We start from the raw sequence: 144,179 nt of genomic DNA, 5'->3' as shown, positions 1-144,179 counted from the left end.
GGCCGTTACCGACCAGTATTAGGGCTCCTACATCTGGCCCTTTGTCTTTTATACGTTCAATTTACCAGTTTGTATCCTTACACTTCCACCAAACACTCTGCCACTGTTGTTTTAGTTTTGTAGTGACTCATTCATCGGTATTTAGTAATCCATTCACTACATTAAAACACTAATGGGCACATATACAATAACTGGCATATCCCCAGGAATATGTCAGTTATTGTGCTCCGTGACACCACCACCATGGATGCGCCGTATTGACAATGCGGTGTACCATGGGACAAAAATGGCACATATATGTGATGTATCTGTGCTGTAAAGGTGGTGCATTGTTTGAGTTATGTTGCAAGTGCAACGCATCTGCAGCAATGCTCTGGGGGCCCTATGCTCAGACTGATGTGTCAATCCTTACACCTGCTTCAAGGTAGTGCAGGGTTTTGACACAGCATGAGCCCAAAAGTGACAAAGTGAAATCTTGTAGATTTTAGTCAGCCACTTTTAGGAGGTGTTCCTGTGCCAGAACGCCCCCCCCCCCACCCCATGTAGGAATGTCTCCTTCTGGTACAGGGATTTACAATGTGACGCACCTCCCAGATACGTCACATTCTAAATACCACATACCATAGCGCATCTTTTGCACCACCGCTTCATCAGAAAAGTGTAAAAGAGGCACAAGGGTGTTGTAAATCTGCCCCTAACAAACACTTACAAATTCACCCAGGCAGTTTCACTAGCAGTGTATTCTTTTTTAATTTACTTTTGTTATTATTTTACATTAAAAATATGAAATGTAACTTTAAAAATAAAATAAATGTAAGTATTTATAATAAAAATGTAGGAAATATAAAAAGAAAGAAATATAATAATTAGTACATTTTAAAATTATCATTTACAAAACGTTTGAAATTCACTGAAAAAACCATAGGTTTCCGCCACGTTATAATTAGGAATTAGCATTTAAAAAACCTTAGAAATTCACTGAAAAAAACATAGGTTTCACACATGTTATAGTTAGCTGGACATTTCACTCATACAAAACCATTGAAATTCCCCCGTTATAGTTAGTTCAGCTAACTATAACTCGCGCACCTGCAATGCACTGCTGATGATGTCACATATTACATCACTCATGACATGGTGAGTGACATCACTCATGACATCACTGATGGCATCTCAAATTACATAAAACCATAGAAATTCCCTCGTTACTCGCGCCCCCGCAATGTACTGCAGATGAAGTCACATATTACATCATCATGACATGGTCAGGGACATCATTGATGACATCACTTGCAGATGACGCAGTCCAGTAGGCAACAGACATTGCTACCAGTGTGGCCCACCCGGACCACGCATCCCCACTGGCTGCAAACACGCTGAATGCTTCAGGTGCCAGTAACTGTGCAGCTCAACTCAATGCCACGTGGCTGTGGGCCCTTGCTGATCGCTGCCTCCGGCATACACTGCGGACAGCAGGGCTCACAATTCAGATCGAGTCGCGATTGCAGATGACGCAGTCCAGTAGGCAACAGACATTGCTACCAGTGCGGCCCTCCCAGAACACGCATCATCCCTGGCTGTGCACATTGAAGAACCGGGTTTTCTTAGTACCCAGCGGTGCCAGGGACACACCCGAAGTCTTCGAGTTCACCTGATTTGGTATACAGAGACACGGAATACTTCTAGGTGGCGTCAGAGATCAAATTTATTAGCTGCAGCTAGTAACAGTAATCCCAGCAATAGAACACGGTGTACAACTCAGGAAACTGCTCAATTTTCGTAGAGCAAGACACCTCTTTTTATCTTACATTTTGCTCATTATAAATGCACACCCATTGCGACAAATACTGACGAATGAAATACATTTTCCCACACATTATCACATCATAAAAAGCTCACTTTACATTGTACCAAACAACAAGTTAATTATTAGGAATATCCCAAATTCAATTTCCACAGGACGGACAAACCCATAATTAAAAACACTACCCATGTAATGAAAAGACATAAGAAAAGAAACAATTCAGATGTTGAGTAGGATAAGATATGTGCAAGAAACTAAAAGTTAACGATATCCTGAACATTGATTGGCAATTTTAGACAACGATCAGCCAGAGAAATTGGCTTCGTAAAGGGGTCAGTTTCAGGTGACGGGGTCAGCGTCCTGCAGTTCACTCGCAAGTCGAAAAGGGCCTGTTAATGCTTACATGAACAACGAAGCCCATGCAACTTTGTTCGTTCGGTTACCTCCACGGCCTACGTGAGGGCAACACAAAATGGCGTCACGAACAACGCAAACAAAATGGAGTCCGGTTCGAGAATCACAGAACCTCAGACCCTCCTTTTACCATTACGTAGGCAATAACCTAAACTCATGTCAATCTGAATCCAGGTCTATATCTATTCTCATCAGGTCATCAAGGTGTTGCTGTAGCATCATCTTATTATCCTTCACTTCTCTCGAGGTCTTCTCACACAGATTGTAGCACAAAGGCTGCAAATGGCAGGACCACACTGGATGCACAAACAACATGAGAAAAGGCCATACCAAGGAACATCAGAATCTTCCATCCCCATTAAGACAACAGTCCCCAAATCCATCCAGTCAATGACCAGTTCCCTTCGTCTACATGTATAGACCCAGCGGACTTATGTAACTTCATGATGGCTTGGTACACTGTTGGGGCATTATCTGGTATGAAAACACAGCAACTAGACCCGATCAATTTACATACCCCACCTCTATCTGCTAATATAATATCTAAAACCATACGGTTTTGTAACGTCATAAGACGATCCGCCTGAAGCTCGGCTGTAATATTGCTAAGAGCACCTGCAGTTTCATTTATAGTGGCCTCAACCACTCTCGTAAGCTGTCGAATATTCCTCCTATTAGCCATAGGACCGCAAAAGGGCAGGAAACCCTTAAAGAAGTCTCCAACTTCGTGTGCGACAGTATCTTTCGCATCGATGACACCTCTACCATATCTTGTCTTATGGTAATTGAAAGTAGCAGTGTATGTAGGGGGAAGCAAAAATGCCACATAACATGTACCTGCAAAGTCAGGTGGCAACCATGTATAGGATCTATTGTGACAAACAAAATACGTGCCTTTAGCTGGCACGAACGGTGGAGAACTCTGGGATGTATAGACCTAGGTGTGAACACACACACTCTTACCAAGCTGAGCTCTCGGATTCTGACCATTACCTTGCAGACAAAAATGACCTCGGTGGGGTACAATCCAAATAGCGGGAGACCTTTTCTGTCTCTCTTTTTCTGTCAGACTAGTGCTATATCCAGTCTTGTTCCAACCAGTATATGCTCGTACTTTATCCTTAGGGATAGCATTATACGCATCGATATCTCTAATCATATCTACTATTCCCTGTATCAAGGCATTATTACTCGCATTATCTTTGACAGAACGTAAAGGAGATGCTTCAGTCGCATAAATAAACATTGCTTGGAGTGTCCACACTGACCCATTAGGCGAAAAAGGCAAAACCAATTATGGCATTCCCTTATCTGTTGTATGCGGCATAAGACCACATACCCAGCAATTCGTAGTATTTACTACTAGCTGATGCTGATGCAACAACTGTATAAAAGAATTGTTAACAAATTCTGACCTTCGTGTCTGCTCATGTTCAGGCAAAGTGTGAAACTCATGTGGAGAAACAGTAGAAAAAGAAAGAGTAGGTTGGGATGTAGGTACAAGCGTCTGTTGTGCAATATAGACAATCCAACCCACACAAGCTAACGTAATATTCAAAAGCATTAGAAAACACAGTATTAAAAAACATTTGCTACGAATCAATATACACGTCATCACTTTAGGATCAATTCTCTCAAAAGTCACGAAAAACAAAAAAAATAAAGAAAGCAAGGAAAAAAATAAGATGAAATACACAAGTCAAAACGAAAATGAGAAAGAAAAAAAAAAGAAGGAAGCGAGAAGCGAAATGAAGAAACATAAAAAATGAAATAACTGCGAGTACAGTGATACTAAGGAAGACAGTGAAGATAATAATGACGCTAACACTGACGAGCAGTTAGAACTCATGGCTAAAAAAGCAAAACGCCTACAAACTATCAAAGATCTAAAAGCAGCAGCTAAAATGACCGGACAACCAGGGGAGAACCAACCTAGGATCTCTATTATATTCAGCCTACTTCCTCGTGAAAATTCCAAAGTAGGAGGGAAAAATGGAAAACCCCAATGTACTTTGTCAGATACCCAAAGTCTTGAATCAGATCCAAACCGGGAAGAGCCAGTAAACGGCTTCCCTCCTGGAAAAGGAATTAATGCAAAACATGTCAGCAATGATATCGACACTGTGAAAGCATTAGAAAATGTGATCTTACAACATCAGCCTCATGATAACGAATCTACTAAGGCAACATCTATGAGCAAAGATAATTTAGATTTAGAACAGTCTTGCATGATAATACAACCCTGTCGCTCGGGGACGTCAAACGAAGAGTCTGCTGACGAGGGGGATTCTGATATATATGAAACCGGACTCTCAATTTCCGGTGATACAACAGAGAGCAATGGAACGAGCGATGATCAAGAACCGGATGCTACCACCATAGTCCCAGACCACCCCGAAGAGAAGGAAACAAATGATTCAAGGCAAGACAATAGTCCCGAAAAAAGATGTGATAAAAGGAAGACAAAATATAGGAGAGCGCAACGACCAATCTATGAAGAAACCACTGATCAGGGTAGCAATCCTGAGCAAGTCAAGGCTAAGAAAAGACATACAAAGAAAAACTCAACTCCTAAATTAGATGGGAGACCCCATTATAAACAATTGACCAATGAAGAAGGAGGAACCGAAAGCATGGATAAAGATAGTATAAGATTAGAAAATCATTCAGAAACATCCTTGAATGATGTTCTCAAATCTATGAAGCACTTTCATGCGGATTTGAAAATAGATAATCAAGGCAATCATGTTGCAATTCAAAAACTACAGGGCTCCATCCAAAAAATCGACAATACTTGTTCAGAAATAGTGGATAGAATGAAATCAATTGAAACTCGTACAGAGAATCTCGAGTCAGATGTACTCAATCTACAAACTAATGAAAAACAACAGTCAGGCATAATCGACGATCTTATGACCAAAGTGGAAGACTTGGAAAAGAGAGGAAGGAGAAACAACCTACGAATTCTGGGAATTCCAGAAGGAGCAGAAGGAAATGATCCAAAGGGGTTCATATCGGAACTCTTAAAGACAGCCCTCCCAGAAATACAATCCTGGGATCTAGAGAGAGAGAGATTCAACGGGCTCATCGCTTTCCCATGACAGCCCCGAAATATTCACATAAGGCAAACAAATACCCAATAACTATGCTGGTCCACTTTGGGAACTTTCTTTTGAGAGAAATTATTTATGATATTGCCAGACCAAATAGTAAAAGAGAATTTAAAGGAATCAGCTTCTTCGCACGCCCCGACTTTGCTCATGCAACAGTAGAACGCCGGTGGAGGCTGCGACAACTTTTTGCCCCTTTTGAAAAAATAGGTGCCACCGTATATCTACAAAACCCTGCACGTCTGAAAATCATTTATAAGGGATCAACTAAAAACTTTACAAGTGAAATTTTGGCAGAGGCATATTTGAAAATACTTACCGAGACTGGCTCTCATTTCTCCCCGAAAATCACAACTAATCCTAAAGAGTAATTAAAGACAGAGACTATAAATCTCCGATATGATGTTAAACCTAAAGGACTTAATGACCCCTCAAGTATAAATGGGTGGGAGGGGGATGTAAACCGAATAATGTAATTCTCTACCATTTGTTTTCCTATCTCTTTTTCATACTTTTGAACTGAACTCAAATAGAGTAGGAATAACTAGCTGTATATTTGTAAGAACACTTACATACTAGTATATTGGGCCATCTAAGGTATAGATGCTGGGTCTCGGAGAGAGCAGGGAAGACCGGACCGCCCAGACACACACACTTGGGGGAACCATGACCCAAGACGCCTCAAGTAAGGGGGGGGAGGGCATGGTCACCTTGAGCGGGGAGGGATAGGAAGGGAGAGGGGGGAGGGGGGCAGGGGGGGGAGGGGCTCACCCAGCTTACATTACTAACTACTAATAAAATTACACATACTAGTAACTTCTCGTCAAGGCCACAAATACAACTTAGACAACCAGAATACTCGGAAAAAAAAAACAAATTTCGATGGCCACACTAAAAATTGTTTCCGCTAATATCTGTGGATTAAATGATATACGTAAAAGACAAAATGTAGCTATAGCTCTCCGATCAATTGGAGCTAATATCATTTGCCTTCAAGAGACACATATAGAAGGACGGGAAAAAAACTATTACAAACTTTGGGGTACACATTGATCACAGCCACAACACAAGCTACTAAAACCCGCGGTGTTGCTATCCTGGCATCAGATAAAGAAATTAAATTTCCCCGCACTGCAGCAGATAAATTCGGGAGATGGGTGTTCGACGAATGCATTTATGGGGCTGGGAAGCGTATAACTATATGCTCCATTTATGGATATGTTACTGACGATCCAGATCTCCTGGAATTTATCACCAGCAAATTATCCGATTGGCCGCTACCGATTGTTATGTGCGGAGACTTTAATCTAAACCTACCGTCGGATTGGACCTATGATCAAAATTTCAAGTATAATGGTAGGAAACCTAGGGTGTTTAGAGAATTTGTAAAACTATGTAAAACACAGGGATTAACAGATTTATGGCAATATAAGTTCCCCCAAAATACGGGATACACTTATTTTTCACATCCCCATCAAACATTCTCGAGATTGGATTATATGTTAGTTTCAAATACTATTATAACAAAGTGCCACTTGGAGAAACTCCCTATGGTGTTTTCGGATCACAACCCCTTACTTTTAACAATAGATATTGATAGAATACAGCAAGATCAGGTTAATTGGACATTTGAAAGGACACTATTAATGAACGAAAAATACTGCCAAATGATGGAAAAATGGATACCAGAATTCCTGGATGATAATATAGGCAGTACATCCTTAGATGTGGTCTGGGACACACTCAAAGCTGCTATCAGGGGTGAAACAATGCGATTTTCCATAAGATATAACAAGGAAAAAAAAAAACAATAACTGAATTAAATAACAAATTAGCCAAAGCGGAGGAGGAACTTGTAAAAACTGTTGTGGCGGGTCAAAACATTGATAGTGTATTACAAAAGGTGTCAATAGCCAAAAACAGAATAATTGAAATCTTTGCTACAAGAGCTATTGACAAAGCTACCTCAAATAAAGAAAAGGCATACGAATTAAATGAACAAGTAGGGCACCATTTAGCTATCCGTACAAGAAACCAAAATATCATCAATACTATAAAAGAAATCAAAGATAAAAATAATCTATTAACACAAGATTCAGAAGCAATTAAAACAGAATTCCAGGAATACTATCAAAAACTATATACAGAGACTGATAAAAATCAACATCTAATCAACACATACTTAGACCAAGAACCGAGACCTAAATTCTTACAAAATGATTATGACAGCCTTGAAGCTATACCCCAATGGATCGAGATTCTACTCTCTATTAATAGTTTGCCTTTGGGGAAAGCCGCAGGACTGGACGGTATACCAGTCGAATTTTATGTAAAATTTTATAAACCACTTAAAGTAATACTCACGGCCCTTATGACTCAAGTATTTATAACGGGAAAACCACCAAAATCCTGGTCAATGGCAAAAATAGTAATCTTCCCCCAAAAAAACAAGGATCCAACTGAACTCGGATCATATCGCCCCATAACTTTGATCAACTGCGATTCAAAAATCTATTCTAAGATGTTAGCCACCCGATTAGCCCCGATCATCCATAAAATCGTATCGGTACGACAACATGGATTTGTCCCCGGTCGCTCAACGACAGATCATGTACAAAGGGTGATTACACTATTCGATATAACAGAGGTTACGGGAGACCCTATGGCACTTATATTATTTGATGCAGAAAAAGCATTCGATAGGGTCTCCTGGCAATATCTTTGGACAGCCATGATAAAAAGTGGAATCGGAGAGCAATTCATCAATGCTATTCAGAGTTTATATTATAAACCAGAAGCAGTTGTGATGATAAATGGCGGAATAACGGGTAAGATTAAAATAACTAGGGGAACCAGACAAGGATGTCCATGTTCACCCTTATTATTTGCAATATTCATTGATCCCTTTATCAGTAAACTAGAATGTAATCAAAATATTTTACCAATAAAAACACCGAACGGAAATACTAAAATATTAGCTTACGCCAATGACATTGCGATCACCACAAGCAATCCATATGTTACAATAAAGCTGTTAGAAGAAGAGGTCTTACGTTTTGGAGAAATCTCTGGATATAAATTAAACGAAAATAAAACACAGATAATAATCAACAAGAATATAAACTTAAGCGATGAAAGAATAGTCAGTAATGCTACATATCTCGGCGTTAATATAACCTCTAATTTGGACGAACTTGTCAAAATCAATACAGATCCCCTCCTAAAAAAATCAGCGGAAAGCTTAAGCAGACTAAACAATTTACATTTAACTCTTATAGGGAGATGCAATGTAATTAAAATGATTTATTTACCGAAGTTTTTATATCTTTTTCGCACTATATGTTTAAATTTCGATACACTAATATTCAAACAAATCGAAATGCTTTTTTCTCGATTTATATGGGGATATCAAAAGACACGTCGAGCATATAAGCACATCTCACTTCCAAGAATGAGAGGGGGTCTTGCAGCCCCAAATCTTAAAATATATTGGTGGGCTTCATTGTTGAGCTACAGCAAAGGCTTACTTATGTCGGATGATTCTCCGATAATTGAGGGGGACATCCCTTCTCCTTGCAGACTTATTCTGGGAGCAGAAACTAGTAACCATTTATGGCGACTAACATACGACAATCATTTCAAAAAAGTCCGATTTAAAACACTGTTAGGTATCTACAGCGCTTGGTCTAACATCCGTAAATTACTAGGAATAGGCAGATACTCTCATTACACTAGTCTCATCCGAAATTATAACCTTCCAGGAATATTTCATGATACATGCACGATCAGATGGATCAATACTGGAATTACACATTTGGGGGTATTTTTTTCACCATTGACCATTAAATCTTTTGAGGAACTAAAGATGGAATTCGGGCTTGAACATAGGGATTTTTTTAAATACCAAAAAATTAGAGATTTCATAATAAAAAAAGGGGGAGGCAGGGCCGAGTTTCATAAAATCCCGATTATAGAAGATATTATAGGCAAGACTCCGATAAAAATAGGAGATATTTATAAAACTTTAATCTCACTGCTACCAGGTGATCTGGATAGACATAGTCTCAAATGGCAAAATAAACTAAATACCACTATAGACGGCGTACAATCAGCATTTCAACTCTCTCAAACATCACTAATATCTACGAAACTACAGGCTCAATATTATAAGACTTTCTTTCAATTATATTACACACCGTCTCAGATTGCCAAATGGAGTATGGGTAAAGGGACAAATTGTCCAAAATGTGCTACACACGCCGCCGATATAGTACATATATTTGCCACATGCCACTCACTAACTATTATCAGATCAGAAATTTCTAAATTTCTTTCTGAAATTTTTCAAAGTCCAATTGTTATCACGACAAAAGAAATAATGATGGGATTAGAACAAGGTCTAAGATCCAGGGAAACACAGGGCTTGATATCCATATCTATGGCCATCTTTAGGATCTGTCTGGCAACTGGATGGCTGGATCCAACGCCTCCGCTATTCCAACAGTGGCGGTCAAGACTTCTAGCTAGCTATAGCCTAGAAATAGCTATATACAGAAGGAAGGGGAGACATAGGAAAAAAAGGGGTCTCGAGATCTGGGGCCCCCTAATCAATTGGCTGCAAAATAACGAATAACGATAGGTAGCAAGTAACTAATAAATCATGTGAAAATAACATGACTTAATAACTTGTAAACGAATGGACGAATAAGTATGGAAATAGAATATAAATATCCCTAACTTTTATAATTTATTGATCTAATTATCTAGCTACTTTTTTTTTTCTCTCTTTTTTTCTTTTCTTCTTTTCCTCTCCTTTTTTCTCTAACAATGTGCTAGTATGTCATTCATCATATGTTATCATATTTAGCAAGAACTAGTGAAATAAGTGTATATAGTTATGTTTTCGCAATGAAATTCTTGATCAAAAAAATGTATAAGCTGGCTGGGCATGGGTGGGGAGGGACTAAAGTTGGGAAGGGACTAATGCAAAAATGTACCAAATAAAGAACTGTTAAAAAAAAAAGGATCAATTCTCTTAACACCCTTATCAGACTCAAAAGACTCCATCCTCTAACGTGCTGTTCACGGCTATTACCTTCTTCACTTAAGTGTGCGTCAAGATCGTACTAACGACCATGAACCACAGGCCTTATGTCAATACCCGGCTCACCCCTTAAGGCTGTACCGCGACCCTGCAACTGAGTCCGGATGGTGACTCGAAAAAGAAAAAAAGTTAAAAAGTCTCTTGATCTGACAAGGTGTAATTCACTACATGAAAAAATGCTATCTTTATTTGTCCATAGGTTCAGTCTTTCTCGGTCTTATATTGTAGCGCTCTTTACCATGCACAGTTTGCTCTTGAAAAAGTGTTTCCGGATCCGTTGTATCAAGTCTTAGATGTGGAGGCACAGCAGCTTGCAGAATATCGTCATCCGCACGTTCTGACTGAGTCCATTCCAAATGTACATCACTAAAAGGTACGAATCTAGGAATTCTTTCACACTCAGAATCTGCTATACCATCCCTCACCCATTTATCATACGGTAGGGGCAACGGAATCTTCTTACAATGGGTGGCATGCACCCAATTTTTTTTACCAGCTACTCTAACTGCAGTCCGAGTCACTAATAAAACCAAATGCGGTCCAGTCCACCTCGGCTCCAAGTTCTTGGTTCATTGGAAATTCTTCGTCAAAATGAAGTCACCAGGTTGAATCGTATGGCCTGGATCTGCAGTAGCTGTCGGCAAACCGTCATAGACCTCTTGATGGAGAACACGTAATTTAGCAGTCAAGTCATGTAAGTAATCCACCAACAGAGGGTACTCAATGTCACTGTATTTTCTGGGCCTTGGGGTACCCCAAACATTGGCCGGACGACCAAACACAATTTCATATGGGCTAAGTCCCACACAAGAATGTACTGTTGTCCTCGTTGACAAAAGGGCCAATGGCAAGGCATCTGGCCATGTAAGACCAGTGCTCGCTTGTATCTTAGCTAACTTCAGCTTCAATGTGCCATTATAGCACTCAACAAGTCCAGCGGACTGGGGGTGATTCGCAGCATGGAATTTCTGATTAATACCCAAACCCGCACACACTTTCTTCATGATCTGGCCCACAAATTCACTCCCATTGTCGCTCCATACAATTCTCGGCAAACCGTATCTAGGGAAGTACTCTTTAAGCAAAACCTTGGCTGTAGACAAGGCAGTATTATCCTTTAGGGGGTAAGCCTCTATCCATCTGGAAAAGGCACAAACAACCACAAGGACGTACTTCAAATTATTGCATCTCTCCATGTGAATGTAATCTAGCTGTATCACCTCAAACGGATACGTCGGAGGAGCAAAATGACCAGCTGGAGTTGGACTTCCCTTTCCAGGATTGTACTTCAGACAAATCATACAATGCTTCACCACATTCTCAGCACATTTAGGAATTCCTGCATTCTGCCACACTGGAGCCAACAACTTGCATATCCCTTTCGAGCTAATGTGAGCCATTCCATGAGCCATAGTAAACACTGGGAGCACATACGCATCAGGCAACAACCATCGCTGGTGCTCCGACAACTCAACCCAACAACCTGTCGAATCCAACATACCCGTAGTTTCTCTCCACACACTCATTTCTTTCTCAGTTGCTTCAGCCTGAATCAACTTCACACTTTCTATTGTGTCTTCACACATTCCACCAGCCATAACCCAATTAGCAGGGCCCGCAACATACATTCGACTCGTCATGTCTTTCGCTGTTTCTTTCGCAACTTCATCTGCAAACGCATTCCCTCGACCCACATCATCCACAACCTTTCTATGCGGACTACACTTCACAATTGCAATCTGCTTTGGGAGAGTAAGTGATTCCAGAAGTTCATTCACCAATTGCCCATGCTGAATTTTCGTACCATGAGAAGTAAGAAATCCTCTCTCTCTCCACAAACGTCCGAAACTATGGGCAACACCAAATGCATACTGGCTATCAGTATAGACATTCACTCGCTTTCCCTTTGACAATACACACGCTCTAGTCAATGCAATCAACTCTGCTGCTTGCGCAGAATTCTGTGCTATGCGTGCTGTTTCAACAACTGTATGCAAAGTTGTGACAGCATATGCTGCAGTCGACTCTCCATTCGAAAGCTTAAAACATGAACCATCTACCCATAGGGTACCATCAACATTCGAAAGAGGAGTATCTTTTAAATCAACTCTAGCCTTTGTTTCCTCCTCTGTCCGGAGAACACAATCATGCTGTTCCTGAACATCTGTCTCTACAGAAATCGGTAACAACGTAGCTGGATTCAACACATTACATGGCTAGCCAAAAGCGTCAACTCATAACCTGACAAACGTGCACTAGTAAGGTGCTGTGTCTTCGTCCTATTCAATAAGGTATCCACTGCATGTGGGACCATCACAATCAACGTATTATCCAATACCAAACCAGCAGACTGTCGAATAGAAACAGCCACTGCCACTGTAGCTCACAGGCAACTCGGCAACGCTCTAGCTACTGGATCTAACGTCGCTGAAAAATACGCACATGGGCGTTGCTTGTCTCCAAATCGTTGTGTCACCACTGACAATGCACAACCTTCTTTCTCATGTACATACAATGTAAAAGGTTTACTGTAGTCCTGGGTACCCAACACCAGAGCAGAACACAATGCATCACGTAATTCAGAAAAACTTTTCTGACAATCATCAGACCAAGGGAGAGGATACGGAGTATCTTTAAGAGTCAGTGCCAACAGAGTTTTCAACGCCTGACTATAGATGGAGGGACTTTCACAATAACCTTAAGGAGCTCTCTTAAACCGGAACCTTCGGCCTCCTAATCGGCAATCGGAATACTGAAGAACGCATTCTTCAAGTCGATAACAGAAAACCAGGCTGCCGAAACAGGAATCAGAGTCAACAAAGCAGTAATATCAGGGACAACAGGAAACTGTGGCACAACAATTTTGTTGACCTCTCGAAGGTCAATCACAAACCGATACACAGGTGGCTGAGAAGCATCAGTACGCTTAAGGACAGGCAAAACAGGACTGTTACACACATTACCTCTTGTTTCTTCAACTACACCCTTCTCAACCAAATCATAGATAATCGCCAGAAGAGGTCTCTCGCCATCACTAGAGATTTTATATTGGGGAATACGAGGTAGCCTAGCATTAGACTTAAGGGTAACAAGATAGGGTGGAATCTGCAAAAGACCAACATCATTGGGACCTGTAGCCCAAAGTGTATCAGGAAGTGAACGCAACTCCAGTGGAAGGCAATCTTTAGACAAATACATCGGGGAAATCACTTTCTTACCCATCGTAAGATGTACTCCCGAAGGAGAGCAATGTAATGTCCCATGCAATCTTTTCAGCAAGTTCAAACCCAGCAGATTCTCACCACAACCAGTCGTTAAAATAAGAGGAGCTTCCAATTCACAAGGACCAATAGAAAGGGGCAAAGGACTAGAAACCGGGTTACGTACTGGGGCGCCTGAAAATCCTACTGAAACGTTGGTCAAGCCAGACAAAGGTGCGCCAGGAAGTTTAGAGTGCATGATAGAACTCTTTGTCGAACCAGTATCCAAAAGAAAAGGTTCTGCCACACCTAATGTAATCACTTCAACATAAGGTCCACTCTGGTCTACTGGAACTGACACTACTCTCTCTCTTTGCCCATGGCTGTCCTAACTATCATTATAACCAGCACTCTCACTCTCGACATAATAATCATCAACGTAGTACTGTGCAGACTGAACAGTCGGAACATTCTGTCCGTCAAAACAATTCGTAGAATTTTGAGGGGTAAAGGAACGCTCATTCCGAGGAAACACACCACGTCCCCTACCCCTAGGAGCTTTCTGAAAACCACCACGACCTCTCTGACCAGATACACCATTCACACGCTGTAGCAAAGCCGGGCAACTATTCTTGAAATGACCTTCCTCTCTGCAATAAGCACACTGATTGGGACCAGGAAAGAATCGCGGAGCATAAGGCTCAGGCTTCTGTAACAATCTCTGAAACTGTGGAGGTTGCTGAAACTGAGGCTGATTCTGATGAGGCGGATAAGCTTGCTGTAAAAGAACTTTTGTCTTTAATTCTTTAGTCTTCTTCTCTACTTTATCCTTTTCATCTTTATCCCTATTCTCATAATATTGCGCAGTAGCCAATATCTGGGCCGACGAAGAAACAGCCCATGAACTCTCAGAGTCCTTTAACTTATTAGAAAGCTCGGGAAGCAAATTAAAGACAAATTTGTCCACGAACAACCATTGACCACCTTCCGTACTCATGTCCCGACCACTATGATCGATAAACGTCTCTTCAAACCTAGTGAAGAAATCAGACACACTCTTGTCTTTCTTTTGCTTGCATGCTGCTAACTTGTCCCAATTCACTCGCAAAGGAGGCATCATCGTTTTCATCAAATTAATAATCCTACCAGGTAATTCTGCAACTAAGGGTTCAGGTTTGGCACCTCCTACCTGCCGACCCTCTGCAGCAGTAATATTAGCTCACGTATCTCCTAATTCTGGCGCATGATCCTCATGACGGATCTTCGCCCACAAAGGTTGAGGAACTACATTACCCATCAACATATCGATGTCAGCTAAATTAATAATACACGCCTCAACTGTCTGGGACAACTCCTTGTAATAACCAGCAGGATTCTTACGGGGGTCAGGCAAGGTCTGCTTAGGAGCCAAGACCTCTGCTCTCTTCCAAGGGACATGTACCCATACTCGCTGAAAATGAGCTGGTGCAGCCACAATACCATGAGCGGCATCAGCTACAACTGCCTCTCTCCATACAGGGGGAACTTCTCTCATAGGATACTGCTTCACTTTCCTCCTAACAGAGGAATCAGGTTCGTACAATGTGTGAGGCGGCAGCCTAGATCTGAAAGCAAGTATCGTCTCTACGGCATCTGTAACATCAGATTCCACTATCGTCCCTTTAGCAAATTCTGACTGAACATCAAGCATTTCCTGCGGAATCAGACCCAACTCATTACCTTCCCATTCCTGACGGAGAAACGTACACATTACATCAAAAACATACCTTTGCTTAGGCGGCTCCCACTGAAAGAAAACATCCGTAACCGCTGGCAAATTATACCTGGAAGCATTTAAAATCCATCTACGAGCCAACAAATCCAACACTGTCCGTTCCTCAGAACTAGGAAGCTGACTATGACTCTGCTTACGTTCTGAAACAGGGGTCATACTCAGTGACCCAAACAATGGAGACAACAGATTAGCAACAGTCTCAGTCATTCGTTTTTGAGCAGAAGGAGAAGAAGCAGACATAAGAACAGGAGAATAAGTATTTTGAGGCAAAAGAGGTGTAGGGACAAGAACAGTAGGAGTCGAAGATGCAGAAGTAGAAGGCAAAGGAGTTTGAGTCAAAGCTGGTAGCAAAGCTTGCTACCCTAGAGTGGGTTGCGCAGTAGGAGGCAAAACCATCTGTGGAGCACCGGGTGGCTGAACAACAGCAGGAGGTTGAACAACAAAGGGTGGAACAACCGGGGGTAATGGAGGCGCAGTAGCACCCTGCACATAAGGGGGTGGCAATCTCAGTAAATGAGAGATCAAAGGATATTTTTCAAGATCTTCAATTACTTTCGGAGGAGAAGACGGCAAGGCCGGATAACATTTGTCTATGGCCATGCAACACTGCCTATCTGAGACTTCACTCACTCGATCTTCGTCATCTACTTTAAACTGCCTAGCAGCTTGTAGTACTGACATATTCTTATCTTTCCTATCTCTTTTTGCTTGCCTAATTTCTCGCTGTTTGGCTTCCTTACGCCAAAGGTGGAAAGAGTCAAACATCGCTGGCCGGGCTTTCATCTTAAATAGCGCAACTTCCAAATTGTCTAAAATATTTAATTTGAAACTACCATGTTGGGGCCATCGTAAAACACCATCTTTCTTCGTATAGCGAACCCATACTTCATTATAAGTAATAGGGCCCACTCCGTGTTTTGAATAGAGCTCATAAGTCGGAGTTCCAACCGGATGTATCGGACACGAATCCTCCAATCGGGAATCCCTGTTGCAACCACAACTAAACCATTTCCCAACTCTGCTAAGACCAGGCATCTTATAGCTCACTAGTCTAGCTTCAAACTTCAAGGGGTTATCAACTATCGATACACTCGTAAATATACGAGCCCCTCGGCTTCGACTATTGCAATAACCGAATCAAAACCAAGAACCAAAGCAAAGGTCGTGGGAGCGACCCACTTATACTTAACCAAAGTATCTGTCACGCCACCAGAAGACCGTCTACCGTCTCGCTTTACAAAGGATCAATCAAGGGTCCAAGACAGGGTGACAGTCAGGGCAGCAGTCCTTCGTAGCCGTCGGAAAGCGGGAAGCCTCGCAGCAAAAACCTTCGGTCCATGTCGACATACAGGGGTCGATGAAGTGGTTGGCCTTCCTCCAGAATTTTCTCACGTGGCTCCTCACGATCCTCGGGCTTGGACCGGTACCGCTGAAGTCACCCCACCATTGGGCGCCAACTGAAGAACCGGGTTTTCTTAGAACCCAGCGGTGCCAGGGACACACCCGAAGTCTTCGAGTTCACCTGTCTTGGTATACAGAGACACGGAATACTTCTAGGTGGCGTCAGAGATCAAATTTATTAGCTGCAGCTAGTAACAGTAATCCCAGCAATACAACACGGTGTACAACCCAGGAAACTGCTCAATTTTCGTAGAGCAAGACACCTCTTTTTATCTTACATTTTGCTCATTATAAATGCACACCCACTGCGACAAATACTGACGAATGAAATACATTTTCCCACACATTATCACATCATAAAAAGCTCACTTTACATTGTACCAACCCACAAGTTAATTATTAGGAATGTCCCAAATTCAATTTCCACAAGCCGGACAAACCCATAATTGAAAACACTACCCATGTAATGAAAAGACATAAGAAAAGAAACAATTCAGATGTTGAGTAGGATAAGATATGTGCAAGAAACTAAAAGTTAACGATATCCTGAAAATTGATTGGCAATTTTAGACAACGATCAGCCAGAGAAATTGGCTTCGTAAAGGGGTCAGTTTCAGGTGACGGGGTCAGCGTCCTGCAGTTCACTCGCAAGTCGAAAAGGGCCTGTTAATGCTTACATGAACAACAAAGCCAATTCAACTTTGTTTGTTCGGTTACCTCCACGGCCTACGTGAGGGCAACACAAAATGGCGTCACGAACAACGCAAACAAAATGGAGTCCGGTTCGAGAATCACAGATTCTCAACATGCTAAGTGTTTCAGTGCACCACAAGTCATCGCCACATAGCCTTATTAAGGCAGAATTCATTAGGGAAAAGACATTGCTCCCAGAGCGGCCCGCCCGGACCACACATCATCGCAGACTGCGCTCACGCTGAGTACTTCAGGTGCACTAACTGTGCAGCTCAAGTCAACGCCACATAGCTGTTGGCCCTTGCTGACCGCTGCCTCTGGCCTACATTGTGGTCAGCAGGGCTGACTCCCATCTGACTTTAAAAGAGAGCATTTGATTGGTTCAAAAGGTTTCCCATTCTAACAGTTGAAGGACCCCACCCATTTTAGTCATTCTCTCTGCAACTTCACAGGAGAGACACCTGTTGTGTTTTTGCAGCCAGTCTGCACATTTTAGGTGTTTTTTGGAAGGATTTGGAAATGGCTTCTTCCAATCCTCAGCAAGAACATACTTCTGACGAAGAAGAGATAGAAAAACCACCTCCAAAAAGCAGACCAGAATCCATTGTGTGGAAATTTTTCACCATCCCAGATGGTGAAAAAAGAGTCAAGGCAAGAAAGGTCAGTTGTGGTCTCTGTCCATGGATTTTGTCTAGAGGTAGTGACAAAAAATACTCTTGTGCCACGTCGAGCATGTACAAGCACCTCCAGACAATCCACCCCAGACATTTTGCACGGGAGCAGATGCGACGTGCACAACAAAATATGCAACAAGGTGACCAGGGAGCTGGTCCAAGCACTTCAGGAGCATCAAGTACATCATCTCGAGGGCCGGACATACGCTGTTGGCCCTAGCTGACCATTGCCTCCATCCTACACTGCGGTCAGCAGTGCTGACAATTCAGATGAAGTTGCGATTGCAGATGACACAGTCCAGTAGGCAACAGACATTGCTCCCAGTGCGGCCCTCCCGGGCACGCATCATCGCTGGCTGTGCAAAAGCTGAGTGCTTCAGGTGCCACTAACTCTGTGCAGCTCAACTCAATGCCACGTGCCTGTGGGCCCTTGCTGACCGCTGCCTCTGGCCTACACTGCGAACAGCAGGACTCACAATTCAAATTCAGTCTTAATTCATTAATTTCAGAGTCCAATAGGCAACTAACTATAACGCCCCTGAAACCTACATATTTCAACAATGTATTCCATACATAGTTCATCTTTTCTTCTGTTGTGTTTGATATTAGATTCCGAATGAATTTCCAGATTCATGCCCTTATATAGGTACAATTCGCAATGCCCTTATATAGGCATAGATTTCCAGTCCTTATTTAGGCATAGCCCATGCTGCCCAAATACAGGCATGGCAACTTCTATCCGTTCATCTACGTCATAACGATTTCTTGGAAAACCCGACTCTTAAGCCGTTAGGGACTTCCCCTTGCTTGAATATTGATTTCTCCAAGAACGCATTATTATGCATGAACATCTATTCCTTAGGGGTTCATTAATGACGTTCATATGCCCGACTTTACGTCAAAGCTGGCATTCCTAAACACATTCACGGTATAAATATACCTTCAGTTGCTATGGCAAAGCACGGTGTGGTTTGGTACAGTTCGACTACCTAATTCCCCGACGCAGCTCGCTACAGCAAGTGCAGAAGGAAGCCAACTCTCCAGCTGACGAACTGACCAGAAGCTGTCATCCTCCTGCCGAGAATCCAGCTCCAGTGTTTCTGACTCCCCTTGTGGGGTGTTGGGAAATCTAGTCCGTGAAAGAGATACCAACCTCTCTCATTCTAAGGTATCAATCAATCAATCAATCAATCAATCACTCAATCAGGACATTTGTTAAGCACGCTACATACTTGAGGGTCTCAAGGCGCTAAGGGGGGGCTGCTGCTACTGATTGAAGAGACAGTTCTTGAGAAGTCTTCTGAAGGCCAGTAGATCTTGGGTCTGCCTTAGGTTGGTGGGGAGGGTGTTCCAGGTCTTGGCAGCGAGGTGGGAGAAGGATCTGCCGCCGGCGGTCGTTCTTCGGATGCGGGGGACTGTGGCGAGGGCGAGGCCGGCGGAGCGGAGCTTGCGGGTAGGGGTGTAGAAGCTGAGTCGTCTGTTGAGGTACGCTGGGCTGGCGTTGTGGAGGACCTTGTGTGCGTGGATGAGGAACTTGAAGGTTATCCTCTTGTTGACGGGGAGCCAATGTAGGTCTTTCAGGTGGGGTGTGGTGTGACTGCGGCGTGTGATGTGGAGGATCAGTCGCGCGGAGGCATTATGGATGCGTTGCAGCCGTCTCAGGAGCTTGGTTGACGTTCCTGCGTAGAGGGCGTTTCCGTAGTCCAGCCTGCCGGTGACGAGGGCCTGGGTGACTGTTCTTCTCGTTTTGGTGGGGATCCACTTGAAGATCCTGCTGAGCATTCGGAAGGTGTTGAAGCAGGAAGAGGAGATGGCGTTGAACTGTTTAGACATTTTACACAATTAAAAAGTGAATGTTTATTTATTAATTGCAGAGTCCAGTAAGCAACAGACATTGCATCCAGTGCGACGTGCCCGCATGATGCATCATCAATGGCTGCGCACACATTGAGTTCTTCAGCTGCCACTAACTCTATGCATCACAACTCATTAACCCTTTATGATTGACTTTCGTGCTGTAGACACTGGACGCAACAATGTCACCTCAGGCAGCTGGAATATCCCGAAGGGACATTAACAATTTCTTCACATTAGCACACTCATCTCTGGTCCCCTACCTCACTGCACCACAAGTCATAGACCCCTTACGATGCAATCTTTTGTGTGTGATCTAAGATCTGATGCCACTACCTTAGTGCACGACAAGTCATGGACCCTTTATATTTGAATCTCTTTGTGTGATCCGATGATCACTGTTGTAGTTGTTGCCAGCACCAACCATTCCCTCAGGGCTGGCATGCATCCAGCACAGGCGTCACTGGACATGTGACCCTGGTAATAAAAAGGGGCTGGGCGCACGTGCCCGTAGCAAGTTTCACTATCTATCTAACTGTGTCCATGTGTTCATTATGTATGCGTGATGGCCCTGGGCCCTACCACATTACATTATGCTGTTGACTGCGCATGCAACCATGTTACCTCTGGCAGTGGGGAAGACCTCAGTTATGTAACTTTGTCTGGGTCATTCTATGAGTACATGGGTAGAGACTGGGTGATTAGAGTACTGTAAGAAGAGTGTATGGTGAATTTAGAAGTGCTTGTGGATAAGTGTTGGATAAGTACATATGTCGTTCATCTCTGGATCAAGGAATTCTGACTGTTGGAGCCCTGGAGTCCCTTCCACTGGATCACCTAAAGCGAGCTGCTGGGTTCGTGGAGCACCGGTAATAAAAGGCCCAGACTCCTGTCTGCAAGATATTCCCAACCCCACAGCTGGATCATTGATATACAGGGGATAGAATCTACGGAATTCTGTACGCGTAAGCGGAGTGGGCAGAGCCGGCATACGCCAGTCAGGGGTGCAACTAGAGCCAAATTTCAGGGGAGGGTGATAAGCACCCAGCACGTTCACACTAAGGGGACGAGCTGAGCGCCGCGCACCCAGCACGTTCACACTAAGGGGCCATGCAGAGAGCCACGTTAGGATCGCCACTCCAAACTTTTCTAAGAAAAACGGTCCACTTCCATTAATTTATATTCGTCCCAAGAACCCCATCCCCTGGGGCATGCTCAATTCCTGAATGTTTTTATTAATCATTAGGAAGGGTGGCCACGTGGTCCTCCTTCCCATTTCCACTTCTGGCCCCGGGGACCCCATCTCCAGGGGCCTGGCCTCTTCGTTGGGGACCGTGGGGGGATCCCCAATGCCCCCACAGTCCCGCCGGCTCCCCGCCTCCTGCGGGAACCGGCATTACTTTTGGGCAAGGGGAGCTGCTAACATGAAGCTCCCCTTGCTCAAAAGCAATCCTGCTTTGCTTCACTCAAGCAGGAGCAGGTTTTCCTCCTCTCGCTTCAACGGAGCAAACCAGGGTTTGCTATGACAGGACGGGAGACGTGCTTCCACCCTGTCATAGCAAACAATGATGTCCCAGGGGTGGACTCCCCGGGAGAATTGCAGGAGCCGGCCCTGGGGGGTGGCGTTCCCCAGGGCCATCAACGTCTCCAGGTGGTGGACCTCGCAGCCCCCACCCTCTATTTTCAAAGCCCCAGGGAGGTGGTGGTCCCCGGGGCTTCGGGGGGCCCATGAGGCACCATTGCATATTTAATTAAAGCCCCGGGGGTACCGATACCCTGGGTTTGGGGGCCCTCGGAAGCCCCCCAATATTTACAAAACAATCCCCGGGGAGGTGACAGTCCCCAGAGCTGCGGAGGCCCTACAGGCCCCCACAATATAAATATACAATTGCCCCCGGAACCTGGCCTACCCGGGGGCTCATTTAAATGAAGTGGGAGAGCACGAGCTTGCTGCTTATTGGCTGCGAGTGGTTGCAACTAGGAAGTGTTTGCAGCCATTTTCTGATTCTGCGAGTAAGGGGAAAAAAGGGCGAAAAAAGTAGGAAAGAGGAGGGTAGGAGCACTGTAACCTCTGTAGGGTGTTTAAGGTGTGCTATACAGGGGGTGCAAAGCAAACTATTCATACCTACCAGTCTGAAAGTGCTGGGCTACGGAAATTAAGTGAGGTATTGCCTAGAGTCTGAGACTGCTAAGGTGAGCTGCTGCGGGACTCGGATATTAATGCGTGAGCCCAAACTGTGTGTCTTATGCTGTAAAATCATGTGCCCTGGCTGATGCACCACACCTGTGGAAGTAGTGTCAGCATATTTTTATACCTACTGGGATGAACTACTGACCCCTACTGACCTGAGAGCCCTGGGGAATGGGAAATATGTGAGGTATTGTCTAGAGTCTCATGTTGCTAAGCTGAGGTGCTGCCTGACTCAGGGTTGAAAGCGTGAGTCCAAACTGTGTGTCATATGCTGTGAAGTCATGTGCTCTGGCCGCTGTGCCACATCTGTCCAAGTAGTGTCAGCATGTAGTTATACCTACTCGGAGGAAACTTTGTTTCGAATATTATAACTTGTGTATGGTGCTTGGGGGTGTTATACAGGGAGTGCGAAGGTAAATTCGCACGTATCAAATCAATTTGTTATTTGTAAAGTGCAAACCACTCACTCCTATGGGTCTGATGGCGCTGGGGGCATGAGCAGAGATGCTGCCAGACTCGGGGATAAAGCTGCTGAACTACTGACCCCTACCGGTCTGAAAGTGCGGGGTACGGAAATTAAGTGAGGTATTGCCTAGAGTGTCATGCTGCTGAATTGAGCTGCTACTGGACTTGGGGATGAAACAGTGAGCCCAAACTGTGTGTCCTATGCTGTGTAGTCATGTGCTCTGGACGTTGTGCCACACCTGTCCAAGTAGAGTCAGCAATATTTAATACGTAGTTGGAGGAAGTTTTGTTTGAAACATGGTCACTTGTATATGGTGCTTAGGTGGTGTTATACATGGAGTGCGAAGGTAAATCCATACGGTATTTATAAAGCGCAAACTACTCACCCCTATGGGTCTGAAGGCCCTGGAGGCTGGCGTGAAAATTATGTGTGCTATTAAGTGAGCTATTGCCCAGAGTCACATGTTGCTGAGCTGAGCTGCTGCCGGAGCAGGGGATCAAACTGTGAGCCCTGTGCTCTGAACTCATGTTTTCTGGCCGCTGCGGCACACCTGTCAGCATGTATGCATACGTACCAGGAGGAACTTTTGTTTTAAACAGTGTGACGTCTGTAGGGTGATTGGGGGGTGCTACAGAGGGAGAGTGAAGTTCAATTCTGCTGTTTCTAATCAATCCGGTATTTGTAAAGTGCAAACTACTCACTCGTACGTGTCTGCAGGCGCTGGGGGCTGGTGTGGAAATTAAGTGAGCTATTGCCCAGAGTCATATGGTGCAATCCTGAGCTGTCGCTATAGCCGGTGAGAAAAGCGAGAGCTCTGTGCTGCAAAGTCAGATGGTCTGGCCGCTGCGCCACAGCTGTGTGGAGAATACATTTTGGCGAGGGTTCGGGAGTTGCCATTACCTGGCCCTAAAATAGTGGGCCTAAGTTGTCAGTTATAAAGAGCCCTTGTGTTCATTAGTTGGAGATACATATTGGTGAGGATGCACACCTTCAGGTTATTCAGAAAAACTCTGTTTCCTTGATCTGTGAAGTGTACTCCATCACTTCTGTAGATATCAGTCATATCAAAACATATGTTGTTGTTGTAGTTTGACCCCATTCTATCGTCTATTAGGTATGCAGATACAGCTTTGTTGACATTCTTCCTAGATTTTTCAATCTGAGGACAAAATTGGTTTGACCATTTCCACTTCTGTCTTTGGCATATATTGGAATATACAAAGACAGTTTGAGGCAAAAGTAACATCAATTGTCCAAAGGTGTCCTTCATAAGCATTTACAAACCTACCCCAGTCAATGTGCCTAGGTAATTTCCACCACAATGCACAATCATGAGTCCAGGGTGTGAAAGATGCAAAGAGGTTTTAACCAAAGGTAGAAATTGGTGCCACTTCAATCCTCTCTGTGCCAAACCATTTAATGTCCACATTTTGTAAACCTAGGTCTAAGTCAATACGTCTCTGTTCTGCATACCTCTTGCACCAGAAAACATGGCTATGTCCTACGATCCACACTAGCATTTTGAAGGTATGGCTGGAAGGTATGGAAAGATGGCTGTAGCTAATGCAGTTTCTTTGTAGAATAAGAGATATGTTTAAAGATCGTAAACAACCTTTTTTTGCCATACAAAACGATACCTGATTGGGAGATGAAAAGCATTCTTTTTTAAAAGTAGGGTGTACATTCGTTTTGTGGATAAGCATATTTGTGATTGGTTAAGAAAAAGTAGTTTCAACGTGGAGTACATAGCATAGGATAAAATTTGCTCAACTCAACCACACCTGCTGCTTGCATTTGGAAGGTACTGTTTGAACTTAAAACAATCGTGAACTTTTAACCTGCACATGCCGTTAAATGTTCGAGAAAATGTTGCAAAAAAAATATTGTTAGGTGTAAAAACATTAATGAACTTTAACCTGCACGTGTTGTAGAATGTTCTAAAAAGTGTGTTGATAGAATACGTTGCACTTCTGACTTCTATGTCTGCTTGAATATTTAAAAAACTGTTTATATGGAAAATTAAAAAGAAAGCAATAGAGAGAAGTTTTGAAACCTAAAAGAATCAAAGAACTATTCGAATTTGTTCATTACATGTATTTATGTGTGGAGCAACAAAATTACAGACACAACAGCACCAGGAAGAGGAAGAAGGAGGGAGTGGGGGGACGGGGGGAGATGGGCACAATGCCACACATGCACAAGTAAGTACAGCACAAGCATAGACAAACAATGGCCAAAATAAAACATACCAACAAGGAGCACAAGTCACACAACCTGCCAACATCAGACCACTGAACTAGCATAGAGGTGAAAACCACACTGCCTGAAAGGGAGAAGGGTGAACAAAAACTCACATGAAGGGATATCTCACACATAATGCAGCACACACACATACGAAGCAGAGTACTTCAACATCCAACACAATCTTGTCCAAACACAAACATTTGCACAATCGAACACAGGACACAAATGCACTTGCATGTGGAGGATAAGCGTCCAAAAGCGTCAGTACAAAAGAGGCACATGAGAATGCATGGGTACAAATCCACAGTCCGGATGAGGTAGCAATTCACGTATGGCAGGCAGCCAGAGAGTGTGTGACACACACATTGGCATACAATTCAAGACACAACACATTTGGAGACAAGTGGAAATGTGAGAACTTTATAAAAAAAAGTGTGTGTCAATGCAGCCAAGAGTAGGGCCACGATATGCAGACAAATGCAGCAGCATGCCTGAATAAGGAACGTAGGAAAACGTCCATGTTCACCTTGTGGTAGTCCATCACCAACACATGTCAGTGTCTAGCAGCGTAGGTTATCCGCGCCTCAGACATAATTCTACGCCAATGCAGTCATGTCCACTGTTGTTTTGGGACATGTGAGCAGATGTACAATGTGCAATGATACGGCGGGACACGTGCAATGTGGCACATCGAGTCGTGGTTGCAGGTACCTTGTCACTCGCCCATGAGCGCGAGTGCAGCTGCGTAAGCCAATATCTCTAATGAGTGATGGTTGGCCACAATATTTGACATGTCGTCAGCATAATCCATCAGGTGACTGGGACAGATGTGCTGACTCCAACCACTGTACCCAATTTGCACCAAAGCAGAATCTGGAAGTGCGTCAATTTGGTCCCTGCATACTCCATACAGGTCCAGTTCCCAAAATGCATGCCAAAAATCCATGCATGCCATAAACGGGCAACACCATGACACTCCTAGTCGTGGGCCAACAGGGGGCACAGACACCCGTCGTAATTCATATCAGCTATCCGCTCGTTGGAGAGGAACACGTCCATGCACCACTCGGATAGGCAAGTGCGACATTGCAATACAGGTTGAATGCAGGTGACGTCCAGAATGCGGAAGCTGAGCCGGTAAGTGATCCGCAGTACTGCCAAAGGCAGTACACCCAGGACATGCAGCAGACATGCAAGGTATAGTTGCTCCTTCCTCCCATGAGCCCTCACACTTTTGTACAGTACGCAGTCATATCCCATGCACTTGTATGGCACACCATTGTAATGCCTATTCGCGCATGTCCTGCGGCATTCCAACTACAGCATGACAGTGCCGTTTGGAGGTGGTCCATGCCACTTTACAGCTGTGGCCCTTGTGGCAGGCCACACCAGAACACAGAGACACACTTACCTCACTTTCTGCACACGGACATGTCCGAGACACCCCGTTCCCGTTTCCGGATAGGCACACCGCTGCGCTGACCTGTGTATGCCAGACCAGCACACGCCGCTTGTGCACGCAGGAGGATTCGTGCATAGCTACATGTCCAGGGTCACTGCCAACACTGAGGTGACATGGTAACGTCCGTTGAAGACAGCACACTGTGATGTTGCAGTGCCCGTGCCTATCATGCTAACACAAGGACTACAGAGACACACTTGCTCAGATGCGGGTTTGGGGGGCGTTGGCAGTCCTTGGGTTGCTGTGATGAGTCTTGTGGCCCTCATGGGTATCCCTGTATCATGCTCATTGACTCTATGGCACCTGTGAGTGTTCCGGTGTGGCTCTTGGCTGTGTTCCCTTTCATGCTGCAGGTAGATGTCCGGCTTAGCACCAGCAGAAAGCAGGTGTAAAATCCCTGGTGCTAACGTGGCTTATTGCCAGAATTTGTTTCTCATTGCAGTTGTTGTGAAATTTGTGATGTGATTTTTTCATGTGCAGAACAATAAACAAACTGGGCAGTGTATCCCATCAAGATCCAGCACCTGATGCACTATTCCCAATCAATATAAATACAATGAGATTTCTTCACCCACCCACTACCACAGTGCAATTCAAAACAGGATTTTAGTATTTAGAATAAAACGCAAAGGTGCACCTTGTGTCTTTTTGCACGGGAACGGCTACTCTGCATTTCATTATCAGCACTTTAATGCAACTAAAGTTGAGATAAATCTAACACACTATTCAGAAGTTGGTGCAAACTGCAGACATCACCCTTATTCCCGCGATAAATGCCCCAAAATGTAACACCATGGTGGACACCGCCAAATAACAGTAATAAGAACAAGAAAGAGTCACACAGCAGTTAAGAAAACGACCAAAACGTTATTTTTTTTTCAAACTTTATTTTTTTATAAACATATATATATATAAACGATAAACTAATAAACAAAATTTAACAAAAATAATAAAAACAGCAAGGCGGAACACTCCTGTGGGGACCATGGATGTTGATGACAGAGCCTGGAAAATAAAGCACAAAATAAGGATGTGTGTAATGCGCATATCGAAGGAGTGAGACACAGAGAAACAGAGAAGGAAAAAAAGCCAGAGTGAAAAAGAGAGGGAAGGAAAGACAGGGAGTGAGAAAGGCAGAAGGAAGAGAGAGATAGAAGGAGAGGAATGAAGAGAGTGAGAGAGAGAGTGAAGAGAGGAAAGTGTGAGAGAGAGAGAGAGAGAGAGAGAGAGAGAGACACTGCTGCCCATGTGCATCCATGAGCAAATAATTACCTGGTGCCACAGATCTCAGAGATGTCTCTGAGTCCTGAGTCCTGAATGGCGGAGACCACATCAGCTTCTCTGCGGATCTCACAGATGTCGCTGAGTCCTGAGTCATGAATGGCGAAGACCACATCATCTTCTCCATGGCCCGGGCGATCTCACACATGTCAATGAGTCCCGTGTCATCAATGGCAGAGACCACATCAGCTTCTCCGCGGCCCGGCAGATCTCACACATGTCGCTGAGTCCTGAGTCAACAATGGCGGAAGCCGTGACTTCATTTGATTATGCTGCCGTTTAGAGCCTCAAAACTTTTACCATGTTTCACCCGGGACGCCCGTAAACCTTCAGCATCATCTATTTCCTTTCATTCAACCTTAGGAATCTCTAAGTTCGGGCCATGACTTCTCCGGGATGCCCGTAAACCCTCAGCATGAAGTATCCCTTTTATTCTGGTCACTAACTGTATCCAGCCTACGTATGAGCCATAAAACCACTGGGTGTTTGGAGTTACTAGTCCCTCGCTGATTCCTAGCCCTGATTCTTATTATTAGTATATCGGACAGTGCCTTGCCCTTATGATAACCCTGCTCAAGGTCTTGCACATACAAGTTCTCAGCTATCGAATTATATGATTATACTGAATAAACTGTGACAAGAAGCCCCCTACACCACTTTCTAATATATGACTATTACATTTGGACTGTATCTGGCCACAGCATGAATTGTACCGTCTGCGCCCTGACGAAGGAACTGTTGGGAGAAAGTTCCACTCCGAAACGCGCGTCGGCCCTTGTTCTTTTGATATGATTAATTAATTTTATATTTTGGTATTTGTATATAAACTGTTGTGTTGGTTGTGTTTTTGTCTATTGGGTCTTGGCATGTTATGGTTGGTATGTATGTGTTGTGTGGTGTCCCATTGTCATTTCACCTTTTATGTTAGGTCATAGTGGGGCTGTTTTACCTGAAGGATGTTTTGTAAAGAAGTTTTCATATAAGGAATTGATATATGAAATCATTTATACATACATAAAATACAGAAAAATAGCTTTTTTGATAAATAAAACATGAAAAGAATTATGTGTGTGGACAATGATGTTATATATTATTTAGGATGTACCACCAATAGCTAATTGACTTATAGGGAGAGGTTTGATGTCATTGTTTCTTGTTTTTTCCCTGCCCTCCTCTCCCTAGATTTAGGTACCCAGGGACCCTCTTGTGTATTTCTATTAATGGTGGAGATCACATCAGGTTCTCCATGGCCTGGCAGATCTCACACATGTCGCTGAGTCCTGAGTCATCAATGGCGGAGGCCACATCAGCTTTTGGTGCCGCTAAGCCTGTGCAACGCAAGTCAGCGCCACATGGTGGTAGGCCACTGATGGCCATTGAACTTAGGGTGCGACTCACGCTGTGAAACTCAAGTCCGTGCCACGTGGTGGTAGGCCCCTGATGGCCACATGAACTTCGAGTGGCACTAACCCTGTGCATCTGAAGTTCGCGACATGTGGTGGTAGGTCCCTGACGGCCATACAGCTCAGGGTGCAACTAACCTTCTGCCTAACTTTTCATGGACTCTTTATGATTGAGACGCGTGGAGCGTCCACCATTCAGTCAGCACCGGCAATAAAGGATGTGACGTTGTTGATCCATTATATTTGCGAGGTCACATGGCCTGTGACGCATGTGCCAGATGGGTGTGGTGTGTGTGCAAACCTGCCCTCGGGGAGTGGACTTGAGATGTTAATAACTAGATCACTGATCTGCACACCAACAGCAAGTACGCCTGCGACAGGTAGCTATGTGGGGCCAACGTCAGAACGTAATCGAGTTGGCTCATAGTACTGCATCTGTGAGTCGAGCGGACAGGCTGCGGCTCTCCCTCTGCGAGCCTGGGTGCGAACTGTTCATAACTCGCACTACATAAGTATTGAAAAATTAATTTGGCGATTCATTCCATCAGCTGGCATCTGTCCGAGGCATTTGTATGAAAACATATCGTGGTGCTTTCTGTAAGAGATACCCCTTTGACGCTGCCTCTCCCCACATCAGCAGGTAACGCACCATATTCCCACATTACCAACATACCCCCAACAACCTTCTTGGGCCCGGCAGTGTCCCTGTGCGGTTGGACAAAGAAGAATCTTATTCATGTATAGATTTACATATAAAAAAAATGTATTTAAAGAAAACAACAACAAATAAAACTGAAGGGAGACTGGTGCTTTGGTCGCTGCCACGAAGTTGGGGTCACTGCAATTCAGGATTCATGACACAGTTACACATGTGGGATCGGCTTGGGTTAAATAGGGTTAGTGGCTCAAGAAGCATTGAGACTGTATGAGCCTGTGATGGTGCTTGGTGTGGACGGCCTCACTGGGAGCATTGTGTGTTGCCTACTAGACTGCGTCATGTGGAATCAGGACTCAATCTGAATTGTGAGGCCTGCTGACCGTAGTGTAGGCCAGAGGTAGCGGTGAGGAAGGGCCCATAGCCACGTGCATACGTTGGTGGCCCCACAGGCCTGTGAAGTGCAAGTTCAGTGGCACCATGTGTCGCCGGCCTTCTATATGCAAATACCCCTCACTGATCGAAGGGAGTCTGGTGCTGTGGTTACTGTCACGAAGTTCAGGTCACTGTCATTCAGGCCTCAGGATACAGTTACACACGTGGGATCGGCTTGTGTTCAAGAGGGTTAGTGGCACCACTTGTCGCCGCCGTTGCATATGGAAATATGCCTCACTGATCAGAGGGAGTCTGGTGCTGTGGTCGCTGCCACTGACTTGGGGTCACTGCCTTTCAGGACTCAGGACTTAGGACACAGTTACCTATGTGGGATCGGCTTGTGTTAAAGAGGCACTATGTGTCGCCGGTCTTGCATATGAAAATATGCCTCACTGATCGAAGGGAGTCTGGTGCTTTGGTCGCTGCCATGGACTTGGGGTCACTGCTGCCATTCAGGATTCAGGACACAGTTACACATGTGGGATCGGCTTGTGTTGAACAGGGTTAGTTGGCACCACTTGTCGCCGGTCTTCCACAGTGTAGGCTGGAGGCAGCGGTCAGCAAAGGCCCACAGCCACGTGACGTTGACTTGAGCTGCACAGATTGGGAGCATTTGGTCTTCTTAACCCATTATTGTCTGTTACACAATTTGCGAACCGTGCTAACCCCAGTGTAGGGCGGAGGCAGCAGTCAAGATGGGCGCACAGCCATGTGGCGTTGAGTTGAGCTGCACAGTTAGTGGCACCTGGAGCACTCAGCGTGTGCGCACCCTGCGATGATACGTGGTCCCGGCGGGCCACACTGGGAGCAATATATTTTGTCTAATGAATTCTGCCTTGATAAGGCCACGTGGCGCTGACTTATGGTGCAGTGAGTTAGTGGCACCTGAAGCACACAGCGTGTGCACAGCCTGCGATCATGCGTGGTCTGTGCCGGCCACACTGGGGGCAACGTGTCTTGTGTACTCGACTGCATCATCAGCAATCGCCACTGCATCTGAATTGTGAGCCCTGCTGTCCACAGTGTAGATCGAAGGCAGTAGTCGGTACAGACATAAGCCTGCGGTGCTGTGCCACTGGGTTCACAGGGGCGTGTATGGAGGAGGCCCACGGTCATGGCGCAGCCACGTGCCAGGGTGAGGGCCACCGCTCTGGCAGACTCGGTCTTCCCACAAGTGAACCACGCCCAGGGTATGTCCTATTTATTCATACTATGGTGGAGTGGCGTATGTTGGACCAGCCCATTCCGCTTCCACTTCCAGGGGGGGACAACACAGCTACATGACCGAGATCTTCCCCACTGCCTAAGGTAACAATGTTGTGTCTACTGTGCACTACACTACAAGTATCAATAGTATATCTCCACATGGAGTGGTTAATGCTTTGCATAGTGAGGTCTGTGCAGCACATCAGCGTTACACTTGGCATTGTGTGCATTATTATTGATGGGTGACTTGCCTCCTTCATACATAGTCGGTTGCCACATCTCCCAACATTCAGCTATTGTGGGCTGGGGGGCCATGGTGTTTTGGGAGGGTCCGTTGTCCAGTTTTGCGCTGCCTGGGTGGTAGTAGGGGGGTGTGGTCCGGGGGAAAGGTTCTGTTGCTGGTGGCGCTGGGTGTTGTGGCCTTGTTGGGTGTTGGAGCTGCATGATCAATAGCTCTATCATGTGTTGGTCTTTAGATGTGGCTGTGAGTTGGGTCCAATTCACGTAGTATTTAGTCGACTTCCTTACCCCATTTAAAAGTTGATGTTAATTTGTTACTGCTAACTCAGCTAATCGCCTGCTTTTTGGATCGCATTGCAGATTTGGCTGGTCGTTGAAAATATGGGGAAGTGGTGTTTCGTGTTTTTTTTTGTACAGGAACGCCTACTTTGCATATCATTAGCGTTAGTTGTGGCTCTCGTTTGGGGCGATTTTATTGGCGTAAGGTATTGATGGAAAAGTCGTGAGATTTGCAGTTTTCACCAGGTTGAAAATGGGATGATAATCAAAAAACACAGAAAAAAAGATAGCTTAATGAACATTATAATTGAAAATTAGCATTTAAAAAACCTTTGAAATTCACTGAAAAAACCATAAGTTTCAGGCACGTTATAGTTAGAAATTAGCATTTAAAAAACCTTAGAAATTCACTGAAAAAAACATAGGTTTCAGGGGCGTTATAGTTAGTTGGGCATTTCACGCATACCAAACCATAGAAATTCCCCTGTTATAGTTAGTTGAGCTAACTATAACTCACACCCCGCAATGCACTGCTGATTACGTCACTTTTTACATCATTCATTACATGGTCAGTGACATTACTGATGCTAGACACTTTCATGAAGTTCATAATAACAATTTGGAACATTTTAGGTACTATACAATTGATACTATACCTAAAACTAAGAAAGGTGGGGACAGAGAACATCTCCTTCGAAAGTTAGAGACCAGATATATCTTAAATATGGACAGTAAGACCCCTGGAGGTCTTAACAATACCGAAGATTTATACACCTGTTTATGAATCTAGCAACTGTTTTCCGAAAACTAAAATTGTCTATCCTTTTTTTTCTATTTGCTGTATTTTGCACTGAATTTTGTCCATACTGTGTTTTATTTGGAAATTATAATGTAGGCCGCCTAAATCGCCAAACCAATTATTATATTGGTTTTTTACTTCACTTCACGTTTATGCACTTTAGATACATATGGATTGAATATGGGATCACTCTTTTTTATTTATTTATCTGTTCTTAAATTGAAGAATCTAAGTCTTTCAGATGATTTATGTCCCACCATTCTTTTTTGATTAACACTTTTAAACAGGGATGATGTTAACAATTTTTATGGTAGCATAAGGAAATCATATTATTATGTCAGCAAACAATCGAGGATTTATCCAGTCATTTTTATGAAAATGCATTTTATGCCACGTTTAACAAACTGCCTTTATGAGTCATGTACATATATATTTATTTGAGTTTTTTTAATATTTAAAGCTCTTATATAATTGATTATGAAGAATCTGAATTTTTATATATTTATTGCTATTTATATTTTAGCAATTAGTGTACATTTTGACCACACATATTAAAATCAGATATTTATTGGGGTTTAGCAGTTTGAGACATACATAGATAAATTGTTTGTTTGAAATGATTACACTGTTATTCAAGTTTGCCTAACAGGACATATGTATTTATATGTTCCATCTACCATTGATAAAGCTTTAGTATATTTTCCTTGTTTATTATCATGTGCATAAGTGCTACAGTATAATTGGTCTATTTTCATTACTGGCGTTGTCATGTGATCAAGGTCTTTTGAACGTTTCGGGGGGATTCGTCAAGCGGGGGCCGAGAAAAAAGGGGGGTCCCAAAACGAGTTTTCCTTATGTTAATTTCCATAGGGACATTCTGACAAGGCTACAGCTCGAACGGCTGAACGGAATTACACCAGATTTGGCAAAATGGTAGGGACTGGTATGCAGCAGTGCCTTTTGTATGTTTGGTGTAATCCCTCCAGTAGTTCTTGAGAAAATTGAATTTGAAATTTTTCAAATGACATTTTCTATGGGACCTTTAGACACGGCTACAGCCCGAACGGCTGAACGGAATTACACCAAACTTGGCAAAACGGTAGGGACAGGTATGCAGTAGTGCCTTTTCTATATTTGGTGAAAATCCCTCCAGTAGTTGTTGAGAATCTGAATTTGAGCAAATTATATATCTATATGCGCTCAACATTCTATTGGGAATAACTTTGGCGCCGATTGAGGAATCTATGTGTAATTTTCCAGAATTTTGGCCAGCTCCGCTCTGCTCCTTCCCTGAAAGTTTCGGGTGGATTCGTCAAGCGGGGGCCGAAAGGGGGGTCCCAAAACGTGTTTTCCCCATGTTAATTTCCATAGGGACTTTAGATACGGCTACAGCCCGAACGGCTGAATGGAATTACACCAAACTTGGCGAAATGGTAGGGCCTGGTATGCAGATGTGCCTTTGCTATGTTTGGTAGAAATCCCTCCAGTAGTTCTTGAGAAAATTGAATTTGAAATTTTTCAATTGGCATTTTCTATGGGACCTTTAGACACGGCTACAGCTCGAACGGCTGAACGGAATTACACCAAACTTGGCAAAATGGTAGGGACAGGTATGCAGTAGTGCCTTTTCTATATTCGGTGAAAATCCCTCCAGTAGTTGTTGAGAAAATTGAATTTGAGCGAAATATATATCTATATGCGCTCACCGTACGCGCACTGTACGCGTACGGTACGCGTACCGTACGCGTACGTGCGCGTACCCTTACATGCGCGAGCGAGTTTCTGATTGGCTGGCAGTCGACTGTCAACATTCCAAACTGTCCAAACCAGGAAGTGTTGGCCACCATCTTGTTTTTCAGGAGAACTGAGGCACAATAGAGCCCAAAACAAGAGTGGAAAACATGAAAAGGGGGCAGGGTAGCGAACCCCCAACCCTCTAGCCCTTCTCAGAGGGTCCCAAAAGGACCCCCAAGGGCAAAAAAAAATAAAAAATACCCCACGATATAAAAAACATAAATAAATATTTTTTTGCACTTGGTGGTCCTTCTGGGACCCCCTGAGAAGGGCTAGGGGGTCAGGGGTTCTCAACCCTGCCCCCTTTTCGCGTTTTCCACTCTTGTTTTGTGCTCTCTTGTGCCTCACTTCTCCTGAGAAACAAGATGGCTGCTCAGGTGGTCCCAGAAGGATAATAACATATATAAACGTAATCCAATATTAGAATTAGCATTTACAAAACCTTTGAAATTTATTGAAAAAAAATAAAGGTTTCACGCCTGATATAGTTAGGAATTAGCATTTAAAAAAACCTTGCAAATTCACTGAAAAAACCATAGGTTTCAAGCCTTATATAGTTAGGAAGTAGCATTTAAAAAACCTTGCAAATTCACTTAAAAAACCATAGGTTTCAGGCCTTATATAGTTAGGAATTAACATTTTAAAAACCTTGCAAATTCACTTAAAAAGCCATAGGTTTCAGGCCTTGTATAGTTAGGAATTAGCATTTAAAAAACCATTGAAATTGCTCCTATATAGTTAGTTGTACTAACTATATTTCGCGCACCCGCAATCCACTGCTGATGATGTCACATATTACATCATTCATGACATGGTCAGTGACATCACTGATGACATCACTGATGACATCTCAAATGACATCACTGATGACATCACTGATGACATCTCATTTGACATCACTGATCACATCACTGATGATATCATTCATGTGATAATACGATGCACCTCCTCACACTCTAATATAACCGTTGATACACCCAGTGTTAAATACAGACTACCATTCTTGAAACCATTGACACACCAATACCAGTTACTACATACACACTCACTGATTCCTAGGTCTACACACACATTCACTCATTCACCCATAGAATCACTCATACATACAGTCACTCATCAATACAACACCATCATATGCACTCATACACCTATACAGACACTCACACACTGCCACTCATCCATGGAGTTACTCACACACCTAGTCAGTCATGCAAAGAATCAATCACACTTCCATTTCCTCAACTATACAGTTATACACACAACACCTTACTTATTCAAACATATACTAACACATACGTACTCTCTTATACAATCACTGATACAAGTACACAATGATCCATACAGCCACTCGCACATTCACTGGCTCTGATGTATAGTCATTTATATATGCCAACTCTCACATGCACTGTGTTTTACATATGTACTTACTTGGACATGTAGCACTGAGATATCCATTCACTCACCAACACACCCATGCACACAGTCAACCGCCCATATAGCTGTTTCCACATGCACTCTTGAACTCATACACCTAGTGAATCAACTGCTCACACATCTATGCACAGAGTCACACACCTCCCAGCCACCCCCACACACACTCAGTCTCCCATTCAAATACTTGGGCAACCAATCAATAACCCATATAGCCACTCATATAGCTACTGATCAACACATGCAGCAGCTTACACAGCAACAGACATACTGATGCACACATTCAGACAGTTTAGTCACTAACCCATGCATTTAGTAAGACACATTTAATCACTCACTCATACAGTCAGTCACGCACCTACTAAATCCTTCATCCAGACACTTATACATTTATTTATTTATTTTTATTTATTTTAAACATTTATTAAGCGCGAACAATTGCCCGCAGGCGTCTCGGCGCTATACCTTTATTACTCTCCTGTGTGATCTTACAATTTTCAGAGGTCAAATAACCATGTCTTCAGTTTCTTCCTGAAGGACATGAGATTTGGGCTAGATCTTATGGTTTGCGGGAGTGTGTTCCATAGCTTTGGGGCGGCAACTAGGAAACGTCTGTCTCCCCAGTTGACCAGCCTAGTCCGTGGCACTACCAAATCGTTCTGTCTTGCTGATCGTAGTGTCCGAGTAGGAATGTATGGGGTGAGATGGTCACACAAAAATTGAGGCGTTTGCTGATGTAATGACTTGTAGACGATGCACAGTGTTTTAAATTTAATTCTGTTCCTGACAGGGAGCCAATGAAGATTTCTTAAGGTCTCGGCTATTGGTTTGAATTTAGGGATATTGAGAAGAAGTCTAGCTGCTGCATTCTGGATTGTCTGCATTTTCTTGATAATCCTGACTTGAGCATTTGCAAGCAAGCCGTTGCAGTAATCCAATGCTGATAGGACAAGGGCGCTGACCAGTGTCTTGCCAACCTTTTTGGGAAGAAAAGGAAGAATCTTCCTAACCAGTCGTAATTTATAGAAGGCTGTGGAGGCCATTTGATTGGCATGTGCCATGAAGTTTAGATTGTCATCAAAGATGACACCCAAATTTCTCACCTTCGTGGCCGGTTTGGGCACAGCTCCAAAAGAAGATGGCCACCAAATTGAGGACCAGCTGGGACTGAGATGGCCAAAAGTGACCACCTCGGTTTTCTCGGAATTTAATTTCAAACAGTTTGCAGACATCCATTGTCCAATGGCCAGCATGCCTGTTTTGAAATTCTCCGCCACTGTTTCCCCATCGTTTCTAACAGCCAGTATCAGTTGTGTATCATCTGCATATGAGGTAAGGTTCATCCCATGCGCTTTGATGGTTTTTGCGAGGTCCGACACATATATATTGAATAGTGTCGGACTAAGGGATGAACCTTGAGGTACCCCACATGGCAGTGATAACTCTGCAGATGTAAACTGGCCCAGTGTAACGGCCTGAGTACATCCACTCATTCTTCAATATGTAAAACATATTTAAACTTTACAGAAACACACAGTCACTGGATGATGTCATCAGTGATGTCAAATGAGATGTCATCAGTGATGTCATCAGTGATGTCATTTGAGATGTCATCAGTGATGTCATCAGTGATGTCACTGACCATGTCATGAATGATGTAATATGTGACATCATCAGCAGTGAATTGCGGGTGCGCGAAATATAGTTAGTACAACTAACTATATAGGAGCAATTTCAATGGTTTTTTAAATGCTAATTCCTAACTATATAAGGCCTGAAACCTATGGTTTTTTAAGTGAATTTGCAAGGTTTTTAAAATGCTAATTCCTAACTATATAAGGCCTGAAACCTATGGTTTTTTAAGTGAATATATATATATATATCGACATCCAAATCTGCTCGAATTCTTCCAGGAAAAATCCACGGCACCACAGCAGAGGTCAGTGTTAAAACATATTTGTTAATACACCAAATGCACAATGAAAGTTAAAAAATGGATGATCTATGCGTTTCGGCTTCCCATCCTACTACTGAACCATAGAGTCCCACCGTCTAGAGCATCTATACAGGTGCATAGTGCATGATCCTTCTTTACTTTTCTCTGCTCTTCAGCAGCTAGACTCCCGATACATGTGATGGCAATGTCTATTACCATTTGCAATTTTGCAATTACATGATGTGATGACTTTGACATATTATTTCACTTATAATTAGCTGCTTATATGGCATGTATTGCAAATGTATTAAAAAAAGAATTTTATATAATGTTTTCTTTTTTAAGCTTTTGTTATCACACATTCCTGTAAAGTACATTATAAACCCTTCAATAGACAAAAAGTGCCAAAGCGTGTGTAAAGTGCAGACAAGTTGATTTCAATAACAGTAAGTATGTAATGAATGCAAAGAATGAAGTTATTCAGCATATATCCATTAAGAGAAATCCTATTATGGCAAAATACCTGAATTAAAAACAGTAGCCTAATATCATAATTAATGTAAACATTGATAAAAGAGGACATATGAAATGATCTAAAGCATTTCGTCTAAAGTGCAGAGAGACCTCTGTGTCCATTTAGAAACTTAACTATCATCCTAGTTCATAGGGAGGGTCACCGTATAGTACAGTAAACCCAACAACACAATTGATGATTTGAAGACTACCTAATTGTCAAGATATTATTCATAATCATAGATCCAGAAATAGGCTATGTATACCTAAAAATCTATATTGCTACTCGAATTGCCAGAGTTCATCAATGGGATCTTGTTCACAAGTCATGACAACCCTATTGCAGCAAGTAAACATCTCTCTACAGGTTGTGTAAAGCATCACATACAAGAAGTAAATACACATATGTACTACAATAAATAATAACCCCAGAACTGTGATGATGAAAATCACGTTGCAAAACTAAAACCGAAACTTTATAGTTTTTACAGATGTATATTTCGATCTGCATCAAGGTTGTGGCCTCGTGGATTCTCAGTGCCTATCGCCAAGATCAGCCGTGATTCTGCTCTTCGTAAACTTTGTGTCCTGCCTCCACCTCGTTTAGACTGCTATATCATTTTGATACTAGAGTAATTCAACAGGCGGCTGTCATTGGAGTGGAAGTTATGAAATGCTTAGCCATTGGATAAGTGAAATCTTTGTTTTTTATGGCTCGCAGATGTTGCAAGATTCTTAGTTTTAGTTTGTTAATCGTGCTTCCAACATATGATTTTTTGCAAGGGCACTGTAATAAATAAACCCCAAATTTGGACTCACATGTAATATGATCCATGATATATTCAGTTTTGCCATTTTGGAGTTCATATGTTTTGCAGTTCTTCCCATTGATACATGCTTTACATTTTACGCATTTCCAGAAGCCAGGGGTGTTAAGCCACGTTGGAGCTAAAGGTTGCTTAATCTTTAGATGGCTATGCATTAAAATGTCACCCAGGACGCTGTCATTCTGTAAGTGATGCTGGGATGGAGTGGAATAAAGGTTTGTAAAGTCTCATTAAGCAGAAGTATTTTCCAGTTTCTCTGTATGATCTCTCTCAGTTCTGTATTTTGATTGTTGAAATCCATGATCAGCCGGATTATGGTGTCATCCTTTTTGTCTGAGCCTGGACTATCATGCCTTGCAATTAGGAGGTCTTTTCTCATTTTAGTTTTTATTTTGTTCCTTGCACTTTCAATCACTTTCAATGGGTATCCCCTGTCCAGGAAACGACCACTCATTTCATCCAGTTGGTTCTCAAGATCTACAATTTCGAAGCAATTTCTTTTGGCCCTAAGCGATTGTAGGAAGGAGGGAGGGTGCCTCAAACTATCTGACATGTTCCATAAGGATGAGGTTTTAACCTCTGACAGTTGTAAGAGGGAATTTGCACTCCCCCAGAGTGAACATTACCACTATCTTCAGCTTAAACATTGGGTTACGACCCGACATTGAAGAGAGGCGGCCATTAGAGACCTTACAAACATGGAAAAGTTGGTGATCTAGAGGGCAGATACCATGAAAGACACTATATCAGCACTCTATGACATGCTACTGCACACCCTACATGCTCCGCAGGCGCGATACATGACCTTCTGGGAACGGGTCCTAGGCAGGGACATAACAGAGATGGAATGGAAACACGTCTGGAGGGACATTCCAAAACATAACAAGTCTATGGCATTAAGAGAAGCACACTACAAGACATTACACGATTGGTATCTATACCCTACTAAGCTCTGATGAATCGTCCCTGATTCCTTGGATCTCTGCTGGCGGGGATGCGGGCTTCAGGGGGATTTCAGGCACATATGGTGGGACTGCACGAGGATTCTGCCTGTTTGGGATGAGATCCTATCTCACATTAAAGATATGTTGGGGTACCCCGTTCCAGCCACCATAGACTTTGCTCTCCTGGGTGTCAGAGATCCAACTTTAGAACACCAAACCAAAGCCAACAAAGCGATCATGTGGACATGTCTGGGGGCAGCCAAGCTCACCATAGCAGTCGCGTGGAAGAAGGAAACCCCAGCGACATCCATTGTGGCACAGACGGAATCGAGTGCAGTCCGGAATGCACCACAGGCTCCGATTCTAACAGAGGTATCAGAGAGCCCTTGGCTCCTGAGGCACTTACACAAAGAATAGCTGACCTTGAAGAGAACTTGTTGGTTAGTAATGAGACAGGCAGCACGGGGGCCCTTCTACAAGATAGTAGAAGGTTGGGAGGTGAATTGGCTGCAACAGAGACTATGGGGGTCATTAGGATGGCGGGTGGACTTAGTCCGCCTGCCATCCTATTGGTTATTGGGACTGCCCGCCATAAGGGCGGGAGTCCCGTAAGGGGTTTTAAGATGCGCCCGCCACTGTGGCGGGTGCATCCTGCATTTTTAGCATTGTGGCGGTTGGTGCTCTCAGCTCCGCCCGCCACAATGCTAAAAATGCACGTATGCATTTGCATAAACAAAGCGGCAGGCACCGCGCGGTGCCTGCCGCTTTGTTTATGCAAATGCAGGGGGGTACCATAGGTACCCCCAGTGTGCACCCCCACCTCTCCTTCACTCCGGGGGGGCGCAGGGGGCCCCCAAAGTGAAGACCGCATACCTTTCTAAAGGAATCTAAAGAAGCCCATGCTAATATGGCTGGCGGTGTCTATTAGACACCGCCACCATATTAGACCTTTTCCGCCCCGGTCGCAAGGTGACCGGGGCTGAAAAGCGGCAGACGGTCTTTCCATCCAGCGCGGTTCCCCCCGCCATACTGTAAGAACGAAGCAAATTTTCCCCAGTTATTCTCAAGCACTGCTTGGCGTTTGCAGGAAATGGATTTATTCTTCGAAGGAAAGCACGTCAGGTCAGACAAGCAGGGTGTCGTTTCGAGGTGCTCTAACTGCATCTCTGTGGCCTGGCTCTTTATACACAGGTTTACGTCTTTATTACAGTGTAACACATTCCTGACAGTTCTTTGATGCATTGTAAACCATCTTTGGAATCCCAGCTTCAGGCCCGTTCCCACACATATCAACAGTACTGTATCCCACCCCCGGTCTCAGTAGGTGATTGCTATCGCGCAGCTGGGCATTCCGGCAGGAGCTGAAATACGCGCAATCGGTCGGATCTCATGGGGTTGGGGCATTGATTAATTCCGGCTGCTTTGATGAGAGGCGGAATCCTACTGTACGGGGCAATAAACTGGATCCGCAGGGGTAGTTTATGGCCTGGGATCGGATCGAACAGCCAGGTGCAGGGGAGGAGATTACCGAAGGGCCTGTTCGTGCACGAGGGATGAAACGGTATGTGGGCTCGGCACAGGAAGTGGCTCCGGGGCAGGGTCGTGCTGAGGATGCTTTATGACTCTAGCATGTGTGCTTGGGGGCTGCCAGCGCATGGGGGATGATCACAGGGTCGGTGAGACGCGCAGGCGATCGGCAATGTTACAAAACTGGCCACTGTATCTAAAATGGCTGCCGCTTACGCGCTCGCAAAGGCCTAAGTGGGACAAGATGGCGCCGGTAATGTTCACATCGCAATCTAATAATTAACAGTCCTTCCTTTGAACATACCACAACATCTTGCTAATCTATGTCAATGTTCATAATATCATGTATTTCTCTGTCGTACAATGCTTTCATATTTTCAAATTTAGTGTTCAAAGTCTTAGGGCATATCGACTTCACAAAAAGAGAGCACAAGGGCGGTATGCATTGTATCCCCAGGCAGCACCCACATATTACAAAAACTGGCACCAATATTATTATCAACAGTTTCCAGCGCCAGTCTTTCAAAATGTTCCAAAACCAGCCTCCAAGTGTCCAACCTTCTTGTTCCTGGTGGATCTCCGACGATAGATATGAAGGTGTTCTATTGCTTTGTAGACAGAAGGTGAATAGTCTGGGACGAAGGTGCAACAGCTGGCACCGATGATGCGGCATGCTCCTCCACGATCCGCCAGTACCACGTCCAGCACAAGGCGGTTCTGCAAAGCCACAAGGTGGACCGCCTGCAGCTCAGCTGTGTTGTTAGCGAGGATGCCAGCCGTGATGTTCAAAGCTGTTTCAACTGCTTGGGTCAGATGACGGATGGCTCGACTGATTGACATCGGACCCCAGAAAGGGATGAGTCCTTTTGCAGCATCGAGGAACTGTGATGAGGTGGAGTCTGCTTGCTCTGTGTCCTTTGATCGTTTCTGTCTGTGATAGGCTGCTGGTGCCACATATGTTGGAGGAAGGACAAAAGCGATGTAGCATGTGCCCCCCCAGCCTTTTGGGAGCCAGATGTAGGCCTTTGTGCCGCAGACAAAATACATATTTGGTGATGCAACAAATGAAGGGGGATCGGCAGTGTTCAGAGTCCGTTTGATGGGGCAGGAGCTGTGGCCCACGTTTTTCGTCCCACGGCCCTCAATGCAAATAAGGCCTGAGACGTTCACCACAGATAGGGCCACAGTCAAAGTTGCAGCAGTCCGTTTTCGTAGATATGAGAAGGTGGGTCTGGCTGGGTTGTTGAACACTTGCATTTCGATTCGTTCTTTTTCCGGAATGTTCAGTTGAAAGGTAGTGTTTGAGGTCAGAGGGCAAAAGGGAGCAGAGGTTCGTCCAGTTCTGTTCAGCCAGAACTCGTTGTAGAACTGTGTGATTGTTCCGTCGGATGTAGCATTGTCCTTGTAGATCTCTTGCAGGAGCATTAGCCAGGCAAGGCAGGACCCATGAACAGAGAAGGGTGAAGGGATGAAGGGAATGCAATGTTCGGTGGCATGTGATAGCAGCCTACAGATCCAACAGTTTGTGGTATTGGCAGCAAGGTTGTGTTGATGCAGCAGTTGTACAAAGGAGCTGTTCCAAAATTATTTTCGTCTTTCTCTGAGATGGGGCGATAGTGAGACCAGATAATGTTCTTTCTTGGTGGTGGGCTGCATAGTGGGTGAAATTGTCTGGTGAGCAGGAGTGCTCTCTTCTACGATCCAGACTGTGACCATTATCAAGAGGCAGATGAGGGATGCAATGAAAAGTACAATTGTCTTTGTGCTATGCAGTTTGGCAGTCTTGGGGTCCTTGCGGTGGGTCTTCGGTCGTCCGGGATCTTCCATCACCTTCAAGAGGCTCGGTGACTGGCAGGACCACATACTTTGTCTGGCGTCTTTCCTGGTAGCCTTTGTAGTGTTAGCTACCATTCTGAGATTTTTGACTAAGTTAGTGGTCTGCTTTGTCGAGACACTGTCCTTTCGTCGCAAGTTGTACCCTTTTCTGAATGGCACAGTGGGAACGGGAAATTCTGCCAATTCAAGTGTCTCTGATTCTGGGTAACAACTCAGAGCTGGTCTGTCTCTGTTCAGGAGCTCTTCTTGGGTGTTCACATTTTCGTTCGTCGCCAGGGTCGGTGATATTCGTCTACAGTGATGAGCGTGCAGCCAATTCTTTTTCCCTTCCACTCGAAGTGCAGTTCGGGTGGTGATCAGGACTTGCCAGGGGCCACCTGGGTTCCAGACTCTTCGCTCTTTGATAGTTCTTTATCAAGATGTAGTCCCCAGGTTTAATGTCGTGTCCGGGGCCCCTGGATGCGTCTGGTATGGCTTGCTGCACCTGTTGGTGGATAACAGTTAGTTCTTTGGTAAGGTTATGCAAGTAATCAGACATTAGGATGTCCGGGACATCGTGGATGGAGGTAGGCTTCGGCGCGGCCCAAATGTTCATTGGCCGGCCAAAGACAACCTCGTATGGCGTCAAGTGGTGTCTGGTTGGGGTGGAACACATTGATAGCAATGCCAGTGGGAGGGCGTCAGGCCATTTCAGTCCTGTGGTGGCAACTATCTTTGCTAGCTTCCGCTTTAGTGTGGCGTTGTGCCTTTCTTCCAGGCCTGCAGATTGGGGGTGGAAAACTGCATGGAACTTTTGCTTTACTCCCAACCCTTTCAATATGAGTTGGATAACTTCGGCTACGAAGTGGGGGCCATTGTCGCTCCATAAAATTCGGCAGAGGCCGTAGCGTGGGAAAAACTCTTTTAACAACACTTTTGCAGTGGTGGTGGCGGTGTTGTCGCGGGTGGGGTAAGCTTCTACCCATTTGCTGAATGCACATACAACAACTAGGACGTATTTCAGCCCATGGCATCTCTCTAACTGTATGTAATCCATTTTGAGGACTTCAAACGGATGGTCAGGGACTCCAAATCCTCCCTGGGGTACTACTGTCCCTTTCCCTGGATTGTGCTGTAGGCATATCATGCATTGCTGAACTAGGCGTTTCGCCGAGTCTGCTATCTTGTCATTATGCCATACTCTAGTGATCAGTTCGGTCATGGGCGCGGAACCTATGTGTGCCGGTAAGTGTGCCATACTCAATATGGGGATCAGATATGCATTGGGTAACAGCCATTTGTCTTTGCCTTTTGCCCTCCAGCAGCCTTCATCGTCCTTTAGTCCCACCCGAGCCCATTCAGTCAGTTCGTGTAGTGTACTCGTCAGTTGGATATCCCTAATAGTGGTCCTAGCATATGTCCATTTCTCTGCTTGTGACCTGGTCACATACATCCGTGTTGTCGTTCTGTTTTCAGCTGTTGCTCGGGCAGTAACGTCAGCTAGTGCATTTCCCTGTCCTACAATGTCTGTTACTTTCTTATGCGCTTGGCATTTAATTACTGCTAGTTGTTTGGGGAGGAGGACTGCTTCGGTCATGGCGGAGACTAGATCTCCGTGTAAGATCGGTGTGCCATGTGAGGTCAGGAATCCTCACTCCAAAGGAGTCCGAAATGGTGAACTACCCCAAAGGCATACTGGCTGTCCGTGTAAATGTTTACTGTCGTCCCTGCTGCTAAGATACATGCTTGTGTGAGGTCAATCAGTTCTGCCGCCTGTGTGGATCGTTGATCCATCAATGTTCTGCATTTACTCCATACAGTCATTCACCACAATTAAGCTTCAGTAATTATAACTGAACAAAATGGAAAATAAAGTTTACACATAGGTTAGGTAAGCAACTCCAAGCATACCGAGGGAGTGCCCCATACTGACGGATGTATCTCACGCAGATCAGAATGGTGCCAGGCGTGCACTGAACTCATTAACTGAGAAGGAACCAACAAGATAAAGCGCGATAAGACATCTTTTGCTCACCCAAAGGAGCATTGTCCAAAACCGCAAGGAGCCTGTGAAGGCCCACACAGCGACGGTACAGACCTCGACCGTTCCTGCAGATGCTCTCTCTTTGTCCTGACGAAGACCCCAACATGAGGCAATAACAACCCTTCAGCGTACATGGGGGTCGAAACGTAGACTACGCCAACCTTACACACCATAGGACTGAACTAAATGGACTTACCTAACCTATGTGTGATGTGATCTGGGAACACATATATTACCTTGATTGTAAAGGCGTATAGATTTCATTGTGATGTTAGTAATGTCACGCCACCTTTACCCAGTCCCTCACAAACCTCCTCACAACCCTTCCCTTCCTCACTGAGAGCACTATTGATGTAATGTCTTTATGAATACATTTACGTAATTTGATAATTACGAACAATTGGTGTGGTGATGAACGCACCGGAGTGCATGATTGCAAAAATAAATGCAATTAGATTTTGAACATTTAAACTTTATTTTCCATTTTGTTCAGTTATAATTACTGAAGCTTAATTGTGGTGAATGACTGTATGGAGTAAATGCAGAACATTGATGGATTAATTGTGAAATACTCGGACCACCCCCTTTTTGTACTTACTTAGTGACCCAGGTCCAAGAGTTTTCAGGGCCCACCCTGTTAAAACTCAATATGTGCGGATCGTTGGGCAATTCGGGCTGTTTCAATAATGGTTAGGGCTCTGGTGACGGCAAATGCGGCTGAGGTGGTGCCATCGGGGAGTTTGATGCACGAGCCATCTACCCATAGTTCTCCGTCAGGTTCTGAGAAAGCAGTGTCTCGGAGGTCTACTCTACTCTTTGTCTGTTCGTCGGTGAGGGTCACACAGTCATGTAGGGGAGTTACATTAGGGTCGTTTTCAGGCAGTTGTAACAAGGCTGCTGGGTTCAGAGGGTGCATTGTTTCAGAGTAATGTGTGGTGCCAATAGGGTCAGCTCATACCCGTCAGTCGTGCACTGGTCAGGTGTTGGGTCTTGGTTTGGTTTAGGAGGGTGTCAACAGCATGGGGTACTAATAATGTAAGGGAGTTGGAAAGCACAATTCCTTCACTCTGTCGTATTGAGCCTGCTGCGGCTGCGACAGCTCATAGGAAAGCTGGTAATGCTCTGGCTACGGGGTCAAGAGTGGCAGAGAAATAGGCGCAAGGGCGCTGTTTGGGGCCAATCGATTGGGTTAAGACAGATAATGCACATTCCTCTTGTTCGTGTGTGAAAAGGGAGAATGGTTTGGAGTAGTTTGGGGTACCTAGAACGGGTGCCGAACAAAGGGCGTCTCGCAATTCTTTGAACGCGGTCTGGCGTTCAGGGGTCCAAGGGAGGGGAAGGGAACATCTTTGGCTAGGAGGGAAAGTAGGGGTTTAACAATGAGACTAAAGTTCGGCAACCACTGTCGACAGAATGAGGTGAGGCCTACCAGAGAGCGGACTTGCTTCTGGTTCTTAGGGACAGGAGTATCTAGGATAGTCTGGATTCTATCAGGTGTGAGTTTCCATCCTTCCTTTGTTAGGAGGTGTCCTTGATAGGTCACTTGGGGTTTACAAAACTGCAACTTCTTTCGGGAAACTTTGTGACCATTCTCTGCAAGGAAGTGTAGGAGCTGGATGGTGGCTGAGACTGCAAGTGGAGTGGTGTCGGCTGCTAAAAGGATATCATCGACAGACTGTATTAACACCACTCCGTCCGGTAACTGAACTGCGTCTAACTGTCTCTTGAGTGCCTGGCTATGGATACTCGGACTTTCAGTGTACCCCTGGGGTGCTCAACAGAATCTATACGAGCGGGATCTTAGGGTAAATCCGAAGAGATAGCGACTGTCTGGGTGAATGGGTATGGAGAAGAAGGCATTTTTTAGGTCAATGACAGTGAAGGTGGTGACAGTGGACGGGATCAGGGTCAGGATGGTGGCGATGTCAGAGACTACAGGGTACTGTGGCACAACTATCTTGTTGACCTCTCGTAGGTCGATAATGAAGCGGTACGCTTTCTCATCTCCCTCTCCCTGTCTTTTGATGATCGGTAGAATTGGGCTGTTGCAGATGTTGCTAACTACTTCTTCTACTACTCCTGCGTCTACTAGTGACTGTATTATTTCAATTAGTGCTTTCTCCCCTTCTGGTGATATCTTGTACTGGGGTACTTTCGGAAGGGTTGCGTCCTGTCGTACAGTCACATGCACTGGGTCTATCATCATTTGTCCTACGTCTGAGTCAGCTTTCGCCCATAAGTGCGACGGCAAGGTATCAAGTAGGGATATGTCCGCGTCAGCAAATGGGTACATGCGTCGTGGAGGGCAAGATCGGAGTAGGTCAGGGTTGTCATATAGGAGGACTCGGACTCAGTCGCGCGAGCATCTAATGGTTGCTCGAAAATACTTCCGTAAGTCAAGACCCATAATGGCGTCCGGGTTATTGGAGGAGAGGAGAAATGTCGTGTCAATGATATTGTCTTCAAGATCAAAAGGGATCGGTTTGGACAAGGGGTTGGTGGAGGGCGTACCATCAAATCCTATTGATGTCACGTGTGAGCCAGACAAGGGTGCCCTTGGAATCAGTCGTTTGGATAATGCACTATGTGTTGCTCCTGTGTCTACCGGAAATGGAGACTTCGTGCCTAGGACCTTTGCGGTAACATAAGGGTCTTGCTGGTCAACATAGAGCTTGACTGGAGCCCTCCCTTGCCCTTGGCCGTCCTATGCGTAGTTGTACGCGTTGTTGCAGTCAGACTGTTGGTACTGATTCTGTCGGGGACGGTCAAATGTATTCGTTCTACCTGGCCTTTCGTCACTAGTGTCGTTTGTGTACTCTCGTCCACGTCCTCTATTTCTCGGTCCATTCGCTAGTTCTCTTGCTTCTTTGTTCCTATTCAGTTCTAACAGGACCGGACATTGAGACTTCCAATGCCCGTACTCTTTACAAAAAGCACATTGGTTCTCGCCTAAGTCTCTACGTCCAGCGTAGGGTGCGAGTGCATTGCTTCGAGGCGGTGGAGTTCTAGGGGTATTCTGTTGATAACCTCCCTAGTACTGCTCTTTCCCTATACTCACGCCTTGTAATTGGGCTATCATAACCCATTCTTTTAAATCCTTCTTTTTCCTTTCGGAAGCTCTATCGCTTTCATTCTTTTGGTGCTCATAGTACTGAGCCATTTGGAGGATGGCCGCGGGCTTTGGGGCGGCCCAACTCCTTTCACTAGTTTGCAATTTCTGCGAAACTTCCGGTAACAGACCTTTACCATAGTTCTGTACGAACAAGTGATGTCCGTTCGCAGTGGTCATGTCCTGTCCACTGTAATCGGAAAACACCGTTCGAACCGGGAGAAGTATTCGGAGACATCTTCTTGGGGGTTTTGGCAGCAAGCTGTCACTATAGACCAGTCTACCTTTTTCTCAGGGATTAGAGTCTTTACTTTTTGCACAATTTTATCTGGGAGGTCTAATATTTCTGTTAGAGGTTTCTGTCCGGGGTTTCGTTGTTTAAGTTGTTTGTCGAATTGTTCCCAAGTATGTCCGAACAGATCGGTGTGGTCGACTTTCCGAATTTGCTTCCACACGTCAGCTGGCAGACAAAGAACAAGTCAATATCGGCAAGGGTCATGATTGTTGATCCCAAAGCGGTACCTAGTTCCGTATAGAACGCAGTGGGATTCTTTCGCAAGTCCGGCAAGGATTTGCGGAACGTCAGGATGTCCTGTCTATCCCAAGGCTGATACACCCAGTTATATACTACTCTTCCTTTTGCGTCCTGGTGATTTATATCTTAGAAGACAAGGGGACCCAATAGGTAGCTCTTGACCATGGGTAGCAATTATATTAGAAAGACAAAGGTCCTGAGCAGCAATTCGATAGCACAGCAATGTAACATAGACCACAATAGGCTCTATATATATTTGTTTTCTTGTCCAGCCGGACAGGAAATTTTAATAGTTAAATAAACAACAATCTTAATTTCGATAATGGTACACAGCAATAAGTCATTGCAGCGCGACGCACTCCTGTGCCGTACCATGAGAAACAGGAGGGAAGAGTAAGGTGATAGGAAAGGGTGTATCAGGCAAAAGGGGAAGAGCGGACAGGTCACTGTTTAGAGTCAATAAACAATTTATAACAGTGTATCCTGCAGTGGTGCAAACAACCAATATACAATGAATATACTGTATGCCCACTTAAGTGGGCATACAGTATATTCATTGTATATTGGTGCGTCGCGCTGCAGTGTTGTTTATTTAACTATTAAAATTTCCTGTCCGGCTGGACAAGAAAACAAATATATAGAGAGCCTATTGTGGTCTATGTTACATTGCTGTGCTATCGAATTGCTGCTCAGGACCTTTGTCTTTCTAATATAACTGGTGATTTATATCGTCATTAGTTCCCGATCCTCTCGGGGGAACCCAGTAGGGGGCAGCTTCTTTTATGGGCATCATGTTATCAATTCTTTCTATCGGGGGTTCACTTATCTCAGGTGTGACGCTCTTAACTATTCGTCCCTGTTCTACGAGGTGGCGGAAAACTTCTAAAGTGTAGGAGAATAGTTCAGTTACATTACATTCACTCTCATCCCTTGTGTCCACCTTCCTATATAGAGTCATGAGACAGTCAGGTCCTGTTTCTTTATATTTTTCTTCGTACGCTGTGAGGGTGTGATAACAAAAACGCACGACGAAATGTCGTTTGTAATTGCCAACGTACGAGCTACATGTGTCTGTGATATGCTCTTCGGTTTCCTTCCTATCGACTAAGGTTTTTACTACTCTGTCGATGCCGGCCCGCTCAGTTGTGCTCAAACGGGGGATTCTCGCTGGTTCTTTCTCTTGGGTTTCAATCTTTCCTGATGAGCCTTTTGACGAGGTGCTTAGTATGAGAGGCTCGGTCGGCGCGGAGGCTGTGGGTACCGAGGCCCTGGCACTACCTTCAGTTAAGTTCTGGGGTTCTAGGTGCTGTACTAAGGGGTGGGTAGGGGCATAAGGAGGAGCGATGTAGATGATTGGGGGACCTAGGAGTAAATCATCGTCCGTCCTTTGTTTTGATGGTAGATCAGGGTAAAGCGATGTGGATGTTCTAACAGGGTATTGGCCTGATGTTTCTGATACTCGCTCTTTCTTCGCGTTCTCTCTTTCCTTCACTTCCTCTTCCAACTTTTTACCAGCTAAGTGAGCTGCTTTTCGTAGTTCTTTCTCACTTTTTGCTTCGTCTCTCTTTTTACGTTACGTTGCTTCTTTGCGCCACATGCCGAGACTATCAAGCATGGTTGGCAAAGGGCTATTTCTAGCGCTTTAATTTTTGTGAGGTCAAAAGATCCTATCAGTGGCCACTGACTTTCTCGATCTTTTTTAGTATTCTTATGCCGTAGTTTACTGTAAGCTACGGCGACTAGTCAATATCTAACATACATGTCCTTATTAGGGGTGCCTTCCAGTGGAGCTGGATGATCTACCTCTAATAAACGGTCCGGGTTGAACCAATTTCCAATCAGTGGGGAGAAGATAGGCAAGACGTATATCGGACAAGTGAAGATCTCAAATAATGTTGGACAAAGGTCCGCACTACCTATCCTTCACTACCTGCAAAGACTAGACAGAATATTTCTATTCTTCGTTATTTGCAAACAGAGAATATCTCAAGAGAACCAATATGTCGAATAGCAACAAAGGCTAGACGAACCAATAAATATAAGTAACCAAATGCGTCGAGTAGCAACCAAGGCTAAATGAACCAAATAAATATAAGCAATACTAGTATTTTCCAAACAATCAATCAATCAATCAATCAAAACAGTTGTGCTGCACGAACTTACCCGGACCGTATGGACTGTTTCTCGTCTTCCACTTCCAGCGCCCGATCCTCCTCTATTCTCCGATGTTGCTGCGGCACTCCTGTGGGATCCCAGTCAGGACAGTAGATCGCTCGAGAGAGGTCCGTTCAGAATCAGTGAAGGTTGGATGATCGGCTGCCAGACGAGGGTCTATCGGGCAGGAGCTCTCCCGATCGTTGCGGTTGTTCACTCCGTCGTTAGGACGTCTCTCACTGGACCCACGTGTCGCTGATGGGCCCCGCGTTGGGACGCCAATTGTAAGAACGAAGCAGATTTTCCCCAGATATCCTCAAGCACTGCTTGGCGTTTGTCTCCTCTAGTTCAATCTTGATTATCAAAATAAAGAGGCAGGCGCTGGAAATTGGAAAGCAGGAAACTGATTTATTCTTTGAAGGATAGCACGTCAGGTCAGACAAGCAGGGTGTCGTTTTGAGGTGCTCTAACTGCATCTCTGTGACCTGGCTCTTTATACACAGGTTCATGTCTTTATTACAGTGTAACACATTTGTGGCAGTTCTTTGATGCATTGTAAACCATCTTTGGAATACCCGCTTCAGGCCCGTTCCCACACATATAAACAGTACTGTATCCCACCCCCGATCTCAGTAGGTGATTGCTATCGCGCAGCTAGGCATTCCGGCAGGAGCTGAAATATGCGCAATCGGTCGGATCTCATGGGGCTGGGGCATTGATTAATTCCGGCTCCTTTGATGAGAGGCGGAATCCTACTGTACGGGGCAATAAAATGTATCCGCAGGGGTAGGTTATGGCCTGGGATCGGATCGAACAGCCAGGTGCAGGGGAGGAGATTACCGAAGGGTCTGTTCGTGCGCGAGGGATGAAACGGTATGTGGGCTCGGCACGGGAAGTGGCTCCGGGGCAGGGTCTCGCTGAGGATGCTTTATGACTCTAGCATGTGTGCTTGGGGGCTGCCAGCGCGTGGGGGATGATCACGGGGTCGGGGAGACGCGCAGGCGATCGGCAATGTTACAAAACTGGCCACAGTATCTAAAATGGCTGCCGCTGACGCGCTCGCAAAGGCCTAAGTGGGACAAGGTGGCGCCGGTAATGTTCACATCGCAATCTAATATATAACAATACTAATATGGCAGGGGGTCATTTAGGTGAGGATTGCGGACGGATTGCCCCCACCAGGCCGGCGGTGGCTACCGCCAGCCTGGCAGGGGCAATCCGCCCGCCATCCTAATGGGCCCATTTGAGCGGAAATGTTAATGGCATGGAGAACTCTGGGAACGTTACCATTGAGCTCACTTTGAAGGGGGTAGCAGAAGGGCCTCCCCTCTCCGGGTCTCGAATGGCACCATCATCACCCTGTGTTCCTGCTGGGTTGACTGCCTTGAAACAAAGATCCCTCCCTCCCGATCCAGGCCCAGGCGCTCCCAATGACGATTGCTTTTTTTCTTTAAATGACGATACAGGCACGTCAAGTGGGGAGAGCGGGGGGCGTTATACTGGTGATTCAGACTCAGAACTGTCTACGGTAGAAAGCACTTCAGTTCAGAGGGCTTCAGCTATCCAGAGGGCGAAACAACAGAAAGACACACCGTGCTCGAAACAGAAGGTACCTGCCAGTCCATCACACGCAGAGTTGGCAAAAAAGCTAGACTGGGATTACTCCCTACCTCTCATCTGTACCAGTGAGGATGGGGGCATGAATGGGCAACAGCAACAGCATTCTTCTAGCCCCCCCCCAGACTCCCACTATGGACTTGCTGTACGCCACCCTAAAACAGATGCAGGGGGAGGCTAGGTCAGAGAGTAGAAGGGCCAAACAGGCAAACAAGAAAATTCAAGGCTCACTAAGGAAGATGAATAAATTGTATGCCGATATGGCAGGGAGAGTTACTGAGGTGGAAGAAAGGACAGGGAAGTTGGAGGATGAAGTTTCTAGATGGCAAAAATTCAAGGATGCACAGGAGAAAGTCACGGAGGACGTTCAAGGGAAGTTAGAAGACTTTGAAAACTGTCAAAGACGGAATAACATTAGACTGCTGGGGGTGGCAGAGGGGGCATAAGGGCAGGACGCTCGGGCAGAAAGCAGCTTTAGGTGTAGTGAAAGAGATAGAGGATACCACTGGATGCCTTGTTACAGATACTGAGGAAATTTGTGAAGTATTTAGACAGTTTTATATTACACTATATAAGGAAGTACAACCAAAAGACCCCAGAGAAATTCAAGCATACTTGCATGGCACCCATATCTCTATTTTATCTGAGGTCAATAAGGAAATTCTAGACGCACCCCTGGAGAAGGAAGAGATTATGTCCGCCTTGTCTCCCTTTAGGCAAGGCAGCAGGACCAGACCAGATCCCGGTTGAATTTTATAAAGTTTTTCACAATGTAATTAGTTCTGATCTGGTCACCACAATACAACAGGCGAAGCTAGGCATATCGGTACCAGACACCTGGGCAGGAGCAGATATTGTAATTATTTTAAAGAAAGGGAAGCCACCTAGAGAACCAGGGTCCTACCGGCCAATTACACTTATGAATTCAGATGCGAAGATCTTTTCTAAAGCGTTGGCAGTAAGATTCTCAAGGGTAATAGGCACATTGGTTAGCATTAACCAACATGGTTTTCATTCCAGGGAGAGGCACGACACATCACATACGTACAATTATCACTCTATTCGATGCCACGGAAGTGCCAGGAGACCCGATGGCAATTCTGCTTCTGGACGCTGAAAAAGCATTTGATCGGGTCTCCTGGGAATTCCTGTGGTCAGTTCTGAGGTGATCCGGCTTTGGGAAGGTTTTATTAAGGCGGTAGAAGCATTATAAACAGCTCCCACAGCACGTATTCAGGTAAATGCAGGATACACCTCTCCCCTCTAGATTGAATGGGGAACGAGACAGGGCTGTCCCTGCTCTCCTCTCCTTTTTGCTATGTACATAGATCCATTAGTTCGTAAACTGAAGGTGAACAGCACAATTCCCCCACTGGAGACCCAAAGAGGTCACTGTAAGATCTTGGCTTATGCCTATGACGTGGCGGTCATCACTCCATCACCAACGGAGGCTATAAGAGAGGTGGAGGTGGAAGCGGCACGGTTTGTCAGGTTTCAGGTTATGCCCTGCACGAATCTAAAACCCAAATCATTAAAAATGGGAAGGCATATTGCTTCGATCCACGTGTGGTGCAATCTGGAGTCTATTTGGGGGTAAACATCTCCGCGGACCTGGACAACCTGGTAGGGACAAACATAGGGCCAATAATCAATAAAGCCAAGAAGGATCTGGATAGGTTTCACAACCTACATCTATCCATAGTAGGGCGCACCAATATTGTTAAAATGATCCTTCTCCCAAAATTCCTCTACCTGTTCAGGGCAATTCCGCTCATGTTTGAGGAGAAGTGGTTTAACATATTGGAACAGATTTGTCTGGGCACATGGCAAGACAAGAAGGGCACTGAGGTACATGTCGCTCCCCAGGGAAAGAGGAGGATGGGCTTTGCCCGATTTTAAGTTGTATTACTGGGCAGCAGCCTTACAATACATGACGGGGTTGCTCGGGGGAGCAGAGACCGAAACAGAGGATACACTAGGATCTACTGCCATATATGCGCTTGTGCTTGGTGGTGAGGCAGATAATGTCTTTTTGAAATATACTGACCCCAGTTATTTTAAAAGGACTAAGTTCAAGACTGTGAATGCGGATAGTAACGACTCGCTTCGCGGAGCTGAACTCCTCCTTCATGATTTTGGCAGTATTTCGGGATTGACAGTCAACTGGGGGAAAATCTGCCTCTTCCCGATAACCTCGAGAGAACATGCACCCCAGATGGAGGGGAACCTTCGGTGGGAGCTCCATTGTCTCCCGTACTTGGGTACTCATATTTATCATGCCCAGCTAGATTTGCTGGAGGGCAATGTGAATAGAGCGATCAGGAACCTGCAGAGTAGTATGGGATTTTGGCGTACCCTGCCTTTATCGGTGGCGGGAAGGGTGGCTCTGCTGAAAATGGTTGCACTTCCCCGCCTATTGTATTTTTTCCGCACGCTGCCAGTTTGGATACCGGCGTCTTTCTTCCGCAGACTTCGATCACTGACTACTGGGTTTGTCTGGGGCTCGGGCAGGCGTCGCGTCGCTTTGACTACCCTGCTGCGTCCCAGGACGGATGGTGGATTAGCAGTCCCTGATTTTGAATGGTACTACCTGGCGGCGCAGTTACAATGGCTTACTCAAGCAGTGGCTCTGGAGTTTAGATCACCTCACTCTTGAGGAACGCACTCTGCTGGCTCCGAAGCCATCCATATGCTCTGGAAATTCCCTTAGGGATGTGTATGGCTCTTCCACACGGCGGTGACTGGTCAGCTTTGGCTGTTTGGGAGGATCTCGGGCTGCACATGATTGGAGATCTGTATGGGGATGGGGCTCTGCTGACTTTTCGGGAGTTGCAGAACAATTATGACCTCCCGAGAGGGGATTATTTGCTGCATGCCGCTTTAGTGGTTAGTATTCAGAAACAATGGAATATGGGGCTTTCTGAGCCGCCGACCTCTCCAGGGTGCCAGTATGTGGTTATGGCGGCTGGTACCTTCAAGGCGGTTACCTGCCTTTATAGGAGACTCTCTACGGAGACCTTATTACCTTTGGATGGTCTGCGAGGTAAATGGGAATTGGACATCGGAAAACCCATCCCTCAGACGACATGGCCCCAGCTGGTTCGACGCGCCTGGAAGGGCACTCGGAACGCTCGTTTTCAATTAGTCCAGTTGTTTTCTCTACATCGGGCGTATTTAACGCCTGTTAAGATCCAGCAATACTTTGGTGGCGCTACATCGCACTGCCCGAGATGCAGGGCTGATGGAGCCGATTTCTCCCATATGTTCTGGTCATGCGCGGGCTTAAATGACTATTGGAAGGCGGTGGTGGATTGTTTAAATGCTGTCACAGGCCGGCGGATAGAGGCGGACATGGGGACCTGCTTGCTACTCTGGTTCCCACATACCCCCGGAACGAAAATTACTAGCAAATTTTATGACTTAGGTTTAATTTTGGCCAAAAGGGAACTCACCATGCACTGGAAATCGAACCTGGGCCCTACTTATCCTAGATGGAAAGCGACCCTGTTGCGCTGGGCTCGAGCCGAGGGCACACTCCGACTGCAACAGGCTAGGAGCTTAGATAATGACAAACTTCTAGAAGCGGCTAGAGCGTGGGAGGCATTGGTGACAGCGCTCCAGCATCCAGCAGATAGCTCAAGTGAGGAGGAGGAGGACATAGCATAGGCGTTGGCACTCTGGTGGGATGGATGTTGCCGAAGGGAGACAGGATGTTGATAGTACGCCGGGCATAGTTAGGAAGCCATCCCCTAAACCATATCAGGCACAAAGGGAGTTCATGATACGTAGAGAGTTTCAATAGTTACTGTATTTGTATATATTGACTGTGGGCGCACTGACAGGGGTGGGGGGCAGGCAGGGGGGGGAGGGTTCTGGGATTTTTCTTTTCCTTGTTTAGGGGCATGAGTATCCATGAATGCTATGTGAATTGTTGCTAACGCGACCTGAGAAGATTTGAAATGTGATGCTCCTTTTGTTCTTTCACAAATACCAATAAAATATATTTACAAAAAAAAAAAGTTCAAGACTGTGAATGCAGCACACACTATTTGGAAGGCATTTATGAAAAAGTTTGGTTTAGGGAGATTTAATGCATACACTAGGTTATTTGAGAATCCTACATTACCGCGGAAGATTTTTTCAGACACTGATTTTTTTAAGAGTGAGGGTGGCGGGGGTTAATAAAGGTGGGGGATATGATTGGGGTTGAGGGACTGCGCCAATTTGCCGATATTCGGTTAATATATGGGCTTAACCCAAGGAACTTTTTTAAGTACTTGCAGGTTAGGAGCTTCCTAGCCACTAAAAAAGGTGGACCAAGGGGCTTTGCGAAGAACGAAATCATGGAAACTATCCAGGTTGGAACTGGCTGTACGATTAAAAAGCTTTATGCTGAGCTGATTGAAAACAGAGTAGGTGATCTTCAGAAATACGAAATCAAATCGGCAGATAAGTTAGGGATAGGACAGGAGGGTTTCCGTTTATCATTAGATTTAGGTCAGAAAATTCTTTGCTCAGCGGCCTTCCAGGTTCAATGTTATAAGACAATTTACTCATTATATTATACACCGGCCAGGATTGCACAATGGGGGGAACGCAGGGAACCAACGGCCCTCGTCGTGATAACTTAGAAGCAGACATAAATACATATTTTTGCTACGTGTCCACACTTACAGCCTCTCCATGGCTCCACCGAATTGTTCTTGAAAAGTTCCTTGGGAATAGAGGTCAGGTTGACGCCAGCACGAATCTTGCTTGGGGTAAGCGAAGGCGCCGCTCAACCTCATGTTGATCATTTTTTATTTGTGGCTATGGCAGTGCTACGAATTACTATTGCTTCAGCATGGCTTGACCGACTTCCACCCACTCTGCATCTATGGCTGGCTAGGTTGCTAAGTACTTATAATCTTGAGAAGGGGATTTATGCAAAGAAAGGTAAAGGGGAAGAACAATAGGGTTGCAAATATGGGAGCCCCTAAATAACTGGAAGGAAAGGCAAGCCCCTGCTGTTGTTGTTTAGCTAATTCCATATCCCCTTATCGACTTATGCTTTATTCTCTCTATATACTTTATTTGTTTGTTGTATACCTTAACAACTTTTTAGGCTGTTATATGCATAACTGTATGTCTTTTCAATTCAATTCACGAACATATATATAGATCCAGTTAAGATTCAAATGTTATATATGCTTTAAGCTCATGCTTATGTTTGTTTTTGTTTTTGTACATGTTGGCTCATAGATCTATTGACTTTGTTTTTTTCATGACTGATTGTACCCTGTGAAAAAAGGGGGAAAATATTTTAATAAAAAAAATGTTTTTTTTAAAGGAACTAAAAAATGCAAAATTTCATTAAAATTAAATTGATAACTACAAAAAAAGTACACATATATTAAAAAAAATAAACAATACGTGTACAAAAAAATACATCAGATACATTTAGAATATATACTAGAATACATAACACTAATTTAAAAAAATCGATGTTTTAAACAACTATATTTTTGCAAACTATTTTACTGATTTCTATATTTTTTTAAACAATATTTCTTACCTTCAAATCGATATTCTTGACCACAATATTCTTGCTGGTGATATCACTCATTGACGATATTTAGGACTCAATATTTCTGTAGTTCGAAATTTCCAACTCAATATTTTGTCTGCACACCGGTTTACATGATGTGGGATTCCTTTTGTGAGGTAGGCAATGTGGCCCCAACTTATGATGTAGACCTAATTTTAGGTTGCATGATATATAGAAAATTGTCTGCTATATCCCCTCCTTCCATGTCGTTATAGTCTGCAACTGAAAATGTCATCACTGACAGAGTATACTTGTGTGATGTCTGATGTGCTATGTTTATGACCTACTATTTGAACAATGGAATAAAGACACTTGTATGAATGTGTTAGTGTGACATGGTTGTGATCCTGAGTTAAACATTGTTGACATTCAACATATCCATGCATACACAAGTAGCTTCTTTTGGCATTGTAAAGTTGATATGAGAGTATATATACATGCTAGATGTGAGAGATACTAAAGGGGCAATTATTTTGTGACTAGTGTATTTATTGCAGAGAACAAGGTTAAAATAACCATTGTGCTAAACCAAACAAGGAAAACCAAAAGCGAAGAAGTCAGTCATGGTGGATGAAACCATAGTTCTAAATGCTAATTTGTCTGGAGTCCAAAATACTACTTCCATCAGAAATGGAAAAGTGTCCAGGAATAGTTCACAAAGTGAACATGTTGCACACACAGGAAGAAATTAGGTGCAATGTTTCTTACAGGCGGTTGTGGGTGTGTTCCCATACACACATCTTGGATTTTTGGGTGGAGTCCCCCCTTTTTGGTGAGAGGGGGGTCTACTGCTTCTGAGATGGGGGGGGGGGCTGAGGGCGTGTCTTCCTCTGGCAAGGCCTCCCTTCTTGTGGCTGCAGCAGATGTCAATGGGCTGGATGCAGGTTGTCCACAGGATGGCGGAGAGGGTGGTGGAAAAGCGCTGCAGAGGGTAGTGTTGCTGTCCTACAGCACTCCAACGATAGAGCTCATGTTGATGTTGATGCCAGCCACCTCTTCGTATATTTCCCTCTGCATATGCTTCATCTCCCAGATTTCGGTTATTACCTGGCTCATCAAACCTTGGGAGTCCCATGACCCCTAACAGCACGGGCCTGTGCCCTTGGCTCAGGCTACACCCTCCCACTGTGTCCTGGTTCCTCAGTGGCTGGGTTGCAACCTCAGAATCCAGGACTGGGGTGTTCAAGATGTTACTGGCTGTACTAGGTACACAGGCTAGAAGGGCATAGGTTGGCTGTGTTGTTGCAGATGGTATGGGAGGTGTTGTTGTGTACACAGTAAGACCCACTGTTGCCATCTACCCAGGCTGATCAGATGTGCCAGGAAAGTCATCTGCATCTACATCTCCAGGAGTGTTGTCATCACTGAGGGCTTGATCCTGGACTGGAGTGGGAGTCTGTTTGGTCGACAAGCTCTGGCCAGGTGCTCTGCTAGATAGACCTGTTGAGAAATAGAGAATATTGTTATTGGTGGGAATGTGCTATGTACAACAACATCATTTGTGTCACAGTAAGTAGAGGCCTAGAAATAAATAAAATAGGTAGAGATTACTACAGTGATCTATTGTAGTGGTATTGAACTTGTTAATAAGATATTTGGAGACATTCAATACATTTAGTAGAATTGAGCAGCTCATTAGATGTACTGATATATTGCATTTTGGAATAAGAAATTAACATGACATCTCCAAAACATTTAATCCATTACAGTGAAGATATAACATGTGTTTTTGACCTTTCAAAGGCCTAGTTGTGGAGAATATAGGCGAACACACAACTTGGGGCCCGATTTCGATGTCGGACGGACCAGAGTCCATCTGACATCGTTCTGGAAATGGAACAGAACAACCTCCTGTCGTTGGTTCCAGCCCAGCTATTAGGATGCGACCGAACCTTGTTCAGTCAAAACCTATACTTTGCTATGAGAGCATACATTCCGAACGGAATACATTCTCTCATAGCAAAGAGCAGGGGTGCAGTTTATCCCTGCACCTCGTGGCAGACACCTCAAGGTGCTTGCCACCGGGTGCAGGGATCAACAGAGGGGCACCATAGGTGCCCACTGGCCTTGTACCCATGGGGGCCCTTTCTGTATCGGAAACGCCAGCAGAGAAAGGCAGTGGGAAACTACCACCGTAATCTCTCGCCGGAAAGAGCTGGCTGAGGGATTGCTGAAGGCTTTCCAAAAGGTGGATGTGCTCTCCGAGCCCATTGTCAGCGATTCGGAACTCCTGTTTGTAATAATTCCTGACCGTCTCCATCAAAATGGGTTGGTCGGAAATTATTACAAACAGGAGATTATGAGGAGGTAAGGATGGCTCTGACCGAGGGTCAGAGCAATTCCTTACTGCATAGTAATCAGACACTTGGTTGTATATCTAGCATTAGTCATCATAAGAGCATTGCAGAGTCAATGGTTCTCCTGCCACTTCTTAGCAGTTGAGTTACTTTCAATGCCTTCATGCCTTACATTTATTTGAGGTACAAACTTGGTATGGCGTCACTCATGCCATCAATAGTTTCAGTTGAGGAGACCAAAACAACATTAGGAGGTCAAGACATGTCTCTGATTAGAGCATTATTTGTACATTGGTGAACATCAGTTGTAGCAAGATCACTATTGCATCTTGTTTAAAGTTACCGTAACAGATCCTCAAGGTAGTTGTAGTCATTGTAATCTCTACTTCCCAACACTTGAAAATGTCAGCCAGTCAAACAAACTTTATTCGGCCCTACTTTGACCATATGGGCACATATGCACAAACCATGAATAAAAGGACTAAAAACCATACAATTTATCATAACAACAAGTCTAAAAACTCATATGAGCTAATCTTATACATGATTAGCCTATACAGAGTTAAACTACTTCAATTTCAAAAGCCTTGTTAAAGAACATTTATGTACAATATTTATCACATGCCCACTAAAAACATAGTTGTTCTACTACCCATCGATTGCATTGTCAAATATTTTCCTACGCCGTAAGGTCCCTGCTAAAATACTCGCCCCCCCAAAACATATCAGAGGTGAAGACAGCATTTGCAGGTATGCCAGAGCAGGCCTCACGTGTGCAAAATTGCAATGTTTTAAAAGTGGTAAAATATATCTGCTCCGAAAATCATTATAAAAGCCACAAATACACATAAATCATCACTGGTGCAAGGCTTTAAAGGCCCTAGTTTGGAAAAGCCCTTTGGAAACGTAAGACACCAGTGAATACAGTTAAAACTAAATCTTATTAAAAGAAAGCAACGGTGTAGATTTTAGATATAATATTTCAATATTATGTATTGTCTTATTGTCGGTTTTTTAAGTTCCATATGTTCCCTTTACAACATCCTCCTGACTAAAAATTGATTTTTAATAGCTTTCAACCCTCCAGGATACATCTTTCTTGGATGTGTAGAGAGATCAGGCCACCCTGGATTAGTTAGTTGCTGAGAAATGTAAGCTAACCAAGGTACTCCAGCAGACCTATCCAGTCTCATACAATCTTTTAATACACGTTGATTCAGGGTAGGCATGGGACTAGGCCGTGCTTTTAACCACCATATTCAGGGGGGCACTGCTATCTGATCAGAAATGTTACCCTGCCCTAATTCTTCATGCACGATAAAAGATGGTGTTCTGGGGGGAACAGCTAAAAGCTTCTGCAAATATTTATTTTCAGCCACTTGCAGATCACCGGTCTCCATATAGCCCCATACTTCACTGCCATATGTGGCCATTGGTAAACATTTCTCATTATAGATCTTCTAAAGTGGGCACAAGGGTTTACTCCCCAATCTCCTAGCAATATCCAAGGTAACTCCTGCTGCTCTGGACAGAGTATTTTTCTTAAGTAATCGTTGCACCACCCATGACCCCGTTTCATCAAACAAAATCCCCAGATACGGGAATGTGGCAACATTTCTCAGTTCCCCAACTTTTCATACAAGCATGCACTTTTCCTGTTTTAAATTACCTATAGACATTATGTGTGAATTAAAAAAAGAATTGTAAGGTCAAGTGAGACCATAAAATCAATAATGGAGTTTACAAGTTGTTTTAACCCTATCGGTGTCCTAGCTAGCATATCGGCATCCTCAGCATATAGGAGAGCTGGTATTGATTTAGAACCTGCTCTAGGGATGTCGTTACTAGCTGTTTCCAAAACAGCTCCTACATTATTAATATATAGAATAAACAAGACAGGGGGCAAAATGCACCCCTGTCTTCCCCCTCATTCACATCCCAGGACTTTGTGAGGGAACCATTTTCATTAAATGTGACAGAGGCAGTCAAAGTTAGGTGATACCAATGTAAAAATGTCACCAAATCCGCTTCCATCACATAGTCTATTAATAAGGGCCATAGCTTTGACCTATTTACTCGATCGAAGGCAGACGTTAAATCCATGAATGCCTTATACATACGGCCATTTTTAGCAAATGTATATTTACCGGTCAGCATGAGCAAATGTATACATTGATCCACAGTCCCCATACCTTTTCTAAAACCATATTGCAGTTCTGAAATTACATTGGTGACATCTACTAATGTTTTGTACTTAGGCCCCCCTGATTACTTACTTGGTCGCCTGCAGGTGGTACAAAACGCGGCAGCTAGGGCCGTCCTTATGGTTGACCTTAGAACTCATATGACGCCTCTTTTGATGTCCCTGCACTGGCTCCCGGTGCGTAAGAGGGTGAATTTCAAGGCCCTGGTGCTGGCCTTTAAGGCCTCGCACAACATAGGGGCTCCGTACATCAGGAACAGAATCCAGCCCTATGCTCCAACCAGAACCCTACGATCCTCAACTCAGAGGTTGTCGATCGTGCCAAAGTTCGCTCGTTCCACGGGGCTGCCTCCAGGCTATGGAACAGCCTGCCGCTGTTCATAGCCTAGACCTTCTCCTCCCAGGGAAAAAGTTGTAACAGGGGACCACCGCCAGTCCTCTGGGCCTCCAGGGGTGCTTGGAGGCCAGGGAACGCACTGTGAACCTTCCTAATTTCTAGCAATGTGAACAGAGTGGTACCAACAGCATTCACTTTGTCGACTATCCTGTCCCACATTTCCATTTTCCTACTGAGAGGAGTATGTTGGACTTGGGCTCCAGACCACTGTGGCTCTATTTTTAGGATCTCATCAACCAAGACTGACGACTTTACCTCTGTAAAACATGGATTTTTTGGGTGAGGCATTATGGTAAAATAAACTAAGTGACAATGAAAAATATAACACCAAGGGATATTAGAGAAAAAAACATTAAACAAAAAAGAGTGTGGAGAGTGCAAAATGGGACGACGACAAAAAACAGGGCTGAATATCTCAAAAAACACAAAACGGTGGTTGCTGTCTTGTGGGCTGCAGTTGAGAAGCAAAGGATCATGGTCAAGGTGTGTTTTATAGTGTGACTTGCAGGTATGCCCACTTGGCCAATGGACATAAGCTGTGTAGTTTTTTTATCCATTCAATAGGCACTGTTGTGGTGCTTAGCTGAAGCGTACAGCGCAGGCTGACCATCATTGGGGAACTGCCGCAAGGGGAACACCAGTAAAACTGTGTTGTGCTAATAGGCTCTGCAGGAAGCAGCGACCCTGTCTGTGATGGAGTACGCATCGCCAACATTGCAGACCACTGCGTCTCAGGCGGGAACAATGCTGTCAACACAGTCAGCGTTTCAGGCTGCATGTCTCGAAATATGGCAAGTGGAAGACCGCTGGTGCAGTGGTCTTCTAGGGACTGCCGCCGCGCAGTGCAGCAGTCTGATCACCAAATTCATAATCAGGCCCTTAGATTTTTAAGTAGTTGTCTTGGTGTTCCACACTGCTATGTTTGCTGGAAATAAATGTCTGTGACTTTTTCTAGTGGGTCGTCAAACAGATAAGCAGGGCAACAGTAGACTTTTGCTGCACTTTTTTCCCATGATTTCTCCATGTCATCTTATTACAGTTTAAAAATTCTTGCACTATGAGGACCTATGCATCCAGAGAGTAAGTATTTCAAACAAATTGATGGCACCCTGTCTTAGGCACGCTTCAGGATTCAGGATTGATAAGGGTCTGGAAGAAAAATTTGAGTTACAAAGTTTGATAAAAGCCCTGGGGAGGAGAATCCTCACCCTCATTGAGAAAGGAATGCCATATGGAAGGAAGAGAGGAGGTAACGTTTTTATGAAGAAAGTGGCTATTTACCCAGCTACCTGGCAGAGAGTATACAATATCTGCTACTTACCCAGTGGCCAGCTGAATATCTGAGACTTCAGTGTTCATGCAGTTGCAGGCTAAATAGCAGAGAAAATGTACTATCTGACCGGCAACCATATACATAGTGCAACATAGGTCTCTTTTTAACCAGCCATAAACAGGGATTCTAAGAAAAATATATTATATCCAAGCTATGCACTGTGGTGTCCATCTTGTAATAGGGGTACATTTGAAAGTAAATGCATGCACACATGTACAACAGAGTGTACCAGAACAAGGGCACTAATTAAGATAAATGCTGTATAAAATTAAAATATTAAATATAGAAATCCAACTTCTAATTCCAGAGCTTCAGGGTATGGCACACATATATGAGGTATTGTGGTCTTGAAGACAAGGATGGTGCAACAAAGATATGAGTCCAGAAATGTTCAATGTTATGAAAGTTAAATCCTTTATTTGTTCAATCTTTAAAAGGCCTCAGCCAACGTGTGTCGTTCCTTTCAGAACTTCATCAGGGCTCGGTAGTCTCTTTACATTCCAACACAATGCACGAAAGGCAGATTCTACAGTCATCCAAGGGTATCTCAATATTTTAAGGGGATGTATGACGTTGCAACGCAGGCTATTACAACGCCTGCCTTTACAACGCGGTTTTTACATCGCAAACCTTTACAACGCATAGCGCTTAGAGGTGCTGGATAGTGATAAGTTTAATTTTCTATTCCAACTCCAGTCCCTGTGGACACTAGGGAAGGTGTTGGATAGAAAATTAAACGTATTCCCTATCCTAGAGCGCCCCCCTGCGCAATGCGTTGTAATAGTTTGCGTTGTAATGACCGCATTGTAATGGTAGTGCGTTGTAAAAGTTTTGTTGTAAAGGTTGTTCACCATTTTAAGGTACACTTGGCATCATCAAGAAGACTTTCCACATGCCTCGGACACTTCTAGTAAGAGTGAGCGAGATGAGTCCAAAAATCTATTAGTTCAAAGAAACAGGGCATAAATAACCTGCTGTAGAAATAATAAATGCAGAACAACCACGTAATTCGGCTCAAGAACCACCGGGGCATGTATAACCCCCAGACAGAAAAAGTAAGATTGCCCACTCGTCTACATTCGTACCCCCTTATTCTTCGGGACCAGCGCCTCAAGAACAGCGAGCTCAAAAGGTCAATGAGGTATTGTAATGAAATCTTGGAGTATATGGTTGCCTTCATATGACTTTAAAAGTGTTTGGTTTTATTGTGGTGTACATAAATGTTTTCTTCACTCTTAAAAATGCATTGTTGTTTAATGCTCATGATCATCCTTTGGATTATTCTTAAGTGCAGGTCTTAATTTGGGCTTTTTATACAGGGCTTTGTGCTTAATTGACCTTATTTTAAAAGTGATTTTGCCTGCTTAGTGTTTCAGACCTGGCAATACAGAAGCTGCTGAAAAGCAGCAGCAAACAGGAAATGCAGGGAGAAGGTTGGCATGTGGGACACAGATGCAGGGGCACATACATATTGCAATTGGTACTACGGGGCCCAGGACTTTGGGGGACTATAAGGAGGTACATGTTTATGAAGACACAGTAGTGGGGCTTTTATAGAACCAGAAATGAAAGCAGGGGATAGGTAAGCAAAGCTTCTGGGTAATTCAGGAGGGCAGTGGCTAGTCATTTCGCTCCCAGCTGGAAAAAAAAAATTTCATACTATTTACCCAGCATAGTGTTTCAGGCATAGATGCACAGTAGTTCAATGTCATGAGTGGCACGCTGGCATTTTAGTCACCTGTCCAGTGTATTATGGGAACTGTAGCTTAATTTTTAATATGCTAAACACTATATTAAGCTGGTTGGGTCCTGTCTCTCCTGGGCCCTCAATTCTGTTATTGACAGATTGCTTTAGCAAAAGAAATCTAGAAGCAACAGAAAAAAAGGCTGGGAGGCTGTATCTGACTAAAATCGTTGTGGAGGGGACCTGGGGAAAAAAGTGAAGGATTGGTAGGAGAAGGTTGATGAGCTAAAGCTAAAGACTAAGGGGCTGATTAAGACTACTTCAGTCCATAGGACCACAGTAGCCGTGGTGGAAGTCTGAGCCCCGCGCACTGGTGGTCCAACTGCTGTATTATTTGTGCAGCAGTGGGACCACAGCAACCACAGGGGATCATGTATCCTGCAGCGATGGCAAAGTGGTCTAAGGCGGCAATATGATGACGGTGCCGCTGCAGCACCACCAAGCATATTAAGAATTTTCTCACTACCCTCCTTTTCATGTTGATGAGCCCAATACAAAAAGGGTGATGGTGAGGAAACTCAGGGGGCACTAACAGGACCCCTGTTACCTCTGTGCATGGGGGTGCATGCAGGTGGGCACATATTGTGCCCCCTTGTACTTTTGCAAACCACTGTCCCTGCACTGAAAGAAATTCACAACAGTGTAAAAAGTTTTCCATCCAAGAATGGGCTGCGGCTGTCTCACTGTGGTGCATGTTTAAGGCACACCTATGTGCCTTAGATATGCATCACCATGGGAAAGCCGCAGCAGGACCACAAAGGATTAACTCGTAATCCGATAGGCGGTTTGACTATAGGTTTGGCGGTCCTGCAGTGGGGCGCTGGTGTGTTGGTCTGCTGCAAGGCTGCCAAACTCGTAATCAAGCCCTAAGAGTTGGCCCACCAGGAGGGCTAGGATGACCACAGCCATATGGACAAGGACAAGAAGGATCAGGATCCAGAGAGATTTAGGGGCATATTACCAACGTTAAGCGATATTTATCGCTAACGATGCTTAGCAACAAATTTTTTAACGCTAAGCATCGTCAGAAATTATCGCAGATAAACCTTGCTATTATCAAGGTTTATCGCAAATGCGATAAAAAACGGCCGCAATGCATGAATATCGCTGAAAAGTCAGCGATATTCATGCATTACCGAGCTAATGCTCTTAGCCATGTTATCCACCTCCCATTGGATAACATCGCTAAGAACTGCTCAGGGCAGGTGTTAGTTTTTGGAGATATTCGCGCTTAGCGCGAATATCTCCAAAAGTTGGTAATAGGAGATAGCGATGTTAGCGACTGTTTCCAGTCGCTAACATCTTGGCACGCCCACTTTGCATGTCATTAGTGATAAATATCACTGACATGCAAAGTGGGGCCCAAGATGGTCGCTATCTCCTACTAGCTGTCGCTAACTGGTGTTAGCGACAGCTAGGTAATAGGGAGATAATTTTATCTCCGCTTTCTTGGCTTTTAAAGCCAAAAAAGCGGAGATAAACCCCCTTGATAATATGCCCCTTAGTCCATGAGCACAAGAGTGGCCAATGCCAAAGGGGACCAGGAACAAATAGACAAGGAGGAACACAACCAAGAGAAACAGCATTAATGTTACTGGGACGAGAGTGAGAAGGATCAGAACCCAGAGGACCAGGGCCAGAAGGACCAGCAGTAAGAGGACCAGGAAGACTATACAAGCAAGAGAATGAGGACTAGGAGGGTCTGAAAGCACCGACCAGGAACAAGGAGAGGAGGATGACCAGAGCCACAATTGAAAAGCCCAGGTAGACAGACCCAAGGAGACTATTGCCAAGTGACAACAAAAAGCAGGACTAGGAACAGTAAACCAAGGACCACAGAGATTATATCAAGAAGGACTAGGGGACCAGGAGTAAATGGCTTTGGTGGGAAAGACCACAAGCATGAAGGAACACTGCATGAAGGACCAGGAGGCCTTAGATCTGAAGGACCAGAAAGAATACAGAGAACAAGGATGTCTGCGCTCACCAGAACTAGGATTAGAAGGTCCATGAGGTTCAGGCTTAGGATTACATTAGACCAGGATGAGAAGAAGTACATAGACTAGGGTGGCCCACACAATGGGCCAGAAGAAAAAGGACAAGAACAAGCATACCCAAGAGGGTCACTATTAGAAGGACTAGGACAAAGGGGACCAGGGTTAGGGTACCAAGAAAAAGGTAGAACGAAAAATTGAACAAAAACAAAACTGCACATTCCAGAATGCACATTGTCACATGAACACTCGGGGCAGAAAAAGAGAAATTCATAACATGAAGCCTGTGGGTAATCCTATAGATATATCCATGATTCATTCACATAATGTTGTGAGTAAAAGTGAGTAAAAGTGAGTACGTAACTAGTAAACATTTTTACATAGCCTTTGAAAAGGATCTAACCATCATCACAACTTGCCACCTTGTCAGTTCCAGAAGCTGGAGCATTTGTGGAGTAATGGGCTTTTCAAGTCATTGGAACTTGGCCCTTGGTACAATTAAGTTTCATTCTGTGCCATGGCAACAAATTAACTTGGAAACATTCAAATGTTCTCTTCATTGGCTATGGGACCACTAGCAATGCTGTTTAGGTACAAATTACATTTTAGCCAATTTTAGCACTAAAGTGCGTGAGGAGATGTGTGCTGATTGTACTCCCTCTTTGCAGTTTTTATTTGATGGTAAGTACTTATTAAAATCTGTTCCAGGCATAATCATTCATAATTTCAAATTATTTGACAGTATCCAAATGGTACAAAGTGTCTGCTATTTAGCTAGTAGCTGGTTAAAAAGTGAAGTACCTTTGCTATTTGCACAGCTGCTGGTCAGAGTACATCATGTCTGCTATTTAGTCAGTAGCTGGGTGAATAATTAAGTTTATTTGTGATATACATAGGTGCTGGCCAAATTGTGCATGTCTCCTATTTCGTGAGCAGCCTGGTAAATTGTGAAGTTTATTGGCAATTTGAAGGCCCCAGGACAAATAGTATGTCTTCCATTTAGCCATAGGCCAGGTAAATAGTAATATCTGCTTGCTTGTTGTACGACTGCAAACCAAACAGCACATACCTTTGGTACTTAGGTATTTGGACAAAATCTTGAATCCAAAATATTGTATTACCTAGATATTGTGTCAATAATATAATTGTTTTAAATATTGCTATGAAAAATATCATTTTAGGTGTTATTTAAAATATTGAATTCTTTAATATCGATGTAGTTTACATAATTGGTAATAATATAATGTGTTACTGCTAAAATGTGTGTTATGTGTTGTATTTATCATCCTTTATGTTGTATTTATTTATATTATTGTTCTTTAATTTTTTTATATTATGTATATATAAGAATGTTTTTTGTAATTGAAATTTGTTAAATATTTGTGTTTATTTGTCGAAATATATTTTTTAGTAGTGGGATGTTGTGTTTATAGGAGATAAAGGTGGGAAGTATTTTAAAATAGTGTATTGGTGTAGATGTTTTGATGTGGAATTTTTTAAACAACTTTTGTTACTAAAAGATTTTTTTAATGTTTTCTTTTACTTTTATAAAAAGTTTAGGAATGGGACGTTGGGTTTATAGGTGATAAGTGAGGGGAGATTTTTAAATATTATTTATTAATATATGTGCTTACAAAATATTGTTTTAGTGTTAAAATTTGTGTATAGGATTTAAATATTTTAAAGTAAATGTTAAATATTAAAGAAATGATATTTATAAATGTATTGGAAAAGATGTAAAGAATTATAAAGATACTATTAAATAACTATTGTAACGTGATATTTGTGAAAGAAATATTAATCTTTTTTAGAAAATGTAAACAAAAGTTTACAATGGTTTTTTTTTAAAATTATAAAAAGAGTGAAATAAAATGTTTATTCTTAAATAATTTAAGAAAAGTTAAAGTTGTGTTAAAAAAATTTATATGTACAAATATTTTAATGTATGTCGAAGTTGTATTGGAAAAATAGTACATTTTTCCAATAAAATATACTATGTTTTAAAAAAAATGTTTGTTGTTGAAAATATTTAATTTCAATATTTTTATATTTGGATTGCTTTTTGAAACTATATTATTTTCATGTGTTAAGGAGTTATTTATTATTTTATTTACATAATGTGTAAAAATATTGAGGTCAATTAAAAATGTAAACAAAATTGTATAAAATCTTGAATTAAATATATTTTATAATTTATGTGAAAACATATATTGTAGTTAAGGATGTTTGTTTTCATTTGAAATAATTGCATGTTTTTTGTACTATTTTGTTAAATGTTTGTTAAGTTTGTTCACATTGTGGTGGCAATAGTAAATGTTATTTTTTTAATCTGCACTACTTTCCCTCAATTACTTTGTAGTAGTTTGGGAGTTGTAATTGTTACCTCTTTAGTGTCCACACCTTCCCTGAGGTAAGGAATATTGGAGTGGGAATAGTAAATGTTGCTCCTTTAGGATCCAACACCTTCCCTTAGTTCATTTATATTGGAGTGGGAATCGTCAATTTAACCCTTTTAGTGTCCAACACTTTCCCTGAGTTCATTTATATTGGAGTGGCAATACGAAATGTAACCATTTTAGTGTCCAATACCTTCCCTGAGGTCGTTTATATTGGAGTGGGAATAGTACATCAAACCCTTTTAGGGTACAACACCTTCCCAGAGCAAATTTACATTAGAGTGGGAACAATAAATGTTGCCCCTTTAGTGTCCATCACCGTCACTGAGTTAGTTCATAATGGAATGGGAATAGTAATGTGTACCCCTTTAGTGTCTAACAACTTTCCTTAATTAGTTTATATTGGAGTGGGAATAGTAATCGTTACCCTTTAGTACCCAACACCTTCTCTGAGTTACTTTATATTGGTGTGGAAATAGTAATTCTAACCTTTTTAGTGTCCAACACTTTCCCTGAGTTGAGTTATATTGGAGTGGGAATAGTAATTGTTACCCCTTTAGTGGCCAACACCTTCTCTAATGTATTTCACATTGAAGTGGGAATAGTAAATGTTGCCCCTTTAGTGTCCAACACCTTCCCTGAGTTAGTTTATATTGGAGTGAGAATAGTAATTGTTACTCCTTTAGAGCATTTTTATGAGTTTGTCAGTGCGGGAGTGGGACCGCCCCACTCCCACACCACCAAACCTGTGGTTGAACTGCCCATCAGATTAGGAGCTTTCTCATGTCAGACGGGCAGTTCTTTGGCGTTCTCACGGCAGTGTCTAGAAATTGATAGGAACCACAATGGGAGTGTCAAAGGCAGTTCTTGCAGGACATGGACTGTCAAGTCCATGCCCTGCAAGACCTGGGAGTGCATGCAGACAGAGGGGCACAACATGTGGCCCCTGCATTCCCCCCATGGCACAGAGACACAAGGGGGACATGTAGGGCCACCTTTATTTCCTCACCGCCAGACTTTTCATGGCAGTCGCACTGCCATGAAAAGTGTGGTGGTGAGGAAACTCATAAAATGCTTGGTGAGCCACAACAGTCCCACCAAACATATTGCGGCCTCACAACCACTGCACCACGACCAGGGATCTCTGATGCCTGGTGGTTGCGGTGGTTCAAGTGCAGCCCGGCTGCCCAGGTCATAATTGGGTGGTCAGAGGATCACCACCACCACCCCTGCGATTCTGGCAGGTCCCTGGACCGCCAGACTCGTTTAATAAGGCCCAGAGGGCCATATGTATCAACATTCCGTTTTGCGATTCCTAAATAGCGATTTTTAAGGAATCGCTATTTAGAAATCGCAAATTGGTATGCATGTAGGAAATCGCTTCATTTTAGCGATTCCTTAAAATTCCTTAATTGCGATTAGCAAATTGCTAATCGCAATTAAGGAATAATTTCCCATTCATTTCTATGGGCCAGGAGGCCCATAGGAATGAAGGGGAAATTTGCGAATCGCAATTTGCTAATTGCAAATTGTGAATATTTTCAAGGGTGCAGGGGTGTCTCAAGAACACCCTGCTGCACCCCTGAAAATGACATGTGTGCGCATATGGCGCACACACATGCCCTAAGGGCATGTATGAGCGTCACATGGCACATTTTGATTTTTAAAAAAATGCTTTTTTAAAAGAATTCGCAACTTACCACCAACTAGAAGTTGGTGGTAATTTGCGATTCCTTAATGGCATTTTGGAATCTTTTTTTCCTTGATACATTGCATTTAAGGAATCGCAAAATTTGCAATTCCTTAAATGCAATCGCAAAATAAGGAATGGCAATTTTGCACCAAAAATGTTTCATACATACCATTTAGCGAAAATGGGTTCGCAAACGCCGGAATTTTGCAAATTTCGGCGTTTGCGAACCCATTTTGCCATGAATCATATGGCCCTTACTGTCCAATACCTTCCTAAGTTATTTTATATTGGATTGGGAAAAGTAAATGTTGTCCTTTTTTGGTCAAACATCTTCCCTGAGTTAGTTTATATTTGAGCGGGAGTAGTAAATTGAGCCCTTTTAGGGTCCAACACCCCTCCTGAGTTAATTTACATTAGAGTTGGAACAGTAAATGTTGCCCCTTTAGTGTCCATCACCTTCACTGAGTTAGTTTATATTGGAGTGGGAATAGTAATTGTTACCCCTTTAGTTCCCAATACCTCCCCTGAGTTACTTTATAGTGGTGTAGAAATAGTAAATGTTGTCCCTTTAGTGTCCAACACCTTCCCTGAGTTAGTGTTTATATTGGAGTGGGGATAGTAAATGTAACCATTTTCGTGTCCAACACCTTCCACGAGTTAAGTTATATTGGAATGGGAATAGTAACTGCTAACCCTTAAGTGTCATAAATATTTGTTTAGTTTGTTTATAGTGAAGTGGGAATAGTTAATAGTGTTAAATACATTGTAATAGTATTCTTGTATTGGTGTTGTAACATAAAGTTTTATTTTTCAACCATTTATATTTTTTGTATTAATAAGTATAATAAAAACACACACATTTATGTTCATTAATATTTTATTTTTAAATAAATAACATTTATTGCAAGCTTTTAGTAGTTGTAACAAAATGTTTTATAGTTGTAAATCAAATTCAGAAAATAATTGTCTTGATTACATTTCCCATAACATACATGTTAATTTTTTGTAATGTAATTTTTGTTATGTGTCTTAGAAACACATTTTTATACATATTTTGTAAGTGTTATGTAACATAAATATTAGTATATATTAAGGGCCTGACTACGACTTTGGTGTTGTGGCAGTGGGCCACCATGCCAGCACCCCGCTGCCACACTGCCAAAGCCTTACTGACACTACTGGCCAGATTAGGAGTTTTCTCCTGGTCTGGCGGTCAGTGCTTTGGTGGTCCCAGATGGTGAGCCTTAGAAAAGCATTGCAATGGTAATGCCGAAGCAAGTTCCTACACGGCATGGACTGTTCATTTGTATTTGTATAGTATAGGTTGAGCTCTGCCTAGTGTGGATTGGAAGGCATTATGCCATCCTTCCACTGTGTTGTTTGTTTTTTGCTTCCTCTGCCAAGGTGCTGTCATAGACATTCCACCATGGTATCTGGAATTTTGGTTGGCGTCAGTGTCCTGACCTATTCAGTCTGCCAACCCATATGTCCTCAAAGTAGTCCATAAGGGATTAGGTTTATCTTCATTTTTTTGATAATAGTAGCTTTCAATTAGGATGTTGTAATGGTTGGCTACTTCTGTGACAGGGTCGTAGGCTAGTGCAATAATTTTTTGTTTACTTCAAATTTAAATTGGCTGTTGGTGGCACATTCCACACTTAGGCCCTGATTATGAGTTCAGTGGTCCAACTGCCCGACAGCCGCATCTGCGTTCTCCAGGACACCATAATGCCGGTGGTCTACCAACGGCCATATTACAAGTTGTGTTGTCTGAAACACTAACCTGGGCCACAGAGCTCTTCACACCGGGGTCTGCAATGTTGACGTTGCATCCTTCGATGCCGTGAGGACCACAGTTTACCCATTGCACCTATTACTACTACACAGTACGTGGTACATGAGCAAAAAAGCACCACAATTGTGACAATGGATGGATTTAAAAAACTACACAGCTGAATTGCTTTTGCCACGTGGACATGCCTGCAAATCACACTATAAAACACACCTCATCCATGACCAAGATCCTTTGCTTCTCAACTGCAGCCCACAAGATAGGCAGTATCTTTTTGTGCATTTTGGTCTAAGGCATCCTTTTTTCTTCTTCCCATTTAGCACTCCCCACCAACTGTAATTTTAGTTTTCCCTGTTTTTACCTGTATCACTTGTTTGTTTTTCCTTTCTTAGAGTCACTCACATTTTCTTTTTTTAAATGCCTGGCCAAAAAAAAAACGCGGTTAATTGAGAATTGAGGCTGAGTTGACAGTCATGGTAGATGAAATCATTAGAGTAGAACCCCCAACTTTTTGGTTCCCAATTCCAGCATTCTCCGCTCAGTAGGAAAATGGAAATGTGAGACAGGATGGTCAACAGAGTTAATACTGTTGGTATCACCATGCGCACACAGAACGACATTAGGAGGAGGTGGACTGACTTCAAGTTGAGGATGCATACACAGTACAACAAACACCACCCGGAGACTCAGAGGACTGGCAGTGGCCCTTCTAGTTCTCCATTACAATTTGTTCGGTGGAAGAAAAAGGAATTGGCAATCCTGCATTCTAAGGGCTTGAAAGGAATACCTGGGGGAGTGGACTCTGGTAAGTTACACTTCAATAACTGTCACAGTATCACAATGTCCTGTTTGCGCTCAACTCTGCTTTTGCTATTGTGATCTGTATCCACTGTCCTAACATGCAGTCCTCAAAGTATCTGAGATGTTGGTTTGTCTGTGTCAATGTGTATAGTTGCATATAAGAGAACATATATCCAACTTCATAACATGTCACATATTGGAATGGTCTTAGTGAGTGGAGAACCAGAAAAATGTCATTCCAGGAGCCATATGTGTTAAAATGTAAATGTATGGTCCATCCCAGATGCATGTTGCCAACAGGTATTGTACAATAACCGTGTGTCTAGTGTGTTGGTAAAAGGAGATTGAAGTGACTAAAACTACAATGAGGCCTTGTGACTGGAAAGACACTAGACTCTTTTTGGACTTTCTCATTTGTCTGCCATGTCACATGGGATGGGATCCCCAAGGCCAAAAACGTGCACCTCCCTCCCCTGTGCAGAAGAGGACAAAACAGAGGGCAGAAAAACAAGCAGAAAAGGCAAAACGGAGGGCAGAAAATCAAGCAGAAAGGGCAAACAAGAGGTTAGAAAAAAGTGCAGGAAAGGCAAAACAGACGGTAGAAAAATGAGCAGAGAAGGCAAAATAGAGGGCCGAACAGTGAGCAGGAATGGCAAAACAGAGTACAAGAGGCCAAAACAGAGGGCAGAAAATGTGCAGGAAAGGCAAAACAGAGGCAGAAAAACGAGCAGGGAAGTTAAACATAGGGGGCAGAAAAGCAAGCAGAAAAGGGGAAAAACAGAGCAGAAGAGGGCACAACAGAGAGCACTCAGACACACATACACCCACTCACAGGCCCACTCAGAGACCCACTCACCCACTCACAGACCCACTTAGACACTCATACACCCACTCACAATTCAACTCAGACACTCATGTACCCACACACAGACCCACTCGGAGACTTATGCATCCACTCACAATTAAACTCAGATTCATGTACCTACTCACAGACCCACTCACACACTCACTAACAGACGTACTCAGACTCATGCAATCCCTCACAGACCCACCCAGAGACTCATGTACTCATTCACAGACCCACTTAGAGACTCATGCATCCTCTCACAGAGCCACTTAGACATTCATGCACCCGCTCACATACCTACTTAGAGACTCACACACTTATTCACAAATCCACTTAGACACTCATGCACCCACTCACAGACCCACTTAGACACTTATTCACCCACTCACAGACCCACTCAGAGATTCCACACCCACTCACAGACAAACTCAGGCTCACATACCCACTCACAGACCACTCAGAAACATATACTCTCACTCACAGACCCACTCACAGACTCAAGCACTCGCTCACAGACCCACTGAGAGACTCATGTGCTCACTCACAGAACCACTCATAGACTCATGCCCCTACTCACAGACCCACTCAGACACTCACACACCCTCTCACAGTCCTACTCACACACCCACTCACAAACCCAATTAGTGACTAATACAGTCACAGACCCACTCAGACACTCATGAACTCACTCACAGATCCACTCAGAGACTCATGCACTCACTCACAGACCCACTCAGAGACTCACACACTCAAATACAGACCCAGTCGGACTCATGCACTCACAGACCCACTCAGAGACTAATGCACTCTGTCACAGACCCACTCAGGGAGTCTTGCAAACCCTCTCAGATCCACTCTGAGACTCATGCACTCACTTACAGACTAACTCAGACTCATGTACTCAATCACCGACCCACTCACAGACTCACACACCCACTCAGAAACTCACTCAAACATTGACCCACACACTTATGGAGGCACGCATGAACCCAATCAGACACTCTGATACCCTCTCAGATATTCACACACTCACTCAGAAACTCATGCACCTGCTCACACACCCAATGAGACACTTATGTAGCCACTCCCAGACCCACTCAGACACCCACACACCAACTGACAGACCCACTCAGACACTCTCACACCCGCTCATAGACCTACTGAGATACTCATGCACTCATTCACAATCCCACTCTCATAGGTTACAGGTTGCAGTCAGGAAACAAAATTAAAAAAAGGTACAAATTCACAAAAAAACAAAGGTTACAGAGCTGTTGTAATTTGGAAATAAAATTTTGAAAAACCTTAGAAATACACTGAAAAAGCAAAGGTTACAGAGACATTACAGTTAGGCTCAGATTTCACCCATACAAAACCACAGAAATTCAGCAATTATAGCTATCTGAGCTAACTATAACTTACGCCCCTATAATGCACTGCTTATTCCCTCACATATTACATCACTCATGATATGGTAAGTGACATCACTGATGACATCTCAAGTGACATCACTGATGACGTCATCCAGCGAACCACACACACACACACACACACACACACACTGACACCCCCATACACCTACTCCTACTCCCATATAACCACTCACATATCCATTCATGGGCACATACAAGCACTCACACACCCACTCACTGGCCTTTAGAGCCACTCACACATTCACTTGCCCATACAGCCACTTACACAACCACTAACTCACCCTACAGCCACTTATGTGCCTACTCACTAACCACTACAGCCACTCCCACATCCAGTCATGTAGACATACAGACACTTACATACACGCTCATACACCCATAAAGCCACTCAAACACTGAATCAGTCACCCATACATCTACTCATACACCTACTCACTCACCCATATGGTCACTCAAACAGTCACTCACTCACCCATACAGTTACTCACATACCTACTCATTTACTCATACATATACTAACACATGTACTCACTCATCTATATAGTCAATCACTGAGACTACCATATATTCTCCCATAGAGCCTCTCTCACACTTACTTACTCACCAATAAAGCCACTCTCATCCCCACTCACTCACCCATCCACCCACTTCCACATCCATTCATGCACCCATAGAGCCACTCATCTACCTTCTTACCCATAGACACTCATGCACCTGCTCACTCACCCAGTCACTCAGCACTCTCTCCTTCACCATTTATAGTCACTCACACTCCCACTCACTCACCCATGCAGCCACTCATTGACCCTCTCATTTGCCATTTACAACCACTTACATACCCACTCGCTCACCCATATAGACACTCTCACAGACACTCATTTACTCATACAACTACTGGCACACCCACTCACTCATCCTTACAAAATCTCACATACCCACCACTCACTCATCTATAGAGTCTCCCACATACCCACTCACTCATCCATACAGGTACTCACATAGCCAGTTACCTTAGTATATATGTTTAATAAAGAAACTTTTAAAAACACTCCCAATCACTGGATTAGGTCAACAGTGATGACATCAGTGATAGCATTTGAGATGTCATCAGTGATGTCATCATTAATGTCACTGTCCATGTCATGAGTGATGTTATATGTGAGGTTATAAGCAGTGCATTACAAGGGGTAAGTTATAGTTAGGTCAGGTAACTATAACTGCTGAAATCTGAGCCTAACTATAACGTCTGTGTAACCTTTGGTTCTTTCAGTGAATTATATATATATATATATATGTATATATATATATATATATATATATATATATATATATATATATATATATATATATATATATATATATATATATATTTCTTGGCTGCAGGACCCTTATGCAGCATACCTACCTGTTACAATCTGGGCGCTGAAGAGGCCACATGGCCGAAATGCATCCGCCCTTTGCCCATGTCGACAATTAAAGAGACTCCAAGCTGTTCCCCTGTGTGGTCTCTGACTTTTTCTTTGGAGAGGGTGCCCTGAATATATTAGCACGGCAAGCCAGCGACGTGCAACAGAGATCCCTGCATACAAGCGGTCCTGGTCTTCACTGGCGTTGTTTTGTTTCGGCAAATCTTTCTTTGACTCCGAGGTATCGGAATGACCAGACCCAGCACTGCACTTAGGAGCAACAGAAGCGGTGTCGGAGTCACTGTACTCCGCGCTGGGCGAGGCGCATTGTCGGACTTGTCCCCGCAGATAAAGCACCTGATGGCGGCGGTTATGCAGTATGGGGACGCAAGGGGTATCGAAGTTGTGCAGGGCATCACGGAGCACTGGGAGAGAGCTACTAGAGGTACCTGCAGTTCTCGTGGTCCATCCCAGCAAACCACTGCATGCTGGGACCAGTAGTTTATTCTACCCTCGATAAACGGAAGCAGGTGACATTGTTCTCCGCTCATGGGAGGAGCCCACCAGAACTATTTCTTGGCAGCAGGACCCTTATGCAGCATACCTACCTGTTACAATCTGGGCGCTGAAGAGGCCACACGGCCGAAATGCATCCGCCCTTTGCCCATGTCGACAATTAAAGAGACTCCAAGCTGTTCCCCTGTGTGGTCTCTGCCTTTTTCTTTGGAGAGGGTGCCCTGAATATATTAGCACGGCAAGCCAGCGACGTGCAACAGAGATCCCTGCATACAAGCGGTCCTGGTCTTCACTGGCGTTGTTTTGTTTCGGCAAATCTTTCTTTGACTCCGAGGTATCGGAATGACCAGACCCACCACTGACCTTAGGAGCAACAGAAGCGGTGTCGGAGTCACTGTACTCCGCGCTGGGCGAGGCGCATTGTCGGACTTGTCCCCGCAGATAAAGCACCTGATGGCGGAGGTTATGCAGTATGGGGACGCAAGGAGTATCGAAGTTGTGCAGGGCATCACGGAGCACAGGGAGAGAGCTACTAGAGGTACCTGCAGTTCTCGTGGTCCATCCCAGCAAACCACTGCATGCTGGGACCAGTAGTTTATTCTACCCTCGATAAACGGAAGCAGGTGACATTGTTCTCCGCTCATGGGAGGAGCCCACCAGAACTATTTCTTGGCAGCAGGACCCTTATGCAGCATACCTACCTGTTACAATCTGGGCGCTGAAGAGGCCACACGGCCGAAATGCATCCGCCCTTTGCCCATGTCGACAATTAAAGAGACTCCAAGCTGTTCCCCTGTGCGGTCTCTGCCTTTTTCTTTGGAGAGGGTGCCCTGAATATATTAGCACGGCAAGCCAGCGACGTGCAACAGAGATCCCTGCATACAAGCGGTCCTGGTCTTCACTGCCGTTGTTTTGTTTCGGCAAATCTTTCTTTGACTCCGAGGTATCGGAATGACCAGACCCACCACTGCACTTAGGAGCAACAGAAGCGGTGTCAGAGTCACTGTACTCCGCGCTGGGCGAGGCACATTGTCCGACTTGTCCCCGCATATAAAGCACCTGATGGCGGCGGTTATGCAGTATGGGGACGCAAGGAGTATCGAAGTTGTGCAGGGCATCACGGAGCACTGGGAGAGAGCTACTAGAGGTACCTGCAGTTCTCATGGTCCATCCCAGCAAACCACTGCATGCTGGGACCAGTAGTTTATTCTACCCTCGATAAACGGAAGCAGGTGACATTGTTCTCCGCTCATGGGAGGAGCCCACCAGAACTATTTCTTGGCAGCAGGACCCTTATGCAGCATACCTACCTGTTACAATCTGGGCGCTGAAGAGGCCACACGGCCGAAATGCATCCGCCCTTTGCCCATGTCGACAATTAAAGAGACTCCAAGCTGTTCCCCTGTGTGGTCTCTGCCTTTTTCTTTGGAGAGGGTGCCCTGAATATATTAGCACGGCAAGCCAGCGACGTGCAACAGAGATCCCTGCATACAAGCGGTCCTGGTCTTCACTGGCGTTGTTTTGTTTCGGCAAATCTTTCTTTGACTCCGAGGTATCGGAATGACCAGACCCACCACTGACCTTAGGAGCAACAGAAGCGGTGTCGGAGTCACTGTACTCCGCGCTGGGCGAGGCGCATTGTCGGACTTGTCCCCGCAGATAAAGCACCTGATGGCGGAGGTTATGCAGTATGGGGACGCAAGGAGTATCGAAGTTGTGCAGGGCATCACGGAGCACAGGGAGAGAGCTACTAGAGGTACCTGCAGTTCTCGTGGTCCATCCCAGCAAACCACTGCATGCTGGGACCAGTAGTTTATTCTACCCTCGATAAACGGAAGCAGGTGACATTGTTCTCCGCTCATGGGAGGAGCCCACCAGAACTATTTCTTGGCAGCAGGACCCTTATGCAGCATACCTACCTGTTACAATCTGGGCGCTGAAGAGGCCACACGGCCGAAATGCATCCGCCCTTTGCCCATGTCGACAATTAAAGAGACTCCAAGCTGTTCCCCTGTGTGGTCTCTGCCTTTTTTGTTTGGAGAGGGTGCCCTGAATATATTAGCACGGCAAGCCAGCGACGTGCAACAGAGATCCCTGCATACAAGCGGTCCTGGTCTTCACTGCCGTTGTTTTGTTTCGGCAAATCTTTCTTTGACTCCGAGGTATCGGAATGACCAGACCCACCACTGCACTTAGGAGCAACAGAAGCGGTGTCAGAGTCACTGTACTCCGCGCTGGGCGAGGCACATTGTCCGACTTGTCCCCGCATATAAAGCACCTGATGGCGGCGGTTATGCAGTATGGGGACGCAAGGAGTATCGAAGTTGTGCAGGGCATCACGGAGCACTGGGAGAGAGCTACTAGAGGTACCTGCAGTTCTCATGGTCCATCCCAGCAAACCACTGCATGCTGGGACCAGTAGTTTATTCTACCCTCGATAAACGGAAGCAGGTGACATTGTTCTCCGCTCATGGGAGGAGCCCACCAGAACTATTTCTTGGCAGCAGGACCCTTATGCAGCATACCTACCTGTTACAATCTGGGCGCTGAAGAGGCCACACGGCCGAAATGCATCCGCCCTTTGCCCATGTCGACAATTAAAGAGACTCCAAGCTGTTCCCCTGTGTGGTCTCTGCCTTTTTCTTTGGAGAGGGTGCCCTGAATATATTAGCACGGCAAGCCAGCGACGTGCAACAGAGATCCCTGCATACAAGCGGTCCTGGTCTTCACTGGCGTTGTTTTGTTTCGGCAAATCTTTCTTTGACTCCGAGGTATCGGAATGACCAGACCCACCACTGCACTTAGGAGCAACAGAAGCGGTGTCGGAGTCACTGTACTCCGCGCTGGGCGAGGCGCATTGTCGGACTTGTCCCCGCAGATAAAGCACCTGATGGCGGCGGTTATGCAGTATGGGGACGCAAGGAGTATCGAAGTTGTGCAGGGCATTGTGGAGAAGTGTGGCTCAGGGGTTAGAGGCGGCAGACCCGGAAGCTGAGATCGGTCCTGGACCAGGGTTCATTTACCCGCCTCGGCGGGTCTTGGGCTAAAAATTCCACAGACTCGATAATTCTCGCCCCGGTGCCTCCTCGACTCACGGGTTCAGACTCTGCGACTCTGGGCAATAGCTTGCTTAATCTCCACAACGGCCCCTCGCGGCTCGATGCCTGACTTTCACCTTGTGGACACCCTGCCGGGGTTTCTCACAGGGGAATACCAGGACGGGTTCCCTAAGCAAGCGCCAGGATGCCCTTTGGGTGACAGGTTTGCGCTATATAAGTACTCCTACATTTACATTTACATCACGGAGCACTGGGAGAGAGCTACTAGAGGTACCTGCAGTTCTCGTGGTCCATCCCAGAAAAACACTGCATGCTGGGACCAGTAGTTTATTCTACCCTCGATAAACGGAAGCAGGTGACATTGTTCTCCGCTCATGGGAGGAGCCCACCAGAACTATTTCTTGGCAGCAGGACCCTTATGCAGCATACCTACCTGTTACAATCTGGGCGCTGAAGAGGCCACACGGCCGAAATGCATCCGCCCTTTGCCCATGTCGACAATTAAAGAGACTCCAAGCTGTTCCCCTGTGTGGTCTCTGCCTTTTTCTTTGGAGAGGGTGCCCTGAATATATTAGCACGGCAAGCCAGCGACGTGCAACAGAGATCCCTGCATACAAGCGGTCCTGGTCTTCACTGGCGTTGTTTTGTTTCGGCAAATCTTTCTTTGACTCCGAGGTATCGGAATGACCAGACCCACCACTGCACTTAGGAGCAACAGAAGCGGTGTCGGAGTCACTGTACTCCGCGCTGGGCGAGGCGCATTGTCGGACTTGTCCCCGCAGATAAAGCACCTGATGGCGGCGGTTATGCAGTATGGGGACGCAAGGAGTATCGAAGTTGTGCAGGGCATCACGGAGCACTGGGAGAGAGCTACTAGAGGTACCTGCAGTTCCCGTGGTCCATCCCAGCAAACCACTGCATGCTGGGACCAGTAGTTTATTCTACCCTCGATAAACGGAAGAAGGTGACATTGTTCTTCGCTCATGGGAGGAGCCCACCAGAACTATTTCTTGGCAGCAGGACCCTTATGCAGCATACCTACCTGTTACAATCTGGGCGCTGAAGAGGCCACACGGCCGAAATGCATCCGCCCTTTGCCCATGTCGACAATTAAAGAGACTCCAAGCTGTTCCCCTGTGTGGTCTCTGCCTTTTTCTTTGGAGAGGGTGCCCTGAATATATTAGCACGGCAAGCCAGCGACGTGCAACAGAGATCCCTGCATACAAGCGGTCCTGGTCTTCACTGGCGTTGTTTTGTTTCGGCAAATCTTTCTTTGACTCCGAGGTATCGGAATGACCAGACCCACCACTGCACTTAGGAGCAACAGAAGCGGTGTCGGAGTCACTGTACTCCGCGCTGGGCGAGGCGCATTGTCGGACTTGCCCCCGCAGATAAAGCACCTGATGGCGGCGGTTATGCAGTATGGGGACGCAAGGAGTATCGAAGTTGTGCAGGGCATCACGGAGCACTGGGAGAGAGCTACTAGAGGTACCTGCAGTTCTCGTGGTCCATCCCAGCAAACCACTGCATGCTGGGACCAGTAGTTTATTCTACCCTCGATAAACGGAAGCAGGTGACATTGTTCTCCGCTCATGGGAGGAGCCCACCAGAACTATTTCTTGGCAGCAGGACCCTTATGCAGCATACCTACCTGTTACAATCTGGGCGCTGAAGAGGCCACACGGCCGAAATGCATCCGCCCTTTGCCCATGTCGACAATTAAAGAGACTCCAAGCTGTTCCCCTGTGTGGTCTCTGCCTTTTTTGTTTGGAGAGGGTGCCCTGAATATATTAGCACGGCAAGCCAGCGACGTGCGACAGAGATCCCTGCATACAAGCGGTCCTGGTCTTCACTGGCGTTGTTTTGTTTCGGCAAATCTTTCTTTGACTCCGAGGTATCGGAATGACCAGACCCACCACTGCACTTAGGAGCAACAGAAGCGGTGTCGGAGTCACTGTACTCCGCGCTGGGCGAGGCGCATTGTCGGACTTGCCCCCGCAGATAAAGCACCTGATGGCGGCGGTTATGCAGTATGGGGACGCAAGGAGTATCGAAGTTGTGCAGGGCATCACGGAGCACTGGGAGAGAGCTACTAGAGGTACCTGCAGTTCTCGTGGTCCATCCCAGCAAACCACTGCATGATGGGACCAGTAGTTTATTCTACCCTCGATAAACGGAAGCAGGTGACATTGTTCTCCGCTCATGGGAGGAGCCCACCAGAACTATTTCTTGGCAGCAGGACCCTTATGCAGCATACCTACCTGTTACAATCTGGGCGCTGAAGAGGCCACACGGCCGAAATGCATCCGCCCTTTGCCCATGTCGACAATTAAAGAGACTCCAAGCTGTTCCCCTGTGTGGTCTCTGCCTTTTTTGTTTGGAGAGGGTGCCCTGAATATATTAGCACGGCAAGCCAGCGACGTGCGACAGAGATCCCTGCATACAAGCGGTCCTGGTCTTCACTGGCGTTGTTTTGTTTCGGCAAATCTTTCTTTGACTCCGAGGTATCGGAATGACCAGACCCACCACTGCACTTAGGAGCAACAGAAGCGGTGTCGGAGTCACTGTACTCCGCGCTGGGCGAGGCGCATTGTCGGACTTGTCCCCGCAGATAAAGCACCTGATGGCGGCGGTTATGCAGTATGGGGACGCAAGGAGTATCGAAGTTGTGCAGGGCATCACGGAGCACTGGGAGAGAGCTACTAGAGGTACCTGCAGTTCTCGTGGTCCATCCCAGCAAACCACTGCATGCTGGGACCAGTAGTTTATTCTACCCTCGATAAACGGAAGAAGGTGACATTGTTCTCCGCTCATGGGAGGAGCCCACCAGAGGACCCTTATGCAGCATACCTACCTGTTACAATCTGGGCGCTGAAGAGGCCACACGGCCGAAATGCATCCACCCTTTGCCCATGTCGACAATTAAAGAGACTCCAAGCTGTTCCCCTGTGTGGTCTCTGCCTTTTTCTTTGGAGAGGGTGCCCTGAATATATATATATGTGAACAAGGCTCGTGGAGCCGAAACGTCATGGACTTTACCTGCACTAACGTGTCCGAGAGCTTTTTTACCCTGGCTGGTTGCTATCCCAGAGCGAGGTGAATGCGACGGAATGCAGAATATATATATATATATATATATATATATATATATATATATATATATATATATATATATATGAAAACCAAGTCCTGCTGCAAGCTAACGAGAATCTCCACGTCGCTTCGTCATCAGGAACGGACCACCACAAAGGAAGATTTTTAAAGTGCAAATCTTTATTCTATCGTGTCACAACATGACGCGTTTTGGCCAGGTTACCCCAGCCTTGATCACAATATATATATATATTTATATATATTATATATATATATATATATATATATATACATATATATATATATTTTTATATATATATATATATATATATATATATATATATATATATATATATATATATATATATATATATATATATATATCAAAACAAAACCCTTTCAGGCATAGAGTGACGCATAAATTATGCAAAAAAGAAGGAGACAACTCTGGATAGTTCTCAAGTTTAGGTGGGAAGCAGCTCCTGTAAGAGCACTCTCAACACCAGCGACACTCTAGATCTGCTCACCTCAAATGTCTGTTTTTCTATCAAAGTTTTTAAGCATAGGATTAGCACAGTGCTATCCACGTCGAGATAGAAAAGGACAAAGTCCTTTGCCATTTATACAGCAAAGTCTTTAAGCATAGGACTAGTACAGTGCTGTCCTTGCCGAGCTGTAAAATGACAAAAGCCATTTATTACTCCAGGCACAATATTACAGCTTCCAGAGTTCTCTCCTTCTTTTTTGCATAATTTATGCGTCACTCTATGCCTGAAAGGGTTTTGTTTTGACTTATACTGGGTGTTCCCTTGTGTCTGGACAAAGCTATACCTCTCTGAAGAGCTCTAATTAGAGTGAAACACTGTGTCAGGGGTTGCTTTTACTCATTTCAGGTTGGAGTTCTCTCCTTCTTTTTTGCATATATATATATATATATAAATATATAAATACATATATATATATATATATATATATATATATATATATATATATATATATATGTATATATATATATATATATATATATATATATCTATATATATATATATATATATATATATATATATATATATATATAGATATATATATATATATATATATATATATATTCTTTTTTTTTACCAGCGGATAAGGGGGGAAACATAGTGATTCAAAATAAATCAGACTATGTAAAAGAAGCGAATCGACAACTCAATGATGAGGCTAATTACAAGCTACTGCATACCAACCCGAGTGCCAGTATGATGCTAACCTTACACAAACAGATCAGTGAATGGTATGAAAAGGGACTAATTAATAAAGAAGAGAAAGACTACTTGATAGTACTACACCCTATAATCCCAACAATCTATTTCTTACCCAAGATTCACAAGACTCTACACAATCCACCAGCAAGACCAATAATTTCTAGTTGCGGGTCTTTATGTGAAAATGTGGCATCATATGTTGACTACTTTTTGGCGCCTCTTGTCCCCTCTCTTAGTTCATTCATAAAAGACACTGGAGATTTCCTCAGAAATATAATGAACACAAACTGGCTTCCAGATTATTGGTTGGTAACAATAGATGTGGTATCCTTATATAAGTCGATACATCATGATATTGGGCTAAAAGCAATCAGATATTTTTTACAACAACGCCCAATCTCAGAAATCAGACCACCAACATGCTGATGGACATGATCACATTTTGCCTGACCAATAACATCTTTCTATTTAATAAGAACATATATGCCCAGACATGTGGATGCGCAATGGGCGTGTCATTTTCCCCAAGCTATGCGAATCTCACCATGGGATGGTGGGAGAAGAACATAGCTTGGGGGGAGGAAAATGAACACTACACCACGGACGTGGTGTTATGGTTGAGATTTATCGATGATCTCTTCGTCCTTTGGAAAGGTCCTAAGAAACTAACCGAATACATTGAAGCTCTCAATCAAAATCAAGTAGGATTGAAATTTACCTACAATATTCACAAGCAGGAAATAGACTTTTTAGACACCAAGGTCTATGTCAAAAATAACAAACTTGAAACAACAGTCTACAGAAAGAAAACCTCTACAAATAGTGTCTTACTGGGCACAAGCTTCCATCCCACTGCCCTTAAGAGAAGCATACCATATGGAGAATTTCTCCGCATGAGACGAAACTGCTCAGAAGATGATGAAATGGACAAAATGTTCGAGGAAACAAAAGAACGTTTTACCACCCGCGGATACAAGCATTCAGATATCGCTCAGGGAGAACTAAGAGCAAGAAACAAAACAAGAACAGAAACACTGATTTCAAAAAGAAAACAATCCAAAACTGATGAAGATAAACCGCGAATGATCCTGACATACTCGAAAGAAAGTTTCAAGATAAGACAAATTCTGACCAAATATTGGAATGTGCTAAAAAAAGACACAGACATTGGACCTCTAATAGGAGAAAGACCTTTGCTAACATTTCGTAAAGCACCTTCATTACAAGACTCTGTGATCATCAGTCATTTCCAGATAATTAAACCATTGACATGGCTAGAAAAAAGACAGCATGGATTCACAAAATGCCAAGTATGTAAGGCATGTACAATTGGACAAAACATGAAAACTTTGACAGATGCCAAAGGACGGAAATTTGAGATCAGAAATCGAATCACCTGTGAGTCACAATTTGTCGTCTATCAATTACGATGCTTCTGTGGCAAAAAATATATTGGCTCAACAACCTGCGCTTTGAAAAAGAGAATTCTCGAACATATTCGAGCAATCACCAACGATGACTATAGTTATGCCATAGCGAAACACCTAAAAACACATCCCGGGAAAACGTGGAAAAACATCAAATATGCAGGCATAGCAATGATTAATGAGAATGAACGAGGTGGTAATCGAACCATGAAACTTTGACGTCTTGAATCAAAGTTGATAATTAGATTTAAAACGAGACACCCTATGGGCCTCAATGGGGATGATGAGATGCATGTACACCTATGAATACAAATTGTACAAAATAGAAGAGAGAATAATCGAACTTATTACAAGCTGGACAATGAAAATTAAGTGAACTAAAGTAAAATCTAAAAAAGAGCAAATGTAATATTCGTATATAACATTCGAATGATATTGATAATATATAAAAAAAAACGTGTAATTTGAAAGCAGATTAAATTTAGTTAATTTTGTCAAACTGTTGCTGATATGCGAGCACCAGATGGAAGCATTGAATTAAATTGACATATGGCACTCAGCCATCACTAGAACCCATGACTAACAGTCATCAATATGTAGGTAGCTTGCTTATTCAATTACTATAATGTGAATGGCAAATTAATAACTCTTTGAACACATACTCAATGTGCCAATCTAGCCCTACATATATGTGGTAACTAAACACCTCAACCTGGAATTAATGTAATGCATAGTTGGTTGTTCGCAATTCAGCAACAGGGCGACAAAGCTGTAAAACAGTATGAAACTGCATCTGCCTACTGCTCCCACAATGCACCGTAACATGCTTAGTGAGAATGTCAGTATAAATTTGCAAAACAAAGAAAGGACAATTGTTTGTACACCGTGACCAGGGACTTCTACAGTCCGAAACGCGTAGGTGGGAGAGAGCCTACAGGATAATAAATTGAACTTACCAATTTTGAGGTGGTGTGCGCCGTTTTCCTTGTTGGCCAAAACTTGGAAATAACTTGTTGTGAAAAAAATAAAATAAATATATATATATATATATATATATATATATATATATATATATATATATATATATATATATATATATATATACATATATATATATATATATATATATATATATATATATATATATATATATATATATATATATATTACCTACTGGCGGTCGCCAGTAGGTATATATAGTTAGGACCTACTTGCCATAGGAAATTCTGAACATTCTATTGGAAATACCTTTGGCGCCGATTGAGGGATCTGTTTGTAATTTTCCTTAAATTTGCCTCGCTCCGCTCCGCTCCTTCCCTTAAAGTTTCGGGGGGATTAGTCAAGCGGGGGCCGAGAAAAAAGGGCGGTCCCAAAACGTGTTTTCCCCATGTTAATTTCCATAGGGACATTCTGACACGGCTACAGCTCGAACGGATGAACGGAATTACACCAGATTTGGCAAAATTGTAGGGACTGGTATGCAGCAGTGCCTTTTGTATGTTTGGTGTAAATCCCTCCAGGAGTTTTTGAGAAAATTGAATTTGAAATTTTTAAAATGGCATTTTCTATGGGACCTTTAGACACGGCTACAGCCCGAACGGCTGAACGGAATTACACCAAACTTGGCAAAATGGTAGGGACAGGTATGCAGTAGTGCCTCTTCTATATTTGGTGAAAATCCCTCCAGTAGTTGTTGAGAAAATTGAATTTGAGCAAATTATATATCTATATGCGCTCAACATTCTATTGGGAATAACTTTGGCGTCGATTGAGGGATCTGTTTGTAATTTTCCTTAAATTTGCCTCGCTCCGCTCGGCTCCTTCCCTGAAAGTTTCGGGGGGAGTCGTCAAGCGGGGGCCGAAAGGGGGGTCCCAAAACGTGTTTTCCCCATGTTAATTTCCATAGGGACCTTTAGACACGGCTACAGCCCGAACGGCTGAATGGAATTACACCAAACTTGGCAAAATGGTAGGGCCTGGTATGCAGATGTGCCTTTGCTATGTTTGATGAGAATCCCTCCAGTAGTTCTTGAGAAAATTGAATTTGAAATTTTTCAAATGGCATTTTTTATGGGACCTTTAGACACGGCTACAGCCTGAACGGCTGAACGGAATTACACCAAACTTGGCAAAATGGTAGGGACAGGTATGCAGTAGTGCCTTTTCTATATTTGGTTAAAATCCCTCCAATAGTTGTTGAGAAAATTGAATTTGAGCAAATTATATATCTATATGCGCTCACCGTACGTGCGCGTACCCTTACGTGCGCGAGCGAGTTTCTGATTGGCTGGCAGTCGACTGTCAACATTCTAAACTGTCCAAACCAGGAAGTGTTGGCCACCATCTTGTTTTTCAGGAGAACTGAGGCACAAGAGAGCCCAAAACAAGAGTGGAAAACACAAAAAGAGGGCAGGGTAGAGACCCCCCAACCCTCTAGCCCTTCTCGGGGGGTCCCAATAAAAATTTAAGAAACCGCGGAGTACGCGCACCGTACGCGAACGGTACGCGTACCGTGCGCATACCCTGCGATTTAAAACTTGATGAGATGTCATCAGTGATGTCATCAGTGATGTCATTTGAGATGTCATCAGTGATGTCATCAGTGATGTCACTGACCATGTCATGAATGATGTAATATGTGACATCATCAGCAGTGGATTGCGGGTGCGCGAAATATAGTTAGTACAACTAACTATATAGGAGCAATTTCAATGGTTTTTTAAATGCTAATTCCTAACTATATAAGGCCTGAAACCTATGTTTTTTAAGTGAATTTGCAAGGTTTTTAAAATGCTAATTCCTAACTATATAAGGCCTGAAACCTATGGTTTTTTAAGTGAATATATATATATATATATATATATATATACATATACTCCACGGCCGTTCTCCTCTCGTACAAAACAGCAGTCACGGACTCACGAGTTAAGTGCAGCAAACAACTATTTATTTCATGCACAGGGTAGTGCAAGAAAATACTCTCAGGCTGTCAAGAGGCTGCTTGCCTCGTCGCGGACCCCCGTCAGTGAGAGGCTGGGAAAGGCATTGTGAGCGAGCAAGCTTGCATTTTGGATTGATATATATATATACATATATATGTATATATATCTCCAGCTCCAAAGAACCCGTTTTCTGTTCGAAAAAAGGAAACCAGCACTCAAGGGGGGTTAATCATCAACACAGCAGTGGATTTATTTAAACAGACGCATTTCGGAAGTGCTCCTTCGTCAGTGTACCACCACGGGCATTGGGAGGCACCATGTTTTTACGTCATTGTGACCATTATTAAATCAAACAAAGGACAATCATACACTTATACTTTAAGCGCCATCTTTGAATGTGTTTCATCACAGTTGCTGTGCACGTTATACATTTATATTCTTCATGTTTGCATAGTCCAGTCTCGCTAAATGGTATACAATAGAAACAAAGCTTAAGCTTATGGCTGCCCTCATCTCCCATTCGAGTTGTTTTGAATTCGGAATGAGAATTGCGCTCGTTCCTCCTAATACGTGTAAAGCTATGTTTGACCCTAGATAGAGCAAAATCATAGTGCCTGCGTGCTGGCTACGTGTTACACGCCGTGATGGGTAATTACCCCATTAGCTCGACGTTTGTTCACATCACCACAACTTTCCTGTGGCATGTGATCTCACCGTGGATCAGCCAAGGACAACTTATTGTTGATGGTTGCCATGGGTCCCTCTAAGTTTGTTGTGGCCGTGTATCGGCATACATTCCTTAGTTGCTAATGTCAAGTAAAAAGAACAAACAATGAAAGAAAAGAAAAAAGGAAAAATTGGAGAGCAAACTTATTTTTTAACACCCCTCCTTTTACATATTACATCATCTCCTCCTCTGTCGACTACCTGTAAAACTACTTACTGCTCACTATACATTGCCCTGAGCCCTAGGTGTGCAGTCATTTACTCCCCGCTATTCAGCCCATTCGGGCTCTTGGTCTGAAGATCAATTATGTAACGTGACTCCAGTCGTCTTAATTTTAAAACCCTGTCTCCCCCTCTACTTTGTACAAAAAAACTCCAACAGATCCCTGTTGCTTTTATGTTTAATGGCAAAGTGGCGTGCCACCGGGTAACTGAAATCTTTTTTCGCTATGGCGTGCATGTGTTCCAGGATTCTAACCTTCATGCAATGGATCGTGCTTCCTATATATCTCAGCCCGTAAGGGCACTTTAAACAATAGACAGCATGTGTTATTTGGCATGTCATGAATTTTTCAATTCCTTTCCCTGATTTCAAGCCCTTGATTTCATAAGTCAATACTCTTTTACTGTAGGCACATGCTTTGCATCTCCCACAGGGGAAGAAGCCCCTCATTTCATTCAGGGTACCCTGTCTGGATGGAGCAGGGTCTAGATGGCTATGCACTAAACAATCCCTTAGTGATCGTGCTTTTCTAAAAGTTAATAATGACCAAGTGGAATGTCATCGCCAATGATCACATCTGTTTTAAGTACGTGCCAGCTTTTTTTCATGATGTTTCTCAGAGTATTAGCATCCTTTGAGAAAGTTGTGACTATGCAGAATTTTCCTTCATTGTCCTCCTGCTTCTTCATTTTAGGTTTCAGGAGGTCTTGTCTAGATAAGCCCTGAACCTTTCTTCTAGTTCTTTCAACTAGCTTTGAATCTTTCAATTCCCTCATTATCTGCTTTCTCAAAATCCCACTCCCTCGAACAGTTTCGTTTTAATCGAAGGAACTCCCCATAGGGTATGCTATTCTTCAATTTTACAGGGTGGCAACTTGAGGCATGTTGGGTGGTATTCCCTGCCGTGGGTTTCCTGAAGAGGGCCGTAGTAAACGTACCCTCCTGGACTTCGACTCTCTGGTTCAGATAACTCACTGCCACTGAGCTAATCTCGCCTGAGAACCGCAGGTTCGCCTCATTATCATTCAAAACCACTATATATTCTTCTGCTTTGCTCCTCAGGCCTTTCCATACTATGAACAAGTCATCGATGTATCGATGCCATGTGACTACGTCCCTTGTCCAGATTTCATTAATTGCGGCCCAGGCGACCTGCTTCTCCCACCAGCCAACTAATACATTTGGGAAGCTGGGGGCAAATCAGGTCCCCATCGCGGTTCCAGATGTTTGCCTATACAGGTCTCCCTGAAAGAGGAAAATGTTGTCGTATAAACAGAACTCAATTAGATCCAATAACATGGTGTTGTGTAATGCGAACTTCAACGTTCTCTTTTGTAAAAAGTACTTGACAGCCTCCAAGCCCTGCTGATGATTAATACAAATGTAGAGGCTGGTTATGTCTAAAACAATCAGAGTGTAGGAAGAATCCCATTCTAAACTCTCTATATGATTAATAAAATCTGTTGCGTCTTTTATGTAGGATTTCAGTTGTAAGATTGACTCAAACAGAAAATAATCAATAAATCTAGAGAGATTTTCTGTTAGGCTACCCAAAGAGGAGACTATCGGCTTACCAGGTGGTCTCTTTTTGTTTTTGTGCACTTTGGGTAAGTGATAAAAGGTGGGTAGAGTGGGATTTGTAGTTCTTAAAAACAAATATTCGTCCAGGTCTATCATGGATTTGTCATGCCCTTTTTTTAATATAGTATGCATTTGTTGGATGCTGGTCTGGTATTCATCTTTGGTCATCAGTTCACAACATTCTTGGTTCTGCAGTTGTCGCAAAGCTTCCTCAATATAGTAATCGTGTGAATATTGCCTCCCTTGTCTCCCTTGTCTGAGGGCTTGCAGATTACTGTATTGTCCTTTTACAAATTATTTACTGCAGTTCTTTGTGATTTCCCTCTAGATGGTCTTGGTCTTTCTCTCAGCTTCATCAAATTCTTTTTTTAATTTTTTTATATATTTCTTTTTATTAAAACAAGGCATCAACAAAATGCAGCAGTGCATACGATAGAAGAGAGTCGCTCACAAATGCAATATATAGTGCAAATATATTGGCGATGGGGGGGGGAAGGGTTAATGACCGCTTCTGAGAAAGTGTCTATGGCATCTAGGGTCATTTGTGGAAGGAACTGGGATGGTGGTTTGAAGCTGCTTTCTGGAGCTTCTTGTTCCTCTTCTGCCCGTCGTGTTCTTTGTGTTAAAATCATTAAAGTGGGCATCGCTTCTAGTGTGCCCTCATGATGCAGTTCCTCTAGTAGTTCCAGAGTAGTTAGATCATTAACTGCTAGCAAATCGGTTGCTTTGCTTTGTTGTTTCGGAAGTCGTGCTTCTTTAGAGGTGGGTTTCAATTTAAAGTATTTGTGTAACTTGAGCTTGCGTACGGATTTGAATAAATCAATCCTGGTTTGAGTGTATTCCAGGCAGTTCTGTGGACAAAATGTAAGTCCCAACTTAAGTACCGACTCCTCGGTTTCTGTCAAGACTTTGGTTGTCAAGTTAATTATGGTCATGTGATCCGTCTCACCTACCATCTGCCTCCTCTCTTGCTGCGGGTTATTCGTGGTGTTTGATTGTTTTTGGTTCTTCCTCTTCCTGTCGCCCCTTCTTGTTTTCCTTCTCCCTCCGGGGGCTTGCTCTCCCCCCCCCTCAGCCAGGTTTGGCGTATGATGTTGAATTCCTCTTGAAAAGGGGTCTTCTTCCGTCTTTCTGATGGACCCACCACTTCCTCCTCTGACTGCTCATTCTCTGTTACATCAGATTCTGAGGTTTCTACTCTCGTTGGTTTTTCTGTAGATGTCAGTTTATTTCTGTTGGAGATCTCTTTTCTAGATTGCTCAAATATTTTAGCAAAAGTTAGCACTCTTTCCATGGCATAATCGTTCTCGTCGCGCTCAATTTTTTCTTGCTTTCGATTTTTTATCTTCACCTCATATTGGGATAGTCGTTTTTTCATGGCTTCCCTTTCTTAGAGTTTTTTGACAACTAATCTTCCAGGTTTTCAATCTCCTTGAGCGCTTTGTCTCTGTCGCTCCAGGTGAATTGCACCAGTATCTCCAACATTCCTTTGCATTACAAGGCTGTGTGGGCTGCCCATGTCTCTAATAGGAGGGGATCCGGGTTCTCATATGATGGTACCATATAAATACGCAATCCTCTAGGGACTCTCTCCACCTCTATGTAGTTTTGCAAAGAGGTGGCCTCCCACCACTTGCGTATTTCTCTTTCATATACGGGCACATGCATCATTGCTTTTTGCATTCGCAAACGGTGCGAATCGGAAAAATCGTCCGTTTGCGAATGCAAAAATCATTTTTGGGATGCATCAAACTTTTGTGCACATTTCGCATTTTTTTGCATTTCTAAAAAATGCGAATGCATTTAAGGAATCGCATTTGTGCGATTCCTTAAATGCAATGCATCATTTTTTTTAAAATTGCGAATTTGGAAATTGGAAGTGCAAATTAACACGAGGTTGACCCTCGTGTTAATTTGCGAAAAAAATTTAAAAAGCAAAAAAATGCATTTTTTAAACTTGCATGTTACAGACACACATGTCCTTAGGACATGTGTGTGTGAAACATCCACTTAAAAATACATTTCAGGGGTGCAGGGGGGGTCCTTTGGACCCCCCCCTGCACCCTTGGAATGCATCAACAAATTGCGAATTCTAATTTGCTAATTCGCAATTCCCATTGATTCCTATGGGCCTTTTGACCCATAGGAATCAATGGGAAATGCGAATTAGCAAATTAGAATTCGCATAATATTTGGGATTCGGTAAAAAAAGCGATTTTTACCGAATCGCAAATATTATGAGAAAATATTCATGCATCCCGTTTTGCGAATTCCAAATTGCGATTCGCTATTTTTCGCAATTTGGAATTCGCAAACGGCCGGGATGATGCATGTGGGGGATAGTCTCTCTAGCTTTTGATATTGTGCGATTAGAGAGTTGGGGATTTGACTTGCTTCTGGTTTCTCGACATTCACATTGTTTATTTTCTTTTTCTTGAAAATATCTTCTGCCGCCTCCCTGCGCTCCGAGACGTTAAACATTTTAATCTATTGTGTAGCAGCAGCTCCTCTCTCTAGAGCTCCCCCTGGATCAACTCCTTGATCCAGCCTCCTGCTGTGTTGAAGAACCCCTCGCCCAGCCACAGGATCGGGTGATTATTGTAGCGCGCACAATTAATTAGAAACCGAGCTTACCGATGTGTTGGTAATCCGCTCGCTGCACCCAAACGTCCTCCACTCTCCACGACAATCCGATTACATCCGTTAAACGCGATCCGCGATGGTGCCTCCGCTAATTACTTCTCGCTCCAGTGCACCTGTAAAGCGGGTCACTCCACAGGCGGGTGGCTCGATGCTGCGGTGCTCCGCAAAATATCTCCAGCTCCAAAGAACCCTTTCTCTGTTCGAAAAAAGGAAACCAGCACTCACAGGGTTTAGTCATCAACACAGCAGTGGATTTATTTGAACAGACGCGTTTCAGAAGTGCTCCTTTGTCAGTGGACCACCACGGGCACTGGGAGACACCATGTTTTTACGACATTGTGACCATGATTAAAACAAACAAAGGACAATAATACACTTATACTTTAAGTGCCATCTTTGAATGTGTTTCATCACAGTTGTAGTGCACGTTATACATTTATATTCTACATGTTTGCATAGTCCAGTCTCGCTAAATGGTATACAATAGAAACAAAGCTTAACCTTATGGCTGCCCTCCTCTCCCATCCGAGTTGTTTTGAATTCGGAATGGCAATTGCACTTGTTCCTCGTAATACGTGTATACCTATGTTTGACCCTAGATAGAGCAAAATCATAGTGCCTGCGTGCTGGCTACGTGTTACACGCCACGATGGATGATCGTTTTTTCTTGCCTCTGTTCCCTGGTTGTGCTTGCTTCTCTTGCCTCTGCCCCCTGGTTGTGCTCGCTTTTCTTGCCTCTGTTCCCTGGTTGTGATTGCTTTTCTTGCCTCTGTTCCCTGGTTGTGCTTGCTTCTCTTGCCTCTGCCCCCTGGTTGTGCTCGCTTTTCTTGCCTCTGTTCCCTGGTTGTGATTGCTTTTCTTGCCTCTGTTCCCTGGTTGTGATTGCCTTTTCTTGCCTCTGTTCCCTGGTTGTGCTCGCTTTTCTTGCCTCTGCCCCCTGGTTGTGCTCGCTTTTCTTGCCTCTGCCCCCTAGTTGTGCTCGTTTTTCTTGCCTCTGTTCCCTGGTTGTGCTCGCTTTTCTTGCCTCTGTTTCCTGGTCGTGCTCGCTTTTCTTGCCTTTGCCCCTTGATTGTGCTCTCTTCTCTTGCCGCTGCCCCCTGGTTGTGCTCTCTTCTCTTGCCTCTGCTCCCTGGTTTTGCTCACTTCTCTTGCCTCTGCCCCCTGGTTGTGTTCTCTTTTCTCGCCTCTGCCCCGTGGTTGTGCTCTCTTTTCTTGCCTCTGTTCCCTGGTTGTGATCGCTTTTCTTGCCTCTGCCCCCTGGTTGTGCTCTCTTTTCTTGCCTCTGCCCCCTGGTTGTGCTCGCTTTTCTTGCCTCTGTTCCCTGGTTGTGATCGCTTTTCTTGCCTCTGCCCTCTGGTTGTGCTCGCTTTTCTTGCCTCTGCCCCCTGGTTGTGCTCGTTTTTCTTGCCTCTGCTCCCTGGTTGTGCTCGCTTTTCTTGCCTCTGCTCCCTGGTTGTGCTCGCTTTTCTTGCCTCTGCCCCCTGGTTGTGCTCGTTTTTCTTGCCTCTGCTCCCTGGTTGTGCTCGCTTTTCTTGCCTCTGCTCCCTGGTTGTGCTCGCTTTTCTTGCCTTTGTTCCCTGGTTGTGATTGTTTTTCTTGCCTCTGTTCCCTGGGGCGTTATTGGGCAGAGTAGGGCGTGTGGTGAGGGGCAGTGGGTGCCCAGGGCATGGACGCCAGCGCACCGGCTGACCTGGACTGAGGGAAGCAACGGGTGAGCTCTTGGAATTGGTGGGGGCCTCGAATAACCCATTTGTAAATAAGGAGAGTCCCCGGGGTGAGGGTGTGTGTGTGTCACAGTGGCTTTGTGTGTGTGTGTGGCTCTGTGTGTGGCTCAGTGTGTGTGGCTCTGTGTGTGTGCCTCTGTGTGTGTGTGTGGCTCTGTGTGTGTGTGTGTGTGTGGCTCTGTGTGTGTGTGTGGCTGTGTGTGTGTGTGTCTCGCTGTGCGTGTGTGGCTCGCTGTGTGTGTGTGTGTGTGGCTCGCTGTGTGTGTGTGTGTGTGTGTGTGTGTCTTGCTTTGTGTGTGTGTGGCTCGCTGTGTGTGTGTGTGGCTTGCTGTGTGTGTGTGTGTGGCTCGCTTTGTGTGTGTGTGGCTCGCTGTGTGTGTGTGCGGCTCACTGTGTGTTTGTGTAGCTCGCTGTGTGTGTGTGTGGCTCGCTGAGTGTGTGTGTGTGGTTCGCTGTGTGGCTGTGTGTGTGGCTCGCTGTGTGGATGTGTGTGTGGCTCGCTGTGTGGCTGTGTGTGTGGGTGTGTGTGTTGCTCGCTATGTGGCTGTGTGTGTGGCTCTGTGTGTGTGTGTGTGGCTCTGTGTGTATGTGTGTGGCTCTGTGTGTGTGGCTCTGTGTGTGTGTGGCTGTGTGTGTGTGTGTGTGTGTGTGTGTGTGTGTGTGTGTGTGTGTGTGTGTGTGTGTGTGGCTCTGTGTCCGCTAATACTCTCTACTACTCTCTAATGCTCACCTATTGCCATTGTAAATGACAATACCATTTATGTTTTAAAAAAACAAAAAATGAAAAAAATGCCATTTGCAATGTCAGTAGCTCTAACTTTAACAAAGCCAAGACCATTGCATTGTAAATGCTTGTCTCTTTTCTTTCCTTGTTTGTTCTTTTTTCTTGAAATTAGCAACTAAGGAATGTATGCCGATACACGGCCACAACAAACTTAGAGGGACCCATGGCAACCATCAACAATAGGTTGTCATTGGCCGATCCAACGCGAGATCACATGACACAGGAAAGTTGTGCTGATGTGAACAAACGTCACGCTAATGTGGTAATTACCCATCGCAGCGTGTAACACGTAGCCAGCACGCAGGCACTATGATTTTGCTCTATCTAGAGTCAAGCGGAGGTATACACGTATTACGAGGAACGAGCGCAATTCCCATTCCAAATTCGAAACAACTCAGATGGGAGATGAGGGCAGCCATAAGGTTAAGCGTTGTTTCTATTGTATACCATTTAGCGAGACTGGACTATGCAAACATGTAGAATATAAATGTATAACTTGCACAACAACTGTGATGAAACACATTCAAAGATGGCGCTTAAAGTATAAGTGTATTATTGTCCTTTGTTTGTTTTAATCATGGTTACAATGACGTAAAAACTTGGTGCCTCCCAGTGCCCGTGGTGGTACACTGACAAAGGAGCACTTCTGAAATACAACCGTTCAAATAAATCCACTGCTGTGTTGATTGCTAAACCCCGTGAGTGCTGGTTTCCTTTTTTCGAACAGAGAAAGGGTTCTTTGGAGCTGGAGCTATTTTGCAGAGCACCGCCGCATCGAGGCACCCGCTCGTGGAGTGACCCGCTTTACAGGTGCACTGGAGCAAGATAAATATATATATACATATATCCCAGTGGCAGTTTCCACTGAGTAGTTTAACTAGGTCTGCTGTTCCCTAGGAAAAAATATTTTTGTGTTGTAATAACTTTGGCCCCGCTTAATGAATCTCCATGTAACTTTCCAAAAAGGTGCTGCTTTTTACACTAGTTTTTGACTAGTTTGGGCATGGAAAGTTTTCAGAGTGATCTGTCAAGTGGGGGGGGGGAGAAAAGAGGGGTGTTCCAAAACGCAAAATTCCCAGTCATTTTCCAGAAACTTCTTTAAGAAATGCTACTGCAAAAACTGCTGAATGGAACTACACCAAATACACCAGGACGCTAGATCTTGGTCTGCAGATTGTGCTTGTTGTGATTTGGTGTAATACATTCAGTCGTTTTTGAGAAACTAAGGTGAAAAAAAAATTGTATATCTGGACGGTTGGATTCAAGATACTCTCACGAGAGTCCCTGAAATCCAATTTTAAAATTTAAAGTACTCAGATTGGCCGAGGGAGCTTTTTTCCCCCTTGGGCCATCTTGCTCCCACAGGAGTCAAACTTCAGGGGGAGCAAGCGCTCTGATTGGTTACCAGTCACATGAGAAACATGTTGCTGTGCCATTACAGGGCTCAGGGACTTAGTCCCTTGTCATGAAGTTCCAAAATAAATATACAAGTGGGCAGGGTAAGGATACCCTGCCCCCTTAGGCCCCATGTGGGGACCCTCTAAGGGCCAAAATTGAAAAAAAACTGCAATTTTTGTTGTGATCCTACAGGACTACAGCAGGATTGGAAGAAAAACAACATTATGGCCGCCCAGATGACATTTTTTAATTAAGGGGAGGGCAGTTTTTGCCCCTGGGGACCACAACGCCTGGGGTCCAATTTATTTATAAGGGTGAGGGGCTTGTGCCACCCCTCCCCTAGCCATTTTTGGCCCCAGGGACCTCATCCCATGGGGCCCAAAGCATTTGTGAAGGAGAGGGGGGGCGTATACCACCCCATGCCTTATCGGCCCCAGGGATGTCATCCCTCAGGCCGCATTTGAATATTTAGGGGAGGGGTTGCATGTCTCCCTCCCTTAGCTGCATTCGACCCCGGGAACCCCATCCCCCAGGACTATAAGCATTTAATAGGGGAGCATGACGTTGCCCCCTCCCCTTTAAAAAAAGGCACTGGAGAATGGGGTCCCCTGGGCTTAATGAGGCTCTAGAAGGGGGCCATGCAGCCCCCTCCCCTTTAAAACAAAATATGGCCCTGGGGTTGAGATCCCCAGTGTCTAATTAGGCCCCCCTCCTTTTTTAAATACATATGGCCTAATGAGGCAAGGTGAAGAGGACACCTGGTCTCCCTCCCTTTTTACGGGCTCGGCGACGTCACCACTTCGTCAGAAGTGGGGAGGAGCTGCGAGCCGTATTGTAGCGGGTTTCTGGCTCATGCTGGAAAAATTCTTCTTTGCTCGTGCATTTTCAGTGCTTTATTTATAATCTGAATGGTGATTGGTCCTCGCGGTGCTGTTTTTTTAGTAGTCTTGATGCGATAGGGCATACGTAATGTTCGTCCGCCATTTTTGGCATTTTCTGTGCGGTTTCGCGCACGGCAGTCCATTAATTTTAATTAGGAGCTGTCAGGGTGCCCGTGTAATGCAATCCAGATGGTGTGCGCGCATTCACCATTCAGCAGGGCTATGCCACTCTGTGCACGTTATGAGAAGTGCATTAGGAGACAGCGGAAATTAAAGTGCAATTCTCGTTTAATAGCGCACGCAAATATTTCAGGGAGTAAAAAATATAGGGTATATTTCAAAGCGTTGTAAAGGAACCTTTTATTTATTTATTTATTTGGCGTTTTGTAAAGCGCTGCATCCCGCATAGATTCCTCCTCAGGGCGCTAAAATGACATTTAGGCTGGAATGTTTCAAGTCTGTAAACCCGTTGGTACCCTTGATCGAAAGAATACAAAACGGGGCATTTTTATAACAAAGTCACTCATGTTGTGAAAAGCTACGCGGACATCATATTATTGCGTGAGACAGTTTTTTTTTTTTGTTTTGTTATCAAAGCATTGCACAGTTAGCATTTTTGAATGGCTCGATGCATGCACACGTGGGAAGAACAGCGACGGTATAGTTAAGGGAGGGTCCTTTCAACTTTCGAGTCATCATCCAAGGGCTATACCGCACTAAAATAATACAACTTCATGTGAAAGAGAAGTCAATTATTAACAAAGATCGCATTCATTTACAATGCAAAAGCACCCGTTTCATCGTTGAATCGAATGCATTCTATGGCGCCAGCGGATTCCACGGCAGCAATCTCTGGTAGTTCATCACTACCCCCTAGTGGATATTCAATAACGCGAAATCCTTACCGTGGAAATACAAAACACCCCAGCCAATGTTCAAAGCTGTCCATCACCACCAGTACTACCAGTACCACGACCACCAGTACTAGCACTACCAGTACTACCAGTACCACTACCACCACCACCACCAGTACCACCACCACCAGTAGTACCACCACCAGTACTACCAGTAACACCACCACCACCAGTACTACCACTAACAGTACCACCACCACCACCAGTACTACCAGTATTACAGCCACCAGTACTACCACTACCACCATGATCAGTACTACCAGTACCACGACCACCAGTACTACCACTACCAGTACTACCACCACCAGTACTACCATCACCAGTACCACCACCACCAGTACTACCATTACTACAGCCACCAGTACTACCACTACCACCACCACCAGTACTACCAGTACCACGAACACCAGTACTACCACTACCAGTACTACCACTACCAGTACCACTACCACTACCAGTACCACCACCACCAGTACTACCACTACCAGTACCACCACCACCAGAACTACCACTACCAGTACCACCACCAGTACCACCACTACCAGTACTACCACCACCAGTACTACCACCACCAGTACTACCACTACCAGTACCACCACCTACAGTACTACCACTACTACCACTACCAGTACCACCACCACCAGTACTACCACTACCAGTACCACCACCACCAGTAATACCACTACCAGTACCACCACCACCAGTACTACCACTACCAGTACCACCACCACAACCAGTACTACCAGTACTACAGCCACCAGTACTACCACTACCACCACCACCAGTACTACCAGTACCACGACCACCAGTACTACCACTACCAGTACTACCAGTACCACTACCACCACCACCACCAGTACCACCACCACCAGTACTACAACCACCAGTACTACCAGTACCACCACCACCACCACCACCACTACCACTACCAGTACCACCACCACCACCAGTACTACCAGTACTACAGCCACCAGTACTACCACTACCACCACCACCAGTACTACCAGTACCATGACCACCAGTACTACTACTACCAGTACTACCACTACCAGTACTACCACTACCAGTACCACTACCACCACCAGTACTACCATCACCAGTACCACCACCACCACCAGTACTACCAGTACTACAGCCACCAGTACTACCACTACCACCACCACCAGTACTACCAGTACCACGAACACCAGTACTACCACTACCAGTACTACCACTACCAGTACCACTACCAGTACCACCACCACCAGTACTACCACTACCAGTACCACCACCAACAGTACTACCACTACCAGTACCACCACCACCACCAGTACTGCCAGTACTACAGCCACCAGTACTACCACTACCACCCCCAGTACTACCAGTACCACGACCACCAGTACTACCACTACCAGTACTAACACTACAAGTACCACTACCACCACCAGTACTACCACCACCAGTACCACCACCACCAGTACTACCAGTACTACAGCCACCAGTACTACCACTACCACCACCACCACCAGTACTACGGCCAGCAGTACCACCACCACTAGCACTAGCACTACCGGTACCACCACCAGTACTACTACTACCAGTACCACCACCACCAGTACTACCACTACCAGTACCACCACCAGTACCACCACTACCAGTACTACCACCACCAGTACTACCACCACCAGTACTACCACTACCAGTACCACCACCTACAGTACTACCATTACTACCACTACCAGTACCACCACCGCCAGTACTACCAGTAACACCACCACCAGTACTACCACTACCAGTACCACCACCACCAGTAATAAATACCACTACCAGTACCACCACCACCAGTACTACCACTACCAGTACCACCACCACCACCAGTACTACCAGTACTACAGCCACCAGTACTACCACTACCACCACCACCAGTACTACCAGTACCACGACCACCAGTACTACCACTACCAGTACTACCATTACCACTACCACCACCACCACCAGTACCACCACCACCACCAGTACCACCACCACCAGTACCACCAGCACCACCACCACCACCAGTACTACCACTACCAGTACCACCACCACCACCACCAGTACTACCACTACCAGTGCCACCACCACCACCAGTACTACCAGTATTACAGCCACCAGTACTACCACTACCACCACGATCAGTACTACCAGTACCACGACCACCAGTACTACCACTACCAGTACTACCACTACCAGTACCACTACCACCACCAGTACTACCATCACCAGTACCACCACCACCACCAGTACTACCATTACTACAGCCACCAGTACTACCACTACCACCACCACCAGTACTACCAGTACCACGACCACCAGTACTACCACTACCAGTACTACCACTACCAGTACCACTACCACCACCAGTACTACCACCACCAGTACTACCACTACCAGTACCACCACCTACAGTACTACCACTACTACCACTACCAGTACCACCACCACCAGTACTACCTGTAACACCACCACCAGTACTACCACTACCAGTACCACCACCACCAGTAATACCACTACCAGTACCACCACCACCAGTACTACCACTACCAGTACCACCACCACCACCAGTACTACCAGTACTACAGCCACCAGTACTACCACTACCACCACCACCAGTACTACCAGTACCACAACCACCAGTACTACCACTACCAGTACTACCAGTACCACTACCACCACCACCACCAGTACCACCACCACCAGTACTACCACCACCAGTACTACCAGTACCACCACCACCACCAGTACTACCCCTACCAGTACCACCACCACCACCAGTACTACCAGTACTACAGCCACCAGTACTACCACTACCACCACCACCAGTACTACCAGTACCACGACCACCAGTACTACTACTACCAGTACTACCACTACCAGTACTACCACTACCAGTACCACTACCACCACCAGTACTACCATCACCAGTACCACCACCACCACCAGTACTACCAGTACTACAGCCACCAGTACTACCAGTACCACCACCACCAGTACTACCAGTACCACGAACACCAGTACTACCACTACCAGTACTACCACTACCAGTACCACTACCAGTCCCACCACCACCAGTACTACCACTACCAGTACCACCACCACCAGTACTACCACTACCAGTACCACCACCACCACCAGTACTACCAGTAATACAGCCACCAGTACTACCACTACCGCCACCACCAGTACTACCAGTACCACGACCACCAGTACTACCACTACCAGTACTACCAGTACCACTACCACCACCACCACTAGTACCACCATCACCAGTACTACCACCACCAGTACTACCAGTACCACCAACACCACCAGTACTACCACTACCAGTACCACCACCACCACCAGTACTACCAGTACTACAGCCACCAGTACTACCACTACCACCACCACCAGTACCACCAGTACCACGACCACCAGTACTACCACTACCAGTACTAACACTACCAGTATCACTACTACCACCAGTACTACCAGTACCACCACCACCACCAGTACTACCAGTACTACAGCCATCAGTACTACCACTACCACCACCACCAGTACTACCAGCACCACTACCACCAGTACTACCACTACCAGTACCACTACCACCACCAGTACTACCACCACCAGTACCACCACCACCAGTATTACCACTACCAGTACTACGGCCAGCAGTACCACCACCACTAGCACTACAACTACCGGTACCACCACCAGTACTACCACTACCAGTACCACCACCACCAGTACTACCACTACCAGTACCACCACCAGTACCACCACTACCAGTACTACCACCACCAGTACTACCACCACCAGTACTACCACTACCAGTACCATCACCGACAGTACTACCACTACTACCACTACCAGTACCACCACCACCAGTACTACCAGTAACACCACCAGCAGTACTACCACTACCAGTTCCACCACCACCAGTAATACCACTACCAGTACCACCACCACCAGTACTACCACTACCAGTACCACCACCACCACCAGTACTACCAGTACTACAGCCACCAGTACTACCACTACCACCACCACCAGTACTACCAGTACCACGACCACCAGTACTACCACTACCAGTACCACTACCACCACCACCACCAGTACCACCACCACCAGTACTACCACCACCAGTACTACCAGTACCACCACCACCACCAGTACTACCACTACCAGTACCACCACCACCACCAGTACTACCAGTACTACAGCCACCAGTACTACCACTACCACCACCACCAGTACTACCAGTACCACGACCACCAGTACTACTACTACCAGTACTACCACTACCAGTACTACCACTACCAGTACCACTACCACCACCAGTACTACCATCACCAGTACCACCACCACCACCAGTACTACCAGTACCACGAACACCAGTACTACCACTACCAGTACTACCACTACCAGTACAACTACCACTACCAGTCCCACCACCACCAGTACTACCACTACCACCACCACCAGTACTACCACTACCAGTACCACCACCACCACCAGTACTACCAGTAATACAGCCACCAGTACTACCACTACCGCCACCACCAGTACTACCAGTACCACGACCACCAGTACTACCACTACCAGTACTACCAGTACCACTACCACCACCACCACTAGTACCACCACCACCAGTACTACCACCACCAGTACTACCAGTACCACCAACACCACCAGTACTACCACTACCAGTACCACCACCACCGCCAGTACTACCAGTACTACAGCCACCAGTACTACCACTACCACCACCACCAGTACCACCAGTACCACGACCACCAGTACTACCACTACCAGTACTAACACTACCAGTATCACTACTACCACCAGTACTACCACCACCACCACCAGTACTACCAGTACTACAGCCACCAGTACTACCACTACCACCACCACCAGTACTACCAGCACCACTACCACCAGTACTACCACTACCAGTACCACTACCACCACCAGTACTACCACCACCAGTACCACCACCACCAGTATTACCACTACCAGTACTACGGCCAGCAGTACCACCACCACTAGCACTACAACTACCGGTACCACCACCAGTACTACCACTACCAGTACCACCACCACCAGTACTACCACTACCAGTACCACCACCAGTACCACCACTACCAGTACTACCACCACCAGTACTACCACCATCAGTACTACCACTACCAGTACCACCACCTACAGTACTACCACTACTACCACTACCAGTACCACCACCACCAGTACTACCAGTAACACCACCACCAGTACTACCACTACCAGTACCACCACCACCAGTAATACCACTACCAGTACCACCACCACCAGTACTATCACTACCAGTACCACCACCACCACCAGTACTACCAGTACTACAGCCACCAGTACTACCACTACCACCACCACCAGTACTACCAGTACCACGACCACCAGTACTACCACTACCAGTACTACCAGTACCACTACCACCACCACCACCAGTACCACCACCACCAGTACTACCACCACCAGTACTACCAGTACCACCACCACCAGTACTACCACTACCAGTACCACCACCACCACCAGTACTACCAGTACTACAGCCACCAGTACTACCACTACCACCACCACCAGTACTACCAGTACCAGGACCACCATTACTACTATTACCAGTACTACCACTACCAGTACCACTACCACCACCAGTACTACCACCACCAGTACCACCAGTACTACCACTACCAGTACTTCAGGCAGCAGTACCACCACCACTAGCACTATCACTACCGGTACCACCACCAGTACTACCACCACCAGTACCACCAGTACTACCACTACCAGTACTTCGGGCAGCAGTACCACCACCACTAGCCCTACCACTACCGGTACCACCACCAGTACTACCACCACCAGTACCACCACCACCAGTACTACCACTACCAGTACCACCACCAGTACCACCACCAGTACCACCACCACCAGTACTACCACCACCAGTACTACCACCACCAGTACTACCACCACCAGTACTACTACTACCAGTGCCACCACCTCCAGTACTACCACTACTACCACTACCAGTACCACCACCACCAGTACTACCAGTAACACCACCACCAGTACTACCACTACCAGTACCACCACTACCAGTACTACCACTACCAGTACCACCACCACCAGTACTACCAGTACTACCACCATCAGTACTACCAGTACTTCAACCAGCAGTACTACCACTACTACAGCCACCAGTACTACCACTACTACAGCCACCAGTACTACCACTACCACCACCAGTACTACCAGTACCACCACCACCACCACCACTACCAGTACTACCACTACCAGTACTACCAGTACCACTACCACCACCACCAGTACCACCATCACCAGTACTACCACCACCAGTACTACCAGTACCACCACCACCACCAGTACTACCACTACCAGTACCACCACCACCACCAGTACTACCAGTACTACAGGCACCAGTACTACCACTACCACCACCACCACCAGTACCACCACTACCAGTACCACCACCAGTACCACCACCAGTATCACCACTACCAGTACTACCACCACCAGTACTACCACCACCAGTACTACCACTACCAGTACCACCACCTCCAGTACTACCACTACTACCACTACCAGTACCACCACCACCAGTACTACCAGTAACACCACCACCAGTACTACCACTACCAGTACCACCACCACCAGTACTACCACTACCAGTAGCACCACCACCAGTACTACCAGTACTACCACCATCAGTACTACCAGTACTACAACCAGCAGTACTACCACTACTACAGCCACCAGTACTACCACTACTACAGCCACCAGTACTACCACTACCACCACCACCACCACCACCAGTACTACCAGTACCACCACCACCAGCACCACCACTACCAGTACTACCACTACCAGTACTACCAGTACCACTACCACCACCACCAGTACCACCATCACCAGTACTACCACCACCAGTACTACCAGTACCACCACCACCACCAGTACTACCACTACCAGTACCACCACCACCACCAGTACTACCATACTACAGCCACCAGTACTACCACTACTACAGCCACCAGTACTACCACTACCAGTATCACCACCACCAGTACTACCACTACCAGTACCACCACCACCAGTACTACCAGTACTACCACCATCAGTACTACCAGTACTACAACCAGCGGTACTACCACTACTACAGCCACCAGTACTACCACTACTACAGCCTCCAGTACTACCACTACCACCACAACCAGTACTACCAGTACCACCACCACCAGCACCACCACTACCAGTACTACCACTACCAGTACTACCAGTACCACTACCACCACCACCAGTACCACAATCACCAGTACTACCACCACCAGTACCACCAGTACCACCACCACCACCAGTACTACCACTACCAGTACCACCACCACCACCAGTACTACCAGTACTACAGGCACCAGTACTACCACTACCACCACCACCAGTCACTGGCATTTAAAATGCCAATAGCTCAAACTCTCACAAATGCGAGACCTCACAAGAAGGACATCACAGGTAGCAGCTGTGCAAGCTTCTTACACTCACAAGGAGACCACAGCAGCAGAGGTGCAAGCTTCTCACACTCGCAAGAAGGACATCACAAGCAGCAGTGGTGCAAGCTTCCCTTACACACTCACAGCAGGTACTGTGCCAAGGCAGCAGCAGCAACAGAGCAAGAGTCCCTTACAAAGAACAGGCACAGCACAGAGATGCGCAATGCAATCTTCTCATACTCACAAGCAGCAGCGGTGCAAGCTTATCACACTCACAAGAAGGACATCACAGGCAGCAGCTGTGCAAGCTTCTTACACTCACAAGGAGACCACAGGCAGCTGAGGTGCAAGCTTCTCCCACTCACAAGAAGGACATCACAAGCAGCAGCGGTGAAAGCTTCTCACACTCACAAGAATGACATCACAGGCAGCAGCAGTGCAAGCTTCTTACACTCACAAGGAGACCACAGGCAGCAGAGGTGCAAGCTTCTCACACTCGCAAGAAGGACATCACAAGCAGCAGTGGTGCAAGCTTCCCTTACACACTCACAGCAGGTACTCTGCCAAGGCAGCGCAGCAGGTGTAGTACCACCAGTGTGGCGTACCTACCATTGTGCAGCAGGTGCAGTGGCACCAGTGCGCCTCATTGGTGTAACACACTCACTACCACACACTCACCCCCACAGACTCACCATCACACACTCACCACTACACACACAACCACATACACAACAACACACCACCAGCCGTCAGTGCACGCTATCACCAGGGCCAAATACCATCAGCCATCAATGCACACTTTCACAAACAACAAACACCACCAGGCGTACAACACCAGCCGTCAGTGCATCCTTTTACAAGGCGCACTCACCAGCAACCAACAGTGCACCCTTTCACCAAACACACACACCATCAGCCATCTGTGCACGCTTTTACTAACTACACACCAACCAGCCGTCAGTGCACCCTTCCACAAGGCACACACACCTCCAGCTGGCAGTGCAGTACTTTACCAAGCACACACACCACCAGCCATCAGTGCACAATTTCTACAGGCAGTCACGGCCATCAGTACATGCATCGATTGTTACACATCCACAATTAAGTATTGTAGCAATCTCAGTATGGTACACTTTAGTTTTAATGAAAAAATCCACAGAAACCTGTGTTATGGGGAGCACTATTCACTCATTCACAATAACGTGATTCGTTTTTTCTTATTTTGCATACATATTTTCAGTCCAACTTAAACATGATAAATTTGTCAACCTTATGATTCATCAAAAGTTCAAATTTAATGTATCCACAGTCTTATTGATCAGACTGAGAACCTCAGCAAACAGGAAAAATAAATTCTCATCAAACGGTGATTGTATTTCTCTTCTTCAAAGTTGTTTTTATTCTTCTTTTTCATCAATAGATGCGACAGTCTGAGTTCTTCAAACAACTCTCCATCATTCAACAAATGAAGACATATCCCAATGCATTTCGGTATGCACCTTCGTCAGGGGAATGCACTATAAGTAACAAAAAATCTATCATGTATCTACCAAAGAGGATACAATATTTACAATCACAAGTCCATCAATTTCATTATTTAGTGAATCGAACAGCAACCAGAAGATCTCCAAATGTAATACGCACATCTTATGTGTGATTAAAAATCATGCTCACAAAAGTTCACCTACCACCTTATAAACCAAACCGAAAACATGGTGAACAGCCCAGTGCTAGCATCACCTCCTACTAACTACATGCAAAAAATATGCAAAAAATAACCTTCTCTCAACATAAAAACTATATAAGTCACCAAATGGAGGTGCCATATCTAGGCACTCTTACCTTCACTTAAAGCAATAAAACGATAAAGTCAGCAAAGGTCAAAGTCCGTGCTTTTCTTTTTCTAAAAAATAATAATGGCGAAACTCTAAATACACTAACTCCATTGCTTCGTGACTAACTTATACATTACAGATAGAGCCGGTACTTACTCGGTCTTCCAGACCCCAATTGAAAATCCTCGTGGCGCTATTATAATTGAGTCGTACTTTTAATCTGTAACCCATTAAAGGAGAGGCTCCTTAGTAACTAGATAATTTACATTGCAGTATATCGCTATTCCTAATCTACATAGCGTCGCCTTACCTCTATCTTTTAAATCAGACGCTCCACGTTACTCTGGGATTCTCTCGTTCTGTGGCTCTCTCGCTAGATCGCGCCATGTTCAAGACGCCAGTATATGGCGTCTGACGTCATACTGCTAGGGGAATCGAAAACAGACTACTGACTTACACGTACTCATCCAAAATGGCAATTATTTGTTTACTACTCGGGAAAGTTCGAGTTGAAAGTTACCTAATCCCTTACCATAATACTGAAAATAAAACTATACTCGTATTCCAATGCAAAAATGCATGTATTAAATAATGTGAGATTTTATGAGCATGAATGCCAATGACACCTAAATGTAGTATAAAAAACATTTAAAGTACAGATACCAAGCATATATATTACAACATAATTTTACAGGAAACAAATCATCTCAATCTTGTCATTGAGTCCATAGGGGGGTCATCGTCCTAAGGGACTTTATCCAATATGTTTCTCTTTGTGCCAACAGTCTAGTTGTATCAACATGTGGTTTTTCGGCCAATCTTTCTAATACAGTAAATTTCAATTGAGGTATCGTGTGCCCCCTCTCATGCCAATGTACAGCCAAACATGATTTCACGTTCTTTGTGCGTATCATACTCTTATGTTCGGTCATCCGAACCTTCACCTTCCTTGTAGTGCGTTCAACATAAACAAGTCCGCATGGACATTTGATTGCGTATATTAAAACACTTGAGTTGCAATCAGACGTGTGTCTCAAGGTTATGTTTTTACCTGTTTGGGGGTGAGCAAATGAATTGCCTACCAATACGTTGCCACAATGGCCACAGTTCGAACATTTCATCATACCTTTCTGGCCTAGATCTGTACTTTCATGCCTGCGATCTTTCAAAATTTCCTTAATGTTCCTCGACCTAGAGTGGGCAAATAGAGGTTTTTCTAGAAATACCTGCCTAAAATCAGGTTCTTGCTCAATTATTTCCCATAGTTTCCTTATACATTTTTTTATAGCCGCTGTGGCTGTGGAGAATTTTAGTACGTAAACTTCCCTCCTATTTTTGCTTCTTTCCCTTTTTTTCAACATAGTGGATCTGGACATGGTTTTGACTTTGTTCTCGGCTTGATCAAGAACTATATCCGGATACCCCCTTGTTTTATATTCTGTACGCATTCTCATGATGGTCTCAAACCCTTGTTTCTCATCTGAACAAATCCTTCTTGCCCTGATAAATTGTGCCAGTGGTAGGTGTCTTTTCAGTGATTCTGAATGAAAGCTGTCGAAGTGTAGAGCATTATTTCTGTCTGTAGACTTCTTAAATACGCTAGTCACAAGTGTGTTCCCTTTCCTTGTGATCATGATATCAAGATAGCTTATTTGTTCCGAACTGATGGTATGTGTAAATTTGATGAAGGCATGACAATTGTTTAACTCATGAAGTTGTGCTCGTAACTTTTCTTCTGATCCTTTCCACACAACCAGTATATCGTCGATATACCTTAAGTATAGTGCTAGATGTTTTTGCCATTTTTCTTTCTGTAATATGTGCTGATCTTCAAATTTGGACATGAACATATTAGCATATGTAGGTGCCCCGGTAAACCCCCCCGTCTTTTGTAGAAAAAAACAATTCTGCCATTCAAAGTATCCATGATATAAACAGAATTGAAGTAATTCAAGAAGAAAAATGTTATGACTCTCCTCATACTCATGTCTCAATAGCATCCACTCTGCTGCCTCTAGACCTTCCATATGAGGGATCGAGGTGTACAGGGCTGAAACATCAACCGTGCACAACCACAATTCCTCATTGTCAGAGATAAGCACACTCTGTAATTTTCGTAGACAATCCGTGGTGTCTTGTACAAAAGTTGACCATTGTTGCACCAAAGGTTGCATGAAATAGTCTAGATATCTCCCTAGTGGTTCATGTAATGACCCACATCCCGCCACAATGGGTCGAAATGGTGGGTCTTCCGGGTCTTTATGCATCTTAGGCAACATATATATATTGATCTTGAGACTGAAGTCTCTTTTTTTAAATTTATGAGGAAGTTGAGACTCAGATGGTTCTTTAATCAAATAGCCACAGAGAATCCTGAACCCATGGCAGACACTACAGGAACCAAAATATTCAAACCCAAAAGCACATTTATGCCACCTATGACGCATAAAGCTTTGGATCTTTTTGAAACGTTGGTAAAAAAAGATTTTGCTGAATTAAAACATCATAGAAAAACGAAAAGAAATTTGACCAGACAGGAAACCTTGGCACTTAATGAATTGGCCTCTAATAAAACACTTACTATAGTATCTGCAGACAAAGGCGGAGCACTAGTGGTGCTCAATTCTGCCTATTACCAGCAGAAGGTAGATCAGCATGTGAAGGACACCAATACCTATATACAGTTAGAGACAGACCCCACAATGGAGTTCCAGAGAATTTTATCTGAAATTCTAAAAAAAGCCATTGAGTTAGGTTGGATTGATGAACAAACAAGAAGGTATCTGACCACAGAACATCCTAACAGGCCATATATATATATGTTGCCTAAGATGCATAAAGACCCGGAAGACCCACCATTTCGACCCATTGTGGCGGGATGTGGGTCATTACATGAACCACTAGGGAGATATCTAGACTATTTCATGCAACCTTTGGTGCAACAATGGTCAACTTTTGTACAAGACACCACGGATTGTCTACGAAAATTACAGAGTGTGCTTATCTCTGACAATGAGGAATTGTGGTTGTGCACGGTTGATGTTTCAGCCCTGTACACCTCGATCCCTCATATGGAAGGTCTAGAGGCAGCAGAGTGGATGCTATTGAGACATGAGTATGAGGAGAGTCATAACATTTTTCTTCTTGAATTACTTCAATTCTGTTTATATCATGGATACTTTGAATGGCAGAATTGTTTTTTTCTACAAAAGACGGGTACCTCTATGGGGTTTACCGGGGCACCTACATATGCTAATATGTTCATGTCCAAATTTGAAGATCAGCACATATTACAGAAAGAAAAATGGCAGAAACATCTAGCACTATACTTAAGGTATATCGACGATATACTGGTTGTGTGGAAAGGATCAGAAGAAAAGTTACGAGCACAACTTCATGAGATAAACAATTGTCATGCCTTCATAAAATTTACACATAACATCAGTTCGGAACAAATAAGCTATCTTGATATCATGATCACAAGGAAAGGGAACACACTTGTGACTAGCGTATTTAAGAAGTCAACAGACAGAAATAATGCTCTACACTTCGACAGCTTTCATTCAGAATCACTGAAAAGACACCTACCACTGTCACAATTTATCAGGGCAAGAAGGATTTGTTCAGATGAGAAACAAGGGTTTGAGACCATCATGAGAATGCGTACAGAATATAAAACAAGGGGGTATCCGGATATAGTTCTTGATCAAGCCGAGAACAAAGTCAAAACCATGTCCAGATCCACTATGTTGAAAAAAAGGGAAAGAAGCAAAAATAGGAGGGAAGTTTACGTACTAAAATTCTCCACAGCCACAGCGGCTATAAAAAAATGTATAAGGAAACGATGGGAAATATTTGAGCAAGAACCTGATTTTAGGCAGGTATTTCTAGAAAAACCTCTATTTGCCCACTCTAGGTCGAGGAACATTAAGGAAATTTTGAAAGATCGCAGGCATGAAAGTACAGATCTAGGCCAGAAAGGTATGATGAAATGTTCGAACTGTGGCCATTGTGGCAACGTATTGGTAGGCAATTCATTTGCTCACCCCCAAACAGGTAAAAACATAACCTTGAGACACACGTCTGATTGCAACTCAAGTGTTTTAATATACGCAATCAAATGTCCATGCGGACTTGTTTATGTTGGACGCACTACAAGGAAGGTGAAGGTTCGGATGACCGAACATAAGAGTATGATACGCACAAAGAACATATAATCATGTTTGGCTGTACATTGGCATGAGAGGGGGCACACGATACCTCAATTGAAATTTACTGTATTAGAAAGATTGGCCGAAAAACCACATGTTGATACAACTAGACTGTTGGCACAAAGAGAAACATATTGGATAAAGTCCCTTAGGACGATGACCCCCTATGGACTCAATGACAAGATTGAGATGATTTGTTTCCTGTAAAATTATGTTGTAATATATATGCTTGGTATCTGTACTTTAAATGTTTTTTATACTACATTTAGGTGTCATTGGCATTCATGCTCATAAAATCTCACATTATTTAATACATGCATTTTTGCATTGGAATACGAGTATAGTTTTATTTTCAGTATTATGGTAAGGGATTAGGTAACTTTCAACTCGAACTTTCCCGAGTAGTAAACAAATAATTGCCATTTTGGATGAGTACGTGTAAGTCAGTAGTCCGTTTTCGATTCCCCTAGCAGTATGACGTCAGACGCCATATACTGGCGTCTTGAACATGGCGCGATCTAGCGAGAGAGCCACAGAACGAGAGAATCCCAGAGTAACGTGGAGCGTCTGATTTAAAAGATAGAGGTAAGGCGACGCTATATAGATTAGGAATAGCGATATACTGCAATGTAAATTATCTAGTTACTAAGGAGCCTCTCCTTTAATGGGTTACAGATTAAAAGTACGACTCAATTATAATAGCGCCACGAGGATTTTCAATTGGGGTCTGGAAGACCGAGTAAGTACCGCCTCTATCTGTAATGTATAAGTTAGTCACGAAACAATGGAGTTAGTGTATTTAGAGTTTCGCCATTATTATTTTTTAGAAAAAGAAAAGCACGGACTTTGACCTTTGCTGACTTTATCGTTTTATTGCTTTAAGTGAAGGTAAGAGTGCCTAGATATGGCACCTCCATTTGGTGACTTATATAGTTTTTATGTTGAGAGAAGGTTATTTTTTGCATATTTTTTGCATGTAGTTAGTAGGAGGTGATGCTAGCACTGGGCTGTTCACCATGTTTTCGGTTTGGTTTATAAGGTGGTAGGTGAACTTTTGTGAGCATGATTTTTAATCACACATAAGATGTGCGTATTACATTTGGAGATCTTCTGGTTGCTGTTCGATTCACTAAATAATGAAATTGATGGACTTGTGATTGTAAATATTGTATCCTCTTCGGTAGATACATGATAGATTTTTTGTTACTTATAGTGCATTCCCCTGATGAAGGTGCATACCGAAATGCATTGGGATATGTCTTCATTTGCTGAATGATGGAGAGTTGTTTGAAGAACTCAGACTGTCGCATCTATTGATGAAAAAGAAGAATAAAAACAACTTTGAAGAAGAGAAATACAATCACCGTTTGATGAGAATTTATTTTTCCTGTTTGCTGAGGTTCTCAGTCTGATCAATAAGACTGTGGATACATTAAGTTTGAACTTTTGATGAATCATAAGGTTGACAAATTTATCATGTTTAAGTTGGACTGAAAATATGTATGCAAAATAAGAAAAAACAAATCACGTTATTGTGAATGAGTGAATAGTGCTCCCCATAACACAGGTTTCTGTGGATTTTTTCATTTGTACTAACTTGACTAGGGGCTAGTCAAGATATGGGCCAGCACCAGATATAAATAGTTGACATTTGAGTTAAATTGATAAAAATAGGAGTGCATATCACTTAATACTGTTTGAACACTTTAGTTTTAAACATATTCATGTAAAAACACAGCATGCCACCATTGCTACAATTACAATCTAACACACATAATTCCACTACACACCACATTAACACACTCCATAACACTTAGCAAAAATACATTACCATTTACAATGCCATTAGCTCAAACTCAAATAAATCCGAGCCCGATTGCATTTCTAATGCTTGTTATATTATATTTGGTCCCGGCTATGGTGTCCCGGGGGCACAAGAAGGTTTGAGGATCGGGGCTGCATGGACCCTCTTCAGTTTTGTATTTTGTCTGGCCCTGAGGAATTTTGTCCCCGGGGCCTACTAAGGTTTGGGAAGGGGATGCATGTCCTCCTCCCCTGTTTAATTGTATTTGATTCTGGGGTGGGGTCCCCAGGGCTAATTAATGGTCAGTGAGGGGGCTGCATGCCACTCCCCTTATTATATATGTTTTGATTCCAGGTGATGTGGTCCCCGGGGGCGTAAGGTCAACCCTATGCTGCACCTGGCAAAGGGTGTGCACGGTGTGGGGTTGATAGCTTGCTGTGGGTTTGACCACAGGGCTTGGCCATAGGCCAAGCCTTGTGATTAACCCTCCGCTGCGCATGGTCAAAGGCAGAGCACAGAGTGGGGTTTGCTGCCAGCAGGGATTTGGAAGCAAGGCCTGGCTGGAACACAGGCCCTGCAGCTAACCCCACGCCACGCATGAGCAAAGGGTGTGCGCAGCATGGGGTTGGCTTCACGTATGGCAATAATATATTACTTTCTGTTAAAAAAAACAAGAAATGCCAAAGATTAAGATAATGCTATTGTTCGCTGCTATAAAATTATCTGTTTTTGTTTGAAAAAACCTTAGGTATTCAGTGAAAAAAAAAGTTTAAAGTGAAGCTATAGTTAGGTGAATAGTATCAAAGATGTCATTTGAGGTGTCATGAATGATGTCATAAATGATGTTTTCAATACGTCATGAGTAATGCAATATGTGAAGTCATGAGCAGTGCATGATGGGGGCAGACTTCATAGCTCTGCTAACAATAACTGGTGAATTTCTGTGTTTTTTTTACTTCAAATTGTAAATGTTCTCACTGACATATTCACCCAACTATAACGCTATTTTAACCTCTTTTTTCAGGGAATATTTATATATATATTTAGATACACAAATATAGAAGCCGGAGGAGTAACTTAGCAGGCAGTTGTTGCAGACAGAATGGGTTTATGGTTGTATTAGTGTAAGAACCGAGTTCAGAGCCTTTGGCGACAGAAATCCTGGAAAGCATGAACTTAAGCAAGCTATCTGAATTTCAAAGGGCTTTGTTAATCAGGAAAGCATACAGAGCATCGTGCCAAATGAAACAATCCCTTGTGAAGCTCTATTATGGCACCGCATCCGCTGCTCAGACATGAACTGCAACATTTAGCAGCACAAGGCATGTTTCAGCTTCGTGGGTTTGGCAGTGCCTGCTAAATGGCTCTTGTCTGACTCTGCCAGAAATGCTACATTACTGAATATAGAAAAACATCAAAGCCAGTCCAGGTGAAGGCCACTGAGAGGCGAGCTCCTGGGACGCCCCGAGGAGTTAGGAAATCTAATGATGATCTAATAAATGAACTCTGAAAATGAAATGCAGCTGCAGCCGACAGCTGAACGAGCAGAAGTTTTTTACTTTACAGTAGGGTAAGTGTCCGATTCTTAGTCGGTTTATGGGCGAGAAAAGTGTGGCCAAAAATAATGTTTCCTCTCAGTAATGTACATAAAACCAGCTACTACAAGTTTATCTACATGGAATGGGGAATTACTGTTGGACCTGATTTTTAGGTTTCGACTGGGGAACGGAGCTTTTAGCTCCGCCCCCAGAGAAATCTTATGTCTCTTAGTGTGTACTCTTAGTCCCGCCCTCTATTTCATTGGCTAGCTCCATAAATGGAGGCTAGCCATTGGAACAGAGAGGCGTCCGTCATGGCCGGACCAGATTCGGGGGCGTTCCCGAGAATCTTTGGCTTTTGGCTACGTCATGCTACGTCAGCCAAAAGCCGGGAACGCCCCTGAATCTGGTCCGGCCGGGCCGTGCTTGCTGCTGTCCTGCCTTCCTCCCGCCGTCCCCCCTCCCCTCGCTGTCCTGTGCACGTTTCCCGCCCCCCTCGTCTTCTCCCGCCCCCTTCCCGCCGTTCGTGTACTCTCCCGCCTCCCTCGTCCTCTCCCGCCCCCCTCCCGCCGTTCGTGTACTCTCTCGCCTCCCTCGTCCTCTCCCGCCGTTCGTGTACTCTCTCGCCTCCCTCGTCCTCTCCCGCCCCCCTCCCGCCGTTCGTGTACTCTCCCGCCCCTCTCCCACCCCCTCCCGGGTTCAACCACGGCATTAGGAACATCTCCGCCCCCTCCCGTGTTGCTGAGTATCTTTTTCTTCCGTATACGTCACTGTGCACTCTTAAATACTAACTACGTCACTCATTCCTCCTCCTCTACGCAACGTCAGTGGCTGGTTCCAAGATGTCGGCTTGTGGACGTGGGATGGAGCTGTGGGCGCTGCTGCTGTTATGCGGGATGTGGGCTTTGGCGGTACGTGGGGATGGCATAGCTGTAGACGCCCCGAAGGCAGGGGGCCCCACAGCCGCCGCAAGTCGTCGTGTCCCCCGTGAGGCGTTGGCCCGGCGGATGGAAGCTGTCTGATGATGAGGCCTGCCGGGAGGACGTGAGCCGTGTCTGTCCAAGGAAGACGTGGAACAACAACCTTGCCATGCTCGAGTGCCTACAGGACGTGCGAGAGGTGAGAGTGCGTGCATTAATAGAGATCTGAATATCCCGGTTATGCGTGTGCTTCAGTAAAACACAGGACCGTTGACGTTCAAAGATGTATTGGGGACCACACAGCAGCTGTAGGTGACCCCCGCCCCCTATTTTACCCTTGTTAGTGCTTGTCAAGTTGTAACTGGGATCAGTCTGGCTGGGTGTTGTCCAATAGTCTAAGTTGTCAAAGAGGCATGATAGCGTTGTCAGATGGCAAGTCGTAGGTAGGAGGCAAATGCTTGTTTTTCTGGGTTCTCAAATGATTTTATTTAAGTTTTAAGTTTAAATAATGAACTCTTTAAAGATTACTCTACATAGAGTGCGCACTCTTATACAAAGTATTTGTGTTCCCCTGTTATTCCTCATTGTGCAGTCATTGAAAGGCTCAGCCAGCTCATGTCTGGGGACCTTGACTTGAACCCTTGACACAGAAGTTTTCAGTAACACGCGTCACATATTTTGGCGCAGATGTTTACAGTAGCTGCTGGACTGACATTGCTAAGATAGCTCGGCCAGTAAAGTGGGCGCTGCGGAGATTTAGATGTGAATAGACTCTTAGGACTGACTCAGCACTTCAACTGCAGTTAGTGCATTATTGACGTAGGTACGCCACCACCTGAGGCCAGATCGCTCCACACCTGGAGCTTCATTGCACACAGATTGCGATTTTTGGGTATGTGTTATTCTCGTAACCACCAGTACATCAAGGTCAGCTTGATATGGACAAGGCAGTGACCTGTCCTTGACCGGATATGCAGCGATCAACTTCTGGCTTGTTATACCGTTTTATTTAAATTAAAAAAAAAGACACCTAAAAAGCCCCAACCGCCCAGGAGACGCCAGTGCGTCTGCAGAGGTGCAAAGTGAAGCTCTTTGCACCTTGAGCCCCTCCCCTATTCTACAGTGCGACGCCCCCCGCAGAGATAAACCAACGCCACCCTGCAGGCTCCTTTGATGTGCTTATTTGAAAGAGGCGGCATTTGCATGCAAACCATCACCATGTCTTTAAAAAACATCCGACATCTTCGTACTTTACGGTTGAAGGCTGTCTGGGGGAGGGGGGAAGCGATTTACGGCGGGCTACGTGTTTCAGTTATTTCTCTCGGCCTGGCGATAGCTCAATGTGAGAGGGTGGGGAAAGAGATGGAATCGAAATCAACTCAAACTAAAGAAAAAAAAATAGTGATACCTATGCCTCTCGTACCACTTACGTCCTGCACCAGCCACATACATAGACGCACTTTACAGACTGGCACAATCGGTGCTGCCATCTGTTAGCCGTATGGCCATGCCAGCGAATTGTCTTTGTGCCATGCCCACTCTTACACTGAGCTCACTCTCGACACCAGTACCCACTCTCGGCTCCTGTGCCCACCACTCTCAGCACCCGTGCCCACTTAAGCGAGAGGGGAGATCCTTCTACCAGGTGGAGGATCAGGGAAGCGGGTCTGGTCAGTTTTCAGGTGCTTTTGACGCACCATGCATACATTTTGATCAATCAGAGAGAACGCCTCTAAAGTTCAGGGACATGGGGGTGCCCGTAGTGTGTCATTATGTTCTAAATGTATGTGTGCAGATATCATTAAGCTATATACAAGTTTTACCACTAGTATATGTAGTAGAGCTTTGTACTTACTACCATTCCTATGGGATTTTAGAGTGTATCTGTTGGTATCTCTTCCTTGAGTGACTTTACAACTTGTACATTTGCAAATTTCACCTCCTTTCACTCCTCTTGTATATTTACATTTTTTTTCTGTTTGCATCTCTTATGTAACTCATGTAATCCAAAGTCCTTATGTAACGCAACTGGTTCTTTTGTAAAGCGCTCTGACGCCTTCAGGTAATGTTTGCTCTATATAAAATCGCAATAAATAAAAAATAAAAAAGCACGAGCCTTCAATGCATTTCCGGTATAGTGGACAAACCTTATTAATCAATGTCACCGCATTGCTGATCGCATGAAAGACATCTCTGTTGCCTCGTTCGGGGAGGTAAACCTGGGTAGAGAGTTCTGGTGCCTTTAAAGGCATGGGTCGCAGCTCAACAAAACACTGCATTTTAGAAATATGGGGGTGTGATCCCTTCATGCCTGGTCTTCAAGAGAGGGGAGAGAATAGCAGAGAATGGAGCATGAACTGCAGGTTACACGTTCCAGTGCTGGCGGGGCTGATTATGCTTTCATCCTTCTGAAGTCGCTGCAGTGAGCTCCAGTGTGTGGATAATATCGACACCCTTTATTTCAGATGCAAAGTCATTTATTTTGAGCTGTGTGCCACATTAATAACCAGTATATCAATGTATTAATTAATATACAGGCAATAACATTTGCCCTTCTATGATATTATTCAAAATTCGAACTATAAAATACTGAAAAAAGTGAGCAGATGTTCAGACCGCAGAAGGATGTTGGGGGCGCCTTTAATCAAGCAGCCGTTCGAACAAGCAGAGAAGATCCTATGACCGCGCTCAACCCAGACGGGATTCGTCGCTTTCAGTATCCGGGTGGGAAAGGCTCAGAAATAGTCGAAGCTAGAAGAAAGGACATGGGTAAATCAAGTTTGCCCGCTCATGTCCTTGATATTATTTGCACAGTTAAGCTCATGATTTATAATTCAATTAGTTCACGCTGTACTTTAAAATGCATTTTAATCTAAATGAACGAGAATTTATAATGCATTTGATTTTAGTAACTCAGTATATTTGTATATTTATCACTGTACTTCCACAATGTTATTATTGTCCCGATGTATTGATGGTGCTGTGTAACTTTTTTTAATTAACTTTGCACATTAGAAATAGAGTTGACCTTGAGGATATGAGCACGCGCTGTGCTGCCCGAGTAGCACGGACTGGAGCACAGGGCTGGAACCGTCACAGCCTCACATCAGAGCAGTGATTGGCGCACTAAGAAGGAAAGGGTGGGCATTTCCTGTTAGTCAAAGCCCTGCCAAAGAAGTGCAGGCTGCCTCGAGCCTTACCCATAGGTGCTTCAAAAGAATAGGAAGTGTCAGAGATCGAGCTCCACCCCTTTTTATAATGAACTGTAAAAATTTACATAAACTTCAAAACAGCACGGTACAGCCCCATACTGTCTGCAAACCACTGTTACCCAAGTAACCGATGACCCCCTGGCCTCTGAACTTCAATTACGAAGTGTGTGTGTGGCTCTGGGTGTGTGTGGCTCTGGGTGGGTGGGTGTGTGTGTGTGTGTGTGTGTGTGTGGCTCTGGGTGTGTGTGTTGCTCTGAGTGTGTGGGTGTGTGTGTGGCTCTGAATGTGTGGGTGTGTGTGTGGCTCTGGGTGGTTGCGTGTGTTTGGCTCTGGGTGTGTGGCTCTAAATGTGTGTGTGGCTCTGGGTGTGTGGGTGTGTGTATGACTCTGGGTGTGTGGGTGTGCGTGTAGCTCTGGGTGTGTGTATAGCTCTGGGTGTGTGGCTCTGGGTGTGTGTGTGGCTCTGGATGTGTGTGTTAGTGTGGCTCTGGGTGTGTGTGTGTGGCTATGGGTGTGTGTGTGTGTGTGTGTGGCTCTGGGTGTGTGTGTGTGGTAGTAATTGCTGTCTGCTGAGCTCGTCCGTAGGGTACAATAGGTCTCACATTTGCAAGAGATTAAGCTAATGGCAATGTAAATGACAATGCCATTTATTTATCTGTTTTCAAAACCAACACATAAATACAACATTTGTCATTTACAATGCCAATAGCTCTAACTTTTTCCAAAGGCGAAACCATTGCATTGTAAATGCTTGTTCTTGATCCAATCACCAATTCCGTGGCGATAAATGCTTTTAATTACCACGTGCTCCGAGGCCTGGGGAAGGTGGCAGGGTGCAGAGGAAGGCGTGAGCCTGCCTGGGGCAGCACTGCATGCTCCCCCTAGGGCACAGGTGGTGGTTTGTACAGAGGCTGAGTTCCTGGCGTAGCCAAAATCTGAAGCCATTTTTTCCAGCTGGATTTTCTGGCTGGTAAAATCTGGTCTGGGGTTCCCGTACCCGGAAAATCTAGGACAATTATAACTGGGAAGAGCAGTATCCCACATCGAGGAATAAAACTCCATCCAACTCATAATCCGGTCTTAGAAGGATGTCATTAGTAGCAGAGTAATCACGCAAACAGGTCACCAAGGAACTACAAGAACACTACAGAGACGTCAGTTCTATTCCAGACACCCGTTCTTGTACTAGCTCTGATCAAATTAAGCAGGCTTTTTAAGTTCTGAGGCACCATTTTGTACGTGGCAAGGAAACTAAGGCTAAATTCCATACTTTACTTTGCAATCCTTCTTCCTGAGGCTGAGGTAGGAGTAGCTGCAGATGTCAACACAAAACATTCTCTGTGTTCTGCTCACTATCATAGGCTCCTCCAGCCCACCACTGACATTGGAGACTGGGTGGCACATGCTGCTATACTTCAAGACAGATCGGAGGGGCCAGTAGTGTTCTTTTAGAATTTTAGGTTACGCTTCTTAAGGGGCTCTTGTGCCCGCATTGCTTCTGCTGTGGGATCAGTGTCTTTCTTGCTCTTGCTTAATATTTGAAATGGGAATCGAGTGCCCGTCCCAAAAAATAAGAGTAGATGGCCTCCACCGCCAACCACCGGCTCGAATTAGGCACTGCAAGTTCATCCTAGAAAAATCCAGAAAGTTGCCAGATTGCTTACTAATGTCTGACCTCTGTTCTTGAACAACCAAACACATGTGAATGTCTAAAACTGTACCGGAGGTTTGAACGTCCATATTCGTCTGCGAGTTCCCATAAGCATGTCCCCACAAGGTAAGCCCAAAGATTCACTTTCATAAGGTTATCCGAATCCTAGCTTGCTCGTCTGCTCTTGGGCCCTTTTGACATACATTCATCATTAAATGCTCAGAAATGAATGTCAGACGTTAGTCCGTAAAGTTGTATGCCTTTCCTCCGCATGCCTTTACTCCGCATGCCTTTCCTCCGCATGCCTTTACTTTGCAATTATATTTAAAATAATGATAACTGCCTTTCAACGTGAATCATTACTCCTCAAATAGGTTTTTTGCTCAACTTTATTTATTTTTTTTGAATAACATAAATATGCATATTTGTTTGTAGAAATATGTATGTTTATATATAATATATGTTTATTTTTTGTGGGAACCCCAGACTCCCATTTTTCTTTTATGGGGGGATGTTACTCTACAAACCCCCCTTTTGCAGTGTTTTTTGGCGGGAGGAACCCCCAAATACTTGCCTAAATAAAAAGAAATACCACACCTTACCTCTACACACCTCTGAACTGAGCCCCAACTAACCCGTTCCCCTTTATCTCTACCTATCCTTTTACCCTAAAATCACTCTTTATCTCTACACACTCCTTAACCCTAAAATACCCCTTACCTCCTTTACCTCTACCCTCCGCTTAATCCCTGAATCACCCTTAAACCCTTTACTTCTACCCACCCCTTAAACCTAAAATCACCCTTTACCTCCCGTTATCCCTAACCACCCCCTAATCCTAAAATAATCTTTTCCCCCTTTACCTCCATTCACCCCTTAACCCAAAAATAGTCCATGCTGCCTTTTACATTTACCTACCCCTTGACCCTAAAATCACCCATACCCCCTTTACTCTACCCACCACTTAAACCCAAAAAAATTAACACTTACCTACGGAGTAAAGGCTGTGGGGCAAAGGCTGGGCCGTAGAAACTGGGGGTAGAGGCTGGGGCGAAGAGGCTGAGGAGTTGAGGCTGGGGAATAGAGGCTGATGAGTAGAGGCTGAGGAGTAGAGACTGGAGAGTAGAGGCTGGGGAGTAGAGGCTGTGGAGTAGAGACTGGAGAGTAGAGACTGAGGGGTAGAGCGTGAGGAGTAGAGGCTGGGGAGTAGAGGCTGGGAAGAAGAGGCTGAGGAGTAGAGGTAGGGGAGTAGAGGCTGGGAGTAGAGGCTGGAGAGTAGAGACTGGGCAGTAGAGGCTGAGGAGTAGAGGATGGGGAGTAGAAGCTGGGGAGTAGAGGCTGAGGATTAGAGGCTGGGAAGTAGAGGCTGAAGAGTAGAGGCTCGGAGTAGAGGCTAGTGAGTAGAGGCTAGTGAGTAGAGGCTGAGGAGTAGAGGCAGGGGAGTAGAGGCTGAGCAGTAGAGGCTGGGGAGTAGTGGCTGAGGAGTAGAGGCTGGGGAGTAGAAGATGGGGAGTAGAGACTAAGGAGTAGAGGCTGGTAAGTAGAAGCTGAGGAATAGAGGCTGGTGAGTAGAGGTAGGGGAGTAGAGGCTGGGAGTAGAGGTAGGGGAGTTGAGGCTGGGAGAAGAGGCTGGGGAGTAAAGGCTGAGGAGTAGAGGCTGGGGGTAGAGGCTGGGGGTAGAGGCTGAGGGGTAGAGCTGGGGAGTAGAGGCTGAGGAATAGAGGCTGGGGAGTATAGGCTGAGGAGTAGAGGCTGAGGAGTAGAGGGTGGGGAGTAGAGGCAGAGGAGTAGAGGCTGGGGAGTAGAGGCTGAGGAGTAGAGACTGAGGAGTATAGGTTAAGGAGTAGAGGCTGGGGGTAGAGGCTGAGGGGTAGAGCTGGGGAGTAGAGGCTGAGGAATAGAGGCTGGGGAGTATAGGCTGAGGAGTAGAGGCTGAGGAGTAGAGGGTGGGGAGTAGAGGCAGAGGAGTAGAGGCTGGGGAGTAGAGGCTGAGGAGTAGAGACTGAGGAGTATAGGTTAAGGAGTAGAGGCTGGGAAGTAGAGGCTGAGGAGTAGAGGCTGGGGTAGAGGCTGGGGAGTAAAGGCTGGAGAGTGGAGGCTAAGCGGACTACAAACTGCAGAATATGTTACGCACCCACAGGAATGCATTGACGCCCTAGCACTGAAGAAGTTAAAACTCTAGAGGTTTTAGGACCAACTGCATTTAAGAAAGAGGAGGTGTGCAAGATAACATGTATGACCTCCATTGGTCTCACATAAGACTGACCACAGACAAAAACTTCTTAAACAGCACGCGCCTTTTATACAAGAAACATCTTACAAATCCTCTTTCCGGAGCATTTTTCAGATCACCATACTCCCAGTTCTGTTTTACGATGTATAAAGAGATGTGGCCACAAACTACCGCTGTTTTTGTGTTTCCTGCAGAATGTTTATTTTACATTAGGGGCCCAAAAGTCAAACGTATGGTTAAAAAAAGCCCTCACAATTTCAGATGTCTATGAAACTGACTTCTCTCTGGGAGATCTCTGGGTAGCATTGGGGCGTCTGACAGTCATCGCGCAATAACTACACTCCACGCTGTTACTTGAAGCGTGAAAGACCATTTTATTAGGACAAGGTTGCAATCATTTAGACTTTATTAACAGTACATAAGTGCAATCAATATACTTTTTCCATCCCATACCGACTCATTCTCCCTTCAGCCCTCTCAAAACCATCTCACCTGTTTGATCCTACCCCATTCACTCGGTTACCTCCTTCCTCTCCCCATTCCCACCTGTACTTGCCCTCCAAGCATCCTCTGTTTAATTTCCTTCGTTGCTCATTGCCTCCTGCGCACCGCTACCAGTCACCTGTGTACCGTTCTCCCCCCCCTGAGGGGTGGATCCGCCTGTATGTGACTCACCACCCTTCCAAAGTGCCGCCAACCAGGGAACCCCTGTAGGACGGTTACCTGCCCTCCATAACTTCCTGTGTACCTTTCGCCTCCCTTCGGCACCTTGTGGCTTTCCTCCCACTGCAGAATTGCATCTCGCGTCCCAATAATATGTCTGTGACATTCCCCGACCGCAAAAGGTCCACATCATCTTTGAACAAAACAACTTGTTCCTCCTTAAACCGTCCCTTTCCCTGCGGGTCGTTTCCCTTGGTGCATGTTTGACATTCCCCCATTCCATCCTCTGCGAGGCACAATTCAGTCAACTTAACCAAATACCCACCAGTTCCCTTTTTATTGAACCACAATCCCTTTCCCTGTATCTTTGCGTAGGGTCAGACCTGACGTACTCATAAATACTTTCTCCCCCACCTGTAACTACCTATCTGGGCAGTTCTTTTTTGACCCCTTTCACCCATACTGCCAACAGCGCCCACCATTGCATTCTATATTTCCCCCACCATGTCACATCCTATTGGCTAGTTTTCCAGCCTGTTAATGTCAGAACACCTGCTAGTCCACATTCTTTGCCTCCCAACGCATGAGAGAAGGGCCACCTATCCCAGTAACTGTCCTGGTTCCCGGTCAACACCTGCATCCTGTAGTAGAAAGAAAATGATTAGCCCTGCAATAAATCCTTCCCTTTTCATAGCCCCTTGCCCATTTGCTCCAAAACCGAACCTAGGAAACCCCTTTTAGTACCTAGAGCTTCCCATACAAATTGTTGTGCTCCCCTAGGAATTATATTGCTCCATGAGCTGCCCCCACCCCTGCTACGTGGCCATTGCGTAAGACCTATAATGACCAGCAAGCTGTCGCTCTACCTTTCAACTTTTGGGAGAAGCAAATTCCTCCCATCCAGAGGCCTTCGCTCAAGTACAACTCCCCATCAATACCTACGCCTCAAATGAGCCAACCGCTCTGTCAAAAAATACCCGCTTTCATGTCGCCACAAACACGCTCAGCTCACTCGAAATCCCTTTCATAGCAGCCAATATCACTTTGCCTGTTCTCCATAGTGAAACCATACCACCCAGTTTCCAAGTTTTGTATTGCCAGATACCCAGTTCCAACCACCCTGGGAAAATGTGCCCCACTTTCTTTGATTCGACCAATATGTGATGCCCCAGTCACCATACATCCTCGACTGTCCCAGCACTTCTTTACTCCACACATTCTTGTTGCGTATATCATTTAGCACCTGCCAAACCACGTCCCTCTCCGCAACATCCTATGAAACCCCAGCATTCCATGTCAACTTTCCACACGCCCCAAATCTGCTCCCCTGCACGAAATCCACAGCCCATGTTACAGCAAACCTGCCTCCCTGCCCCGGCTGGGCTTCGGCACTCGATTCTCCCTGTTACCTCCTCTCAACGTACCCCTTGAGTACTACCCCCCCAGCCCCGCATCCATTGCCCTCGGCTCAAGGTCCTCTCACCCCCAGCCCGTGGCAAAGATAAAACTAGGGCAACCTCCTCTTTCTTTCAAGCAACCGCACTACCCCCTCGTAAATCGTCCCATTCACATATCCCCACAGACAGCCCAGGACCCAACCCGTTAACTTCTTGGAAGCGTTGACCTGCTCCTTCACTATCCTGTTGGCTCCCTGTCTTTCACATTCTTTGAACCCAGTTCCTGCTACTCTCCCAGAGCCCCACTGTCCCTTGTGCCACAAAAACACCCACTGAGTATGCTACAATGTTTCAGATCAGGCGCCCCATCTTTGCCCGCCCCCACAGGCAAGTCCTTGCCTTTATATATGCCCCCTTTACATTGCACAATATTTGCACCTGTTTACTGTGACATCCTGGAGACCTACTGCTCGTTGTGACACAAAGCCCCCCACCACATGTGCTAAACTTTTTAGTCAAGGTGCATCATACTTGACCAACCCCCAGGCAAGTCCTTGCCCATCTATATATATGCCCACATCAATTGCGTATCAAGCGAGAAACCGTGCATGTCTCAGTATTGTCGAAAGAGCCAACTTGACGTTGTACAACACCATTATATCCCCCGATCCACACATTCGCCCCACTTTGACAGAAGTCCTCATCCACTGTGGCACACTGCACCCTTGGGAGTTCCATTGCTCCCACTAATTGTTGCCCATTTCCTATACAGATGGGTTGAACATCCCATGAGATCCCGGACTCCGTGTTTATGGACCAGCAACCCCTCTTTCATTGACATCTTTTCCCCATAGTCTGCCCAACCCTTGCAGTAAGTGACCTACTTCAGATTGTCTGCCTTTCTAGGCCTCTGTGGACTTGCTACCTTACCTGACACGCATCCTATACCCCACCTTCTCATTGCCATAGCACCAGCTTCTTGTCGGGATACGTCAAGTGCCATTGGCCCATGGCCTCAAGCTAACCAGGTAAGGGCATCCTGGCCCGGACTGCTCGCCCCCTCCCTGAGTGGCCTTCCCCTGTTCTTCCAGGGTGGCTAACGTGATCTTGTGTGAGTGGATGTCTCTCCTTCTTCTCTGGTCATTCGGCGCAGAGACCGACACAGGTTCCACCGTCCCCGTGGTGAAAACTGCTCTGTTCTCCCGATGTTCCAAGGAAAAAACAATCCCCTTCTCTTCCAATTCAGACTTTCCACTACTTGTTAAGTGGTCCCTGTGTAAGGGCTGATAAGTCACTAGCCTGCTTTGAGTGGAGGCTGGGTGTTGCATCGTTGCCAATCAGTGTGTACATTGGTCCTAAGTTCCCCTGCGGTTTTGCCGCGTTGTGATTGACCCTGACCCGTATCCACATTTTCTCAGTCAGACAAAAACCGTCCCCCATCCCTCGTGTCATTCAGCTACTTCTCCATAAGTTTCAGTCGGGCAATTGCCCTGCCCCCAAGCCCCAGACCATAAGATGGTGGCACAATTTCAACAAACTGATGTCTTTGTTCATGGTAACGTGCACCCTTGCCCCCCCGTCACGCCCTTTCAGCATGGCAACTCATGATGCTTGCCCCAGACTTGTCCTCATCCTTTTGGGCGTTTCCACATTGTCCATTTGAAAACCTTCCCAACCAAGCCGTTGGGCTCCACTTTCCCCTTTCTCCCCAAGACATGTGCCGCAGCTGCACCTGTTGATCCGCCCAAGCGCTCTCCCTCCCCCCGCAACATCCCACCGACCGGCAGGCTTCCTTTTTACTCTTTGTGTCCCTCGTCCCATGTCATTTGCCTTATTCCATTACCTGAGTGTCCGTCTGGGACCTCCTCTTCCTTGCCCAGAGCCGCTGTTCCCTTATGGTCCTCACCTCCACTCCGTCTTTGGCCACACGTGCCTCCTGCAAAACACCAATCTGTCTGGTTGCATTAATTCCCCCCTGAAAAACCCTACTCCGTTGCACCCCCTCATCACTAAACTTCACCTCCCACCACGACTTCACAAAACACCCAGACTTGAAATCCGTATCCAGTGTATAGGAGTCAGGGCCTTACCACTAACCCTCGTGAATCCTTGCGCTTTTACCTGCCAATCAAAACTCCCATCCTCATCACACCGCCACACTCCCCCTCTTTATCTGCTTACCATCCATGCCATTCTTCTCAAATGAATTCACAACATAGCAGGATTCACTGTGCAGCCCCCTACTGCTTCTAGCCAGTGTCCTGGGGACGTTGTGTGCCCTGCTGGCATCACCCCTTTTCTGCCGGCCTCCAACGCCGATCCTGGTCTGCCCCCCCAGACCGTTCCGACCTGGAGTTCCCAACCACCACTGGTCCTCAATGCAGTGCTGGCAGCCCCTCTCCCATTCTCTGGGGGCCGGCCATCTACAAAAACCAAAACCCCCAGGGCCCCCTACCCAAGTCTCCCTTACTACCCTGCTGACTGAGAGGGACGGGGGGCACCCGCCTCCCTCCAGGGCCACTGCTGCCCGTTGCTCCTGCCATGTGCCTCCTCTCCCCCACAAGAAGAAAGATCTTTTCTATGGCACCTTTCTCACCCTCTCCGGCGAGGACCCCCCTGCGAAAAAACCTCTCCCCCCACCCCCAGCCACACTGTCTTCTTAAAATGTGGCTGGTCTGTGTCTTGGGGGCCCTGTAAAACTGTTCCCCATGGAAGACTCCAGTAAGAGGCCCCACTACCCGCCCTCCACAAGGGGTCCATCCCAGGTGGGTGCACCCCGGCACACACGCCATGGCCAAGGCTCCTGGTAGACCCCCACTCCCCCCCCTCCGCCTCATGGCCGAGGAATGATAGTAAGGGCTGTGCGGGCAGGGTTATTAACCCTGCCCCTGCACGTAGCCCACGTGCATCCCGTCCCTAGCCCCCCCAGGCCTGCAAACCCCTACTATGCTTGGCGGCTCACGTCTACAAGCTGCCACTGCTAACACCGCCCCCGGGTGCCCATCACGGCACAGGATACTGACGCAAGGCTGATGCGGGCAGGCTTGTACCCCGTCTCCGCACGCCACTCAGGAGCGCCCTGCCTCAGCCCCCCCCCCCCACAAGCCTCCAGACATCCCATGTAACACACGGCACTGAACGCAGCCCACCTGGTGCCCATGAGAAACGGACCCCGACCCCGGTCTACTACCAGGCCTTGAGTTCCCCGCCCAGCATGGTTCACGCGGCGCTTTGCCGCACTCGCCATATACACCCACTCTGCTGTAACAAAGTCTGGCATGGTTTTACTGACGTGAATTATTAGCCAGTAAAATAGGTCCCATGCTCCTGTACGCAAGAAAAATGTGTGCAGGAATACCAGGCAAGCAGTAACCTGTTGGAGTGGTTCCCACCTAAAGATACACCCAGCTGGACTGTTCCCATTGGGCGCAGGGTCAAGACTGATTTGCATGGGGGCGTGGCTAGCAGCCGATGAGGAAGGTCGCAGCCTAGCGAGGCTCCCGACCCTCGGCCCGGCGATCCGCCAATAATCCTGCCTGAGATCCGGGATCCCCGCGCAAACCGGGTGGATCCCGAGTGCAACACCCGGGCCTGCTCCGGCGCGAGTGTCGAACTGGTGGACCTCCTACAGCGGGCGCCGCGCACTGCGGAGCGCCCGGGCCGCCGGAACACAAGATGGCGGCTCCCAAGTAGTCGGACGCCGAGCAACCCCAGGGGCACCATCCCCGGCGCCTGAATGAGCTGCGGTGGAGCGGCGAGTTAATGCTACGCAGACCGGGACCATCTGGCGCGCTACCGGCCCCTGCCCGCGGCGAGACCGGTGGGGAGCGCTGCCTACAGGAAGACCCAACGTGGCTCCGCCCCTCCTGGAAAGCCGAAACTCCACACCCCGGCTTTTGGGCCTACAATCCCGACGGGAGCGACCCCGGTCCTTGGGCCCGGCAAGACCCGGCCTGACACGGAAAGTGACTCTGTGAGAGGCTCGCGGACGAGCGGCGGCTGATCACCAGAATCCCACCGGCCCGACTGCTGGGCGGGCGGCGGGAGCCGCTGTGCACAAACGGAAATAGCAGAGCCCCGCCTCCGCGAGGAGTGGGAATCGGTGCCCCGGCTCGGGGGCGCACCTTGCGGATGCCTGCGGCCCCTTCTCCGTCGTTGGCCTCTTCTAAAGACGGCGCTGGAGGAGACCGGGCCACGGACTGAGACCAGTCGGCGCTCAGCTGACACGGCGCACCTAACGCGGCGCCCTGCATGACAGCGACCCTACGGAGGCCCTGCCCCACCGGAGAATTGTAATCGACTCCCCGGCTTTGGAGCCGAGAGCCCCTGAGAGACTTGGAAGGCGGCTGGGACCCTGTCTGCCCGCCTAGGGGGTGCATTTCCACTGTGTCTAGCCCTGGATGAGAAGCGCAGTTCTCTACGCGCTATTCCGGACGCTAGGAGCACAGCGACTGTTGCCGAGCACATCTGGAGAGCAGCAGGGCCTGTGCTGCGCCTGAAGCGGGACCGAGGTAATAACTTGTTTGCGGACGAACTGCGACCTTCACGAGGGTGACCAGGAACCTACTTTGCCCGCCTTCCTGCATAGAACGAGCCCCCCGGGGAGAGGCCAGCTTGTGGGGGCGCTGCAGCTATCTACCCGTGCCCACCTTTAAACGGGAAGCCCCGGTTGTTCTCGTTACGACAGCCCCAGGATTGCGATTGGGGCCTGGGAAAAAGACTTTTGAGCCAGGGGTGGCTCCACGTTCGGACTACCGGAGGGGGAGGAGGGGGAGGCCCCAAGTTGGCGTACGGAGGACAGCCCGTTGCGGAAGGCGTCGCTTCCCTCTGCATATCCCTGGGGCTCAGCTCGACAACACAGGGGTGAAATGGGAAAGCCCAGAGGCCCTAAAGGGGATGGGAGCCCTGCCTCGGAAACGCCCGAAGACTCCACACAGCCTGTAACGGAACTGCAACAAATGCAGGATAAGATCCTGGAGGCTATAGCAGCTACGAAAGATGCCTTACACCACGACATTGCGCAGGTATCGGCTGGGCTGGGGCTCCTGCGGGCTGACCACGCGAAACTAACGGACAGAGTCAAGGAAGCGGAGACCACCCTAAAGGACATTGTACAAGCACAAAAATCGATGGACGGAAAGCTCACAGAGGCGCTGGACCGGATTCACGTCCTGGAAAGGAGAGCAGAGGACGCTGAAAATTGCAGTCGACGGAACAACGTGCGCCTCGTGGGCCTTCCAGAAAAAAAAGGGGGAACGGACATGCTGAGCTACTTGCACGAATGGCTGAAGTCGGTGGTGGCCCCGGAGGGCCTTTCCCCCTTCTTCACTCTGGAGCGGGCACACTGAGTGCCGTCGAGACCTCCGAATCCGGGCCTCCTGCCACGCCCAGTGGTCATTAAACTACTACACTACAAGGACAGGGACTGGCTGTTGCAGCGAGCCAGGGAAGCGGGACCCTTCCAGGTGGACAACAGTAAAGTAACGCTGTTCCCGGACTACACGTTCGAGACCCAGAAACTGCGCGCCTCTTTCCTTTCTATCAAAAAGGAACTACGCACGGAAGGCATACAATACTCGCTGCTGTTCCCGGCCAGACTCCGGGTAGTGGTAGACGAGAACACCCTGTTCTTCTCAACGGCAGCGGAAGCATGGACCTGGTGGGATACCTACAAAGCAGGCACGGATGGGGCTCGGTTTAGAGCTGAGGAGGAGCGCCAGGAGCAATCACTCAGGCGATCAAGATGACACCGGGGGCGCGGACAGAGCTCCAGCAGGCCGACGAACTTCCACACAGTGGATGAACGTAGGGCGGCGCTGCAGGCGGTAAAAGAAGTATCGGGTTTGGCACTGACCCAATCGGAGAAGGAATTGGGCTCGGAGGGCCAGGGTACGGGCTCGGACACTGAACTATCGGAGCTGGGCGGAGCCAGAGGCCCGAAGGTCACGCCACAGACTTCGGGGGAAATCATCGAGAGCTGAACCCTCGACAAGGAACCTGGTTGGATGCAGGGGTTTAGTGCAACTACTGAGAACTCTGGAGCAGGCCGCTGTAAGGCTGAAATGTTGTAAGTCATGATGCATATTGCGGGGCGGGGGTTAGGGGACAGCATTTGAAGGTTCCAGAGGCTAGCGTACGCACCCCGGGGCCCATAAGGCCAACGTAGCATTGACTACGACTTAGAGGATCTGTGAGCACGTTGCTCAATTGTTTGGATGGGAGCGACTCTTTTGAAGTTAGGTCCTGTTCTGGGGGAGGGAGGGCCTGGAGAGGTTGGGGTGACTCTAGGAGTAGTTCGGGGAGGGGGGGTCGGGAGACTGTTGGGGATGGGAGGGGTCGAGGTTAAGTCTGTGGTTCGGATGCAAACTACTGGAGGTCTACTTTACATCCAATGGGACAATGGCTAATGTAGGTTCATTAAAATGTGTGTCCTGGAATGTGCGGGGCTTGAATACAATGGCGAGGAGACACAAAATCCACTCGTACCTAGTTCGCAGAGGAGTGCATATAGCATTTCTACAAGAGACCCATTTAACCAATAAAGAAGGAATTGCGCTCCAGCGTAGGTGGAGGGGCCATCTATTCTATACTACGTACTCTGCATTTGCTAGGGGAGTATTGATCTGGGTGAGAGCGGGAATCCCCCTCCAGGTGACTAGGCACACAGTGGACCCGGATGGGAGGTATGTGGTGGTTGAGGGACTACTTAGAGGCCGACACATAGTGCTCAGTAGCATCTAAGTGCCGAATGTGGATCAGGCAACATACTTTGCGAAACTTTCCAGGGTACTAGCCAACTACTTTACAGGTCCTGTGCTGATGGGAGGAGACTTCAACTCCATAGAGGATGTTACCCTAGATAGATCACACCCACCACTACGCACTTCCCCAGTACACCGGTTGGCGAAGTGCAGGTCAGAATGGCAGAGCACATGGGACCTGATAGACAGCTGGCGCGCGCAGCACCCTACTGAGCGGGATTACTCATTCTACTCTAGCCTACACGACCTACACGTACGCCTTGATTCCTTCCTTTGCTCCCCTGCGGTACTTGCTGCGGTGGCCCGGACTGAATACTTAGTACGCACGTTATCTGACCATAATCCACTCCTCCTAACGCTGGATTGGATGACTGAGCCACCTAAAATCCCAACATGGTGACTGCGGCCGGACACATTGGATGACCCGCCCTTCCGCGTTGAGCTGGGAGATCGGATCACCCAATATTTTGAGGAGAACGAGGGTACCACCTCTACCAGGGCTATAGAGTGGGATGCATTTAAAATAGTAGTGAGAGGACACAGCATTGGGAAATATGCGGGAGTTCGCAAGACATTGGTAGAAGACCTAGAAAGGGCCGAGCACACACTGAGGGAAGTGGAACTAGACCGACCTAACCACCCTGAATTACAGGAGAAAGTAAGTGAGGCGAGGGAGGCAGTGGCAGTAGAAGTGGAGCGCCTTCGTAGCTTCGATTATAAGACATACTTAACGAAGTCTCTGGCTGAAGGGGACAAAACTGGAACACTATTGGCCTGGCTGGCAAACCCCAATAGGAATAGCCAACCTATCCTAGCATTACGAGGGGATGGAGGTCACGCCTATACTACACAATCCGCAATACTGGACTGTTTCAGGTCGTACTATGAGAGGTTGTATAGAACTGAGCTAAGTGACCACACTGAAGCGCTGGACGCCTTTCTGAGCGACTTGCAGCTCCCGCACCTAGAGCAAGAACAGGCTGACACCCTGGGAGGCCCAATTGCCTTGGCCGAAATAAGGGGAGCAGTAAAGCGAATGGCGCGCAATAAAACGCCGGGGATGGATGGGCTGCCCATTGAATTCTACAGGAGATACCTGGACCAACTAGCCCCGAGACTCCAGGTGATCTATAATGAGGCCAAGGAAGAGGGCAGACTCCCCCGATCAATGCGCGAAGCCGTGATGATCCCTTTGTTGAAACCACGAAGAGAGAGCACAGACCCTGCATCCTATAGGCTGTTATCCATGTTAACGACTGACTACAAAATATTAAGCACGGTGCTGGCCACCAGACTGTTGACCCATATGCAAGATCTGGTCCATAAAGACCAATCAGGTTTTATACCCACAGGAAACACTACACACAACATCCGTAGGCTACTCAGGCTAGTGGATACTCCACCGCCAGAGGCGAGAGCCCCCCTGGTATTGGCAGTCGACATAGAAAAGGCCTTTGACAGCCTAGAATGGGACTACCTATACAGAGTGATGCGAGAATTTGGCCTGGGAGAGGGGTACATACAGTGGACGAAGGTGCTCTACTCATCAGCGAAAGCCAGAGTGAGGGTCGGATCATTGGTGTCGGACCAGTACGAGGTGACTCGGGGAACCAGACAGGGGTGTGCACTTTCCCCCCCTGCTGTTTACGCTTGCGGTGGAACCTCTTGCAGCTATGGCTAGAAGAGGTGAATTTTACAACGGGCTAGCCTTCGGAGGAACACTCCATTGCATCTCCTTATATGCGGATGACCTCCTCCTCTTTTTAGACAATGCGGAAGAGGCTGTGGAAGGCGCCGAGAGACTACTAGAGCGCTTTGGCGATATATCGGGACTGCGGGTAAACTGGACAAAAACCTGTCTCTTCCCACTACGGAGGGGGGAGGAAAGCCCTTCACTCCGCCCGAACCTCCGATGGGAACCCCACTGCCTGAGTTACCTGGGGGTGCACGTGTACCATGAACCGGCGGACCTCCTGGACGGTAACGTAGGTCGCTGCATCCGTTCCTTGCAGGGTTGTACGTCCTTCTGGGCCACTCTGCCCCTTTCGACAGCGGGCCGAGTTGCACTTCTGAAAATGGTAGCCCTGCCGCGACTCTTATATTTCTTCCGGACCCTCCCCGTGTGGATAGCCGGAGCGATCTTCAAACAATTGAGATCAATGTTGGTGTCCTTTTTATGGGGAACGGGCAGACGCAGGATTGCACTGGCGACGCTAACCCGCCCTAAGGATGAGGGGGGCCTAGCTGTCCCGGATTTTGAGCTCTACTACTTAGCAGCTCAGCTGCAATTCTTCACACAGGAAGTGGCGAGAGTGTACCGTGGCCCGGAGCAGAGGAGGGAGGGCGGCACCCCCCGCCATGTCCTAGCGTACATCACCCTGCAACAAAAATTACTACTAAGTGGGCTATCCCAAGAGGAACGGACCCTTCGATTGTGTTGGAACCGCTCGCAAAAGCGAGCTGGACCCGATCACCCATATGCACCCGAAATCCCACTGGGCATGGTGACGGCACTCCCGCACGGCGGGGACTGGTCGGGACTACGTCTCTGGGAGGAGGCGTGGTTACAGATGTTAGGGGACCTATACGAGGACGGGGTATTATCCCCATACCAGGCTTTGCAGGAGCGGTACGACCTTCCGAGGGGAGACTACTTACTGCATGCGGCGGTGGTGAGAGCCATACAGGCGCACTGGGGGGGCCCACGACGTCGCTTGCGTGCCAATACACAATGATGGCGGCGGGAACGTTTAAAGCTGTTACATGCCTCTATCACAGAATGCGCACGGAAACCCTACTGCCACTTACACAACTTAAGGATAAATGGGAGGCGGACCTGCACTTAGAGATCCCAGACACGACATGGTCACAGCTGGTGCGGAGGGCCAGAAAGAGCACTAAGAACGCGCGCTTCCAACTGATACACCTCTATATCCTCCACAGGGCTTACCTCACCCCGAGTAAAATCACAGCGTACTTTCACGTGGAAGATGCAGCATGCCCCAGATGTAACCAAATAGGAGCTGATCTAGTACATATGTTAAGGGGCTGCCCCTGTTTACAAGAGTATTGGAAGGCAATAGAGGAGACCCTGAACGCAGTAACGGAAAGGGAGTTACATTATGACAGCGCGGTCACTATTTTACACTGGTTCCCTCACACGAAAAAGAACAAACTGTCGAGTAAATTCATAGACATGGGCTTACTCATAGCGAAGAGAGAGCTGACCAAGGGGTGGAAGTCGACGGTGGGGCCGACATATAGGAGGTGGCTGAATGAATTCTTGAAATGGGCGACGGCGGAGAGCACGATACGTTACCAACTGGCCCGCCGTAGTTCAGACGAAAAGGCGCAAGAAGCAGCAATGGCATGGGAAATACTAGTGCAGGCGCTAAGGGATAGCGCAATGGAAGAGGAGGGGGAGGAGGGGGCGGAGGACATGGCAGCCCTAGCAGTGAAGGTCGCGTCCCCAGCACTTCCGCCGGACACACGCACACAATAAAACACGATAGCTCCGAAGTCCCACAGTATAGCCACACATGCTTGCACCGAGCACAGACGCAGACACCGGGGGGGGGAGGGAGGGGGGGGGAGTTCAGCACAAGGGGGTCCCACAGTGGAACGTGTATGTCCTTCCTAGAACAGCAGTGCGACGCAGCGCACCAAAAGGTTAAAAGCAGTGGGCGGAGAACCTTATATATTGACAGTGGCGAACAGCCCAGTCCAGAGAGAGCACTGTATTGCGAATTGACGCCGCCCGGCCTCCGGGATGTGGGCTCAAAGGCTGTGTACAAAACATCTGGAAAGCGATAAGTGAACAGCAACTCTGTACTGTAAGATACTGAATATGGCACTGTATGTTGTACATAACCCTGCAATAAAAATTGTTTCACAAAAAAAAAAAAAAGACTGATTTGCATATGGCTGGGTCCAAACTGGAATGGCATGGTGAGCAAAAAAACGATGGATTTAGGCCCAGATCTCTGTATTGGGGTGAATGTATGACATTGTTCTGCATTCTGTCCATCAATTGTTCTTTTTGCATTTGTCACCCCGATTTGGATGGGTATGCCCAGGCGTGGGTCCCATGCTCTTCAAGCTACTGGAGTGAAGCTATCCTGGCTGATGAGGGCTGAAAGCCGGAAACCGGTCCTAGGATGCTTGCTTCCAGTCCAGGTCCAGGACCTGGTATGGCAGTTCGGGGTGGATTGTTCCCATTGGGCGAAGGGTCAAGACTGATTTGCATATGGCTGGGTCCAAACTGAAATGGCATGGTGAGCAAAAAAACGGGGAAGACTAGTCTGGGACCTTCACTTCCACCGGGGGGCCGTGACTGTGTTGAATAAATCTGTGACGAGGTACCAGGAACATACGCATTCAATATTAATTATGTAGAAAAACACTGGCGCATCCCCAGGGATGCGCCAGTTAATGTGCGCCACAGTGCGCCACAGCTCCGCCACCCATGGTGCGCCGCATTTACAATGCGGCGCACCATGGGGCAAAAACGGCACAGATGCGTGACGCATCTGTGCCGTAAAGGCGGCGCATTGCTGGAGTTGCATCGCAAGCGTGACGCAGCTCCAGCAAGGCTCGGGGGTGCCCTATCTGACCAATGCTGCATCAAGACCTACGCCTGCTTCAAGCAGGCGCAGGGTTTTGACGCAGCATTGGCCTGAAAGTGACTGAGTGAAATCTTATAGATTTCACTCAGCCACTTTTGCGAGGCGCACCTGCCCCGGAACGCCCACCCTGCGCCGGAACGCCCACAAGCGGCGCAGGGCTTTACAACGTGACGCATCTGCCTAGATGCGTCACGTTGTAAATCGTTCGTAGGGATGTGCCACGTTTACGCCGCCTTGCGTGACGCAACAGCGGCGTAAACGTGGCGCAAGGGCATCATAAATCTGCCCCAGAGTTTTTGCAGTGTGCAGCCAGGAGTGGTTACCTTCATCCTTGCTGACTCTGCATTTTAACTTGAAATTATGCACAGAAGTTAGGAACAGATGGGGGGGGGTGAGTCACTGTCTAAATTCCTAAGTAATTGATCGAATCCTTTTCCCCCTTACACTTCTGTTCATAAACAACCTTTTGAAATACCTTAATTCCACGAGGTTCACTTTTTTCTCGCTAATCTGCAAAGCATAAACATATGTTTGCAAACTCAGTCACCCTCTCCAGGTTAAAGTATGTCGACAAAAAAGTATCCCGCCAAATATTTTTGACGTTGTTCAATGCAATCTACTAAACAGGAGCAACATGTTCATATAAGGTTCATGTCCCATCAAAATGTGCTTTCTATTATTTTTTGTGAAAAGTCAAACTGATGACTTGCTGCTCAGGTATCAAGTCGAATATTAAATTGCAGCACGTGGCAATAGATGAAATAGTGCCTCCTAGCGGCTATTACGCTTCGTCTTAAAGCACGAACTCTCAGGTATTTATTACGGGTCAGTTTCAGAAGGCGTTTTTTGAGCTCCCATGATGATTCACTTTGTTGGACGAAAATATTTCGATGGTTATTCCTGATTGTTAAAATCAGAAACGGCAGACTTTTTTCCCACGAAAATCGAATTTTATAATGCAGGAATTCCCCCGTCATGGACTAGGGGTGCGTTTGATGGGAAAAGCTGATGAGCACTCAGAGCCCCCACATATTTCCCCAAATGTTGTTGCTGTAGGGATTTTAGTCCTGCGGAAAATAGTTTTCCCGGTGGAGAAACAACAAAGTAAAATAAATCGGTGTAATGATGCACATTTGTGTTGTATTTCTCCATGTGAAAATGCACATTCAACATGCTGAAGCCAAAGGTGTAGCTCACGGCAGCACGGAGGGGGGGGGGCATTCTTGGTTGGTAACTGGGTCTGGGGGTCCTGAGTCTGTCTGGTATGTCTATGTTGGTGTTACCTCGCCTTGATTTTTGGAATCTGGGGCCCCATTTATGAAAAGTGACGCATCGCTGCGTGAAAACAGCGATGCGTCACTTTTCACTGCACCCTCCTTGCGAGACTAATGATGCGTCATATTTTCAGTATGGCGCATCATGGCGCAAGGAGTTACAGATACGTCAGTATGTCTGACGTATCTGTAGGCGCAAAAGTGACGCATTGCTGGAGTGTGTCAGAAAAGTGACGCAACTCCAGCAATGTGTCCTTTCACATGGGGCAAGCCCCATGTGAAATGGCCTGCGTCAGTCTTACGCCTGCTGTGAGGCAGGCGTAAGAAATTGACGCATTTGTGTCCTTGAAGTGGCGCAGTGAAATCACATAGATTTCACTGCGTCACTTCTATGACCCTGTCTTGCGTCAGAACGCCCCCCTGCATACATTATACCTGGCGCAGGTATAATGTGGCGCAGGGGTTTACAAAGTGACGCATCTACCTAGATGCGTCACTTTGTAAATTTGGTGCAACAAGGCACATTTTTTACGCTGCTGGTGAGTCACAAAAAGTGACCTACCAGCGGCATAAAAGTGACGCAGGGCCTCATAAATGAAGCCCCTGGAATTTAAATATGAATTGTGGATGGTTTCCCCAAAAAGTTGGAAATCTGTACCCATAGAAGTACTCCTTGAATGTGTGCAAATGCACTACTACTAACGTGTTTCCAGGTATAATGTTGGCAATCAGTTACCCAAAGGTGATGGGACAATTGTTTGTAAATAGGGCACCCACTGGGAATCGCTTGGGGAAACATTCCAACCTACCGTTTCTTCGCCCACTGTGCCACACTAGACAGCGGCTCACCTAATGCAGATCATTACTGACCCTGCTCCTCATGGAACAGTCCATCCCGAGGCTTGGTTATCTCACCTGTTCACCCGGAAGCCCTCTGTTTTTTAGTTAGAAAATCTGAGTCACCTCCCCTTAAGCTAACTAACCTATACCCATAGTTTTCCAGGAGTGCTCCTATAAATTGTCATGAATTCTAATTCTAAAAAGATCTGAATTGCAAAATATAGGAGTAATCATAAATGACAACGTTGCTTTTTTCTGGATATTTTTGTGACCAGAGTTACATCAAAGGAGCAGATCTTACCTCAAGTATTTTACTTGGCTTGGTTTGGCAGAATTCGGTTCAGTAGTGTTAGAGAAATGATCATTCATAAACATTTGGGGGTGGGCTTGAAGGAGTTACAAAGTTAGAGATAGCTGGGCCATTAGTCACAGAGGTCCTTGAACCCAGGTTAGCGGACCCTCAACGGATCCAAATTAAAACAAATCTGGTTGGCCAAGAAAGAGTTTTTTCCTATTATTAATTTCAGGTCCATGAACTAAACGCCATCTGATTGGATGGCTGCAACAAAAAACAAACTGTTGTGGCTGCCAATAGAGAACAGGTGTGTTGGGGGTTTCGTGAGGGGGCTACATGCTCTCCCACTTCGGTCAACATTTTTGAAAAGAACATTTTGTCATGTGATTCACAGACCCCGAGGCAGTGTTTGCTAGCAAAGTGCAGCTCCATAGTTAAACAAGCATTAGAAATGCAATCGGGCTCGGATTTATTTGAGTTTGAGCTAATGGCATTGTAAATGCCAATGTATTGTTGCTATGTGTTATGGAGTGTGTTCATGTGGTGTGTACTGCCAGTAATCTCCTTGTGAGTGTGCGAATATTGCACCACTTGCCTGTGATATCCTTCTTGTGAGTGTGAGAAGCTTGCACCTCTGCTGCCTGTGGTCTCCTTGTGAGTGTAAGAAGCTTGCACTGCTGCTGCCTGTGATGTCGTTCTTGTGAGTGGGAGAAGATTGCACCTCAGCTGCCTGTGGTCTCCTTGTGAGTCTATGCACTGTCATCGCTAGCCTGTAGATATGCACTGTCATCGCTAGCCTGTAGATATGCATTGGCGTCACTAGCCTGTGGGTATGCACCGTCATCGCTAGCCTGTAGATATGCACTGTCATCGCTAGCCTGTAGATATGCGCTGTCATTGCTATCCTGTAGATATGCGCTGTCGTTGCTAGCCTGTAGATATGCATTATCATAGCTAGCCTGTAGATATGCACTGTCATCGCTAGCCTGTAGATATGCACTGTCATTGCTAGCCTGTAGATATGCATTGGCTTCACTAGCCTGTAGATATGCACCGTCATCGCTAGCCTGTACATATGCACTGTCATTGCTAACCTGTAAATATGCATTTGCTTCACTAGCCTGTAGTTATGCACTGTCATCGCTAGCCTGTAGATATGCGCTGTCATCGCTAGCCTGTAGATATGCTCTGTCATCGCTAGCCTGTAGATATGCACTGTCATCGCTAGCCTAGCTAGATATGCATTGGCTTCACTAGCCTGTAGGTATGCACCGTCATCGCTAGCCTGTAGATATGCACTGTCATCGCTAGCCTGTAGATATGCGCTGTCGTTGCTATCCTGTAGATATGCGCTGTCGTCGCTAGC

This window comes from Lissotriton helveticus, chromosome 7 (genome assembly GCF_964261635.1).
Source record: "Lissotriton helveticus chromosome 7, aLisHel1.1, whole genome shotgun sequence".
In the NCBI taxonomy this organism is placed as follows: Eukaryota; Metazoa; Chordata; class Amphibia; order Caudata; family Salamandridae; genus Lissotriton; species Lissotriton helveticus.
The sequence above is the reverse complement of the archived record's forward strand: the minus strand, read 5'-3'. Positions refer to the sequence as shown.